The following is a 144,179-nucleotide window of genomic DNA, read 5'->3' as shown; positions in this document are numbered from 1 at the left end:
CATTTTCTTCCCCATGGCCAGAAATTTTGCAGTTGGCATGTTGTCAAACGTTCACTGTACGAGAAACAGCGTGGGTCCCAGCGTGACCCATGAGGCCTCGGTCATGCTAGATGATCACGATAGTCTCAAACACACATTGTGACTCTCAGCGTGAGCCATATCCTCAAGTAAAGTCTCTCAGTGACTGGACCAAAAGCTCATATATGGGGCTTGCCAAGCCTCTAGACCCCCAATTGTAACCAGAAGTTGAGATGTCTAGTCACCCCTACTCAGGGACTGCTCTGGAATTCCTCTTTGGTGGGACAACTGAGGTAACAAAAAATACAGAAAGAATCCTCCCATATACAGAATGTTCCAAACACTTGGGATCAGGACAAATCTACAGACAGAAAGACTTGTACATGGCCCATGAGGCCGCCTCAACTTTCCAGAGCCACCGTTGACACAAATCCAGATACAAAAGCCTGAGCAAGTGCCTCACACTCGCCCTTTGTACATAGCCCGAAAAATTCTCATTGACTGAAGATGGGGTCTGTCATACATACGTCCCCACCTAAGCTGAGTTTGTCTTTTCAGACCTCTGTCCCCATAGTCCTGGCCCACACACCCTCCAGTTTGGGGCCCCTGAACGAAACCTCAGGACTGTGCCTGCCCTCTCCAGGGGAATTTTGCCCATTCCATTGGCCATAACCCTACAGATTAGGAGAAACCTAAAAGTCCCTGAGGCCATCCCAATAGTGTAGGCCGCCCAGGACAAACAGGAGAGATCTGTCACAAGCTGAGCAACGACCTCCACTCAGACCTGTAGACAGATATCCCCAGAGAAGAAGATTGAACCAGACAGGAACCTAGGCCCTAAGCCGATCCATTGCTTTGGTTTCCAGGCATATCTCCTCAGAGGCCTGGTTTCGAATAGCAGCATATGGGGGTTTCCGGAGGTACCAGTCAGAACAAAACTCGTCTCCACATGGGAAACTTGCTCTTTGGAGCTGTCGCAAAACCTCTAGTTAGGAGAAAACTTCAGGTCCCTGGAGCCACCGGCCCATTCCAAGATCTCCATGGAAACAAAACCACATTATGACCCATCCTCAGGAGAGTCCATTTCAACTCAGCTCCCTCGGTTGCTCTCCAGAGAGATCATATCGAACTGGCCTTGTTGCTAAGAGACAATTGGAATGCGAGTTTGGCTGCCCAGGAATCCATCGTTAGAACCCTGCTCTGGAGAAGTTCCTTATGGGGTGTGCCTGCCGTGCTCTTGCCCCAAAACCTAAGGCTAGCTTGTGTTTTCCGACTTCCATCCTAACACTTCTGGCTCAAAATCCCTCCAGTTTGGGAATTCTGGGGACACGATGCAGCACTCTGCCTGCCCTCCAGAAGAAAACTTTGCCCTATGGGACTATCCAGAAACCCCAAATGAGGATCAGCCTGCATGCCACTCGACTGTACCCAAATTATACAATCTAGCCTGGGCAGTAATGCCCAGTCTGACACAGACTGATCCCTGACCTCGGTACCAAAACCCAGACAGCTGGTCCCACACTGAGCACATCGGACACGACATGGCCTTAGGTCGTAATCTCTTCCCAACCTCGGTTTTCAGGCTTCAGAACCTAGACCTTATCTTCACCCACTGCATGCGATGTACGTGATACAGAAATCAGAGCTTCTCCTTCCCCATGACCAGAATCCTTGTGGTTGGCATGTTGTCCAATATTCAGTGAAGTAGAAACCAGCGTGGCCCATGAGGCCCCGGCCATGCTTGAGGGCCGCGATGGGCACAAACACACATTGGGACACTCAGCGTGAGCTCTGTCCTCAAGTAAAGCCTCTCAGAGGCTGGATCAAGAGCCTGCATATGGGGCTTTCCATGTCCCTAGTCCCCCAATCTTAACCAGAGCTTGAGAAGTCTGGTCACCCCTACTCAGAGCTCCTCTGTAATACCTCTTTGGTGGGACACATGAGGTTAAAAAAATAGAGAAAGGACTCCTACCATCCAAAGAATGACCCCGAACACTTGGAATTGGGCCAAATCCCCAGAGAGTAATGCTCGTCCATGGCCGATGAGGTGAGCCCACATTCCATGGCCACCATTGATGCAAAATCTGGAGACAAATGCCTGATAAAACGCCTCACACTCGCTCGTTGATCATAGCCCGAAAAATTCTCTTCACCGTCTGTAGATCGAGCCTGCCATACCTACGTCCTCAAACCTAAGCCGAGTTTGTGTTTTCAGACTTCTGTCCCCACAGTCCTGGCCCACACATCCTCTATGGTGGGTCTCCTGTAGCCACACATAAGGACTCTGCCTGTCCTCTCAAAGGGAATTCTCCTCATTCCTTTGGACACAACACGACAGATTAGGAGAAACCTCCAACATCCCCGAGGCCATCCCAATAGTGTCAGCCACCCACGAAAAACAGGGGTGATCTGTCAAAAGCTGCGCAACTACCCCCTCTCAGATACATAGACTGATACCCCAGAGAAGAAGATTGAACCAGACAGGCACTTAGGCCCTAATTGGACCCATTGCTTTTGATTCCAGGCAGCTCTCCTCATAGGCCTGGTTTCTAATACCAGCATATGTGGGTTCCTGGAGGAATCAATCAGTACAAATCATCTCTCCACATGGGAAACTTGCTTTTTGGAGCTGTGTCAAAACCTCCGGTTAGGAGAAATCTTCAGGTACACGGAGCCACTGCACTATTCCAAGGTCTCCATGGACACAAACCCACATTATGACCCATTGTCAAGAGAGCACATTTCAACTCAGGTCCCTTGGTTGCTCTCCCAGAGCCAGCATTCGAACCTGCATTATCACAAGTAGATAATTGGAATGCGAGGCGGGCTGCTTAGGATTCCATTCTTAGAACCCTGCTCTGGCGTCGTTCCATAATGGACATCGTGGAGCCATCCGACAGGTCTTGACTGTCCAGCAGAAGAAATCCTTGGGGATTGGAGCATCTCACTACTCCCATCTTGAGAAAACCTCCATGGCCTCATGATGCACCCGCCCCTTCGTGAAGGGGGGAAATGGACAGAAACTCCAACCTCAGCCAAAGTCTGGTCCTCGCCCTGACTTCATATCCACGATATCTCGACTCACCACAGCAGAGTGTGCCTGTTGTGCCCTCGTTCTTTAACCTATGTCAAGCTTGTGTTCTCAGACTTCCTTCCTCACACTCTTGGGCCACAAGCCCTCCAGTTTGGGAATTCTGGAGCCACGATGCAGCAATCTACCTGACCTCCAGGAGAAAAACTTTGCCCTATGGGACTACCTAGAAGCCCCAAATGAGTATCAAACTGCACCCCACTCGACTGTACCCCAATTGTACAGTGTACACTGCACACTCATGCGCTGTCTGGCAGAGCCTGATCCCACACCTCCTGACCGACACCCAGACAGCTGGGGCCACAACTCAGGACTGTGCATGCCCTCTCCAAGGGAATTCTGCCCATTCCATTGGCCACAACCCTACAGATTACAAGATACCTCCAAAGACCCCGAGACCATCCCAATAGTGTAGGCCTCTTGGGTGAAACCGTGGCAATTAGACGCAAGCTGAGAAACGACCTCCACTCAGAACCATAGTCAGATGTTCCTAGAGAAGAAGATTGAAGTGGACAGGTCCTAATCGAGTCCATTGCTTTGGCATCCAGGCATCTCTCCTCAGAGGCCCAGTTTCCAATACCAGCTTATGGGGTTTCGTGAGGCAACAATCAGAACAAATCTCGTCTCCACATGAGAAACTTGCTTTTTGAATCTAATCTCCGGTGAGGAGAATCCTTCAGGGCGCCGGCGCCACTGCCCCATTCCAAGGTCTCCATGGACACAAACCCACATTATGACCCATCTTGGAAGAGTCCATTTCAACTCACCCCCCTACGTTGCTCTCCCAGAGCCAGCAGAGCGAACCTGCGTTGTCGCTAAGAGAAGATTAGAATAAGAGATGGGCTGCCCAGGCATCCATCGTTAGAACCCTGCTCTGGAGAAATTTTTTATGAGAAGTCCTGGATCCATCCAACAGGTCTTGACTGTCCTGCAGAAGGAATCATTGTAGTTTTCAGCATCACACAATCCCACCATGGGAATAACTCCATGGCCTCGTGATGTCCCCAGCTTCATTTAGGGATCATCATGGACAGAAACTCCAACCTGAGGCAATGTCTGATCCTTGCCTGAGTTCAGAAGCATGACATCTCGATTCAGCTCTGCAGAGTGTGCCTTCCATGTCCTTACCTCAAAATCTAAGCCTAGCTTGTGTTCTCAGACTTCCGTCCTCACATTTCTGGCTCACAAGCCCTCCAGTTTGGGAATTCTGGAGACACAATGCAGCACTCTGCCTGCCTTACAGAAGAAAAACCTTGCCCTATGTGGCTACCCAGAAACCCCAAATGAGGATCAACCTGCACGTCACTCGTCAGTACCCCAATTATATAGTCCAGCATAAGCAGTAATGCCCTGTCTGACTCAGCCTGAGCCCAGACCTCGTGACCAACACCCAGACAGCTGGCCACACAGTGAGCACTTTGGACACGCCATGGCCTTAGGTCATCATCTCTTCCCAACTTCGGTCTTCAGGGTTCATAACCTAGACCTTAACTCCACTCACTGCCAAGCGGTGTACGTCATTCAGAAATCAGAACTTCTCCTTCCCCATGGCAAGAAACCTTGTGGTTGGCATGTTGTCCAACGTTCAGTGTAGGAGAAAACAGTGTGGCCCATGAGGCCCTGGCCATGCTTTAGGGCCGTGATGGGCACAAACACACATTAGGACCCTCAGCGTGAGCCCTGTCCTCAAGTAAAGCATCTCAGGTGCTGGACCAAGAGCCCACATATGCGGCTTGCCATGCACCTAGTCCCCCAATCTTAATGAGAACTCAAAATGTCTAGTCACGCCTATTCAGGTCACTGCTCTTTTTTCCCTCTTTGGTGGGACACCTGAGGTAAAACAAAACAAAAGAAAACAAACAAACTAACTAAAAAAGGCAGAAAGGACTTTTCAGAATCCACAGAATGACTCCAAACACTTGGGATCTGTCCAAATCCCCAGAAAGAAAGTCTCGTCCATGGCCCATGAGGCCACCCCGACATTCCATGGCCACCGTTGACACAAAATCCAGAGACAACAGCCGAGCAAGTGCCTCACACTCCCCATTTGTTCATAGCCTGAAAAATTCTCAAAACAGTCTGTAGATCGGGCCTGCCATACCTATATCCCTAAACCTAAGCCAAGTTTGCATTTTCAGACTTCTGTCCCAACAGCTAGGGCCACACACCCTCCAGTATGGGTCCCCTGGAGCCAAAACTCAGGACTGTGCCTGCACTCTCCAAAGGAATTTTGCCCATTTAATTGGCGACTACCATACAGATTAGGTGAAACATCCAAAGTCCCTGAGGCCAACCCAATAGTGTAGGTCACCCAGGACAAACAGCGGCCATCTGTCACAAGCTGAGCAAAGACCTCCACTCAGACCTTAGACAGATAGCACCAGAGAAGACGAAAAAACCATACAAGCATGTACACCTTAATTGGATTTATTGTTTTTGGTTACAGGCATCTCTCCTCAGAGGCCTGGTTTCCAATACCATCATATGGGAGGTTTCTGAGGTACCAATCAGAACAAATCTCGTGTCCACATGGGCAACTTTTCTTTGGAGACGTGTCAAAACCTCTAGTTGGGAGAAACCTTCAGGTCCCTAGAGATACTGCCCCATTCCAAGGTCTCCATGGACACAGACCCACAGTATGCCCCATCCTCAGGAGAGTCCATTTCAATCCAGCCCCTTCGGTTGCTCACCCAGAACCAGCACATCGAAACTGTCTTGTTGCTAAGAGACAATAGAATGCATGGCGGGCTCTCCAGGCCTCCACCATTAGTACCTTGCTCAGGCGTCTTTCCTTATGATACGTCCTAGAGCCTTCCAACAGGTTTCGAATGTCCTGGAGAATGAATCCTTGCGGATTGGAGCATCTCACAACTCCCATGGTGGGAAAACCTCCATAGCTTTATGATGCCCGCCCACCTTCATGAAGGGGGATCATGGACAGAAACACCAACCTGAGTCAATGCCTGACACTTGCCCTGACTTCAGATGCATGAGATCTCGATTTAGCTCTGCAGAGTGTGCCTGCCATGCCCTTGACCCGAAACCTAAGCTTATCTTGTGTTGTCAGACTTCTATCCTCACTCTCCTGGCCCACAAGCCCTCCAGTTCGGGAATCCTGGAGCTACTGCGCAGCACTATGCCCGCCCTCAAAAAAAAAAAAAAAAAAAAATTGCCCCTGGGCCTACAAAGAAACGGCAAATGAGGTCAACCAACATGCCACTCGACTGTACCCCAATTATACATTCTACCCTGCACATTAATGCCCTGACTGACACAACCTGAGAAGGGATCTCTTGACTGACACCCAGCCAGCTGGGGCCACACCAAAGGACTGTCCTGCCCTCTGCAAGGGAATTCTGCCCATTCCATTGGCCACAAACCTACAGATTAGGAGGAACCTCCAAGGTCCCCGAGACCATGCCAATAGTGTAGCCCTCCTGGGACAAACAGGGGCGATCTGACACATGCTGAGCAACGACTACCACACAAAACTGTAGACTGATGTTCTCAGAGAAAAAGATTGAAGTGGACAGGCCCCTAGGCCCTAATCGGATACATTGTTTTGGATTCCAGGCATCTCTCCTCAGATGTCTGGTTTCCAATACCAGCTTATGGGGTTCCCTGAGGCAACAATCAGAACAGATCTCGTGTCCACATGGGAAACTTGCTCTTTGGAACTGTCTCAAAACCACCAGTTAGATGAATCCTTCAGGGTGCTGGAGCAACTGCCCCATTCCAAGGTCTCCATGGACACAAAGCAACATTATGACCCATCCTCAGCAGAGTCCATTTCAACTCCGCCCACTTGGTTCCTCCCCCAGATCCAGCAGATGGTACCTGTTTTGTCGCTAGGACACAATTGGAATGTGAATTGGGCTGTCCAGGCACCCATCGTTAGAACTCTGCTCTGGAGAAGTTCCTCATGGGAACACCTTGATACTTCCAACAGTTCTTGACTGTCCCGCAGAAGAAATCCTTGTAGTTTGCAGCATCACACACTTGAACCATGGGAAAATCTCATGGCCTCGTGATGCCCCCACTCAACCTGAGGCAATGTCTGATCCTCGCCCTTATTTCAGATGCATGAGATCTCGATGCAGCTCTGCAGAGTGTGCCTGCTGTGCCCTCGCCCAGAAACCTAAGCCTAGTTTGTGTTCTCAGACTTCCGTCCTCACACTCCTGGCTCACAAGCCCTCCAGTTCGGGAATTCTGGAGACACAATGCAGCAATCTGCCTGCCTTCCAGAAGAAAAACGTTGCCCTATGGGGGTATGCAGAAACCCCAAATGAGGATCAACCTGCACACCACTCGACTGTACCCCAGTTATACAGTCCAGCCTGGGCGTAATGCACTGTCTGATGCAGCCTGAGCCCGGACATCGTGACTGACACCCAGACAGTTGTTGCACATTGAGCACATCGGACTCGCCATGGCCTTACGTCGTCATCTCTTCCCAACCTCGGTCTTCAGGATTCAGAACCTAGACCTTATCTCCACTCACTGCCAAGCAGTGTACGTCATGCGGAAATCAGAACTTCTTCTTCACCATGGCAAGAATCCCTGGGTTTGGCATGTTGTCCAACGTTCAGTGTAGGAGAAACCAGAATGGTCCATGAGGCCCCAGACATGCTTAAGGGCTGCAATGGATACAAACACATATTGGGACCCTCAACGTGAGCCCTGTCCTCATGTAAAGCCTCTCAGGGGCTAGACAAAAAGCCCACATATGGGGTTTGTCATGCCTCTAGTCTCCCAGTCTTAACCAGAGCTCGAGAATTCTAGTCACCCCTATTCAGAACTTTCTCTGGAATGCCTCTATGGTGCGAAACATGAGGCAAAGAGAGAGAGAGAGAAAGAGAGAGAGAGAGAGAGAGGACTCCTACCATCCAAAGAATGACCCCAAACACTTAGAATCCAGCCAAATCCCCAGAGAGAAATACTCGTCCATGGCCGATGAGGCCAGCCCAACATTCCATGGCCAACATTGACACAAAATCCGGAGACAAAAGCCTGAGGAAGCGCCTCACACTCGTCCTTTGTCCATAGCACGAAAAATTCTCCTCACGGTCTGTAGATCGGTTCTGTCATACATACGTCCCCAAACCTAGGCCGAGTTTGTGCTTTCAGGCTTCAGTCCCCACAGTCCTGGCTCAAACACCCATCAGGCTGAGGCCCCTGGATCCAAACTTCAGGACTGTGCCTACCCTTTCCAAGGGAATTCTGCCCATCTCATTGGCTAAAACTCTATAGAAGGAGAAACCTCTGAAGTCCCCATGGCCATCCCAATAGTGTAGTCTGCCCAGAACAAACAGAGGCGACCTGTCACAAGCTGACCAATGACCTCCACTCAGACCCATAGACAGATGTCCCCAGAGAAGAAGATTGACCTGGACAGGCACTTAGGCCCTAATCGGATCCATTGCTTTTGTTTCCAGGCATCTCTCCTCAAAGGTCTGGTTTCCAATACCAGCATATGGGTTTTTCAGGAGGTACCAATCAGAACAAATCTCGTTTCCACATGGGAAACTTGCTCTTGCAGCTGTGTCAAAACTTCCAGTTAGAAGAAATCTTCAGGTCCCCGAAGCCACTGTCCACTTCCAAGGTATCCATGGTCACAAAACCACAATATGACCCATTCTCAGGAGAGTCCATTTCAACTCACCCCCTCTGTTGCTAACCCAGAGCCAGCAGATAAAACCTGCATTATTGCAGGGAGAAAATTGGAATAAGAGTTGGGCTGGCCAGGCATCCATCGTTAGAACCCTGCCCTGGAGAAATTTTTTGAGACGTCCTGGATCCATCCAACAGGTCTGGACTGTCTGGCAGAAGGAATCCTTGTGGTTTGTAGCATCACAGACTTGCACCTTGGAAAAACCTCCATGGACTCGTGATGCCCCGACCTTCATGTAGGGGACATCATAGACAGAAACTCCAACCTGAGGCAATGTCTGATCCTTGCCCTGACTTCAGATACATGAGATCTCGATGCAGCTCTGCAGAGTGTGCCTTCTGTTCCCCTCACAACGAAACCTAAGCCTAGCTTGTGTTCTCAGACTTCCATCCTCACACTCCTGGCTCACTAGTCCTCCTGTTCTGGAATTCTGGAGACACAATGCACCACTCTGCCTGCCCTCCAGAAGAAAAACGTTGCCCTATGGGGCTACCCAAAAACCCAAATGAGGATCAACCTGCACGCCTCTAGACTGTACCCAAATTAAACAGTCCAGCCTGGGCAGTAATGCCCAGTCTGACACAGCCTGAACCCAGACCTCGTGACCGACAACCAGACAGCTGGCCGCACACTGAACAATGGATTCAAACACACACTAGGACGCTCAGCGTGAGCCCTGTCCCAAGTAAAGCCTCTCAGAGGCTGGACCAAAAACCTGCATACTGGGCTTGCCATGCCCCTAGTCCCCCAATCTTAGCCAGAGATCGAGAAGTATAATCAACCCTATTCAGAGGTCTTTTCTGGAATCCCTCTTTGGTGGGACACATGAGGTAAACAAACAAACAAAAAAAAAATAGAGAAAGGACTCCTACCATCCAAAGAATGACCCCAAACACTTGGAATCAGGCCAAATCCACAGACAGAAAAACTTGTCCATGGCCGATGAGGCCAGCCGGACATTCCACGGCCACTGTTGACACAAAATCTGGAGATAAAAGCCTGAAAAATCACCTCACACTTGTCCTTTGTCCATAGCCCAAAAATTCTCCTCATAGTCTGTAGATCGGGCCTGTCATACCTATGTACCCAAACCTAAGCCAAGTTTGTGTTTTCAGACTTCTGTCTCCATTGTCCTGGCCCACACACCCTCAAGGCTGGGGCCCCTGGCCACACCTCAGTACTGTGCCTGCCTTCTCCAAGGGAATTCTGCTCATTCCTTTGGACACAACCCTACAGATTAAGAGAAACCTCCAATGTTCCCGAGGACATCCCAATAGTGTAGGATGTCCAGGACAAACAAGGGTGTTCTGACAAGCTGAGCAACTACCTCCACTCAAACCCTTAGACAGATATGCCCAGAGAAGAAGATTGAACTGGACAAGCACCAAGGCCTCAATAGGATCCATTGCTTTTGTTTCCGGGCATCTCTCCTGAGAGACCTGGATTCCAATACCAGCATGTGGGGTTTTCCGGAGGTATCAATCAGAACAAATCTCGTCTCCACATGGGAATCTTGCTCTATGGAGCTGTGTCAAAATCTCCAGTTAGGAGGTTTTGGTCACCAGAGGTGACTTCAGTTCACCGGAGCCACCACTCCATTCCAATGTCTCCATAGGCACAATCCCACATTTTGACCCATTTTTAGGAGAGTCCATTTCAACTAAACCCCCTCAGTTGCTCCCCCAGAGCCAGCAGATCAAACTGGCCTTGTCGCTAGGAGACAATTGAAATGCAAGGCGGGCTCTTCAGGCATCCATCCTTAGAACCCTGCTCTGGTGTCATTCCGTATGGGACGTCCTGGAACCTTCCAACAGCTCTCAACTGTCCCTCAGAAGGAGTCCTTGCACATGGACCATCTCAAAACTCCCATCATGTGAAAACTTCCAAGCCCACATGATGCCCCCAATCTTCATGAAGGTGGATCATGGACCGAATCTCCAACCTGAGCTAACGGCTGATCCTCGCCGTGACTTAGGATGCACAGGATATCAATTCAGCTCTTCAGAGTGTGCCTGCCATGCCCTCGCCCCAAAACCTAAGCATAGCTTGTGTTCTCAGACTTCCATCCTCACTCTCCTAGAACACACACCCTCCATTTTGGGAATTCTGGAGACAAAGTGCAGCACTCTACCTGCCCTCCAGAAGAAAAACGTTGCCCTAATGGGGCTACCCAGAAATGCCAAATGAGGATCAACCTGCACGCCACTCGACTGTACCCCAATTATACAGTCTACCCTGGGCACTAATGCCCTGTCTGACACAGCCTGAGCCTGGACCTCCCGAACATCACCCGGACATCAGGGGCCACATCTCAGGACTGTGCCTGCACTCTCTAAGGGAATTCTGCCTATTCCATTGACCACAACCCAACATATTAGAGTCCCCAAGACCATCCCAGTAGTGTAGGCCACCAGGGAAAAACAGGGTCTGTCCGTCACAAGCTGAGCAACGACCTCCACTCAGAACTATAGACAGAAGTGCCCTGAATAGATTGAAGCAGACAGGCCCCTAGGCAAGAATCAGATCAATGCTTTGGATTCCAGGCATCTCTCTTCAGATGCCTGGCTGCTAGTACCAGCGTATGGGGGTTCCTGAGGCACCTATCAGAACAAATATCATCTCCACATGGGAATATAGCACTTTGGGGCTGTGTCAAAACCTCTGGTTAGGAGAATCCTTCAGTTCCCCGGAGCCACCGCCATATTCCAAGGTCTCCATGGACACAACCCCAATTATGACCCATCCTCAGGAGAGTCCATTACAACTCAGGCCCCTCAGTTGCTCACCCAGTGCCATCAGACCGAAACTGCCTTGTCACTAGGAGACAATTGGAATGCAAATTCGCTGCTCATGCATCCATCATTAAAACCCTGCTCTGGAAAAGTTCCTTATGGGGTGTCCTTGATCCATTCAACAGGTCTCGACTCTCCCGCAGAAGGAATCCTTGTGGTTTGCAGCATCACACACTCACACTGTGGACAAACCTCCATGGCCTAGTGAGCCCCTACCTTATGTAGGAGACATCGTGGACAGAAACTCCAACCTGAACCAACATCTGTTCCTTGCCCTGACTTCAGATGCATAAGATCTCTATTCAGCTCTGCAGACTGTGCCTTCCGTGCCCTCGCCCCAAAACCTAAGCCTAGCTTGTATTCTCAGACTTCCGTCCTCACACTCTTGAGCCACAAGCCCTCAAGTTTGGGCATTCTGGAGACACAATGCAGCACTGTTCCTGCCCTCCAGAAGAGAAACATTGACCTATGGGGCAACCCAGAAACCCCAAAAGAGGATCAACCTGCCCTATGGTTTGACCCAGAAACCCCAAAAGAGGATCAACCTGCAACTTGACTGTACCCCAATTATACTGTCTAGTCTGGGCACTAATGCCCTGTCTGACACAGCCTGAGGCCTGACTTCCCGACCGACACCCAGACAGCTGGCCGTACACTGAGAACATCTGAACCGACATGACCTTAGGTTGTCATCTCTTCCCAACCTTGGTTTTCAGGCTTCAGAAACCTAGACTTTATCTCCAGTCACTTCCCACGGGTGAACGTGATGCAGAAATCAGAACTCCTCCTTCCCCTTGACAGAACCTTGTGGTCCAGCGTTCAGTGTAGGAGAAACCAACTGGCCCATGAGGCCCTGCCCATGCTTGATGGCCGCGATGGGCACAAACACACATTGGGACCCTCTGCGTGAGCCCTGTCCCCAAGTAAAGCCTCTCAGGGGCTGGACCAAGAGCCTGCATATGGGGCCTGCCATGCCCCAAGTCTCCCAATCTTAACCAGAAGTCGAGATATCTAGTCACACCTACTCAGGGCTCTGCTCGGAATTCCCTCTTTGGTGGGACACCTGAAGTAAATACAGAAAGGACTCCTCCCATCCACAGAGTGAACTCAGGCACTTGGGATCGGGCCAAATCCCCAGAGAGAAAGACTCGTCCATGGCCCATGAGGCCACCCCAATATTCCATGGCCAATGTTGACACAAAATCCAGAGACATAAGCCTGAGCAAGCGCCTCACACTGGCCCTTTGTTCATAGCCCAAATAATTCTCCTCACGGTCCATAGATTGGGACTGCCATACCTATGTCCACAAAGTTAAGGCAAGTCTTTTTTTTTTTTTTCAGACTTCTATACCCACAGTCCTGGCCCACACACCCTCCAGGCTGGGGCCCCTGGAGCCACACCTCAGGACTGTGCCTGTCCTCTCAAAGGGAATTCTGCTCATTCCTTTGGACACAACCCTACAGATTAGAAGAAACCTCCAAAGTCCCCGAGTCTATCCCAATACTTTAGGACGTCCAGGAGAAACAGGGGCGATCTGACAAAAGCTGAGCCACTACCTCCACTTAGACCTGTAGACAGATATCCATAGAAAAGAAGATTGAACGGGACAAGCACCTAGGCCCTAATCGTATCCATTGCTTTTGTTTCCAGGCATCTCTCTTCAGAGGCCTGGATTCCAATACCTGCATATGGGGGTTTCCAGAGGTAACAATCAGAACAAATCTCATCTCCACATGGGAAACTTGTGCTATGGAGCTGTGTCAAAACCTTCACTTAGGAGAAAACTTCAGGTCACCGGAGCCACCATCCCATTCCAATGTCTCCATGGACACAATTCCACATTATGACCCATCCTCAGGAGAGTCCATTTCAACTCAACCCCCTCGGCCTCTCCTCCCCCAGAGCCAGCAGATCGAACCTGCCTTGTCACTAGGAGACAATTGAAATGAGAGGCAGGTGCTTCAGGAATTCATCCTTAGAACACTGCTCTGGCATCATTCCTTATGGGACGTCCTGGAGCCATCCAACAGCTCTCGACTGTCTCGCAGAAGGAGTCTTTGCGGATTGGAGCATCTCACAACTCACAATGTGGGAAAACTTCTACAGGCACTTGATGCCCCCAATCTTCATGAAGGCGAATCATGGACAGAAACTCCAACCTGAGCCAATGACATTCTCGCCTTGACTTCAAATGCACGAGAACTTGATTCAGCTCTTCAGAGTGGGCCTGCCCTGCCCTTGCCCCAAAACCTAAGTGTAGCTTGTGTTCTCATACTTCCGTTCTCACTCTCCTGGACCACACGCCCTCCAGTTTGGGAATTCCGGAGCGACAATGCAGCAATCTGCCTGTCCTCCAGAAGAAAAACTTTGCCCAATGGGTCTACCCAGAAATGCCAAATGAGGATCAACCTGCACGCCACTCGACTGTACCCCAATTATACAGTCTACCCTGGACTCTAATGCCCTGTCTGACACAGCCTGAGCCCGGGCCTCCTGAACATCACACGGACAGCCGGGGCCACATCTCAGGACTGTGCCTGTGCTCTCTAAGGGAATTCTGCCCATTCCATTGGCCACGACCCTACAGATTAGGAGAAACCTATGAAATCCCCGAGACCATCCCACTAGTGTAGGCCACCTGGGACAAACAGGGTCAATCTGACATAAGCTGAGCAACGACCTCCATTCAGAATCAAAGACATATGTGCCCAGAGAAGATTGAAGCGGACAGGCCCCTGGCACGAATCGGATCAATTGCTTTGGATTCCAGGCATCTCTCCTCAGATGCCTGGTTTCCAATACCAGGTTATGGGAGTTCCTGATGGACCAATCAGAACAAATCTCGTCTCCCATGGGAATCTTGCTCTTCGGAGCTGTGTAAAAACCTCCGGTTAAGAGAATGCTTCAGGGCCCTGGAGCCACAGCCCTACTTCAAGGTCTCCATGGACACAGTCCCACATTATGGCCGATCCTCAGGAGAGTCCATTTCAACTCAGCACCCTCGGTTGCTACCCAGAGCCAGCAGATCAAACCTGCCTTGTTGTTAGGAGACAATTGGAATGCAAGGTAGGCTGCCCAGGCATCCATCGATAGAACCATGCTCTGGAGAACTTCTGGGATGTCTTGGATCCATCCAACAGGTCTCAACTGTCCCGAAGAACGATTTTTTGTGGTTTGGAGTATCACATACTCCCACCATGGGAAAACCTCCATGGCCTCGTGATGATCCCCTCACCTTCATGATGGGGTCATCACAGACAAAAAACTACAAACTGAGCCAATGTATGATCCTACATACCTAAATCTAAGCCGAGATTGTGTTTTCAGATTTCAGTCCCAACAGCCCTGGCCCACACACCCTCCAGACTGGGTCCCCTGGAGCCACAACTCAGGACAGTTCCTGCCCTCTCCAAGGGAATTCTGCCTATTCCATTGGCCACTACTGTACAGATTAGGAGAAACCTCCAAAGTCCCCAAGGCCATCCCAATAGTGTAGATCACCCAGGAAAAAACAGGGGCGATCTGTCACAAGCTGATCAACTACCTCCACTCAGACCCATAGACAGATATGCCCAGAGAAGAAGATTGAACCAGACAGGCACCTAGGCCCTAAATGGATCCATTGCTTTTGTCTCCAGGCATCTCTCCATAGAGGCCTGGTTTCTAATACCAGCATAAGGGGGTTTCCTGAGGTACCAGTCAGAGGAAATCTCGTCTCCATATGGGAAACTTGTCCTTTGGAGCTGTGTCAAAACCTCCAGCTCGAACAAATAAATATTCAGGTCGCCGGAGCAACCGCCCCATTCCAAGGTCTCCATGGATACGAACCCACATTATGACCCATCTGCACGAGAGTGCATTTCAAATCAGCCCCCTCAGTTGCCTTCCCAGAGCCAGCAGATGGAACCTGCCTTGTTTCTAGGATACAATTGGAATGTGAGGCCGTCTCTCCAGGGATCCTTCCTTAGAACCCTGCTCTGGTGTCATTCCGTATGGGACATCCTAGAGCCATCCAACTGGTCTTGACTGTCCAGCAGAAGAATCCTTGCGGATTGGAGCATCTCACACCACCCATCGTGGGAAAACCTCCATGGCCTCATGATGCCCCCTTCCCTTCATGAAAGGGCCATCCTGGACAGAAACTCGAACCTGAGCCGTCGTCTGATCCACGCCCTGACTTCTGATGCACGAGATCTCGTTTCCACTCTGCAGAGTGTGCCTGCCGTGCCCTCGCCCAGAAACCTAAGCCTACTTGTGTTCCCAGACTTCCATCCACACACTCCTTGCCCACAAGCCCTCCAGTTTGGGAATTCTGGAGCTACAATGTAGCACTCCTCCTGCTCTCCAGAAGAAAAACGTTGCCCTATGGTGCTAACCAGAAATATCAAATGAAGAACAACTTGCAAGCCACTCGACTGTACCCCAATTACGCAGTCTAGCCTGAGCCCTAAAGCCCTGTCTGACACAGCCTGATCCCATATTCCCGACCAACATGCAGACAACTAGTCGTATACTGAGCAAATTGGACCTTCCATGGCCTTAGGTCGTCATCTCTTCCTAACCTCGGTCTTCAGGCTTCACACACCTAGACTGTATCTCCACTCACTTCCCAGGGCTGAACGTGATGCAGAAATCAGAACTCCTCCTTCCCCCTGGCCAGAACACTGTGATTGGCATGTTGTCCAACATTCATTGTAGGAGAAACCAGTGTGGCCCATGAGGCCTCGCCCAAGCTTAAGGGCCGCGATAGGCACAAACACACATTGTGACCCTCAGCGTGACCCCTGTCCTCAAGTAAAGCCTCTCAGTGGCTGGACCAGGAGCCGCATCTGGGGCTTGCCTTGCCCCAGGTCTCCCAATCTTGACCAGAGTTAGAGATATCTAGTCACCCTTACTCAGGGCTCTGCTCTGGAATCCCTCTTTGGTGGGACACCTGAGGTAAATAAATACAGAAAGGACTCCTCCCATCCACAGAATGACCCCAACCACTTGGGATCGAGCCAAATCCCCAGAGAGACAGACTCGTCCATGTCCCCTGAGGTCACTCCGACATTCCATGGCCACCGTTGACACAAAATCCAGAGACATAAGCCTGAGCAAGCGCCTCACACTCGCCCTTTGTTCATAGCCTGAATAATTCTCCGCATGGTCTGTAGATCGGACCTGCCATATCTAGGTCCAAAAACATAAAGCAAGTTTGTGTTTCAGAGTTCTGTATGACAGTCATGGCCCACACACCCTCCAGGCTGGGGCCCCTGGAGCCACATCTCAGGACTGTGCCTGCTTCTCCAAGGGAATCCCCCATTTCATTGGAGACAACCCTAGATATTTGGGGAATACTCCAAAGTACCCAACGCCGTCCCAATAGTGTAGGCCTCCCAGGAAAAACAGGGGTGATCTGTCCCAAGCTGAGCAACTACCTCAACTCAGAACCGTACACAGATATCCCCAGAGAAGAAGATTGAAACGCACAGGCACCTAGACCCTAAATGGATCCATTGCATTTGTTTCCAGGCATGGCTCCTCAGAGGCCTGGTTTCTAATACTAGCATATGGGGGTTTCTAGAGGTAACAATCAGAACAAATCTCGTCTCCACATGGGCAACTTGCTCTTCGGGGCTTTGTGAAAAGCTCCAGTTAGGAGAAACCTTCAGGTCCCCGGAGCCACCACCCCATTCCAATGACTCAATGGACATAAACCCACATTATGACCCATTCTCAGGTGAGTCCATTTCAACTCAACCCCCTCCGTTGCTCCCCAGAGCTAGCAGATCGAACCTGCCTTGTTGCTATGAGACATTTGGAATGCGAGGTGGGCTACCCAGGCATCCATCCTTAGAACCCTGCTCTGGATAACTTCCTTATGGGACGTCCTGGATCCATCCAACAGGTCTCGACTCTCCCACAGAACGAATCCTTGCAGTTTGGCGTATCACACACTCCCATCATGGGAAAACCTCCATGGCCTCATGATTCCCCCCTCCACATTCATGAATGGGCCATCATGGACAGAAACTCCAGCCTGGGCCAACGTCTTATCCTCGCCCTGACTTCAGATACACCAGATATTGTCTCAGCTTTGCAGAGTGTGCCTACCATGTCCTCGCCCTGAAACATAAGCCTAGCTTGTGTTCTCAGACTTCCGACCTCATACTCATGGCCCACAAGCCCTCCAGGTTGGAAATTCCGGAGCCACAACGCAGCACTCTGCTTGCCTTCTGGAAGAAAAACTTTGCCCTATGGGGCTACCCAGAAATGCCAAATGAGGATCAACCTGCACGCCTCTCGACTCTACCCCAAATATACAGGCTAGCCTGGGGACTAATGCCCTGTGTGACACAGCCTGAGCCCAGACCTCCCAACCAACACCCAGACAGGTAGGGCCACACCTCAGGACTGTGACTGCCCTCTCTATGTGAATTCTTCCTAGTCCAATGGAAACAATCCTACCGATTAGGAGAAGCCTCCAAATTCCCTGAGACCATGCCAGTAGTGTAGGCCGCGGAGGACAAACAGGGACTATCTGACATAAGCTGAGCAATGCCCTCCACTGAGAACCATAGACAGATGTGCTCTGAGAAGATTGAAGCAGACAGGCCCCTAGGCGCGAATCGATCTATTGCTTTGGATTCCAGGCATCTCTCCTTGATGCCTGGTTGCCAATACCAGCTTATGGGGGTTCCTGAGGCACCAATAAGAATAAATCTCATCTCCACATGGGAATCTTGCTCTTTGGAGCTGTGTGAAAACTCCGGATAAGAGAATCCTTCAGGGCACTGGCAGCACGGCCCCATTCCAAGGTCTCCATGGACACAAACCCACATTATGACCGATCCTCAAGAAAGTCCATTTCAATTCAGCCCCATTGGTTGCTCCCCCAGAGCCAGCAGATCAAACCTGCCTGGTCGCTAGAAGACAATTGGAATGCGAGGTGGGCTGCCAAGGCATCCATCCTTAGAGCCCTGCTCTGGAGAACTTTATTATGGGATGTCCTGGATCCATCCAACAGGTCTCGATTGTCCCGCAGAATGAGTCCTTGCTGTTTGGAGCATCACACAATCCCACCGCCGGAAAACCTCCATTGCCTGATTATGCCCCCACACGTTCATGAATGCACCATCATGGACAGAAACTCCATCCTCCAGAAAAGTCTGATCCTCTCCCTGACTTCAGAAGTACGAGATCTAGGGGCGCCTGGGTGGCTCAGTTGGTTGGACGACTGCCTTCGGCTCAGGTCATGATCCTGGAGTCCCGGGATCGAGTCCCGCATCAGGCTCCCAGCTCCATGGGGAGTCTGAATCGTTCTCTGACCTTCTCCTCGCTCATGCTCTCTCTCACTGTCTCTCTCTCAAATAAATAAATAAAATCTTAAAAAAAAAAAAAGAAGTACGAGATCTCAATTCTGCTCTGCAGAGTGTGTCTGCCATATCCTCGCCCTGAAACCTAAGCCTAGCTTTTGTTCTCAGGCTTCCTTCCTCATAATCCTAACCACAAGCCCTCCAGTTTCGCAATTCTGGAGACACAATGCAGTACTGTGCCTGCCCTCCAGAAGAAAAACATTGCCCTATAGGGCTAACCAGAAACACTAAATGAAGAACAACCTGCATGCCACTCGACCGTACCCCAATTATACAGTCTAGCCTGTGCACTAAAGCCGTGCCTGACACAGCCTGAGCCCAAACCTCCCGTCCGACATGCAGACAGCTGGCCGTACTCTGAGCCCATCGCACTCACAATGGCTTTACGTCATCATCTCTAACCAACCTAGGTTTTCAGGCTTCAGAACCTAGATGCTATCTCCACTGACTGCCCAGGAGTGAATGTGATGCAGAAATCAGAACTCCTCCTTTCCCATGGCCAGAAACCTTGTGGTTGGCACGTTGTCCAACGTATATTGTAGGAGAAAGCAGCATGGCCCATGAGGTCCCGCCTATCCGTTAGGGACACAATGTGTACAAACACACATTGTGACCCTCAGATTGAGCCCGATCCTCAAGTAAAGCCTCTCAGTGACTGGAACAAGAGCCCGCATATGGGGTTTGCCAAGCCCCTGCTCCCCCAATCTCAACCAGATTTTGAGATGTCTAGTCACCCCTACTCAGGGTTCTGCTCTGGAATCCATATTTGATGGGACACCTGAGGTTAAAAAAAAAAATACAGAACGGATTCCTTCCATCTACAGAATGACTCGAACCACTTGGGATCAGGAAAAATCCCCAGAGAGAATGACTTGTCCATGGCCCTTGAGGCCACCCCGACATTCCATGGCCAACCTTGACACAAAATCCAGAGACAAAATCCTGAGCAAGCGCCTCACACTTGCCCTTTGTTCATAGCCCAAAATGTCCTAACGGTCTGTAGATCGGGCTTTTCATACATACGTCCCCAAACCTAAGCTGAGTATGCGTTTTCAGACTTTTGTCCCCATAGTCCTGGCCCACACAACCTCCAAGCTTGGGGCCCTGGAGTCACACCTCAGGACTGTTCCTGCCCTCTCCAGGGTAATTCTGCCCATTCCATTGGCCACAACCCTAGAGATTAGGAGAAAACTCCAAAGTTCCCAAGGCCATCCCAATAGTGTTGGCCGCCCAGGACAAATAGGGTTGAGCTGTCACAAGTTAAGCAACTACTTCCACTGAGACCCAGGGAGAGATATCCCCATAAAAGAAGATTGAACCGGACAGGCACCTAGGCCCTAATTGGATACATTGCTTTTATTTCCAGGCATCTGTCTTCAGAGGCCTGGTTTCAAATAGCAACATATGGAGGATTACAGAGGCACTCACCAGAAAAATCTCGTCTCCACATAGGAAACGTACTCTTTGGAGCTCTGTCAAAACCTCCGATTAGGAGAATATTTAAGGGACCTGGATCAAGCGCACCATTCCAAGATCTCCTTGAACACAAACTCACAATATGACCCATCCTCAGGAGAGTCCATTTCAACTCAACCTCCTTGGTTTCTCCCACATAGCCAGCAGATTTAACATGCCTTGTTGCTAGCAGACACCTGGAATTGGAGGCAGGCTGCCCAGGCATCCATCCTTAGAACACTGCTCTGGAGTTGTTCCATATGGGACTTCATGGAGCCATCCAACAGGTCTCAAGTGTCCCACAGAAGGAATCTTTGTGGTTTGGAGCATCTCACAACTCCCATCGTGAGAAAACGTCCATGGCCTCATGAGATGCTCCACTTTATAAAGGGGCCATCATGGACAGAAACTCCAACCTGAGCAAACGTCTGATATTCGCCCTGGCTTCAGGTACATGAGATCTCGATTCAGCTCCGCAAAGTGTGACAGTCATGCCCTCGCCCCGAAACCTATGCCTAGCTTGTGTTCTCAGACTTCCATCCTCACACTCTTGGCCCATAAGCCCTCCGGTTTGGGAATTCTTGGAGGCACAATACCACACTCTCCCTGCCCTCCAAAAGAAAAACATTGCCCTATGGAGCTAACCAGAAACCCCAAACGAGGATCAACCTGAACGCCACTTGACTGCACCCCAATTATACAGTCTAAACTGTCTAATGCCCTGTCTCACACAGCCAGAGCCCGCAACTCCAGACCTACCCTCAACAGCTGGCCGCACACTGATCTCATTGGACACGCCAGGTCCATTGGTTTCTTCTCTTCCCAACCTCAGATTTCAGGCATCAGAACCTACACCTAAACTCCAATCATCGTCCAGATGTCAGTGTGATACAGAAATCAGAACTCCTCCTTCCCAATGGCCTGAAACCTTGTGGTTGGCATGTTCTCCAACGTTCAGTGTAGGAGAAACCAGTGTTGCCCATGAGGCCCCACCCATGCTTGAGGGCCTTGTTGGGCACAAATAGGCATTGTGACCCTCAGCGTGAGCCCTGTCCTCAAGAAAGGCCTCTCAGTGTCTGGACCAAGAGCCCGCATATGGGATTTGCCATGCCCTTAGGCCCCCAAACTTAAGCAGAGGTGGTGTTGTCCAGTTGCCTTTCCCAAGGACTGTGCTCTGGAATTCCTCCTTTGGTGGGACACAGGAGATGAACAAAAAAGAACAGAAAGGACTCCTCCCATCCCACAGAATGTACCCAAACTCTTGGGATCGGGCCAAATCCTCAGATAAGGAAAAATGTCTATGGCCCATGATGTGACACCAACATTCCACCCACATTGTTGACACAAATCAAGAGACAAAACGTGAACAAGCACCTCAAACTCACCCTTTTTCATATCCCAAATTGTTCTCCTCATGGTCTGCGTACCTTACCTACATCCCAAATCCTAAGCGGAGTTTGTGTTTTCAGACTTCTGCTCCCACAGGCCTGGCCACACACCCTCCAGGCTGGGGACCCTAGAGCCACACCTCAGGACTGTGCCTGCCCTCACCAGAGGAATTCTGCCCATTCCAGGGTCACAACCGTACAGATTAGGAGAAAACTCCAAAGTCCCGCGGCCATCCCAATATTTTACGCCAACCAGGACAAACAGGGGAGATCTGACACAAGCTGAGCAAAAACCTCCCCTCAGACCCGTAGACAGATATCTCCAGAGAATAAGATTGAACCGTCAGGCACCAAGGCCCTATTCAGATCCATTGCTTTTGTTTCCAGGCATCTCTCCTCAGAGGCCTGGTTTCCAATATCAGCATAAGGGAGATTCCATAGGCACTCATCAAAACAATTCTCATCTCCACATAGGAAAAGTGCTCCTTGGAGCCCCATCAAAACCTCCAGTTATGAACATCCTTCAGAGCCCTGGATCTACCACCCCATTCCAAGGTCTCCATGGACACAAACGCACATTATGACCCATCCTCAGGAGAATCCATTTCAACTAACCCCCCTTGGTGGCTCCACCAGAGTCAGCAGATCGAACCTGCCTTATCGCTAAGAGACAAATGGAATGGGAGGTGGGCTGCCCAGGCATCCATCCTTCAAACCCTGCTCTGGAGAACTTCCTTATGGGATGTCCTGGAGCCATCTAACAGGTCTTTGACTATCCCACAGAAAGAATCGTTGCAGTTTGAAATATCTCACAACTCCCATCGTGGGAAAACCTTCATCGCCTCATGAGACCCTCTCCTTCATGAAGGGGGCGTCATGGACAGAAATTCCAACCTGAGCCAACGTCTGATCCTAGCTCTGTCTTCAGGTGCTGAGATTTCGAATCATCTCTGCAGAGGGTGCCTGCCATGCCCTCGCCCTGAAAACCAAGTCTTGCTTGTGTTCTCAGAATTTCGTCCTCACACTCCTGGCCCACAAGCCCTCCAGTTTGGGAATTCCGGAACCACAATACGGCACTGTGCCTGCCCTCCAGAAGAAAAACTTTGCCCTCTAGGGCTACCCGGTAACCACAAATGAGTATCAACCTCCACGAAACTCGACTTCATCCTAATGATACAGTCTAGCCTGGGCACTAATCCCCTATCTGCCACAGTCTGAGCCTGCAAAGCCCACCCACACTCAACAGCTGGCCGAACACTGAGCACATCAGACACGCCATGGCTTTGGGTCTTCATCTCTTCCCAACCTCGGTTTTCAGGCTTCAGAACCTGGACCTTAACTCCAATCACTGTCCAGGGGTGAATGTGTTGCAGAAATCAGAACTCCTCTTTCCCCACGGCCAGAAACTTTGTGGTTGGCATGCTGTGCAACGTTCAGTATAGGAGAAACCAGTATGGTACATTAGACCCCGCCCAGGCTTGAGGGACTCGTTGGGCACAAATAGGCATTGTGAACCTCAGCGTGAGCCATATCCTCAAGGAAGGTCTCTCAGTGTCTGGAACAAGAGCCCACATATGGGGCTTGCCATGCCCCTAGGTCCCCAATGTTAACCCGAAGTCGGGTTGTCTAGTCGACTTTCCCCAGGACTCTCCTCTGGAATCCCTCATTTGGTGGTATACCTGAGGTAGAAAACAGAAAAGGCCTCCTCGCTTCCCACAGAATGACCCAACACTCTTGGGATCATGCCAAATCCCCAAAGAGGGATAATCTTCCATGGCCCATGAGGCCACCCCGACATTCCACAGCCATCAGTGACACCAAATCCAGAGACAAAAGCCTGAGCAAGTGCCTCACACTCGTCCTTTGTTCATATCCCAATTAGTTCTCATCACAGTCTATAGATCGGGCCGGCATACCTACATCCCCAAACCTAAGCAAGTTCGTGTTTTCAGACTTCTGTCCCGAAGGCCCTGGCACACACACCCTCCATGCTTGGGTCCCTAGAACCAAACCTCAGGATTGTGCCTTACCTCTCCAAGGGAATTCTTCCCATTTCATTGGCCACAACCTTGAAAATTACAAGAAACCTCCAAAGTCACCAAGGCCATCCCAATAGTGTAGGCCCCCAGGACAAACGGGTGATCAGACACCAGCTGTGCAGCTACCTCCACTCAAACTCGTCAGCAGATGTCCCCAGAGAAGAAGATTGAACCAGGCAGGCCCCTAGGCCCTAGTCCGATCCATTGCTTTTGTTTCCAGGCATCACTCCTCAGAGGCTTGGTTTCCAATATCAGCATAGGGTATTTCCTGAGGCACCAATAAGAACAAATCTCATCACCCCATGGAAAACATGCTCATTGCAGCTGTGCAAAAACCTCTGGTTAGGAGAATCCTTCAAGGCCCTGGTGCCACTGCCCCATTCCAAGGTCTCTATGGACTCAAACCCACATTATGACCCATCCTCAGGAGACCCCATTTCTTTTTTTTTTTTTAAAGATTTTTTATTTATTTATTTGACAGAGAGAAATCACAAGTAGATGGAGAGGCAGGCAGAGAGAGAGAAGCAGGCTTCCTGCTGAGCAGAGAGCCCGATGCGGGCCTCGATCCCAGGACCCTGAGATCATGACCTGAGCCGAAGGCAGCGGCTTAACCCACTGAGCCACCCAGGCGCCCTAGGAGACCCCATTTCAATTCACCTCCTTCGGTTGCTACCCGAGAGCCAGCAGATCAACGTGTCTTCTCGTTAGGAGACAATTGGAATGTGAGGCCGGCTGCCCAGGCATCCATCCTTAGAACGCTGCTCTGGACAACTTCCTTATGGGACGTCCTGTAGCCATCCAACAGGTCTTAATTGTCCCGCAGAAGGAATCCATGCAATTTGGAGCAACTCAGAAACTCAGCGTGGGAAAACCTCATTAGCCTCATGAGGACCCCGCCTCATGAAGGGGCCATCATGGACACAAACTCCAGCCTCAGGCAACGTTTGGTCCTAACCCTGACTTCAGATGCAGATCTCAATTCATCCTCTGCAGAGTGCACATGCCGTGCCCTTGGCCCCAAACCTCACCCTAGCTTGTGTTTTCAGACCTCTGTCCTCACACTCCTGACCCACAAGCGCTCCTGATTGGGAATACTGGGGCCAAAACGAAGCACTCTGCATGCCCACTGGAAGAAATACATTGTCTATAGCATTGCCCAGAAACCCAAAAGGAGGATCAACCTGCTCGGCCCTCGGCAACATCCCAATTACATAGGCTGCCCTAAGCAGTAATGCTCTGTCTTACATAGCCTGAGCCCAGACCTTCCGACAGACACTGAGACAGCTGGCCGCACACCAGCACCTGGGACCCACCATGGTCTTAGGATATTCATGCCTTCCCACTGACATGCATGTCTTCCTGGAGGTATGTTCTGAGGCTCCGTCATACTGTGCATTTTTCCAGAGAGGCCTGTGGAATTGGGGTGGGCTTAGGGGCCTTGCAGTTTTCTGCTAATCCGGAGGACTTGGGAAACTGAGACAGGCAGAGTTCCCTCAGAAGAGCAGGCCCAGTGATGTGATGTCGTTCTGGAGGCCCCATCTTGGAGTGCATGTGGGTCAAGATTTTCGGACCAAAGTATTCAGACACAAACTGGGGTAAGAGTTAGGGAGGAGGTGATGTCAGGCTCGAACTTCAGACCCTGAGGGCAGCTTCTCGGATTTGAAATTCGGGCAGCTAGGAGGCAGGAGCACAGGCTTTTCTGTCTGGATTGTGTCTAGGATGGCCAAGGAATGGAAGGGTGTCCTCATGTGCCCATGGGAGTTTCTTCCTATCTGGGGTTTCTGCCTGGCACCCAAGAGTTTGGTATCTTACTGGGGAAGGGGAGACCACGTTTTACTGTGTCAGGGTTCCTGTAAAAACATGGATTCCAGAGATGGGTTCTGGGTCCTGGTGCCTGGGTAACCCCACCAAGGCTTAGGATTTAGGCCTGGGGGCCAGACAGGTCGGCTCTGTGGGGTCCTGGTCCAGCTCCCGTGGGGGCTTGTTGGAAATGGTTCTCTGGGTGAGGGTCACAGTGCCTATTTGTGCCCAGCTCCCCATCCTGAGTGGGCGCTGTTTCTTGTTCCATGGAGCTGGGTCCCAATCTGAGGGTTGGACAACCATCTCAACATTTAGTTTTCCTGCCATGGGGAAGGTGGAGTACTATTCTGTGCTGCAGGGTCCCCCATGGCAGGAAATTGAGCTATGTTCTGGAACAGGTACCAGGTTGGTTAGAGATGAAAGACTGAGGTCAAGGCAGCTCACACCTGTAGGATATGGGGCCCACTATAGTTGTGGCTTCCAGGTGCTCGGGCTCGAGCTGTATAAGACAGAGCATTGGTGCACAGGGTGGCCTATCATATTGGCGTGTCATAGAGGGATTTGCAGGTGGATCCTCATGTGGATTTTCTGCACAGTCCCATAGGGCACTTCTTTCTTGTGGGCAGGCCGAAGGCTTCATTGTGGCTCCCAAATTCCCAATATGGAGGGCTTACAGGTGAGGAGTGTGAGGACATAAGTCTGAATAGACAAGCTATATTTAAGCTCAGTGCCGAGCACATTGCCATTCCAATGTGCAGCGGTTTTTTCGAGATCTCAGCACCTGAGTATGGGCAAGGTCAGATGTCTGCTCACACTGGAGTTTGTGTCTCTGATGGCCAACGAATGAGATATCCAGCACCTAAATAAGGGCGGATGAATGATGTTTGCTTACACTGGAGGTTGTGTCTATGATGACTGACAAATGGAGAGGTGGCGTCATGAGGCTATGGAGGAATCCCCACGCTGATGCTTGTGAGATGCTTCAAACAGCAAGGTGGTTTTTTTCTACTGACCAGTGGAGTCTGTTTTGTTTGCTCCAGAGTCCCCCACGTGGGAAGTATGGATAGCAGAGCTCTTCTGCATGGATTCCTGGAAAGCACAGCCTGAATGAACATTGTGGTTGAAGAACATGGCAGGTTTCTTCTCGTGGCTCTGGGCGAAGTACCAAGGCCTTGAGTTGACATTGAATCTCTTGCAGATGGGTCACAATGCTGGTTTGTTACCAGGGAGATCTTAGAATGTGCTGGTAGCTAAGGTGCCATTCAGGATTCTCCTACCCTGAGGGTTTAACACAGGTCGAAGAGCTCTGTCCCCTTCTGGGGGACAGGTAATGTAGTGCTGTGTGGCTCAGGGATCACATGTTGTATCATAATTTTGTATTACAGAACAGGCCTCTGAGGAAAGATGCCTGAAAAGCTAATCTATGTTTCCAATGAAGTCCTAGGGGCATTATAGTTTCATTCCTCAGACTCGGGACAGTTGACTTGGGTTTCTGCTTAGATGTAGGTGATCATGGTGTTTCAGACTGTGCATTTGCGTCCAGAACTGCCTCCAATATTGCGGTGTGCTCAGGGGCCTTGCAGATTTTTCCTTATATAGAGTGCTTGGGCAACTGTGTTGGGCACAGTTTTTTGGCGACGGCAGTCACAGTTCTGTGGTGTGGCTCCAGAGACCCCATCCTGGAGGATATGTGAGCCATGTTTATGGAGAAAAGTCTGCAAGCACAAACACTGGTTAGGGTTAGTGGTGAGTTGATCACAGTCGCAATGTTTAGACATGGAGGACAGCAAGTCAGAAACTGTAAAAAGGGTGACTCAAAGGCAGTAGCACAGGATTTTTTTTCTGGACTGTGTTTCCAGGATGGCCTCAGAATGCAAGTGTGGTCTCATGGGTCCTTGGGAGATTTTTACTCTCTAAGGATCCTGCTGGCTACCTATAGTTTGGTGACTTTTTCTTGGAAGGGAAGATTGCTGTTTTCCATCTTATGGGTGCCCCAAAACAGGGAATTGAGACTACTTCTGATTCTGAGCACCTGGAAATTCCAACCGAGTGTTATGTTTGGGCTTAGGGGCGTACCATGTATGCAATGTGTGATTCTTGGGGTGCACCTGAGAGGGTTTTTTTGAAAGCATGCTCCGGGTGAGGGTTACGATGCCTGCTTATGTCAAGGGTGGCCCATAGGAGTGGGCATTGTCTCAATTGCCATGCAGCTTTCACCGACTCTGAGGGTTGGACACCAGTCCGAACAGCCAGGTTTCCTGCCATGGGGAAGGAGGAGTTCTCTATGGTGCTTTAGGTTCCCCCATTGGCAGTGATTCCAGCAAAGGCTTGGGGACAGACACCTTTATACCAAGGATGGGTAGAGATGATGGTGTTGGGCCATGGCCGGTCTCACATGCTGGATATGGGCCCCACTCGGGGTGGCTGACATGAGGTCGGGGCTCAGGCTCTGTCAGACACAGCACTAGTGGCTAGGGAATCATATAAATCAGGGTCCCCCACATAATATTAAAATTTATATGGAACCAGAAAAGACCTCGAATAGCCAAAGGGATATTGAAAAAGAAAGCCAAAGTTGGTGGCATCACAATTCCGGACTTCAAGCTCTACTACAAAGCTGTCATCATCAAGACAGCATGGTACTGGCACAAAAACAGACACATAGACCAATGGAACAGAATAGAGAGCCCAGAAATAGACCCTCAACTCTATGGTCAACTAATCTTTGACAAATCAGGAAAGAATGTCCAAAGGAAAAAAGACAGCCTCTTTAATAAATGGTGTTGGGGAAATTGGACAGCCACGTGCAGAAAAATGAAACTGGACCATTTCCTTACACCACACACAAAAATAGATTCAAAATGGATTAAGGACCTCAATGTGAGAAAGGAATCCATCAAAATCCTTGAGGAGAACACAGGCAGCAACCTCTTCGACCTCAGCCGCACCAACATCTTCCTAGGAACTTCGCCAAAGGCAAGGGATGCAAAGGCAAAAATGAACTGTTGGGATTTCATCAAGATCAAAAGCTTTTGCAGAGCAAAGGAAACAGTTAGCAAAATCAAAAGACAACTGACAGAATGGGAGAAGATATTTGCAAACGACATATCAGATAAAGGACTAGTGTCCAAAATCTATAATGAACTTAACAAACTCAACACCCAAAGAACAAATAATCCAATCAAGAAATGGGCAGAGGACATGAACAGACGTTTCTGCAAAGAAGACATCCAGATGGCCAACAGACACATGAAAAAGTGCTCCATATCACTCGGCATCAGGGAAATACAAATCAAAACCACAATGAGATATCACCTCACACCAGTCAGAATGGCTAAAATCAACAAGTCAGGAAATGACAGATGCTGGCGAGGATGCGGAGAAAGGGGAACCCTCCTACACTGTTGGTGGGAATGCAAGCTGGTGCAACCACTCTGGAAAACAGCATGGAGGTTCCTCAAAGTGTTGAAAATAGAACTGCCCTATGACCCAGCAATTGCACTACTGGGTATTTACCCTAAAGATACAAACGTAGTGATCCAAAGGGGCACGTGCACCCGAATGTTTATAGCAACAATGTCCACAATAGCCAAACTATGGAAAGAACCTAGATGTCCATCAACAGATGAATGGATCAAGAAGATGTGTTATATGTACACAATGGAATACTATGCAGCCATCAAAAGAAACGAAATCTTGGGGCGCCTGGGTGGCTCAGCGGGTTAAATCCTCTGCTTTCGGCCCAGGTCATGATCCCAGGACCCTGGGATCGAGCCCCGCATCGGGCTCTCTGCTCAGTGCAGAACCTGCGTCTCTCTCTCTCTCTCTCTCTGTCTCTCTGCCTGCCTCTCTGCTACTTGTGTTCTCTGTCAAATAAATAAATAAAAAATCTTTAAAAAAAAAAAGAAACGAAATCTTGCCATTTGCGACAACATGGATTGAACTACAGCGTATCATGCTTAGCGAAATAAGTCAAGCGGAGAAAGACAACTATCATATGATCTCCCTGGTATGAGGAAGTGGTGATGCAACATGGGGACTTAAGTGGGTAGGAAAAGAATCCATGAAACAAGATGGGATAGGGAGGGAGACAAAACATAAGTGACTCTTAATCTCACGAAACAAGCTGTGGGTTGCTGGGTGGAGGGAGGTTGGGAGAAGAGGGGTAGGGTTTTGGACATTGGGGAGGGTATGTGCTTTTGGGTAAATTGGAAGTGGAGGTGAACCATGAGAGACTATGGACTCTGAAAAACAATCTGAGGGGTTTGAAGTGGCGGGGGGGTGGGAGGTTGGGGTACCAGGTGGTGCGTATTATAGAGGGCACAGCTTGCATGGAGCACTGAGTGTGGTGAAAAAAATAATGAATACTGTTTTTTGAAAATAAATAAATTGGAAAAAAAATCGGGGTTCAATTGAGGGCCGAGCATTTTTATCCTCATGTGGGGTTTCTGGGCAGACTTACCAGACACTTCCTCTTTCTTTTTTTTTTATTTATTTTCAGCATAACAGTATTAATTATTTTTGCACCACACCCAGTGCTCCATGCAATCCGTGCCCTCTATAATACCCACCACCTAGTACCCCAACCTCCCACCCTTGCCCCTTCAAAATCCTCAGATTGTTTTTCAGAGTCCACAGTCTCTCATAGTTCACCTCCCCTTCCAATTTCTCCCAACTCCCTTTTCCTCTCTAACTCGCCATGTCCTCCATGCTATCTGCTATGCTCTAAAAATAAATGAAATCATATGATAATTGAATCTCTCTGCTTGACTTATTTCACTCAAAATAATCTCTTCAGTCCCGTCAATGTTGCTACAAAAGTTGGGTATTCATCCTTTCTGATGGAGGGATAATGCTCCATGGTGTATATGGACCACATCTTCCTTATCCATTCGTCTATTGAAGGACATCTTGGTTCTTTCCACAGTTTGGTGATCATGGCCATTGCTGCTATAAACATTGGGGTACAGGTGGCCCTTCTTTTCACTACATCTGTATCTTTGGGAGTAAATACCCAGTAATGCAATTGCAGGGTCATAGGGAAGCTCTATTTTTAATTTCTTGAGGAAGCTTCACACTGTTTTCCAAAGTGGTTGCAACAACTTGCATTCGCACCAACAGTGGAAGAGGTTTCCCCTTTCTCCACAGCCCCTCCAACACATGTTGTTTCCTGTCTTGCTAATTTTCGCCATTCTAACTGCTGTAAGGTGATATCTCAATGTGGTTTTAATATGAACCTCCCTGATGGCTAGTGATGATGAACATTTTTTTCATGTGTCTGATAGCCATTTGTATGTCTTTATTGGAGAAGTATCTGTTCATATCTTCTACCCATTTTTTGATATGATTGTCTGTTTTGTGTGTGTTGAGTTTGAGGAGTTCTTTATAGATCCTGGATATCAACCTTTTGTCTGTAGTGTCATTTACAAATATCTTCTCCCATTCCATGGGTTGCTTCTTTGTTTTCTTGACTATTTCCTTTGCTGTGCAGAAGCTTTTGATTTTGATGAAGTCCCAAAAGTTTATTTTCGCTTTTGTTTCCTTTGCCTTTGGAGACATATCTTGAAAGAAGTTGCTGTGGCTGATATCGAAAAGATAACTGCCTATGTTCTCCTCTAGGATTCTGAAGGATTCCTGTCTCACTTTGAGGTCTTTTATCCATTTTGAGTTCATCTTTGTGTGTGGTGTAAGAGAATGGTCGAGTTTCATTCTTCCACATATACCCGTCCAGTTTTCCCAGCACCATTTATTGAAGAGACTGTCTTATTTCCACTGTATATTTTTTCCCATTTTGTTGAAGATTATTTGCCCATAGATTTGAGGGTCCATATCTGGGCTCTCTACTCTGTTCCATTGGTATATGTGTCTGTTTTAATGCCAGTACCATGCTGTCTTGGTGATCACTGCTTTGTAATAAAGCTTGAAATCAGGTAGCGTGATGCCCCCTGTTTTATTTTTGTTTTTCTTTTTTTTAAAAGATTTTATTTATTTATTTGACAGAAAGAGATCACAAGTAGGCAGAGAGGCAGGCAGAGAGAGAGAGAGGAGGAAGCAGGCTATCTGCTGAGCAGAGAGCCCAAAGCGGGACTCGATCCCAGGACCCTGAGACCATGTCCTGAGCCGAAGGCAGCGGCTCAACCCACTGAGCCACCCAGACGCCCTTTGAAAGAGCTCCAGCTCTTTGAAAAATGCCGGTGGATTTTGATCAGAATGGCATTAAAAGTATAGATTGCTCTAGGCAGTTTAGACATTTTAACAATGTTTATTCTTCTGATCCAAGAGGATGGAACGGTCTTCCATCTTTTTGTGTCTTCTTCAATTATTTCCATGAGTGTTCTGTAGTTCCACAAGTAAAGATCCTTCACCTATTTGGTTAGGTTTATTCCCAGGTATCTTATGGTTTTTGGTGCTATAGTAAATGGAATAGATTCTCTAATTTCCCTTTCTGTATTTTCATTCTTAGTGCATAAGAAAGCCACTGATTTCTGTACATTGAATTTGTATCCTGCCACGTTGCTGCATTGTTGTATGAGTTCTAGTAGTTTGGAGGTGGAGTGTTTTGGTTTGTCCATATAAAGAATCATGTCATCTGCGAAGAGAGATAGTTTGACTTCTTCACCGCCAATTTGGATACCTTTTATTTCTCTTTGTTGTCTGATTGCTGTTGCTAGGACTTCTAATACTATGTTGAACAAGAGTGGTGAAAGTGGGCACCCTTGTCATGTTCCTGATCTCAAGGGGAAGTCTGCAAGCTTTCCCCATTGAGGATGATATTTGCTTTGGATCTTTCATAGATAGATTTGATGAAGTTCAGGAATGTTCCCTCTATGCCTATACTTTGAAGAGTTTTAATCAGGAACGGATGCTGGATTTTGTCAAATGCTTTTTCTGCATCGATTGAGAAGACCATGTAGTTCTTCTCTCTTCTCATATTAATTTGTTCTATCACATTGATTGATTTGTGAATGTTGAACCATCCTTGTAGCCCAGGGATGAATCCCACCTGGTCATGGTGGATAATCTTTTTAATCTGCTGTTGGATCCTGTATGCTAGGAACTTTTTGAGATCTTAGCATCCATATTCATCAGTGATATTGGTCTTAAATTCTCCTTTTTGGTAGATTCTTTGCCTGGTTTGGGGATCAGGGTAATGCTGGCTTCATAGAAAGAGTCTGGACCTTTTCTTTCTGCTTCAATTTTTTGAAACAGCTTCAGGAGAATAGGCGTTATTTCTTCTTTGAAAGTTTGGTAGAAGTTCCAGGGAATCAGTCAGATCCTGGGCTCTTGTTTTTTGGGAGATTTTTGATCACTGCTTCAATCTCGTTACAAGACATCAGTCTATTCAGGTTGTCAATTTCTTCCTGGTTCAATTTTGGGAGTTTATATTTTTCCAGGAATGCATCCATTTCATCTAGGTTGCTTAGCTTATTGGCATATAACTGTTGATAATAACTTCTGATGATTGTTTCTACTTCCTTGGTGTTCATTGTGATCTCTCCATTTTCATTCATAATTTTATGTATTGAGCTTTCTCTCTTTTCTTTTGGATTAGTGTGACCAATGGTTTATCGATGTTATTGATTCTTTCAAATAACCAGCTTCTAGTTTCATTGATATGTTCTAACGTATCTCTGGTTTCTACCTCATTGATCTCAGCTCTAATCTTGATTATTTCCCTTCTTATTTGTGGAGTTGGTTTGATTTGTTGTTGATTTTCCAGTTCTTTAAGGTGTAGAGACAGCTGTTGTGTTCTGGATTTTTCAATTTTTTTGAGAGAGGCTTGGATGGCTATGTATTTGCCCCTTAGGACCACTTTTGCTGTATCCCATAAGTTTTGGACTGAAGTATCTTCCTTCACATTGGTTTCCATGAATTGTTTCAGCTCTTCTTTGATCTCCTGGTAGATCCAAGCATTCTTCAGCAAGGTGGTCTTTAGCTTCCAGGTGTCAGAACTTTTCCTTGTGATTGAGTTCCAGTTTCATGACATTGTGATCTGAGAATATGCAATGAATAATCTCAGTCTTTTGATATCAGTTGAGTCCTGATTTGTGACCCACTATGTGGTCTGTTCTTGAGAAGGTTCCATGTGCACTTGAGAATAATGAGTATTCTGTTGTTTTAGGGTGGAATGTTCTGTATATATCTATGAGGTCCATCTGGTCCAATGTGCCATTCAATGCTCTTGCTTCTTTATTGATTTTCTGCTTTGTTGATCTGTCTATTTCTGAGAGAGGCATGTTAATATCTCCTACTATTAATGTATTCATATCAATATGATTCTTTATCTTGATTAACAGTTTTCTTTTTTTAAGATTTTATTTATTAATTTATTTGACTGACAGAGATCACAAGAAGGCAGAGAAGAGGCAGAGAGAGAGGAGGAAGCACGCTCCCTGCTGAGCAGAGAGCCTGATGTGTGGCTCGATCCCAGACCCTAGGATCATGACCTGAGCTGAAGGCAGAGGCTTTAACCCACTGAGCCACCCAGGCGCCCCTGGTTAACAGTTTTCTTATGTAATTGGCTGCTCCCATATTGGGGGCATAGATATTTACAATTGTTAGATCATCTTGGTGGATAGTCCCTTTAAGAATGGTGTAGTGTCTTTCTGTATCTCTGACTACAGTCTTTAGTTTAAAATCTAATTTATCTGATATAAATTGGCATGAAAGATGCTTCTCCATCCCTTCACTTTCAGTCTGGGTGTATCTTTAGTTTCAAAATGGGTCTCTTGTAGACAACATATGGATGGGTCCTGTCGTTTTATCCAATCTGCAGCCCTGTGCCATTTTATGGGTGCATTTAGGCCATTCACATTGAGAGTGATTATTGATAGATACGTTTTTATTGACATCGAGTTACCTTTGAAGTCTTTCTTTCTTTAGATTGTCTCTATATTTCTGTTCAATGCTATTCTTAGGATTTTTCCTCTTTTATAGAACCCCCCTTAATATTTCCTGCAGTGTCGGCTTGGTGGTTGCATAGTCTTTTAAGCCTTGCCGGTCTTGGAAAGTCTTTATCTCTCCATCCATTTTGAATGTCAGTCTTGCTGGATAAATATTCTTGGATGCACGTTCTTCTCATTTAATGCCCTGAATATATCTTGCCAGCCCTTTCTGGCTTGCCAGTTCTCTGTGTACAGGTCTGACGTTATTCTGATGGGCTTTCCTTTGTAAGTAAGGAGCTTCTTTGTCCTAGTGGCTTTCAAGAGATTATACCTACAATTATGATTCCCCAATTTGACTATCAGGTGTCTTGATGTTTTTTGGAATGTGTAATCTTGGGTGGAGACCGTTCAGCCTCTAGTACATGAAAGCTGGTTCCATTCGCAAGATTGGGAAAATTTTCATGAAGAACTTGTTCTAATATATCTTCTAGACTTCTTTCATTCTCCTCCCCTTCTGGGATTTCAATAATTCTAATGTTGGAATGTTTCATGGCATTATTTATTTCCCTGATTCTGTTTTCATGGTTTCTAAGCTTTTTGTTCTAGGCTTCCTCCTGATCCTTTCTCTCTATCTGTTTGTCCTCCACATCACACTATCTTCTCTCTCAGTTACCCTAGCTTTGAGTGAGTTTAGATTAGATTGGAACTCATTGAGAGCATTGTGAACCTCCTCCCTGGTAGCTTTAAGCTCCACCCTAACATTGTGAACATCCTGTCTGGTCACTTTCAGTTTGGCCCTAATCAATTCGTTTGGTCATCCATGGCTTTCTCCAACCTAGCTATTGCCTGGATAATTGCTAGCTTGAATTCTCTTTCTGACATATTGTCTATGTTGATAGCCATTAGCTCTGTTGCTGAAGGTCCATCCTCTGTATTTTTCTTCTGTTGGGCATTTCTCCTCCTAGTCATTTTGGTGAGAGATGACTGAACAAAGGTAGCTGGATGTATCGACCGTGGTGTAGTCAAGGTACACCCTGGAACACTTCTGAGCAATCAGGATTCTTCACCCACAGGAGAGAGAAAAGAAAAGAAAAAGAAAAAAAGAAAAAAAAGAAATAGAGAGAGAAAGAGAGAGACAGGAAATAAAGGGAAGATGAAAGAGAAGGTTCAGCCCAAATGGCCCCCACGCTAAGATTTATGAAGTATACAATCAAAGACAGACAAAAACAAATACTGATAAAAGTATATGACAAGAGGAAAAAAATAAAGGAAGAACCTTGCAAATAAAGGAAGAACCTCATCAAAAAGAACCCCAAGGGTAAGGTTTATATACTATCAGGACAAACACAAAAACACAGAAACCCTGGTGGAAGAAAAAGATGGGAGAGTGGTTATAAATTCTCAGTGTGGGCAAGGAATGTTGTTTTGATTCCTCCTGGATGTATCTTGATATCTTTGTTAAATGACTCAACTTTCCTAAGATAAAGGGGGATTAAAAATTGGTTTACCTATAGGGGTAGTAGTGATTGGGGAAAGGAGATTACTTTGAAGTTTAACTCTAGATGAATATTAGAAAATCAAAATAAAACGTTATAAACTAGACTAAGCTAAACTAAAATTTAAAAAAAAATTCAAAAAATAGAAATCCAAAAGAAAAACATAGGTGTATGTATCAAAATGTTCAGGTTATAAGGTTATTATGGAATTTGATGTACTGGACATCTCACTGTGATGGAAAATAGCTTAAAAAATGATCTATTAAAAAAAAAGAACGAGAGTGGTGGGACGAGTTCAAAATAAATGTTGTCCTATGAAGTAGTGGTGGTTCTTCTCTTGCAGTCTTTTTTTTTTTTCTCCTTCCTTGGTTGGTTTTCTGGGGGAGGGGTCTGCCACGTGGGTTTTCAGTCAATGATGTTCCCTGAGTTAATTCCCCCCGCCCCCCTCAAGGGGATGGGCTCTGAGGAAACTGGTTTTTTTCAGGCTTTTTTTCTCTTGTGGTTTTTATGTTTGTTCACTTATTTTTTTTTTTTTCTCTCACCTTGACCGCTTTTGCTGGTTTGTAATTTTAGAGGAAAACAAACTGCATCCTGACTGACATTCCTCTCAGAGAGAAGCCTCAGTCTGGCTGCAGAGCCCAAATAAGTTCCCCTTTGGCCGCTGGCAGAGCAGGTTCCAAATTGCAGTCCCTGGAGACGCAGGATCTTTTGCTTCTACCCAAAACCACGGCAGCAGCAGCTGTCTGGGCAGCTCCAGACCGCCAGAGAGGTTCCAAGCAGCGATCTCACACTGAGATTTTCCCGCTGGCCCGGGATGGCAGTACCTGGTCTTTCTGGGTCTAAGAGCACCTGGCTTGCATGCACCTCTTTCAGGGAAGGCTTTGGGTCATGCACGCTTTTCAGGCTCTTAGAACGGGGCGCAGGTCTGAAAGCACCAGGCTGGGCCTTCGCGCACCTCTCTCAAGGGAGAATTTGGGGCGCGCTTCTTAGGCTCTGAAACAATGGCTCAGGTCAAAGAGCGCCGTCCCGGCCTTTGTGTACTTCTTTCAGAGGAGAATGAGGGGTGCGTGCTTCTCAGGCTGTATAGCAGGGCTTGTGTGTTCTGTCCTCTGGTGAGACACCCAGCCCCTCACAGGACCTGGACCCCACAGGTTCTTGGGTGCGCCTGTGGCTTAGGGGCCAAGACCTGGTTTCTCCACCGTACTCTCTCTGACTCAGTGCCTAGGGAGGCTGTCCTGGGACAGGGGACTTAAGCCCCTGTCCCTAGCCACCCCGATTCCCACAATTTTCCCCCTGCAATCTTTTGCTCTTTTGAAGTGCTTTCAACCAGTCTTCAAGGTAATGCTTGTCCCCACATGCAGGGCATTATTTTATTAGGGGTATTACATTACAATCAGTCGCCACTGGTGGCTCCCACCCACTTTTGTTTATCTTCAGATTATCAGTCCACAATTCCCACTCTGCTTTAACTGCCCACTGGTGTCTTCTGCCCCTGTAGAGATCCAGACATGTGTAATTCTGATCTCAGGCTGATTTCATGGGTGCTCAGAGTTCTTCGGTTGGTAATCAGCTCACTTTATGGTAGAGGTTGAAAAGGAGCCTCCTCTTACTTCCCCGCCATCTTGTCCTCCCCCTGGCACTTTCTCTTTCTATGGGGAAGGCAGAATGCTGCATTGTGGCTCCAGAACTCCCTATCAAGAGTTCTTGGGGACCAGAAAGGTGAGAATAGAATTTTAAACACAAGCTACAGTTAAATTCAGGTCCAAGTGAAAGGCAGTCCCAATGTGCAGTGGCTTAATCGAGATATCAAGCACCTGAGAAAGGGCGGATGTCAGATGTTGGCTCACCCTGGAGTTTGTGTCTATGATAACTGAAAAATATAGAGGTGGCATCAAGAGGCCATGGGGGATTCCCTCGCTGGTGCTTATGAGATATTCCAAACAGCAAGGTTTTTTTTCTACTGGACAGGTGGAGTCTGATTTGTTTGATCAAGGGTCCCTGATGAGATAAGTTTGGATACCAGAGCTCTGCCGCTTGGGTGCCTAGAAAGCACACCTCCATTCACGATTGAGCTGAGGAACATGGCAGGTTCGTTCTGGTGGCTCTGGGGCGAAGTACCAAGGCCTTGAGTGACATGGAATCTCCTTCAGATGGGTCACAATGCTGGTTTTTTACCAGGGTGATCTTTGAATGTGCTGCTGGCTAAAGGGCCATGCAGGATTCTCCTACCCTGCATCTTTGGCACAGGTTGAAAAGCACGGTTTCCTTCTGGGGAAAGGGCATGTTGTGTTGTGTGGCTCAGGGACCACATGTTGTATTATAAGTTGATATTCCAGAACAGACCTCTAAGGACAGATGCCTGAAAACCTAATCTAGGGTTCCAATGAGGTCTTAGGGGTATGTCAGGTTCTATCTTCTGACGCAGGACCATTAAATTGGGTGTTTGCCTGGACGTAGGTAATCAGGGGGTTTCAGACTGCTCATTTGCATCTGGAGTGGCTCCCGATATTGGTGTGGGCTCAGGGGCTTTTCAGGTTTCTTCTAATCAGGAGGGTTGGGAATCTGTGACGTGCACAGTTTCCTAGGGAATGGCACACACAGTGCTGTGATGTGGCTCCAAAGACCCCAGCCAGGAGATCATGTGAGCCATGGTTATGGAAAGAAGTCTGCAAACACAAAATCGGGATACAGTGAGTGGTGACGTGATCACAGTCCCAGTGGGTAGACCTGGAGGGCAGCTCATCAGGAACTGTGATTAGGGTGACTTGAAGGCGGTAGCACAGGCTTTTCCATCTGGGTTGTGTGTCCAGAATGGCTTCAGAATGCAGGTGTGGTCTCATGGGTTCTTGGGTGATTTTTTCTCTCTAAGGATCCTGGAGGCTCCCAATAGTTTGGTGTCTTTTTTTGGTAAGGGAAAAGTACGTTTTTCAAACTTAGGGGTGACTCAAAATAGGGATTCCAGAGACGGGCTCTGGGTCTGGGCACCTGGAAATTCCCACCAAGGGTAAGGATTTTGGCTGAGGGGCTTACAAGGCCTGCAATGCAGGATATTGCTGGGGCAACTGAGAGGGCTTGTTTGAAATCATGCTCAGGCTGAGGGTCACAATGTGTTTTTGTGCCCTAGGTGGCCCTCATGTGTAAGTTTGGTTCATTGGACATACAGCTGGCTCCAACTCTGAGAGATAGACACTCATCCAAACAGCCAGGATTCCTGCCATGGGGAAGGAGGAGTTCCCTGTTGTGCTTTAGATTCCCCCATTGGCAGGGATTCCAGCAAATGTCGGGGGACAGATGCCTGAATACCAAGGATGGGTAGAGATGATGGAATAGGGTCATGTTCGGCCCCACATGCTAAATATGGGTCCTGCTCTCTGTGTGGCAGACACTAGGTCGGGGCTCAGGCTCTGACAGACAACATAATAGAGGCTAGGGCAGCCTCTAAATCGGGGTTCCCTCGAGGACCTAGCAGATTGATCCTCATGTGGGTTTTCTGGGCAGACTTAACAGGTACTTCTTCTTTCTATGGGGAAGGCAGAATGCTGTGTTGTGGCTCTAGAATTCCATATCCAGAGGGCTTGGGGACCAGTAGGGTGATAATGGAATTGTAAACACAAGCTATGGTTAAATTCAATGCCAAGTGGAAGGCAGTCCCCATCTGCAGAGGCTTCTTGGAGATACCCAACACTTGTGTAATGGAGGATGTCAGATGTTTGCTCACACTGCATTTTGTGCCTATAATGACCGAAAAACAGAGAGGTTGTGTCAAGAGGACATTGAGGATTCCGACGGTGATGCTTGTGAGATGCTCCAAACAGCAAGGTTGTTTTTTCTAGTGGCCAGGTGGAGTCTGGTTTGTTTTCTCCATGGCCCCCCATGTGGAAAGTATGGATAGGAGAGCTCTCCCACATTGATGCCTGGAAAGCACACCTCCATTGACCATTGCAGCTGAGGAACATGGCAGCTTCATTCTGGTGGCTCTGGGGTGAAGTACCAAGGCCTTGGTTTGACATGGAATCTCTTGCAGATGGGTCACAATGCTGGTTTGTTACAAGGGATATCTTAGAATGAGCTGGTGGCTAAGGTGCCATTCAGGATTCTCCTACGCTGAGGGTTTAACACAGGTCGAAGATCTGTGTCCCCTTCTGGGGGACAGGAGATGTAGTGTTGTGTGGCGTAGGGATCTCCTGTTGTATCATAAATTCATATTCCAGAACAGGCCTCTGAAGACAGATACCTGACAAGCTAATCTAGAGTTCCAATGAGGTCCTAGGGGCATTACAGGTTCAATCCTCAGATTCAGGACAGATAACTTGGGTTTCTGCCTAGATGAAGGTGCTCAGGTTGTTTCAGACAGTACATTTGCATTCAGAGCGGCCTCCAATATTGGGATGTGCTCAGTGGCCTTGCAAATTTCTCCTTATATGGAGTGCTTGGGCAACTGTGATGGCACAGTTCTTTGGGAATGGCAGACACAGTCCTGTGGTGACCCCAACCTGGAGGGTGTGTGAGCCATGGTAATGGAGAGAAATCTGCAAACATAAACACTGGGTAGGGTTATTGGCGAGTTGATTACAGTCCCAGTGTGTAGACATGGAGGAAACCTCGTCAGAAACTTTAAATAGGGTGACTCGAAGGCAGTAGCACAGTAGCTTTTTTATCTGGATTCTGTGTCCAGGATGGCCTCGGAGTGCAAGTGTGGTCTCATGGGTCCTTGGGATATTTTTACTCTCTAAGGATCCTGGCGGCTACCAATAGTTTGGTGGCTTTTTCGGGGAAGAGAAGATTGCTGTTTTCCATCTGATGGGTGCCCCAGAACAGGAAATAGAGACTGTCTATGGCTCTCGGCGCCAGGAAAATCCAACCAAGGGTTATGATTGGGCCCACGGACGTACCAGACCTGCAATGCGGGATCCTGTTGGTGCAACTGAGAGGGCTTGTTTGAAAGCATGCTCAGGCTGAGGGTCACAATGCCTGTTTATGCCTAGGGTGGACCATAAGAGTGGGTGTTGTTTCAATTGCCCTGCAGCTGGCTCCGACACTGGAGGTTGGACACCAGTTCAACAGCCAGGTTTCCTGCCATAGGGAAGGAGGAATTCTCTGTTGTGCTGCAGGTTCCCCCGTTGGCAGTAATTCCAGCATAGGCCTGAGGACATATGCCTTTATACCAAGGATGGGTAGAGATGACGATGTTGGGCCATGGCCGGTCTCACATATGGGCCCTGCTCTCTGGGTGGCTGACACGAGGTCAGGGCTCATGCTCTGTCAGACACAGGACTAGTGACCAGGACAGCGTATCAATTGGGATACCCTCGAAGGCCGATAACTTTTATTGTCATGTGGGGTTTCTGGGCAGACTCACCAGGCACTTCCTTTTTCTATGGGGAAAGCGGAATGCTTCATTGTGGCTCCAGAATTCCCTATCAAGTGTGCTTGGGGACCAGGAAGGAGAGGATGGAATTTTAAACACAAGCTACAGTTAAATCCAGTTCCAAGTGGAAGGCAGTCCCAATGTGAAGCGACTTATTCGATATATCCTGCACCTGAGGAAGGGCGGATGTCAGATGTTGGCTCACACTGGAGTTTGTGTTTATGATAACCTACAAATATAGTGGTGGAGTCAAGTGGCAATGGGGGATTTCCCCCTCTGGGGCTTGTGAGATGTTCCAAACAGCAAGGTTTCCTTCTACTGGACAGGTGGAGTCTGATTTGTTTGCTCGAGGGTCCCCAATGAGATAAGTTTGGATTCCAGAGCTCTGCCACATGGATGCCTGGAAAGCACACCTCCATTTACGATTGAGCTGAAGAACATGGAAGGTTCGTTCTGGTGACTCTGGGGCAAAGTACCAAGGCCTTGACTGACATGGAATCTCTTGCAGATGGGTCACAATGCTGGTTTGTTACCAGGGAGATCTTAGAATGTACTGCTGGCTAAAGGGCCATGCAGGATTCTCCTACCCTGCATTTTTGACACGGGCCAAAGAGCACGGTTTCCTTCTGGGGACAGGGGAAGTTCTGTTGTGTGGCTCAGGGACCACATGTTGTATTAAAGTTGATATTCCAGAACAGACCTCTAAGGACAGATGCCTGAAAACCTAATCTAGGGTTCCAATGAGGTCCTAGGGGCTTGTCAGGTTCAATGTTCTGACGCAGGACCATTAACTTGGGAGTCTGCCTAGATGTAGGTAATCAGGGGGTTTCAGACTGCTCATTTGCGTCTAGAGCGGCCTCCAATATTTTAAGTTGGAGTTCCTTGCCAAGCAGAAGGGGGGTTGTTGATCCACCACAAGCCTTCGTTCCAAATAACGAAGCACTGCCTGCCTTCCCTGAGAAAAGCAGATGTGGTCGTCAGTCGCACTCGATTTTCCTTTGAGGCTTATTTTACTAAGATAGAGGCTGCTGGTGTTGGTACCTGTGGATTTTTCAATAGTGATGTTTTAGTTCAGCCAATAGAACTCAAGTGACATTGACCATGGGGTATAAAAAGGGTCGAGTCCCTCCTTTTCAGGGCTAAAAAAACAAAAACAAAAAACAAAACAAAACAAAAAAAACCCTCATTGGAGGTTTCTCCATTGAGGAGGGTTTAGAACCTGTGACATGAACAGTTTCTTAGGGAATGGCACACACAGTGCTGCGGTGTGGCTCCAGAGACCCCAACCTGGAGGTCGTGTGAGCCATGGTTATGGAGAGAAGTCTGCAAACACAAACTTTGGTTAGGGTTAGTGGCGAGGTGATCGCAGTCCCAAAGGGTAGATCTGGAGGGCAGCTCTTCAGGAACTGTAAGTAGGGTGACTGGAAGGCGATAGCACAGGCTTTTCTATCTGGATTGTGTGTCCAGAATGGCTTCAGAATGCAGGTGTGGTCTCATGGTTTCTTGGAGATTTTTTTCTCTCTGAGGATTCTGGAGGCTCCCAATAGTTTGGTGTCTTTTTCGGGGAAGGGAAGAGTACAGTTTTCAATCATAGGGGTGCCTCAAATCAGGGATTCCAGAGACGGGCTCTGGGTCTGGGCACCTAGAAATTCCCACCAAGGGTTAGGATTTGGGCCTAGGTGCATACAAGTTCTGCAATGCATGATACTGATGGTACAACTGAGAGGGCTTGTCTGAAAGCATGCTCCAACTAGGGTCACAATGCATGTTTCTGTCCTAGGCAGCCCTCATTGTGGGTGTGGTCTCATTGGACATATAGCTAGCTCTAACTTTGAGAGATGGACACCCATTCCCAACAGCCAGGATTCCTGCATTGGGGTTGTAAGAGTTCTCTGTTGTGCTTCAGGCTCCCCCATTGGCAGGGATTACAGAAAAGGTCTGGGGACAGATGCTTGAATACCAAGGATGGGTAGAGATGATGGAATAGGGCCATGTTTGGTCCCTCATGTTAGATGTGTGGGATCGCTCTCTGGATGCCTGACACTAGGTCAATCGATGCTCAGGTTCTGACAGACACCGTACTAGTGGCCAGGGCAGCCTGTAAATCGGGGTTCCCTTGAAAACCTAGCAGATTGATCCTCATGTGGATTTTCTGGGCAGACTCAACAGGCCCTTTTTTCTTTCTATGGGGAAGGCAGAATGCTATGTTGTGGCTCTAGAAGTCCTTATCCAGACGGCTTGGGAACCAGTAGCTTGAGAATGTAATTGTAAACACAAGCTATGGTTAAATTCAGTGCCAAGTGGAAGGCAGTCCCCATCTGCAGCGGCTTCTTCAAGATACCCAGCTCCCGAATAAGGGATGATGTCAGATGTTTGCTCACACTGGAGTTTGTGTCTATGGTGATTAACAAATGGAGAGGTTGCATCAAGAGGCCATGAAGGATTCCCCACACTGATGCTTGGGAGATGCTCCAAAAGAGCAAGGTTTCCTTCTACTGGACAGGTGGAGCCTGGTTTATTTGCTCCAGGGTACCCCATGTGGAAAGTTTGTGTAGCAGAGCTCTCCCGCATTGATGCCTGGAAAGCACACCTCAATTGATCATTGTAGCTGAGGAACATGACAGGTCTGTTCTGGTGGCTCTGGTGCGAAGTACCAAGGCCTTGAGTTGACATGGAATCACTTGCAGATGGGGCACAATGCTGCTGTGTTACCAGAGAGATCTTAGAATGTGTTGGTTGCTAAGGTGTCATGCAGGATTCTCCTACCCTGAGGGTTTAACACAGGTCGAAGAGCTGTGTCCTCTACTGGGGACAGGAGATTTAGTGTTGTGTGGCTCAGGGATCACATGTTGTATCATAAGTTCATATTCCAGAATAGGCCTTTGAGAACAGTTTCCTGACAAACTAATCTATGGTTCCAATGAGGTCCTAGGGGCATTACAGGTTCAATCCTCAGACTCAGGACAGTTGACTTGGGTTTCTGCCTAGATGTAGGTGATCAGGGTGTTAAAGACTGTGCATTTGTATCCAGAGCAGCCTCTAATATTGGGGCATGCTCAGGGGCTTTTCAGATTTCTCCTTATATGTAGGGCTTGGGCAACTGTGACAGGAACAGTTCTTTGGGGACAGCAGACACGGTCCTGTGGTGTGGCTCCAGAGACCCCATCCAGGAGGGTATGTGAGCCATTGTTATGGAGAGAAGTCTGAAAACACAAACACTGGTTATGGTTAGTGGCTAGTTGATCAGAGTCCCAAAGTGCAGACATGGAGAGCAGCTCATCAGAAACTGTGATAAGGGTGACTCGAAGGCGGTAGCACAGGCTTTTTTTTATCTGGATTGTGTGTCCAGGATGGCCTCAGAATGCAAGTGTGGTCTCATTGGTCCTTGGGAGATTTTTACTCTCTAAGGATCCTGGCGGATACCAATAGTTTGGTGACTTTTTTGGGGAAGGGAAGATTGTTGTTTTCCATCTGATGGGTGCACCAAAACAGGGAATAGAGACTGCTTCTGGCTCTGGGTGCCAGGAAAATCCAACCAAGGGTTCTGTTTGTGCCCAGGGGCATACCAGGCCTGCAATGCGGGATCCTGGTGGTGCACCTGAGAGGGCTTGTTTGAAAGCATGCTCAGGCTGAGGGTCACAATGCCTGCTTATGCCAAGGGCGGCCCATAGGAGTGGGCGTTGTCTTAATTGCCATGCAGCTGGCTCCTACTCTGGGAGTTGGACACCAGTCCCAACAGCCAGGTTATCTGCCATAGGGAAGGAGGAGTTCTCTATTTTGCTTTGGGTTCCCCCATTAGCAGTGATTCCATCAAAGGCCTGGGGACAGATGCCTTTATACCAAGGATGGGTAGAGATGATGGTGTTGGGCCATGGCCAGTTTCATGCTGGATATGGGCCCAGATCTCTGGGAGGCTGACACGAGGTCAGGGCTCAGGCTCTGTCAGACACAGGACTAGTGGCCAGGGCAGTGTATAAATCGGGATTCCCTCGAGCTCCGAGCATTTTGATCCTCATGTGGGGTTTCTGGGCAGACGCACTGGGCACTTCCTCTTTCTATGGGGAAGGCAGAATGCTGTGTTGTGGCTCCAGAATTCTCTCTCAAGAAAACTTGTGGTCCAGGAAGGTGAGGATGGAATTTTAAACACAAGCTACAGTTAAATCCACTTCCATGTGGAAGGCAGTCCCAATGTGCAGCGTCTTATTTGAGATATCCAGCACCTGAGGAAGGGCTGATGTCAGATGTTGGATCACACTAGAGTTTTTGTCTATGATAACCGACAAATACACGGGTGGCATCAAGAGGTCATGGGGGGTTCCCCCGCTGGGTCTTGCGATATGTTCCAAAAAGCAAGGTTTCCTTCTACTGGATGGATGGAATCTGATTTGTTTGGTCGTGGTTGCCCTATGTGATAAGTTTGGATAGCAGAGCTCTGCCACATGGATGCCTGGAAAGCACACCTCCATTGACGATTGAGCTGAGGAACATGGCAGGTACGTTCTTGTGGCTCTGGGGCAAAGTACCAAGGCCATGAGTGACATGGAATCTCTTGCAGATGGGTCACAATGCTGGTTTGTTACCAGGGAGATCTTTGGATGTGCTACTGGCTGAAGGGTCATGCAGGATTCTCCTACCCTGCATCTTTGACACAGGTTGAAGAGCACGGTTTCCTTCTGGGGACATGGAATGTTCTGTTGTGTGGCTCATGGACCACATGTTGTATTATAAGTAGATATTCCAGAACAGACCTCTAAGGACAAATGCCTTAAAACCTAATCTAGGGTTTTAATAAGGTCCTACAGGCTTGTCAGGTTCAATCTTCTGACGCAGGACCATTAACTTGGGTGTCTGCCTGGATGTAGGTAATCAGGGGGTTTCAGACTGCTCATTTGCATGTGGAGCGGCCTCCAACATTGGGGTGGGCTCAGGGGCTTTGCAGATTTCTTCTAATCAGGAGGTTGGGAAACTCTGACGTGCACAGTTTCCTAGAGAATGGCACACACATTGCTGTGGTGTGGCTCCAGAGACCACACTGGAGGTCATGTGAGCCATGGTTATGGAAAGAAGTCTGCAAACACAAACTCGGGGTAGGGTTAGTGGCAAGGTAGTCTACCAATGGGTAGACCTGGAGGGCAGCTTATCAGGAACTGTAATTAGGGTGACTCGAAGGTGGTAGCACAGGCTTTTCTATCTGGATTGCGTTTCCATAATGGCTTCAGAATATAGCTGTGGTCTCATGGGTCCTTGGGAGATTTTTTTCTCTCTAAGGATCCTGGACGCTCCCCATAATTTCGTGTCTTTTTCAGGGAAGGGAAGAATACTTTTTTCAATCTTAGGAGTGCCTCAAAACAGGGCACTCAAAACAGTGCCTCAAAACAGACAGGCTCTGGGTCTGGACACCTGGAAATTCCCACCAATGGTTAGGATTTTGGCCGAGGGACATACAAGGCCTGCAATGCAGGATATTGCTGGGGCAACTGAGAGGGCTTGTTTGAAAGCATGCTCAGACTGAGGGTCACAATTCGTATTTGTGCCCTAGGCGGCCCTCATGTGTGGGTGTGGTCTCATTGGACATGCAGCTGTCTCTAACTCTGAGAGATGGAAACCCATCCCAACAGCCAGGATTCCTGCCATGGGGAAGGAGGAGTTCTCTGTTGTGCTTCAGGTTCCCCAATGGCAGGGATTCCAGCAAAGTTCTGCGGACAGATGCCTTAATATAAAGGATGGGTAGAGATAATGGAGTAGGACCGTGTTCGGTCCCAAATGCTAGATATGTGGGGCCACTCTCTGGGTGGCAGACAGTAGGTCGGGGCTCAGGCTCTGACAGACACCATACGAGAGGCCAGGGAAGCCTCTAAATTGGGGCTTCCTAGAGGACCTAGCTGATTGAACCTCATGTGGGTTTTCTGGGCAGACTCAACAGGCACTTTTTCTTTCTATGGGGAAGGCAGAATGCTATGTTGTGGCTCTAGAATTCCTTATCCAGAGGGCTTGGGAACCAGTAGCTTGAGAATGTAATTGTAAACACAAGCTATGGTTAAATTCAGTGCCAGGTGGAAGGCAGTCCCCATCTGCAGTGGCTTCTTCGAGACACCCAGCTCCCGAATAAGGGATGATGTCAGATGTTTGCTCACACTGGAGTTTGTGTCTATGGTGATTAACAAATGGAGAGGTTGCATCAAGAGGCCATGAAGGATTCCCCACACTGATGCTTGGGAGATGCTCCAAAAGAGCAAGGTTTCCTTCTACTGGACAGGTGGAGCCTGGTTTATTTGCTCCAGGGTACCCCATGTGGAAAGTTTGTGTAGCAGAGCTCTCCCGCATTGATGCCTGGAAAGCACACCTCTATTGATCATTGTAGCTGAGGAACATGACAGGTCCGTTCTGGTGGCTCTGGTGCGAAGTACCAAGGCCTTGAGTTGACATGGAATCACTTGCAGATGGGGCACAATGCTGCTGTGTTACCAGAGAGATCTTAGAATGTGTTGGTTGCTAAGGTGCCATGCAGGATTCTCCTACCCTGAGGGTTTAACACAGGTCGAAGAGCTGTGTCCTCTACTGGGTACAGGAGATGTAGTGTTATGTAGCTCAGGGATCACATGTTGTATCATAGTTTGTATTCCAGAACAGGCTTCTGAGGACAGATGCCTGACAAGCTAATCTAGGGTTTCAATGAGGTCCTAGGGGCATTACAGGTTCAATCCTCAGACTCAGGACAGTTGACTTGGGTTTCTGCCTAGATGTAGGTGATCAGGGTGTTTCTGACTGTGTATTTGCATCCAGAGTGGCCTCCAATATTGGGGTGTCCTCAGGAACCTTTCAGATTTCTCCTTTTATGGGCTGCTGGGCAACTGGGACGAGCATCTTTCTTTAGGGACGACCGACACAGTCCTGTGGTGTGGTTCCAAGACCCCATCCAGGAGGGTATGTGAGCCATTTTATGGAGAGAAGTCTGCAAACACAAACACCGGTTAGGGTTAATGGCGAGTTGATTACAGTCTCAGTGTGTAGACATGGAGGACAGCTCGCCAGAAACTGTAATTAGGGTCGCTTGAAGGCGGTAGCACAGGCTTTTTTATCTGGATTGTGTGTCCAGGATGGCCTTGGAATGCAAGCGTGGTCTCAAGCCTCATGGGAAATTTTTCCTCTCTAATGATCCTGGCAGCTCCCAATAGTTTGATGGCTTTTTGGGGGAAGGGAAGATTGTCGTTTTCCATCTGATGGGTGCCCCCAAACAGGGAATAGAGACTGCCTCTGGCTCTGGGCGCCAGGAAAATCCAACCAAGGGTTATATTTGGGCCCAGGGGTATACCCGGCCTGCAATGCGGGATCCTGGTAGTGCACCTGAGAGGGCTTGTTTGAAAGCATGCTCAGGCTGAGGGTCACAATGCCTGCTTATGCCAAGGGCGGCCCATAGAAGTGGGCGTTGTCTCAATTGCCATTCAGCTGGCTCTGACTCTGGGGGTTGGAAAAGAGTCCCAACAGACAGGTTTCCTGTCATGGGGAAGGACGAGTTCTCTATTGTGCTTTGGGCTCACCCGTTGGCAGTGATTCCAGCAAAGGCCTGGCAACAGGTGCATTTATACCGCGGATGGGTAGAGATGACGGTGTTGGGCCATGGCTGGTCACACATGCTGGATTTGGGCGCAGCTCTCTGGGTGGCTGACACCAGGTCAGGGCTCAGGCTCCGTCAGACATAACACTAGTGGCCAGGGCAGCGTATAAATCGGGATTCCCTCGAGGGCCGAGCATTTTGATCCTCATGTGGGGTTTCTGGGCAGACTCACCAGGCACTTCCTCTTTCTATGGGGATGGCAAAATGCTGCGTTGTGGCGCCAGAATTTCCTATCAAGAGGGCTTGGGGACCTGGAAGGTGAGGATAGAATTTTAAACACAAGCTACAGTTAAAATCAGTTCAAAGTGGAAGGCAGTAACTTGTTGTGAAGTGTCTTATTCGAGATATCCTGCAGCTGAGGAAGGGCGGATGTCACGTTTTGGCTAACACTGGAGTTTGTGTTTTTGATAACCAACAAATGTAGGGGTGGCATCAGGAGGCCATGGGGGATTTCCCCCTCTGGGGCTTGTGAGATGTTCCAAACAGCAAGGTTTCCTTCTACTGGACAGGTGGAGTCTGATTTGTTTGGCCAAGGGTCCCTGATGTGATAAGTTTTATAGAAGAGCTCTGTCACATGGGTGCCTGGAAAGCACACCTCCATTGACGATTGAGCTGAGGAACATGGAAGGTTCGTTCTGGTGGCCCTGGGGCAAAGTAGCAAGGCCTTGAGTGACATGGAGTCTCTTGCAGATGGGTCTCAATGCTGGTTTGTTACCAGGGAGATCTTTGAATATGCTGCTGGCTAAAGGGCCATGCAGAATTCTCCTATCCTGCATCTTTGACAGAGGTCGAAAAGCATGGTTTCTTTCTGGGGACAGGGGATGTTCTGTTGTGTGGCTCAGGGACCACATGTTGTATTAAAGTTAATACTCCAGAACAGACTTCTAAGGACAGAAGCCTGAAAACCTAATCTAGGGTTCCAATGAGGTCTTAGGAGCTTGTCAGGTTCAATGTTCTGATGCAGGACCATTAACTTGGGTGTCTGCCTGGATGTAGATGGTCAGGGTATTTCAGACTTCCCATTTGCGGCTGGAGTGGCCTCTAATATTGGGGTGCACTCAGGGGATTTGCAGGTTCCTCTTAATCCAGAAGGTTGTGAAAATGTGACATGCACAGTTTCCTAGGGAATGGCACACACAGTGCTGTGGTGTGGGTCCAGAGACCCCACCCTGGAGGTCATGTGAGCCATGTTTATGGAGAGAAGTCTGCAAACACATACTCGGTTAGGGTGAGTGGCGAGTTGATCGCAGTCCCCGTGGGTAGCCCTGGAGGGCATCTCATCACGAACTGTAATTAGGGTGACTCGAAGGCGGTAGCACAGGCTTTTCTATCTGGATTGTGTGTCCAGAATGGCTTCATAATGCAGGTGTGGTCTCGTGGGTCCTTAGGAGATTTTTTTCTCTCTAAGGATTTGGGCGGCTCTCAATAGTTTGGTGTCTTTTTAGGAAAAGGGAAGAGAATGGTTTTCAATCTTAAGGGTGCCTCAATACAGGGATTCTAGAGATGGGCTCTGGGTCTTGACACCTGGAAATTCCCACCAAGGGTTAGGATTTGGGCCTAGGGGCCTACAAGGCTTGCAATGCGGGATAATGGTGGTGCAACTGGGAGGGCATGTTTGAAAGCATGCTCAGGCTGAGGGTCACAATGCGTGTTTGTGTCCTAGGCGGCCCTCATGTGTAGGTGTGGTCTCATTGGCCATGCAGCTGGCTTGTACTCTGAGGGTTGGACACCCATCCCAACATCCAGATTTCCTGCCATGGGGAAGGAGGAGTTTTCTACTGTGCAGGTTCCCCCTTTGGCAGGGATTCCAGCAAGGTGTGGGGATAATTGCTGAATACCAAGGATGGGTAGAGATGAGGACTTCGTCCATGGCCTGTCTCACATGCTGGATATGGGGACCTCTCTCTGGGTGCCTGACACTAGGTCAGGCTCAGGCTCTGTCAGACACATCAGTAGTGTTCAGGGAAGTCTATACATCGGGGTTCCCTTGAGGGCCAAGCAGATTGATTCTCATATGAGGTTTTTGGGCAGATTCACCAGGCACTTCTTCTTTCTATGGGTAAGGCAAAATGTTGCATTGTGGCACCAGAAATCCTCATCAAGATGGCTTGAGAACAAGTAGGGTGAACAAGGAATTGTAAACATAATCTACAATTCAATTCACTTCCAAGGAGAAGGCAGTTACAGTGTGCAGGGGCTCATTCATGATATCCAGCACCTGAGTAAGGGGGGATGTCAGATGTTTACTCACACTGGAGTTTGTGTCTATATGGCCGAAAAATGGAGGGGTGGCATCAAGCGGTCATGGAGGATTTCCCACAGTGAGGCTTGTGAGATGATCCAAACAGCAAGGTTTCCTTCTACTGGGCAGGTGGAGTTTGCTTTTTTGCTCCATAGCCCTCCATGTGGAAAGTTTAGGTGGCAGAGCTCTCCTGCATGGATGCCTGGAAAGCACACCTCCATTGACCATTGCAGCTAAGGAATATGGCAGATTATTCTGGTGGCTCTGGGGCGAAGTACTAAGGCCTTGAGTTGACATGGAATCTCTGGCAGTTGAGCCATAATGCTGGATTGTTACCAGGGAGATCTTAGAATGTGCTGGTGACTAAGGTGCCATGTAGGTTTCTTCTACCCTGAGGGTTCACACAGGTCGAAGAGCACGGTTTCATTCTGGGGACAGGAGGTATTCTATTGTGTCGCTCTGGTACCACATGTTGTATCATACGTTGGTATTCTAGAACAGGCCCCTGAGGACAGATGCCTGAAAATTTAATCTAGGATTCCAATGAGGTCCTAGGGGCATGTCAGTTTCAATCTTCTGACTCGGGACCATTGACTTGAGTGTCTGTCTGTATGTAGGTGATCAAGGGGTTTCAGACTATGCATTTTTGTGCAGAGAGACCACCAATATTGGGGAGGGCTCAGGGGTCTTGCAGGTTTCTCCTGACTTGATAGGTTTGGGCAACTCTGACGGGTACAGTTTCCTTGGGGATGGCAGGCACAGTCCTGTGGTGAGCATCCAGAGACCCCCATCCTGGAGGGCATGTGAGACATGGATTTTGGAGAGAAGTCTCCAAACACGATTTTTGGTTAAGGTTAGTGGCAAGGTGATCACAAGCCCTAGGCTCAGACCTGGAGGGCAGCTCATCAAGAACTATAATTAGGGTGACTAGAAGGCAGTAGCACAGGCTTTTCTATCTGAACTGTGTGTCCAGGATGACCTCGGAATGCAGCTGTGGTCTCATGGGTCCATGGGAGATTTTTACTCTACAAGGATCCTGGAAGTACCCCATAGTTTGGTGGATTTTTCTGGAAGAAAAGTGTGCTGTTTTTCTTCTTAGGGGTGCCCCAAAATAAGGATTCCAGAGATAAGCTCCTTGTCTGGGTGCCTGAAAAATCCCACCAAAGATTAGGATTTGGGCATAGGGGCATACCAGGCCTGAAATGCAGGATCCTTCGGGTGCAACAGAGAGGGCTTGTTTGAAAGCATGGTCAGGCTGAGGGTCACAATGCCTGTTTGTATTCAGACGGCCCTAAGGAGTGGGTGTGGTCTCATTGGCTCCTACTTTGAGGGCTGGACACCCTTACCAAAGGCCAGGTTTCCTGCCATGGGGAAGGAGAAGTTCTCTATTGTGCTTCCCGTTCTCTCATTCATAGGGATTTCAGCAAAGGTCTGGGGACAGCTTCCTGAATACCAAGGATGGGTAGAGATGACGGACTTGAGCCATGGCCGGTCTCACATGCTGGATATGGGGCACGTTTTCTGGTTGGCTGACACTAGGTTGGGGCTCAGACTTTGTCAGACACAGCACTAGTGGCCAGGGCAGCCTATATATTGGGGTTCCCTCGAGGGCCGAGCAGATTGATCCTCATGCAGGGTTTCTTGGCAAACTCACTAGGCACTTTATTTTTCTATGGGGAATGCAGAATGTGTTGTGGCTTCAGAATTCCCTCTCAACAGGGCTTGGTGACCAGTAGGGTGAGAAAAGAATTGTAAAAACAAACGAGGGTTCAAATCAGTGCCAAGTGGAAGGCATTTCCAATGTGCAGTGGATTATTTGAGGTATCCAGCACCTGGGTAGCGAGGATGTCAGATGTTTGCTCACAGTGGAGTTTGAGTCTATGATGACCAACAAATGGAGGGGTGGCGTCAAGGGGCCATGGAGGATTTCCCACACTGAGGCTTGTGAGATGCTCCAAACAGCAAGGCTTTCTTCTACTGGACAGGTGGAGCCTGTTTTGTTTGCTCTGGACCCCCCATCTGGAAAGCTTGGGTACCAGAGCTCTCCCTCAAGGATGTCTGAAAAGCACACATTCATTGACCATTGCAGCTGAGGAACATGGCAGGTTCATTCTGGTGCCTCTGGGGCGATGTATCAAGGCCTTGAGTTGACATGGAATCTCTGGCAGATGGGCCACAATGCTGGATTGTTACCAGGAAGATCTTAGAATGTGCTGGCAGCTAAGGCGTCGTGCAGGATTCTCCTACCCTGAGGGTTTGGGGTTAGGCTCAGGGTCCTTGCAGGTTTCTCCTTATCTGGAATATTTGGGCTATTGTGACGGACCTGTTTTCTTGGGGATGGCAGGCTTTGAAGCGTTTTAATCAGGAACAGATGCTGGATTTTTTTCAATTGCTTTTTCTGCTTCGATTGAGAGGACCATGTGGTTCTTATCTCTTCTCTTAATGATTTGTTCTATCACATTGATTGATTTGCGAATGTTGAACCATACTTGTAGCCCAGGGTTGAAATCCACCTGGTCGCGGTGGATAATCTTTTTAATGTGCTGTTGGGTCCTGTTTGCTAGGATCTTGTTGAGAGTCTTAGCATCCATATTCATCAGTGATATTGGTCTGAAATTCTCCTTTTGTTAGGGTCTTTGCCTGGTTTGGGGATCAGGGTAATGCTGGCTTCATAGAAAGAGTCTGGACATCTTACTTCTGCTTCAATTTTTTGAAACAGCTTCAGGAGAATAGGTGTTATTTCTTCTTTGAAAGTTTGGTAGAATTCCCCAGGGAATCCATCAGGTCCTGGACTCTTGTTTTTTGGGAGGTATTTTATCACTGCTTCAATCTAGTTTCTAGATATCGGTCTATTCAGGTTGTCGATTTCTTCCTGGTTCAATATTGGGAGTTTATAGTTTTCCAGGAATGCATCCATTTCATCCAGGTTGCTAAGCTTATTGTCATATAACTGTTGATAGTAACTTCTGATGATTGTTTCAACTTCCTTGGTGTTAGTTGTGATCTCTCACTTTCCATTTATAATTTTATTAATTTGGGCTTTCTCACTCTTCTTTTGGATTAGTGTGGCCAATGGTTTATTGATCTTATTCATTCTTTCAAAAAACCAGCTTCTAATATTTATTGATACTTTCTACTGCATCTCTGGTTTCTACCTTATTGATCTCAGCTCTGATCCTGATGGTTTCCCTTCTTACGTGTAGAGTTGGTTTGATTTGTTGTTGGTTCTCCAGTTCTTTAAGGTGTAGAGACGGCTGGTATGTTCTGGATCCAGAATAGACCATCTGTCTCTACACCTCCATGGCCTCTTGACACCACCTCCCATTTGTCGGTCATCATAGATACAAACTCCAGTGTGAGCAAGCATCTGACATCCACCCTTACTCAGGTACTGGATATCTTGAATTAGCCGCTGCACACTGGAACTGCCCTCCGCTTGGCACTGAATTGAACGGTAGCTTGTGTTTACAATTCCATCCTCACCCTACTGGTCCCTAAGCCCTCTTGATAGGGAATTATGGAGCCACCATGCAGCATTCTGCCTTACCCATAGAAACAAGAAGTGCCTGGTGAGTCTGCCCAGAAACCCCACATGAGGATCAATCTACTCTGCCCTTGAGGAACTCCGACTTATAGGCTGCCTGGGCCAGTAGTGCTGTGTCTGACAGAGCCCGAGCCCCGACCTCATGACAGCCACCCAGAGGGCAGGGCTCATATCCAGCACGTGAGACCGGCCATGGCCCAAGTCCGTCAACTCAAGCCATTCTTGGTATTCAGGCACCTGTCCCAAGACCTTTGCTGGAATCCCTGCCAATGGTGGAACCTGAAGCAAAATAGAGAATTTCTCCTTCCTCTTGGCAGGAAACCTGGCCATTGGGATGGGTGTCCATCACTCAATGTGAGAGCCAGCTGCATGGTCAATGAGAATTTGCGCACTCCTGAGGGACGCCCTGGGCACAAACAAGCATTGTGACCCTCAGCCTGAGCATGCTTTTAAACAACCACTCTCGGTGGCACCACCAGGATCCTGCATTGCAGGCCTGGTATGCCCTTAGCCCTAAATCTGAGCACTTGGTGGGATTTTCCAGATGTCAATACCCAGAGCCGTCTCTGGAAATCCCTGTTTTGGGGCATCCCTACGATGGAAAACAGCATTCTTCTCTTCCCTTAAAAAGCCACCAAATTATAGAGAGCCACCAGGATACTGAGAAAAGCAAAGTCTCCCATGGACCCGTGAGACCGGACCTGCATTCCTAGGCCATCCTGGACACACAATCCAGATAGAAAAGCCTGTGCTACTACCTTCCAGTCATGCTAATTACACTTCCTTACGTGCTGCCCTCTAGGTCTATGCACTGGGCCTGCGATCACCTCGCCACTAACCCTAACCCAAATTAGTGTTTCCAGACTTCTCTCCCAAAACCATGGCTCACATGCCCACCAGCATGTGGACTCTGGAGCCACAACAGAGGACTGTGCTGCCGTTCCCAAGGAAACTGTGCCCATCACAGTTGCCCAAACCTTCCAGATTAGGAGAAACCTTCAAAATCCCTGAGCCCACCCCAATATTTGTGGCCATTCTGGATGCAAATGCACAGTCTGAAAAACCTAATAACCTACATCCGGGCAGACAGCCAAGTCAATGGTCTGGAGTCAGAAAATTGAAACTGACATGCCCCTAGGACCGCATTGGAACCCTAGATTAGTATTTCAGGCATCTGTCCTCAGATGTCTGTTCTGGAATACCAACTTATGATACAACATGTGGTTTCTGAGCCACACAGCAGAACATCTCCTGTCCCCAGAAGGAAACCATGCTCTTCGACCTGTGCCAAACCCTCAGTGTAGGAGAATCCTGCATGGCACCTTAGCTACCAGCACATTCTAAGATCTCCCTGGTAACAAACCAGCATTGTGAAACATCTGCAACAGATTCTATGTCAACTCAAGGCCTACGTCCTTCGCGCCAGAGCCACCAGAACGAACCTGCCATGTTTCTTAGCTGCAATGGTCAATGGAGGTGTGCTTTCCAGGCATCCATGCTGGAGAGCTCTTTGACCCAAACTTTCCACATGGGGGACCCTGGATCAAACAAAACAGACTCCTCCTGTCCAGTACAAGGAAACCTTGCTGTTTGGAGCATCTCACAAACCTCAGCGTGCGAAATCCTCTATGGCCTCTTGACGCCACCCAACCATTTGTCAGTCATCATAGAAACAAACTCCAGTGTGAGCAAATATCTGACAACTGCCCTTACTCAGGTGCTGGATATCTCAAAAAAGCTGTTGCATATTGGAACTGCCTTCTGCTTGACACTGAATTGAACTGTAGCTTTGTTTACAATTCCACCATCACCCTACCCAAGCCCACTTGATATGAATTCTGGAACCACAAGACAGCATTCTGCCTTTGGATAGAAAGAAGAAGTGCCTGGTGTGTTGGCCCAGAAACCCCACATGAGGATCAAAATGCTCAGCCTCAAGGGAAGCCCAATATTTAGGCTGCCCTGGCCACTAGAGCTCAGTCTGACAGAGCCTGAGCCCCGACCTCATGTCAGCCACCCCGAGAGCAGGATCCATATCCAGAATGTCAGAGCGGCCATGGCACAAGTCCTTCCTCTCTACCCATCCTGGTATTCAGGCTTCTGTGCCCAGACTTTTGCTGGAATCCCTGCCAATGGAGGAACCTAAAGCACAATAGAAAAATGTTCCTTCCCCGTGGCAGGAAACCTGGCTATTGGGACTGGTGTCCAGCCTTCATAGTGGGAGACAGCTGCATGGCCAAGGAGACCATGCCCACTCCTGAGGGCCGCCCTGGGCACAAAGAGGCATTGTGACCCTCAGCCTGAGCATTCTTTCAAACAAGCCCTCTCAACTGCACCGCCAGTATCCCACATTGCAGGCCTGGGATGGCCCTAGGCCCAAATCCTAACCCTTGGTGGGATTTTCCAAGCACTCAGACCCAGAGCCCATCTGTGGAATCCCTGTTTGAGGCACTCATAAGAAGGAAAACAGCACTCTTTCCTTCCCCAAAAAAGCCACCAAGGATACTTAGAAAAAAAAAAAAAAAAAAAAAAAAAACTCCCATGCACCCATGAAACCACACCTGCATTCCAAGGCCATCCTGGACACACAATCCAGATATAAAACCCTGTGCTTTCACCTTCGAGTCACCCTAATTATAGTTGCTGAAAAACTGCTCTCCAGGACTATGCTTTGGGCCTGTGTTCAACTCAATACTAACCCTAACCCGAGTTTGTGTTTGCGGACTTCCTCTCCAAAATCATGGCTCACATGGCTTCCATGATGGGGTCTCTGGATCCAGAGCCATACCACAAGACTGGGCTGCCAAACCCATGGAAATGTGCCCGTCACAGTTGTCCAAACCCTCCATATTAGGAGAAATCTGCAAGGCGCCTGAGCCCATCCCAATATTACAGGCCGCTCTGGATGCAAATGTGCAGTCTGACACAACCTGATCACCTATATCTAGGCAGACACCCATGTCAATGATCCTGAGTCGGAAGATTAAAACTGACATGCCCCTGGGACATCACTGGAACCCTAGATTAGGTTGTCAGGAATCTGTCCTCAGAGGTCTGTCCTGAATAACAACTTACGGTTCATGTGGCCCCTGAGCTACACAGCAGAACATCTCCTGTCCCCAAAAGTAAACCATGCTCTTGTACATGTGTGAAACACACAGGGTAGGAGATTCCTTCATGTGAACTTAGCACCAGCACATTCTCAGATCTCACTGGTAACAAACCTGCATTGTGACCCATCTGAAAGAGATTCTATGTCAACTCTAGGCCATGATACTAAGCCCCAGAGCCACCAGAACGAACCTGCCATGTTCTTGAGTGGCAATGGTCAATGGAGGTGTGCTTTCAGGCATCCATGCGGGAGAGCTCTGCTACCCAAACTTTCCACATGGGGGATCCTGGAGCAAACAAACCAGACTCCCCCTGTCCAGTAGAAGAAAACCTTGGTGCTTAGAGCATCTCACATGCCTCAGCATGGGAAATCCTCCATGGCCTCTTGATGTCACCCCTCCATTTGTCAGTCATAATAGACACAAACTCCAGTGTGAGCAATCATCTGACTTCAGCCCTTACTCAGGTGCTGGATATCTGGAATCAGCCACTGCACTATGGAACTGCCTTATGCTTGGCACTGAATTGAACCGTAGATTTTTTTTACCATTCCATCTACACCTTCCTTGTCCCCAAGCTTTATTTTTTAATTTTTTTTCCAATTTATTTATTTTCAGAAAAACAGTATTCATTATTTTTTCACCACACCCAGTGCTCCATGCAAGCCGTGCCCTCTATAATACCCACCACCTGGTACCCCAACCTCCCACACCCCGCCACTTCAAACCCCTCAGACTGTTTTTCAGAGTTCATAGTCTCTCATGGTTCACCTCCCCTTCCAATTTACCCAAATTCCCTACTCCTCTCTAACGCCCCTTGTCCTCCATGCTATTTGTTATGCTCCACAAATAAGTGAAACCATATGAGAATTGACTCTCTCTGCTTGACTTATTTCACTCAGCATAATCTCTTCCAGTCCCGTCCATGTTGCTACAAAAGTTGGGTATTCATCCTTTCTGATGGAGGCATAATACTCCATAGTGTATATGGACCACATCGTCCCTATCCATTCATCCGTTGAAGGGCATCTTGGTTCTTTCCATAGTTTGGCGACTGTGGCCATTGCTGCTATAAACATTGGGGTACAGATGGCCCTTCTTTTCACGACATCTGTATCTTTGGGGTAAATACCCAGGAGTGCAATTGCAGGGTCGTAGGGAAGCTCTATTTTTAATTTCTTGAGGAATCTCCACACTGTTCTCCAAAGAGACTGCACCAACTTGCATTCCCACTAACAGTGTAAGAGGGTTCCCCTTTCTCCACATCCTCTCCAACACATGTTGTTTCCTGTTTTGTTAATTTTGGCCATTCTAAGTGGTGTAAGGTGATATCTCAATGTGGTTTTAATTTGAATCTCCCTGAGGGCTAATGATGATGAGCATTTTTTCATGTGTCTGATAGCCATTTGTATGTCTTGATTGGAGAAGTGTCTGTTCATATCTTCTGCCCATTTTTTGATGTGTTTGTCTGCTTCGTGTGGGTTGAGTTTGAGGAGTTCATTATAGATCCTGGATATCAACCTTTTGTCTGTACTGTCATTTGCAAATATCTTCTCCCATTCCGTGGGTTGCCTCTTTGTTTTGTTGACTGTTTCCTTCCCCAAGCTTTCTTGATAGGGAATTCTGGAGCTACCACGCAGCATTCTGCCTTCCCCATAGAAAGAGGAAGTGTCTGGTGAGTCTGCCCAGGATCCCCACATGACCATCATTCTGCTCGGCCCTCAAGGGAATCCCGATTTATAGGCTGCCCTGGCCACTAGTTCTGTGTCTGACAGAATTGGAGCCCTGACCTCATGTCAGCCACCCAGAGAGCGGGGCCCATGTCCAGCATGTGAGACCAGATATAGCCCAACTCCGTCATCTCTACACATCCTCGGTATAAAGGCATCTGTCCCTAGACCTTTGCTGGAATCCCTGCCAAAGGGTGAACCTGAAGCACAATAGAGAACTTCTCCTTCCACATGGCAGGTAACCTGGCTGTTGGGACTGGTGTCCAACCCCAAGAGTCAGAGTCATCTGCATGGCAATTCAAACAACGCCCACTCCTGGGGGCCGCCCTTGGCACAAGCAGGCATTGTGACCCTCAGACTGAGCATGCTTTCAAATAGCCCTCTCAAATGCACCACCAGGACCCCACATTGCAGACCTGGTATGACCCTGGGCCCAAATCTAACCCTTAGTGTAATTTACCCAGCGCCCAGAACCAGAGGCAGTCTCTATTCCCTGTTTTGGGAAACCCATAAGATGGAAAACGGCAATCTTCCCTTCCCTGAAAAAGCCATCAAACTATTGGTATCCGCCAGGATCCTTAGAGAGGAAAAATCTCCAATGGAGCCCTGAGACCACACTTGCATTCCGAGGCAATCCTGGATGCACAATCTAGATAAAAAAGCCTGTGCTACTGCCTTCGAGTCACCCTAATTACAATTTCTGATAAGCTGCCCTCCATGTCTACACATTGAGTCTGTGATCACTTCGCCACTAACCCTAAACAGAGTTTATTTTTGCAGGCTTCTCTCCATAACCATGGCTCACATATCCTCCAGGATGGGGTCTATGGAGCCACACCACAGGACTGTGCCTGCCATCCCCAAGGAAACTCTGCCTGTCACAGTTTCCCAAAGACTCCATATAAGGAGAAATGTACAATGCCCCTTAACCCACCCCAATATTGCAGGCCGCCCTGGACGCAAATGTGCAGTCTGAAACACCCTGATCACCAACATCCAGGCAGACATCCAAGTAAATGGTCCGGAGTCAGAAGATTGAAACTGACAAACCCCTAGGACCTCATTGGAACCCTAGATTAAGTTTTCAGGCATCTGTACTCAGAGACCTGTTCTGGAATACCAACTAATGATACAACATGTGGTCCCTGAGCCACACAACAGAACATCTCCTGTCCCCAGAAGGAAACTGTGCTCTTTGACCTGTGTCAAACATGCAGGGTAAGAGAATCCTGCATGGCCCTTAAGCCAGCAGCACATTCAAAGATCTCCTTGGTTAACAAAGCAGCATGTGACCCACCTGCAAGAGATTCCATGTCACTCAAGGCCTTGGTTTTGCCCCATAGCCACCAGAACAATCCTGCCATGTTCCTCAGCTGCAGTCATTAGTGGATGTGTGCTTTCCAGGCATCCTTGCGGCAGAGCTCTACTATCCAAACTTATCAAATGGGGGACTCTCGAGGAAACAAATCAGAATCCACCTGTCCAGTAGAAGGAAACCTTGCTGTTTAGAACATCTCACAAGCCCCAGCATGGGAAATCCTCTATGGCCTCTTGATGCCTCCCCTCTATTTGTCGGCCATCATAGACACAAGCTCCAGTGTGAGCAAACATCTGACATCTGCCCTTACTCATGTGCTGGATATGTGAATCAGCTGCTGCATTTTGGGACTGCCTTTCACTTGGAACTGAATTTAAGCTCTGCTTTTGTTTAAAATTCCATCCTCAACTTCCTGTTCCCAAGGCCTCTTGATAGGGAATTCTGGAGCCACAACACAACATTCTGAATTCTGAAAGAAGAAGTTCCTAGTGAGTCTGCCCAGAAACCACACATTAAAATTTATCTGTTCTGCCCTCTATTGAACCCCAATTTATAGGGTGCCCTGGCCACTAGTGCTGCATCTGACAGAGCCGGAGCCTCGATCTAGTGTCAGCAACCCAGAGAGCGGTCCCATATCCAGCATGTGAGACCGGCCATGGCCCACTTCTGTCATCTCTACCCATCATTGTTATTCATGCATCTGTCCCCAGACCTTTGCTGGAATCCCTGCCAATGGGGGAACCTGAAGCACAATAGAGAACCCTTCCTTCCCCATGGCAGGAAACCTGGCTGTTGGTATGGGTGTTGAACTCTCAGAATGGGAGTCAGCTGCATGGCCAATGAGACCACGCCCTTTCCCGAGGGCTGCCCTGGGCACAAACAGGCATTGTGTCCCTCAGCCTGAGCATGCTTTCAAACAATCACTCTTTGTTTCACCACCAGGATCCCGCTTTGCAGGCCTGGTACACCCTTAGGCCCAAATCCTAACCCTTGATGGGATTTTCCAGGCAAATGGACACTGAGCCTGGCTCTGGAATCCCTGTTTTGGGGCACCCATAAGATGGAAAACAGCACTCTTCATTTCCCCGGAAAAGTCACTAAACTATTGGTCGCTGCCAGGATCCTTAGAGAGGATAAATTTCCCATGGAACCATAAGACCCCATCTGCATTCTGAGGTCATCCTGGACACACAGTCCAGATGTAAAAGTCTGTTTGACTGCCTTCGAGGAACCCTAATTAAAGTTCCTGACATGCTGTCCTCCAGGGCTAGCATTGCACCTGCAATCACCTCGCCAATAACCACAACCCAGGTTTTCGTTTGAAGACTTCTCTCCCAAAACCATGGCTCACAAGCCCTCCAGGATTGAGTCTCTGGAGCCACACCACAGGATTATGGATGCCATCCCCAAGGAAACTGTGCCTGTCACAGTTTCCCAAACCCTCCAGATTAGGAGAAACCTGTAGGCACCTGAGCCTACCCCGATATTGGAGGCAGTTCTCTATGCAAATGTGCAATCTGAAACACCCTGATCACCTATATCCAGGCAGACACCCATGTCAATGGTCCTGAGACAGAAGATTAAAACTGACATGCCCCTAGGATATCATAGGAAGTATAGATTCGGTTTTCAGGCATCTGTCCTCAGAGCCCTGTTCTGGAAGATCAACTTATGATACAACATGTGGACCCTGAGCTACACAACAGAACATCTCCTGTCCCCAGAGGGAAACCATGCTCTTTGACCTGTGTCAAACCCACAGAACAGGAAAATACTGCAAGACGCCTGAGCCACGAACAGATTCTAAGATTTCCCAGGTAACAAGCCAGCATTGTGACCCATCTGCAAAAGATTACATGACAACTCAAGGCCTTGGTACCTCGCTCCAACCCTCAGATTGGGATCCAGGTGCATGGAACAAGAGACAGCGCCTACTCAGGAAGGGTATCTGGGCACAAACCAGCATTGTGACCCTCAGACTGAGATCTCTTTCCAGAAAGCCCCCTAGGAAGCTTGACCAGGTCCCACAGAGCAGGCCTGTTATAACCCTAGCCCCAAATCCTAAGCCTTGGTGGGGTTATCCAGGCACCAGGACCCAGAACCCATCATTGGAATCCCTGTTTTGATGGGAACCTTTACATGGAAAACCGTGCTCTCCCCTTCCCTCAGGAAGACACCAAACTCTTGGGTGCCGGGCAGAATCCCCAGATCGGAAGAATCTTCCATGGACCCATGAGGACACCCCTTCATTCCGTGGCCATCCTAGACACAATCCAGACAGAAAATCCTTTGCTCCTGCCTCCCAGCTGCCCGAATTTGCAATCCCGAGTAGTTGCCCTCAGGATCTGCAGATCGGGCCTGCCATCACCTCACCCCTAACTCTTACCCGAGTTTGTATCTGAGGACTTTGGTCCCAAAGCCCTTTCCCATATGCCCTCCAGGTAGGGGCCTCCAGAACCAAAGGACATCACTGGACCTGTTCTCCCAAGAAAACGCTGCCAGTCTCAGTTGCCCAAACCCTCCAGATCAGGAGAAAAATGCAAGGCCCCTGAGCACACCCCAATTTCATAAGCTTCTCTTGAAAAAAATATACAGTCTGACACAGCCTCAGGACCTACCTCCAATAAGACATGCAGGACAATGGCGCTGCATCCTAAGATTGAACCTGCGATGCCCCTAGGACCCCTTTGGAACCCTAGCTTATGTTTTCAGGCCTCTCTCTCCAGAGGGATGTTCTGGAAAACCAACATATGGCCCAAACTGTGGTCCGTGAGCCATACAAGAGAACCTCTCCTGCCCCGAGAAGGAAACCTGGCTCCTAGGAACTGGGCTTAACACTCAGGTAGGAGAATCCTGCATGGCCCCAGTGCCACCGCCACATTCTATGGTCTCCCTGGACACCAAGCAGCATTGGGATATGTTAGACTGAGAACTTCCGACAAAGAAGATCACTTGGAACAGGGAACCAGAACCAGCGGATCAAGCCTGTCCTGTTCCTTGGCTGCAATGGTAATGCGAGGTGGGCTTCACAGGCCTTCATTCAGAAAGCTCTGCTATCGAGTCTCCCGTATGGGGGACCCTGGAGCCCTCTAAACGTACTTCCCCTGTCCCACAGTAGGACACCTTGCTGTTTGGAGCAATTCACTAGCTCCAGCCTGGGGAAAACCTCCGAGGCTTCTTAAGGCCACCCCCCCAATCCTTGGTCATCATGGATAGAAGCCCCAGCATGAGCAGACATCTGGCCCTCACCCATACTCAGGTACTGGAGATCTCGTAACAACCACTGTACATTGGAACGGCCATGTGCTCGGCACTGAGCTTAACCATAGCTACTGTTTTCAGACTTCTGTCCTCACATTCCTCGCCAGCAATACCTCCATATTGGGAATTCTGGAGTCACAATGCAGCCTTCTGCCTGCCGACCAGAAAGAAGAAGTGCCCTAAGGGTGTGAGGAGAAAACCCACATGAGAATCCAGGTGCACAGCTCTCAACAGCACCCCAATATCATAGGCCGCCCTCTGCTGGAATGCTCTGTCTGACAGCTTGAGCCCTAACCTCCTGTGAGCCACCAAGATAGCAGGCCCCATATCTGACAGGTGGGTTCTGCCTTTGCCTGAGGCCATCAACTGGAAGCAAACTGGGTATTCAGGTACTTGTCCCAGAACTTAGCTCAAATTCCTGCCCATGGGCTACCCTGAAGCACAAAAGAGTACTCAGCCTTCCTCATGCAGGAAAACCGAATGTTGAGATGGCTGTCCAACACTCAGATTGGGAGCTAAGTACATGGCCCATGAGGCCACACACACACAGGATGGGCAGCCGGGCATAAACAAGCATTGTGACCCTTAGCCTGAGGCCCCTTTCCAACAAGCCCCCTCAGGAGCTGAACCAGAAGCCCACAGAGCAGGCCTGTCATGCCTCTAGGTGCAGATCCTAAGCCTTGCTTTGGTCATCCTGGTGTCCGGACCCATAACTCATCTCTGGAATTCCTGTTTGGACTGGACCCCTGACATGGAAAACCGCGCTCTCCCCTTCCCCAGAAAGACAACAAAATCTTGGGTGCCAGGCAGAATTTGCAGAGAGGTAGAATATCCCATGGACCCATGAGGCTACCTCTCCATTCCATGGCCATCCTAAACACACAATCCATACAGAAAAGACTGTGCTCCTGCCTCCCAGCTGTCCAATTTTCAAAACCTGAGGAGCTGCCCTCAGGGTCTGCAGATCGCGAATGCCATCACCTCGCCCCTAACTCTTACCCGAGTTTGTGTCTGAAGACTTTGGTCCCAAAGTGCTGACCCACATGCCCTCCAGGATGTGCGAGGTGTGCGGCCACCTGTCTCGTTGTCTGTTGGAAAGTCAGGGCTCAGGCTATGTAAGACAGAGCATTAGTGCATAGGGTAGCCTATGCAATTGGGGTGTTGCAGAGGGCTGAGAAGGTTGATCCTCATTTGGGGTTTCTGGGCAATGCCATAGACAATGTATTTCTTCTGGTGGGCAGGCAGAGTGCTTCGTTGTGGCCCCAGAATTCCCAATCGGGAGGGCTTGTGTGCCAGGAGTGTAAGGACGGAAGTCTGAAAAAAAAAAAAAAGCTAGGGTGAGGTTTGGGAGCAAGGGCAGGGTAGGCCCAGTCTGCAGAGATTGAATCGAGATATCCTGCATCTGAATTCAGGGTGACGATCAGACGTTGGCTGAGGCTGTAATTTGTGCCTGTGATGACCCCTTCATGAAGTGGGGGCCTCATGAGGCCAAGGAGGTTTTTCCACGCTGAGGTGTGAGTTGCTCCAAACCACAAGGTTTCCTTCTATGGGACAGTCGAGTCCTGTTGAATGGTTCCAGGACGTCCCATACGGAAAGACTGGAGAGCAGGGTTCGAAGGATGGATGCCTGTACAGCATACCTCGCATTCCCATTGGCTATTAGTGACAAAACATGTTCGAACTGCTGGCTCTGGGGCGAGCTACCCAGGGGCTGTGTTGAAATGGACTCTCCTAAGGATGCGTCATAATGTCAGTTTGTGTCCATGGAGACCTAGGAATGTGCTGGTTACTCAGGGGCCCTGCAGAATTCGCCTACCTGAAGCGTTTGATACAGCTCCAATAAGAAAGCTTTCCATGTGGAGATGAGAGAGCTTCTGTTCGCTGCCTCAGAAAAGCCCCATATGCTAGCCTTCAAAACCAGTCCTCTGAGAACAGAGACCTGGAAACCAAAGCTAGGGTTCAGATTAAGGCCTAGGGGCCTGTCCGTTTCAATCTTTTGTCTCTGGGGACACTGTCTGAGTGTCTAAGTGGAGATAGTTACTCAGCTGGTGTCAGAGTGCCCCTCTTAGTCCAGGGCGGCCTACACTATTGTGATGGCCTCTGGGGCCTTGGAAGTTTCTCCTAATTTGTAGGGTTGTGGCCAATGGATTGGGCACAGTTTCCTTGGAAAGGACAGGCACAGTTCTTCAGTGTGGCTCCAGAGGCCCTAGCATGGAGGATGTGTGGGTCCAGGCTATGGGCACAGAAGTCTGAAAACACAAACTCAGCTTCAGTGTGGTGCCAAGGGTATGGCAGGCCGGATCTACAGACCGTGAGGGGAGGTCCTCGGCTTATGAAATAAGGGTGAGTGGGAGGCGGTTGCTCAGGCTTTTGTTTCTGGATGTTGTGTCCAGTATAGCCATGGATTGTAGGGGTGCCATCAGGGGCTATGAACGAGTCTCGCTCTCTGGAGATTTGGCCCAGCTCCCAAGACTTTTGGGTCATTATATGGGAAGGGTGGAGTCCTGCTGTCTGCCTCAGGTGTCTCTCCAAGAGAGGGATTCCAGAGCACTGCCCCGGGTACGGGTGACTGGAAAACTCGAACTCTGGTGAGGATTTGAAGCACAGGGGCTTGGCAAGCCCCATATGCGGGCTCTTGTTCCTGGCCCTAAGAGGCCTTACTTCAACATGGGGCTCATGCTGAGGGTCACAATGCGAGTTTGTGCCCAAGGCGGCACTCAAGTTTGGGCATGGCCTCAGGGGCTATGAAGGCTTCTCCTACCCTGAAGGTGTGCCTCCATGCCAACAGCAAGCTTTACAGCCATGGGGTAGGAGGAATTCTGATTTGTGCTTCAGGTACCCACCTGTACAGGGATTTGATATAATGTCTAAGGTCAGATGTATGGAAACCCACATTGAGAAGAGATGACAGCCTAAGGCCAAAGCGTGTCTGATGTGCTGGGTGTGTGGCCAGCTGTCTCCTTGTCTGTCGGGATGTATGGCCTTAGACTGTGTCAGACAAAGCTTTAGTGCCCAGGGAAGCCTATCCAATTGGGGTGTGGTCAAGGCCTGAGCAGGTTGATCTGCATTTGGTGTTTCTGGAGAGCCCCATAGGGCAACGTTTTTCTTCTGGTGGTCCAGCAGATTGCTGTGTTGTGGTACTGGAATTCCCAGTCTGGAGGGCTTGTTTGCCAGGACTGTGAGGAAGGAAGTCTGAAAACACAAGCAAGCATTAGGTTTGGGGCTGAGGGAACGGCAGACCCACTCTGAAGAGTCTGAATCGAGATCTCCTGCATCTGAGGCCAGGCCAAGCATCAGAGGTTGCCTCAGGCTGGAGTTTTTTTTTTTTTCCCAATTTATTTATTTTCAGAAAAACAGTATTCATTATTTTTTCACCACACTCAGTGCTCCATGCAAGCTGTGCCCTCTATAATACCCACCACCTGGTACCCCAACCTCCCACCCCCCCGCCACTTCAAACCCCTCAGACTGTTTTTCAGAGTTTTTGACCATGACGGCCCCTTCCTGAAGGGTGGGGGCATCATGAGGCCAGGGAGGATTCCCTATTCTGGGAGTTGTGAGCTGCTCCAAACCTCAAGGTTTCCTTCTGCAGGACAGTCGAGTCCTATTGGACGGTTCTAGGATGCCCTATATGGAAAGACTCAAGAGCAGGGGTCTAAGCATGGATGCCTGGAAATGCCACCTCACATTCCCATTGGCTGGTCAGGACAATGCAGGCTCAATCTGTGGGTTCTTGGGCTACCCAGAGGGATGAGGTGAAATGGACTCTCCTGAGAATGGGTCATAATATGGGTTGGTGGCCATGGAGACCTGGGAATTTGGCAGTGTCTTATGAACTCTGCAGGATTCTCCAACCCAAAGGGTTTGACACAGCTCCAACAAGGAAGCTTCCATGTGGAGAAGAGAGGTGTTCTATTTGGTGCCTCAGAAAAGCCCCATATGCTGGTCTTTGAACCCAGGCCTCTGAGTACTGACACCTGGAAACCAAAACAAGAGTTCATATAAGGCCCTAGGGACCTGTCCGGTTTAATCTTCTGTCTCTGCAGACATCTGTCTGCATGTCTGCCTGGAGGTAGTTGCTCAACTTGTGTCAGATTGCCCCTTCTTGTCCAGGGCTGCTTACAGTAGTGGGATGTCCTCAGTGTCCTTGAGGTTTCTCCTATTCTGCAGGGTTGTGGATAATGGAATGGGCACAGTTTCCTAGGAGAGACCAGGCACAGTCCTGTGGTGTGGCTCCAGAGGCCCCAGCCTGGAGTGTGTGTGGTCCAGGACTGTGGGGACTGACATCCAAAAACACAAACTCGGCTCAGGTTTGGGGCTGAGGTTATGGCAGGCCTAATCTACAGTCCGTGAGGGGACCTCCTCGGGATATGAAAGGAGTGCGAGTGGGAGGGGGTCGCTCAGGCTTTTGTCTCTGTATGTTGTGTCCACGATGTTAATTTAATGTAGGGGTGGCCTCATGGGACATGGAAGAGTCTCCCTCTCTGGTGCTTTGCCCGGCTCCCAAGAGTTTGGGGTCATTATATGGGAAGGGAGGAGTCCTGTTTTCTGACTCAGGTGTCTCCCCAATAGAGGGATTCTAGAGCAGAGCAGTGGGTACTGAGACCTGGGATTCCCGCCCTCTGGTTAGGCCTGGGGGCATATGGGCATGGCAAGCCCCATATGCGGGCTCTTGGTCCAGCCACGGAGAGGCGTTACGTGAATAGGGGACTCACGCAGTGGGTCACAATGCATGTTTGTGCCGATGGCTGCCCTCAAGCATGGGCGTCGCCTCATGGGCCATGCAGGTTTCTCCTACACTGAAGGTTTAACTCCCTGCCAACAGCAAGATTTCCTGCCTGGGCAAGGTGGATTTCTGAGTTGTGCGTCAGGTTCCCCCCACCCTGTACAGGGATTCGAGACAAGGTCTAGGTTCTGGTGCTTGAAAACCCAGGTTGGGAAGGGATATTATCCAAAGGCCATAGCAGGTCCGATGTGCCGGGTGTGCGGCCACCTGTCTCGGTGTCTGTCGGAAGGTCTGGGATCAGGCTATGTAAGACAGAGCATTAGTGCTTAGGGTAGCCTATGCAAATGGGGTGTTGCCGAGGGCCGAGCAGGTTGATCCTCATTTGAGGTTTCGGGGCAATGCCATAGACAATGTTTTTCTTCTGGTGGGCAGGCAGAGTGCTTCGTTGTGGCCCCAGAATTCCCAATCGGGAGGGCTTGTGTGCCAGGAGTGTAAGAACGGAAGTCTGAATACAGAAGATAGCATTAGGTTTTGGCCGGAGGGCACGGCAGGTCCACTCTGTAGAGGCTGAATCAAGATATCCTGCATCTGAATTCAGGGTGATGATCAGATGTTGGCTGAGGCTCGAGTTTGTGTCCAAGATGTCCCTTTCATGAAGTGGGTGCCTCATGAGGCCAAGGAGGTTATCCTATGCTGAGTTTGTGAGTTGCTCCAAACCACAAGGTTTCCTTTTGCAGAATAGTCGAGTCCTGTTGGATGGCTCCAGGTCATTCCATACGAAAGGACTGGAGAGCAAGGTTCGAAGGATGGATGCCTGTACAGCATACCTCACATTCCCATTGACTATTAGCAACAAGACATGTTTGAACTGCTGGCTCTGGGGCGAGCCACCCAGGGGGCTGAGTTGAAATGGACTCTCCTGAGGATGCGTCATAAGGTCGCTTTGTGTCCATGGAGACCTTGAAATGTGCTGGTGGCTCAGGGGCCCTGCAGATTTTGCCTACCTGAATGGTGTGATACAGCTCCATTAAGAATTCTCCCCATGTGGAGACGAGAGAGGTTCTTCTTGGTGCCTTGCAAAGCCCCATATGCTGGCCTTCGAAACCAGTCCTCTGAGGAATGACACCTGGGAACGAAAGCTAGGATTCAGATTACAGCTTAGGGGCATGTCCATTTCAATCTTCTGTCTCCGGGGACACTGTCTGAGTGTCTAAGTGGAGATAGTTACTCAGCTGGTGTCAGAGTGCCCCTCTTAGTCCAGGGCGGCCTACACTATTGTGATGGCCTCTGGGGCCTTGGAAGTTTCTCCTAATTTGTAGGGTTGTGGCCAATGGATTGGGCACAGTTTCCTTGGAGAAGACAGGCAGAGTCCTTCGGTGTGGCTCCAGAGGCCCTAGCCTGGAGGGTGTGTGGGTCCGAGCTGTGGGCACAGAAGTCTGAAAACACAAACTCGGCTTCAGTGTGGCGCCAAGGGTATGGCAGACTGGATCTACAGACCGTGAGGGGAGGTCCTCGGCTTATGAAATAAGGGTGAGTGGGAGGCGGTTGCTCAGGCTTTTGTTTCTGGATGTTGTGTCCAGTATAGCCACGGATTGTAGGGGTGCCATCAGGGGCTATGAACGAGTCTCGCTCTCTGGAGATTTGGCCCAGCTCCCAAGACTTTTGGGTCATTTTATGGGAAGGGTGGAGTCCTGCTGTCTGCCTCAGGTGTCTCTCCAAGAGAGGGATTCCAGAGCAGTGCCCCGGGTACGGGTGACTGGAAAACTCGAACTCTGGTGAGGATTTGAAGCACAGGGGCTTGGCAAGCCCCATATGCGGGCTCTTGTTCCTGGCCCTAAGAGGCCTTACTTCAACATGGGGCTCATGCTGAGGGTAACAATGCGAGTTTGTGCCCAAGGCGGCACTCAAGTTTGGGCATGGCCTCAGGGGCTATGAAGGCTTCTCCTACCCTGAAGGTGTGCCTCCATGCCAACAGCAAGCTTTACAGCCATGGGGTAGGAGGAGTTCTGATTTGTGCTTCAGGTACCCACCTGTACAGGGATTTGATATAATGTCTAGGGTCATATGTCTGAAAACCCAGGTTGGGAAGATAGTACAGCCTATGGCCATGGCGTGTCCGATGTGCTGGGTGTACGGCCAGCTGTGTCTTTGTCTGTTGGGACATTTGGCCTCAGACTGTGTCAGACAGAGCACTAGTGCCCAGGGTAGGCTGTATAATTGGGGCACAGTCGAGTAGCGTGCGTTAGATAATCATTTGGGGTTTCTTGTTAGCAGCATAGGACAAAGTTTTTCTTCTGGAGGGCAAAGAGAGTGCCACATTCTGGCTCTGGAATTTCCAATCTGGAGGGCTTGTGAGCCAGGAGTGTGAGGACAGAAGTCTGAGAACCCAAGCTATTCTTAGGTTTTGGGCCGAGAGCATGACAGGCCCACTCTGAAGAGCTGAATCAATATCTCGTGCATTTGAAGTCAGGGCGAGGATCACACGTTGGATCTGCTTGGAGTTTCTGGCCATCGTGGCCCCTTCATGAAGGGGTAGAGACTCACGAGGCCACGGAGTTTTTCCCACGATGGGGGTTGTTAGATGCTCCAAACCACAAAGATTCCTTCTGTAGGACAATTGAGAAATATTTGATGGCTCCAGGATGTCCTGTACAGAATAACGCAAGAGCAGCGTTCTAAGGATGGAGTCATGGGAAGCCTGCATCACATTCCAATTGTCTCCTAGTGACAAACACGTTTGATCTTCTGGGTCTAGGGTAGCAACCAATGGGGCTGAGTAGAAATGGACTCTCCTGAGGATGTGTCATAATGTGGGATTGTGTCCATGGAGACCTTGGAATGGGGCGGTGGCTCCATGGTCCTGAAGGATTCTCCTAACCAGAGGTTTTGACACAGTTCCAATGAGCAAGTTTTCCATGGGGAGATGAGATTTGTTATTATTGGCTCCTTAGGAAACCGCCTTATGATGGTATTGGAAACCAGGCCTCTAAGAAGAGATGCCTAGAAACCAAAGCAATGGATCCGATTTGTGCCTAGGGCCCGTACGGTTCAATATTCCTCTCTTGGGATATCTGTTGATGGCTCTGAGTGGAGGTTCATGCTCAACTGGTGTCAGATCGCCCCTGTTTGTCCCTGGTGGCCTACACTATTGGGATGGCCTCAGTGACTTTGGAGGTTTCTCCTGATTTGTAAGGCTGTGGCCAATGGAATGGGCAAAATTCCCTGGGAGAGGGAAGGCACAGTCCTGAGGTGTGGTTCCACGGACCCAGCATGGAGGGTGTGTGGGCCAGGGCTGTGGGGACAGAAGTCTGAAAACACAAACTCGGCTTAAGTTTGGGGACATAAGTATGGCAGGCCCCATCTACCGAGAGGAGAACTCTTCGGGATATGAACAAAGGGCGAGTGTGAGGCGCTTGCTCAGGCTTTTGTCTCTGGATTTTCTGTCATCAATGGCACTGGAATGTTGGGATGACCTCATTGGCCATGGACATGTCTTCCTCTCTGGGGATTTGGCCCGATCCTAAGACTTTGCAGTCATCCTGTGGGATGGGAGGAGGTCTTTCTGTTTTTTAGCTCAGATGTCCCACCAAAAGAGGGATTCCAGTGAAGAGTCCTGGGGAGGGGTGACTGGACAACCCAACCTCTGGTTAAGATTGGGGGCCTAGGAGCATGGCAATCCCATTATGCGGGCTCTTGGTCCAGCCACTGAGAGGCCTTCCTTGAGGACAGAGCTTATGGTGAGGGACATGATGCGTGTTTGTGCCCAACGCATCCCTCAAGCAGGGGCGGGGCCTTATAGGCCACACTGGTTTCTCCGACACTGAACATTGGACAACAGGCCAACCACATGGTTTCCTGCCATGGGGAAGGAGGAGTTCTGATTTCTGCATCACGTTCACCCCTGGGCAGTGATTGGAGATAAGGTCTAGTTTCTGAAGCCTATAAATTGAGGTTGGGAAGAGATGACAACGTTTGGCCATGGCGGGTCTGATGTGCTCAGTGTACGGCCAGCTGTGTGGGTGTCGATCGGGAGGTGCGGGCTCAGGCTGTGTCAGAAAAGGCATTAGTGCCTGGGTAGACTGTATTATTGGGGAACAGTCAAGTTGCATGCAGGTTGATCCTCACTTGGGGTTTCTGGGTAGCCCCATAGGTCAATGTTCTTCTTCTGGAGGACAGGCAGAATGTTGCATTGTGACTCCAGAATTCCCATACTGGAGGGCTTGTGGACCAGGAGTGTGAGGACAGAACTGAGAACACAAGCTAGGCTTAGGCTTCGGGGCGAGGGCACCACAGGCACACTCTGCAGAGCTAAATAGAGATCTCATGCATCTGAAGGCAGGGCAAGGATCAGACATTGGGATACTTGGAGTTTCTGTCCATGATGGGTCCTTCATGAAGGCGTAGAGACTCACGAGGCCATGGAGGTTTTTCCACGATGGGATTTGTGAGATGCTCCAAACCACAAGGATTCCTTCTGTGGGACAGTCGAGACCTTTTGGTTGGCTCTAAGACATTCCATATGGAATGACGCCAGAGCAGGGTTCTAAGGTTCTAAGGTTCTAAGGATTGATGCCTGAGGAGCCTGCATCACATTCCTAGCAACAAGGCAAGTTCGATTATAAGGCTCTAGGTAAGCAACCAAGGCGGCTGAGTTGAAATGGAGTCTCCTGAGAATTGGTCATAATGTGGGTTTGTTTCCATGGAGACCTTGGAATGGGGCGGTGGCTACAGGGCCCTGAATGATTCTCCTAACCGGAGAATCCACACAGTTCTGAGGAACAAGTTTCCCATGTGGAGATGACATTTTTTATGATTGGTCCCAAAGGAAACCCCCATATAATGGTATTGGAAACCAGGCCTCTGAGGAGAGATGTCTGGAAACCAAAGCAATGGATCCGATTAGGGCCTAGGGTCCTGGCCGGTTTAATCTACTTCTCTGGGAACATCTGTCTATGGATCTGAGTGGAGGTAGTTGCTCAGCTTGTGTCAGGTCTGCTCTGTTTGTACGAAGAGGCCTACACTATGGGGATGGCCTCAGGAACTTTGGCAGTTTCTCCTAATCTGTACGGTTGTGGGCAATGGAATGGACAGAATTCCCTTGGAGAGGGCTGGCACAGTCCAGAAGTATGGCTCCAGGGGTCCCAGCCTCGGGGGTGTGTGGGCTAGGGCTGTGGGGACAGAAGTCTGAAAACACATACTCGGCTTAGGTTTGGGGACGTATGTATAGCAGGCGCGATCTACAGACCGTGAGGAGAACACTTTGGGATATGAACAAAGTGCGAGTGTGAGGTGCTTGCTCAGGCTTTTCTCTCTAGATTTTGCGTGAATGATAGCCATGGAATGTTGGGGTGGCCTAATGGGCGATGGGTGAGTCTCCCTCTCTGGGTATTTGGTCCGATCCCAAGAGTTTGGGGTCAATCTCTGGGAAGGAAGAAGTCCTTTCTTTCTTTCTTTCTTTTTAACATCAGGTGTCCCAACAAAAGAGGGATTCCAGACATAGCCCTGGGGATGCACGACTGGACAACACGACCTCTGGTTAAGATAGGAGGCCTAGAGGCATGGCAAGCCCCGTATGCGGGCTCTTGGTCCAGCCACTTAGAGGCCTTCCTTGAGGACAGGGCTTACACTGAGGGTCACAAAGCATGTTTGTACACAAAGCAGCTGTCAACATGGACGGGACCTCATGGGCCATGCTGGTTTCTCCTACACTGAGCATTGGACAAAATGCCAACCACATGGTTTCCTACAATGGGAAAGGAGTTCTAATTTCTGAATCACGTTCACCCCTCAGCAGTGATTGGAGATAAGGTCCAGGTTCTGAAGCACGCTAACCAAGGTTGGGAAGAGATGACGACCTAAGGCCATGGCAGGTCGGACGTGCTCAGTGTGCGGCCAGCTGTCTGGGTGTCGGTAGGGAGGGGTGGGCTCGGCTGTTTCAGACAGGGCATTAGTGCCCGGGTAGACTGTATTATTGGGGTATAGTCGATTGGCATGCAGGTTGATCCTCATTTGTGGTTTCTGTGTAGCCCCATAGGGCAACGTTTTACCTCTAAAGGGCAGGGAGAATGCTGCCTTGTGGCTCTGGAATTCCCCAACGGGAGGGCTTGAGGGCCAGGAGTGTGAGGACAGAACTGAGAACACAAGCTAGGCTTAGGTTTCGGGGCGAGGGCATGGCAGGCACACTTCACAGAGCTGAATCAAGATCTCGTGCATCTGAAGGCAGGGCGAGGATCAGACGTTGGGATGATTAGAGCTTCTGTCCATGACGGCCCCTTGATGAAGGGGGATGGTCTCATGATGCCATGGATGTTTTTCCCACAATGGGAATTGTGAGATGCTCCAAACCACATGGATTCCTTCTGCGGGACTGTTGGGGCCTGTTTGTTGGCTCCAGGACCTCCCATTAGGAACGACTCCAGAGAAGGTTTCTAAGGATGGATGCCTGGGCAACCTGCCTCTCATTCCAGTTGTCTCCTAGGGACAAGGCAGGTTCTATCTCCTGGCTCTGGGAGAGGAGCCAAGGGTACTGAGTTTTAATGGACTCTTCTGAGGATGGGTCATAATGTGGGTTTGAGTCCATGGAGATCGTGGAATGGAGCCATGTCTAAGGGGCCTTGAAGTATTCTCCTAAGCGGAGGTTTGGACACAGCTCCAAAGAACAAGTTTCCCATGTGGAGATGACATTTTTTTTCTGATTGGTGCCAAAAGAAAATCCCATATGCTGGTATTGGAAACCAGTCCTCTGAGGAGAGATGCCTGGAAACCAAAGCAATGGATCCAATTAGGGCCTAAGGGCCTATCTGGTTCAATCTGCTTCTCTGGGGACATCTGTGTGAGAGGAGGTTGTTGCTCAGCTTGTGTCATATCTCCCCTGTTTGTTCGGGTGGCCTACATTATTGGGATGGCTTTGGGGACTTGGAGGTTTCTCCTAAGCTTTGGGGTTGAGGACAGTGGAATGGGCAGAATTCCCTTGGAGAGGGCAGGCACAGTCCTCAGGTGTGGCTCCAGGGGCCATAGCCTGGAGGGTGTGTGGGCCAGGGCTGTGGGAAGAGAAGTCTGAAAACCCAAACTCCGCTTAGGTTTGGGGAAGTAGGTATGGCAGGGCTGATCTACGTACCGTGAGGAGAACTCTTCGGGATATGAACAAAGGTGAGTGTGAAGTGCTTGCTCAGGCATTTGTCTCTAGATTTTCTGTCTACAATATCCGTGGAATGTCAGGTTGGCCTCATGGTACATGGACAAGTCTCCCTTCCTGGGGATTTTGCGCTATCACAAGAGTTTGGGGATATTCTGTGGGATGGGAGGAGTGTTTTCTCTTTTTTTAACTCAGGTGTCCCAACAAAAGAGGGATTCCAGTCATAGCCCTGGTGTGGGGTGACTGGATAACCCAAGCTCTGGGTAAGTTTTGGGGCATGGGTGAATGGCAAGCCCCATATGCGGGCTCTTGGTCCAGCCACTGAGAGGCCTTCCTTGAGGAAAGGGCTCACACTGAGGGTCACACCGCATGTTTGTGCCCAAGGAGGCCCTCAACATGGGCGGGACCTCATTGGCCATGCCTCTTTCTCCTGTACTGAACGTTGGACAACATTCCAACAGCATGGTTTTCTGCCATGTGAGGATGAAAGTCTTAGAATACAAACTAGGCTTAGGTTTCAGGGCGATGGCACGGCAGGCACACTCTGCAGAGCTGAATCGAAATCTCGTGCATTTGAAGTGAGGGCGAGGATCAGACATTGGGCTGGTTTGAGTTTCTGTCCATGATGGCCTCTTCATGAAGGGTGAGGGTCTCTCGAGGCCATGGAGGTTTTACCACAATGGGAGTTGTAAGATGCTCCAAACCACAAGAATTCCGTCTGCAGGAGTTGAGACCTGTTAGTTGACTCCAGGACGTCCCTTATGGAACGACTCCAGAGCACAGTTCTAAGGATGGATACCTGGGCATCCCATCTCCCACTCAGGCTGTCTATTAGCGACAAAGCAGGTTCGATCTTCTGGCTGTGGGGGAGCAGCGTGGGTGCTGAGTTGAAATGGACTCTCCTGAGTTGGGTCATAATGTGGGTTTGAGTCCATGGAGACCAAGGAATGGGGCGGTAGCTATGCTGCTCCGAAGGATTCCCCTAACAGGAAGTTTTGACACAGCTCCGAAGATTAAGTTTCCAATGTGGAGACGACATTGTTTTGATTGGTGAATCAGGAAACCCCTATTGGAAACCAGGCCTCTGAGGAGAGATGCCTGGAAACCAAAGCAATGGATCCGATTAGGGCCTAGGGTCTTGTACAGTTAATCTGATTTTCTGGGGACATCTGCCATGGGTGTGAGTGGAGTTAGTTGCTAAGCTTGTGTCAAATCGCCTCTGTTTGACCCGGGCTGCCTACACTATTGGGATGGCGTCAAGGACATTTGAGGATTCTCCTAATCTGTAGAGTTTGGGCCCATGGGGAGAATTCCCTTCGAGAGGGAAGGCACAGTCCTTTGGTGTTGTTCCAGGGGCCATAGCCTAGAGGGTGTGTTGGCCAGGGCTGTGGGGACAGAAGTCTGAAAACACAAACTCTGCTTAGGTTTGGGGACGAAGGTATGGCAGGCCTGATCTACAGACCGTGAGGAGATCTCTTCAGGAAATAAACAAAGGGTGAGTGTGAGGCGCTTCCTCAGGCTTTTGTCTCTGGATTTTGTGTCACTTATGGCCTTGGAATTTCAGGGTGTCCTCCTGGGACATGGACGAGTCTCCATCTCTGGGGATTTGTCCCGATCCCAAGAGTTTGGGTTCATTCTGTGTGATGGGAGGAGTCCCTTATGTTTTGTACTTCAGGTGTCCCATTAAAGAGGGATTCCAGAGCAGATCCCTGAGGATGGGCGACCAGAAAAACCGACCTCTGATTAAAACTGGGGGCCTGGGGCATGGCAAGCCCATTATGAGGGCTCTTGATCCAGCCACTGAGAACCTTACTTGAGGCCAGGACTCATGCTGAGGGTCACAATGTGTGTTTGTACCCAACCCAGCACTCAAGCATGGGCAGGGCCTCCTGGACATGCTTGTTTCTCATACACAGAACGTTGGACAGCATGCCAACCAGAAGGTTACTTGCCATGGGAAAGGAAGGGTTCTGATTTCTGCATCACATTCACCCCTGGGCAGTGATTGGAGATGAGGTCTAGGTTCTGAAGCCTGAAAACCGAGTTTGGGAAGAGATGATCACCTAAGGTCATGGTGGGTCCAATGTGTCAGTTTGCGGCCAGCTGTGTGAATGTTGGTTGGGAGGTTTGGGCTCAGTCTGTGTCATACAGTGCATTAGTACCCAGGGTAGACTGTATACTTGTGGTACATTCGAATGTCCTGCAGGTATATCCTCATTTGGGGTTTCTGAGTAGCCCCATAAGGCACAGTTTCTCTTCTGGAGGACAGGAAGAGTCCTCCAGAATTGCCAAACTGGAGGGCTTGTGGGCCAGGAGTGTGAGGACAAAAGTCTGAGAACACAAGCTAGGCTTAGGTTTTGGGGAGAGGGAACGGCAGGCACATTCTGCAGAGCTGAATCGAGATCTCGTGCATCTGAAGTCAGGGTGAGAATCACTCGTTGGATCTGGTTGGAGATTCTGTCCATGATGGCCCTTTCATGAAGCGGGGGGAATCATGAGGCAATGGAGTTTTTCCCATGATGGGAGTTGTGAGTTGCTCTAAACCACAAGGATCCCTTCTGCGGGACAATTGAGACCTGTTGGATGGTTCCAGGATGTCCCATACGAAAAGACTCCAGAGCAGTGTTCTAAGGATGGATGCCTGGGCAGCATGCCTCACATTCCAACTGTCTCCTAGCAACAAGACAGGTTCGATCTGCTGGCTCTGGGGGATCAACCGAGGGGGCTGAGTTGAAATGGACTCTCCTGCGGATGCGTCAGTGTGGGTTTGTCTCCATGGAGACCGTGGAATGGGGCAGTGGCACCGGGGCCCTAAAGGATTCTCCTAACCTGAGTTTTTGACACAGATCCAAAGATCAAGTTTCCCATGTGGAGACGAGATTTGTTCTGATCAGTGCCCCAGGAAACACCCATATGCTGGTATTGGAAAAACAGTCCTCTGAGGAGAGATACCTGGAACTAAATCAATGGATCCAATTAAGGCCTAGAGGCCTGTCTGGTTCAATATTCTTCTCTGGGGACATATGGGTATGTGTCTGAGTGGAGGTAGCTGCTCAGCTGGTGTCAGATCATCCCTGTTTGTCCCAGGCGTCCTACACTATTGGGGTGGCATCGGCGACTTTGGAGGTTTCTTCTAATCTGTAGGGCTGTGTCCAATGGAATGGGCAGAATTTCCTTGGAGAGGGCAGGAATAGTCCTGAAGTGTGGCTCCAGGGGCCACAGCCTGGAGAGTGTGTGGACTAGGGCTGTGGGGACAAGTCTGAAAACACAAACTCGGCTTAGGTTTGGTGACATCAATATGGAGGGCCCGGTCTACAGACCGTGAGTAGTACTCTTCGGGATATGAACAAAACGCGAGTGTGAGGTGCTTGCTCAGACTTTTGACCGGCTTTTGTGTCAGTGATGGCCGTGGAATGTCGGGTGGCCTCATGTGCCATGGACGAATCTCCGTCTCTGGGGATTTGGCCTGATCCCAAGAGTTTGGGGTCATTCTGTGGGATAGGAGGAGTCCTTTCTGTTTTTTTACCTCAGGTTTCCCACCAAAACTGGGATTCCAGACAGAGCACTGGGGAGGGGCGATTGGACAACCCGAACTCTGGTTAAGATTGGGGGCTGGGGGCATGGCAAGACCCATATTCAGGCTCTTGGTACAGCCACTGAGAGGCCTTCGTTGAGGACAGGGCTCACACTGAGGGTCACAATGCGAGTTTCTGCCCAATGTGACCCTCAAGCATAGATGTGCCTTATGGGCTACGTTGGATTCACCTACAATAAACGTTGGACGACATGCCAACCACTTGATTTCCTGCCATGGGGAAGGAGGAGTTCTGATTTCTGCATCACGTTCACCCCTGGGCAGTGACTGGAGATAAGGTCTAGATTCTGTAGCCCGAAAACCGAGGTTGGGAAGAGATGACGCCATGAGGCCCTGGCGGGTCTGATGTGCTCAGTGTGTGGCCAGCTGTGTGGGTGTCGGTTGGGAGGTGCGGACTCAGGCTGTGTCAGACCGGGAATTAGTGCCCAGGGTAGACTGTATAATTGGGGTACAGTCGAGTAACTTGCAGATGGATCCTCTTTTGGGGTTTCTGGGTAGCCCCATAGGGCAAAGTTTTTCATCTGGAGGGCAGGCAGAGTGTTGCATTGTGGCTCCAGATTCTCAAACTGGAGGGCTTGTTGGTCAGGAGTGTGACGATGGAAGTCTGAGAACACAAGCTAGGATTAGGTTTCGGGTTGAGGGCCCGGCAGGCACACTCTGCAGAGCTGATTTGAGAACTTGTGCATCTGAAGTCATGGCGAGGATCAGACATTGGGCTAGTTGGAGTTTCTGTCCATGATGAGCCCTTCATGAAGGGGGAGGGACTCAAGAGGCCATGGAGGTTTTTCCACGATGGGAGTTATGAGATGCTCCAAACCACAAGCATTCCTTCTGCGGGACAGTCTGGACCTGTTGGTTGGCTCCAGGACATCCCATATGGAATGACTCCAGAGCACTGTTCCAAGGATGGATGCCTGGGCAGCCCGTCTTCCATTCAGGTTCTACTAGCGACAAGGCAGGTTCGATCTGCTGGCTCTGGGGGAACAAATGAGGCTGCAGAGTTGAAATGGACTCTCCTGAGAATGGGTCATAATGTGGGTTTGAGTCCATGAAGACCATGGAATGGGAGGTAGCTACAAGGCTCCGAAGGATTCTTCTACCCGGAAGTTTTGACACAGCTCCAAAAAAGCAAGTTTCCCATGTGGAGACGACATTTGTTCTTATAGATGCCTCAGGAAAACCCCATATGCTGGTACTGGAAACCAGACCTCTGAGGAAAGATGCCTGGAATCCAAAGCAATGGATCAGATTAGGTCCTAGGGTCCTGTCCGGTTAAATCTGCTTCACTGGGGACATCTGCCTATGGGTCTGAGTGGAGACCCGTCTGAGAAACTCAGCCTGTGTCAAATCGCCCTTTTTGCCCCAGAATGCCTACACTTTGGGATGGCCTCGGGGACATTTGAGGATTCTCCTAATCTGTAGGGTTTTGGCCAATGGAATGGGCAGAATTCCCTTCCAGACGGAAGGCACAGTCCTGAGTTGTGGCTCCAGGGGCCCCAGCCTGGAGGATGTGTGGGCCAGGTTGTGGGGACAGAAGTCTGAAAATACAAACTCCACTTAGGTTTGGGGATGTAGGTATGGCAGGCCTGATCTACAGACCATGAGGAGAAATCTTTGGGATATGAACAAAGGGCGAGTGGTAGGCGCTTGCTCAGGCTTTTTTCTCTGGAATTTGTGTCAACAATGACCATGGAATGTCGGGGTGGCCTCATGGGCCATGGACGAGTCTCCCTGTCTAGGGATTTGGCCCTATCCCTAGAATTTGGGGACCTTGTGTGGGATGGGAGTGGTATTTTCTGTTTTTTTTGTTTGTTTGTTTGGTTTGGTTTTTCGTCAGGTGTCCCACCAAAAGAGGGATTCCAGAGCAGAGGCTGAGGATGAGCGACTGGACGACCTGAAATTTGGTTAATATTGGGGCCTAGAGGCATGGAAAGCCCCATACACAGTCTCTTGGTCCAGCCTCTGAGAGGCCTTCCTTGAGGACAGAGCTTACATTGAAGGTCACAAGGCGTGTTTGTGACCCACACAGCCTCTAAATGGGCGGGGTCTCATTGGCCACGCTGGTTTCTCCTACACTGAACGTTGGACAACATGCAAACCACAAGGTTTCTGGCCATGGGGAAGGAGGAGTTCTGATTTCTGCATCACGTTCACTCCTGGGCAGTCAGTGGAGATAAGGTCTAGGTTCTGAAGCCCGAAAAACGAGGTTGGGAAGAAATGACGACCTAAAGATCTGGCTGGTCCAATGTGCTCATTGTGTGGCCAGCTGTCTGGGTGTCAGTCGGGACGTCTGGGCTCAGGCTATGTCAGACTGGACATTAGTGCCCAAGGTAGATTGTATCATTGGGGTACAGTCGAGTGGCATGCATGTTGATCCTCATTTGGCGTTTCTGGGTAGCCCCATAGGGCAACATTTTTCTTCTGGAGGGCAGGCACAATGCTGAATTGTGGCTCTGGAAATCCCAAACTGGAGGACTGTGGGCCAGGAGTGTGAGGATGGAAGTCTGAGAACACAAGCTAGCCTTAGGTTTCGGGAGGGGGGCATGGCAGGCACACTCTGCAGAACTGATTTGAGATCTCGTGCATCTGAATTCAGGGCGAGGATCAGACGTTGGGATTGTTGGGGCTTCTGTCCATGATGGCCCCTTGATGAAGGGGCATCGTCTCATGAGGCCATGGAGTTTTTCCCATGATGGGAATTGTGGGATCCTCCAAAACACATGAATTCCTTCTGCAGGACTGTCGAGACCTGTTGGATGGCTCCAGGACCTCCCATTAGGAAAGACTTCTGAGCAGGTTTCTAAGGATGGATGCCTGGGCAGCCTGCCTCCCATTCCAGTTGTCTCCTAGCAAAAAGGCATGTTCGATCTGCTGGCTCAGTGGGAGCAGCCCAAGGGAGCTGAGTTGAAATGTACTCTCCTGAGGATGGGTTATAATGTGGGTTTGAGTCCATGGAGACTGTGAAATGGGGCCATGTCTACAGGGCCTTGAAGGATTATCCTAACCCGAGTTTTAAACACAGCGCAGAAGAGCAAATTTCCTATGTGGAAATGACATTTTTTCTACTTGCTGCCAAAGGAAACCCCCATATGCTGGTATTGGAAACCAGTCCTCTGAGGAGAGATGCCTGGAAACCAAAGCAATGGATCCAATTAGGGTCTAGAGGCATATCCAGCTCAATCTGCTTTTCTGGGGACATCTGTCTATGGATGTGAGTGGAGGTTGTTGCTTAGCTGGTGTCATATCTCCTCTGTTTGTCCCGGACTGCCTATACTATTGGGATGGCTTGGGGATGTGGAGGTTTCTCCTAATTTGTAGGGTTGTGGCCAATTGAATTGGCCAAATTCCATTGGAGAGGGCAGGCACAGTCCTGAGTTGTTGCTCCAGGAGCCATAGCCTAGAGAGTGTGTGGGACTGGGCTGTGGGGACAGCAGTCTGAAAACCCAAACTCCGCTTATGTTTGGAGACATAGGTATGGCAGGGCCGATGCTACAGACCGTGAGGAGAACTCTTCGGAATATGAACAAAGGGCGAGAGTGAAGTGCTTGCTCAGGCTTTTGTCTCTGGATTTTCTGTCTACAATGGCCGTGGAAAATAGGGGGTGGCCTCAATGGTCATGGGCGAGTCTCCCTGTCTGGGGATTTGGATCTATCACAAGAGTTTGGGGACATTCTGTAGGATGGTAGGAGTATTTTCATTTTTTTTAACTCAGTGTCCCACCAAAAGAGGGATTCCAGAGCAGAGTCCTGGGGAGGGGCAACTGGACAACCCAATATCCTAATGTCCTGGCAGGACAGATATGCTTATTTTGTGGCCAGCTGTCTGGGATTTGTTCGGGACATCCGGGCACAGGATGTGGTAGACAGTGCATTAGTGCCCAAGAGAGAATGTGTAACAGGGTTACAGGCGAGTGGCGTGCAGGTTGAACCTCATTGGGCCTTTCTGGGTATCTCCATAGGACAATGTTTTACTTCTGGAGGTCAGGCAGAATGCTGCCTTGTGGCTCCAGAATTCCCAAAATGGAGGGCTTTTTGGCCAGGAGTGTGAGGACAGAAGTCTGAGAACACAAGCTAGGCTTAGGTTGGAGGATCTCACGAGGTCATGGAGGTTTTCCCACGATGGAAGTTGTAAGATGCTCCAAACTGCAATGATTCCTACTGAGGGACAGTCGAGACATATTGGTTGGCTCCAGGACGTCCAATATGGAACGACTATAGAGCATGGTTCGAAGGATGGATGCCTGGGCAGCCCGCCACCTTTTCCAGTGTCTCTTAGCGACAGGGCAGGTTCGATCTGCTGGTTTTGGGGGATCAAGCGAGGGGACTGAGTTGAAATGGACTCTCCTGAGGATGGATCATAATGTGAGTTTGAGTCCATGGAGACCTTGGAATGAGGCGGGAAGATGGGACACTGAAAGATTCTCTTAACCGGAGGTTTTCACACAGCTCTGAAGAGCAAGTTTCCCATGTGGAGACAACATTTTTTTCTGATTGGTGCCTCAGGAAACCCCCATATGCTGGTATTGGAAACAAGGCCTCTGAGGAGAGATGCTTGGAAACCAAAGCAATGGATCCAATTAGGGCCTGTCCGGTTCAATCTGCTACTCTGAGGACATCTGTCTATGGGTCTGATTGGAGGAAGATGCCCAGCTTTTGTCAGATCACCCCTGTTTTTCCCGGGCATCCTGCACTATTGGGATGGCCTTGGGGATATTGGAGGTTTCTCCTAATCTGTACTATTGAGGCCAATGTAATGGGCAGAATTCCCTTGGAGAGGGCAGTCACAGCCCTGTTCTGTGGCTCCAGGGGACCCAGCCTGGAAGGTGTGTGGGCCAGGGCTATTGGGACAGAAGTCTGAAAACACATACTTGGCTTAGGTATGGGGACGTACGTATGGCAGGCCTGATCTACAGAACATGAGGAGAACTCTGGGATATGAGCAAAGGACAAGTGTGAGGCACTTGCTCAGGCCTTTGTCTCTGGATTTTGTGTCAACAATGGCTGTGGAATGTCGGGGTGGCCTCATGGGCCATGGACCAGTCTCCCTCTCTGGTGATTTGGCCCTATCCCAAGAGTTCAGGGACATTCTGTGGAATGGAAGGAGTATTTTCTGTTTTTTTGTTTTTTTTTTTGTTTGCTTGTTTGTTTTTTGTTTTTCCCTCAGGTGTCCCACCAAAGAGGGATTCCAGAGCAGAGCCCTGGGGAGGGTCAACTGCACAACCTGTCCTGTGGTTAAGACTGGGGGCCAAGGGGCATGGCAAGCCCCAAATGCGGGCTCTTGTTCCAGCCCCTGAGTGGCCTCAATTGAAGACAGGGCTCACGCTGAGGGTCACAATGCAGGTTTGTGCCCAATGTGGCCCTCAAGCATGGGCGGGATCTCATGGGCCATGCTGAATTCTCCTACACTGAACATTGGACAACATGCCAACCTCAAGGTTTCTGGCCATGGGGAAGGAGGAGTTCTAATATCTGCATCACGTTCAACCCTGGGCAGTGACTGGAGATAAGGTCTAGATTCTGAAGCCTGAAAACCAAGGTTGGGAAGACATAAAGACCTATGGATCTGGCGGTTCCGATGTGCTCAGAGTGCAGCCAGCTCTCTGGGTGTCGGTCTGGAAGTCTGGGCTCAGCCTGTGTCATTCAGGGCATTAGTACCCCGGGTAGACTTTACAGTCGAGTGGTCTGCAGGTTGATCCTCATTTGGTGTTTCTGGGTAGCCCCATAAGGCAACGTTCTTCTTCTGAAGGACAAGCAGAATGCTGCATTGTGACTCCAGAATTCCCAAACTGGAGGGCTTGTGGGCCAGGAGTGTGAGAACTAAAGACTGAGAACACAAGCAAGGCTTAGCTTTGGGGACGAGGGCACAGCAGCCACACTCTGCAGAGCTGAATCAAGATCTCGTGCATCTGAACTCAGGGCGAGGATCAGATGTTGGGGTGGTTGGAGCTTCTGTCCATGATGGCCCCTTGATGAATGGGGAGTGTCTCACGTGGCCATGGAGGTTTTACCATCACGGGAGTTGTGAGATGCTCCAAACCACAAGGATTTCTTCAGCAGGATAGTCGAGAACTGCTGGATGGATCCAGGACGTCCCATTAGGAATGACTCCAGAGCAGTTTTCTAAGGATGGATGCCTGGGCACCCCGACTCCCATTCCAGTTGTCTCTTAGCGAAAAGGCAGGTTCGAACTTCTGGCTCTGGGTTAGCAACCAAAGAGGCGGAGTTCAAATGGACTCTCTTAGGGTGGGTCACAATGTGGCTTTGAGTCCATGGAGACCTTGGAAAGGGGTGGCGTCTACGGGGCCCTGAAGTATTCTCCTAACCAGAGGTTTTGACACAGCTTTGACGAGCAAGTTTCCCATGTGGAGATGACATTTTTTTCTGATTGGTGCCTCAGAAAAACCCCATATGCTGGTATTGGAAACCTGGCCTCTGAGGTGAGATGCCTGGAAACCAAAGCAATGGATCCAATTAGGGCCTAGAGGCATATCCAGTTCAATCTGCTTTTCTGGGGACATCTGTCTATGGATGAGAGTGGAAGTTGTTGCTTAGCTGGTGTCATAGGGCCCCTAGGGCCTAGGGGCCTGTCCATTTCAATCTGCTTCTCTGGAGACGTTTGTTTATGAGTCGCAGTGAAGGTAGCTGCTCAGCTTGTGTCAGATCGCCCCTGTTAATCCCAGGAGGCCTACAGTTTTAGGATGGCCTCAGCGACTTTGGAACTTTCTCCAAATCTGTAGGGTTGTGGCCAATGAAATGGGCTTAATTCCCTTGGAGAGGGGAGGCACAGTCCTGAGATGTGGCTCCAGGGGCCCCAGCATGGAGGGGGTGTGGGCCACCGCTGGGGGGACAAAAGTCTGAAAACACAAACTCCATTTATGTTTGGGGATATAAGTATCGCAGACCCGATCTACAGACCATGAGGTGAATTCTTCGGGATATGAAGAAAGGGCGAGTGTTAGGCGCTTGCTCAGGCTTTTCTCTCTGGATTTTGTGTAAACGATGGCCGTGGAATGCAGAGGTGGCCTAATGGGACATGGATGAATCTCCCTTTCTGGGGATTTGGCCCATTCTGAAGAGTCTGGGGTCATTCTGTGGGATGGGAGGAGGCCTTTCTGCATTTTACTTCAGGTGTCCCATCAAAAGAGGGATTCCAGAGCTGATAACTGGGGATGGGCGACAGGACAACACGACCTCTCATTAAGATTGGTGGGCTAGGGGAGCACCTGGGTGGCTCAGTGCGTTAAAGTCTCTGCTTTTGGGCATGACTGGGTCATGATCCCAGGGTCTAGGGATCGAGCCCCACATCCGGCACTCTGATCAGTGTGGAACCTCTTTCCTCCTCTCTCTCTGCCTGTATCTCTGCCTACTTGTGATCTCTGTCTGTCAAATGAATAAATAAAATCTTTAAAAAAATTGTTGGCCAAGGGGCAAGAACAACCCCATATGTGGGCTCTTGGTCCAGCCTCTAAGAGGCCTTCCTTGAGGACAGGGCTCATGCTGAGGGTCACAAAGCTTGTTTGTGCCCAACACGGCCCTCAAGCATGGGCTGGGCCTCATGGGCCATGCTGGTTTATCCTACACTGAATGTTGGACAACATGCCAATGACAAGGTTTCTGGCCATGGGGAAGGAGGAGTTCTAATATCTGCATCACGTTCACCCCTGGGCAGTGATTGCAGATAAGGTCTAGGTTCCGAAGCCTGAAAACCGAGGTTGGGAAGACATGATGACCTAAGGCCCTGGCGGGTCTGATGTGTTCAGTGTGTGGCCAGCTGTCTGGGTTTTGTTCACAGAGTATGGGCTGAGGCTGTGTCAGACAGCACATTAGTGCCCAAGATAGAATGTGTAACTGGGTTATATGCGAGTGGCGTGCGGGTTAAACTTCATTGGGCCTTTCTGGGTATCCCCATAAGACGGTATTTTTCTTCTGAAGGGCAGGCAGAATGCTGCATTGTGGCTCCAGAATTCCCAAAATGGAGGGCTTTTTTGGCCAGGAGTGTGAGGACAGAAGTCTGAGAACTCAAGCTAGGCTTAGGTCGGAGGATCTCACGAGGCCATGGAGGTTTTCCCACGATGGGAGTTGTGAGATGCTCTACACTGCAACGATTCCTACTGTGGGACAGTCAAGACATGTTGGTTGCCTCCAGGATGACCGTATGGAACAACTCCAGAGCAAGGTTCGAAAGATGGATGCCTGGGCAGCCCGCCTCCCTTTCCAGTGTCTCCTATCAACAAGGCAGGTTCGATCTGCTGGCTTTGGGGGAGAAAGCTAGGGGCCTGATTTGAAATGGACTCTCCTGAGGATGGGTCATAATATGGTTTTGAGTCCATGGAGACCTTGGAATGGGGTGGGCCATGGGACCCTGAAGGATTCTCTTAACTGGAGGGTGTTTTGTTTTTTTTAAATTTGACAGACAGAGATCTCAAGTAGGCAGAGAGGCAGGCAGAGAGGCAGACAGAGAGAGGGGGAAGCAGGCTCCCCACTGAGCAGAGAGCCCGACGCGGGGCTCGATCCCAGGACCCTGGAATCATGACCTGGGCCGAAGGCAGTGGCTTAACCCACTGAGCCACCCAGGCGCCCCTTAACCGGAGGTTTTGACACAGCTCTGAACAGCAAGTTTCTCATGTGGAGACGACATATATTTTGATTGGTGCCTCAGGAAACCCCCATATGCTGGTATTGGAAACCAGGCCTCTGAGGAGAGATACTTGGAAACCAAAGCAATGCATCCAATTAGGGCCTAGGGGCCTGTCTGGTTCAATCTGCTTCTCTGAGGACATCTGTCTACGCGTCTGATTGGAGGAAGATGCCCAGCTTGTGTGAGATCACCCCTGTATTTCCAGGGCATCCTACACTACTGGGACGGCCTTGGGGATATTGGAGGTTTCACCTAATCTGTACTGTCGAGGCCAATGGAATGAGAAAAATTCCCTTGTAGAGGGCAGTCACAGTCCTTTGGTGTGGCTCCAGGGGCCCCAGCCTGGAGGGTGTGTGGGTCAGGGTTGTGGGGACAGAATTCTGAAAACACATATTTGGCTTATATTTGGGGACATATGTATGGCACCCCCGATCTACAGACTAAGGTCAGAGTTTCCCACTGTCTGCATTGCTTCCAGTATGCCTGGATCATACTGTGTCATACAGAGCCTGAGTGCCCAAGGCGGCCTATGATTTTAGTGTGCCATTGAAGGCCATGCTTGTGGATCCTCATGTGGGGTATCTGGGCAGACTCACCAGGCATTTCTTATTTTTGTGGGGCAGGCAAATTCTGCGTCCTGGCTCCAGAATTCCATATCAAGAGGGTTTGGTGACCAGGAGGATGAGGATGGATTTGTAAACACAAGCTACAGTTACTCAGTGCCAAGCGGAAGGCAGTTCCAGGGTGCAGCGCCTTATTCGAGATATCCGTACCTGAGTAAGGGCAGATGTGAGATGTTTGCTCACACTGGAGTTTGTGTCTATGATGACAGAAAAATGGAGAGATGATGTCCAGAGGCCATGGAGGATTTCCCAAGCTGAGGCTTGTGAGATGCTCCAAACAACAAGGTTTCCTTCTACTGGACACGTGGAGTCTGGTTTGTTTGCTCCATGCTCCTCCATCTGGAAAGTTTGGGTAGCAGATCTATCCCTCATGGATGCCTGGAAAGCACAACTCCAATGACCATTGCAGCTGAGTAACATGGCAGGTTTGTTCTGGTGGTTCTGGGGAGAAGTACCAAGGCCTTCAATTGACAGGTAATTACTTGAAGTTGGGTCTCAATGCTGGTTTGTTACCAGGGAAATCTTAGAATGTGCTGGTGGCTAAGGGGCCATGCAGGATTCTCCCACGCAGAGGGTTTGACACAGTTCGAAGAGCACGGTTTCCTTCTGGGGAAAGGAGATGTTCTGTTGTGTGGCTCAGGTACCAAATGTTGTATCGTAAGTAGGTATTGCAGAACAAGCCTCTGTGTACAGAGGCCTGAATATCTAATCTAGTGTTCCAATGAAGTCCTAGGGGCATGTCAGGTTCAATCTGCTGACTCAGGAATATTGACGTGGGTGTATGCCTGGATGTAGGTGATCAGGGTGTTTCAGACTGTGCATTTGCATCCTGAGTGGGCTCCAATATTGGGGTGGGCTCAGGGGCCTTGCAGGTTTCTCCTAATCTGGAGGGTTTGGACAACCGTGATGGGCACAGTTTCCTTGGTGATGCCAGGCACATTCCTGTGGTGTGGCTCCAGAGACACCATCCTGGAGGGCATGTGAGTCATGGTTTTTGGAGAGAAGTCTGCAAACACAAATTTGGAATAGGGTTAGTGGCGAGGTGATCTCACACCCAATGCATAGACCTGGAGGGTAGCTCGTCAGGAAATAATTACAGTAACTCAAAGGCAGTAGCAAAGGCTTTTCTATCTGGAGTTTGTGTCCAGGATGGCTCGGAATGCAGGTGTTGTCTCTCTCTTTTATTTTTTAATTTATTTTTTATTTATTTTCAGCATTACGGTATTCATAGTTTTTTTAAATTTATTTTTTATTTATTTTCAGCATAACAGTATTCATTGATTTTTAAATTTATTTTTTATTTATTTTCAGCATAACAGTATTCATTTTTTTCAGGTATTTTTAAAAAAATTTATCTCTTATTTATTTTCAGCATAACTGTATTCATTGTTTTTGTTTTTGTTTTTTATTTTTTTTAAATTTATTTTCAGCATAAATGTATTCATTATTTTTTCACCACACCCAGTGCTCCATGCAATCCGTGCCCTCTATAATATCCAACACCTGGTACCCCAACTTCCCATACCCTGCCACTTCTAACCCCTCAGATTGTTTTTCAGAGTCCATAGTCTCTATGGTTCACCTCCCCTTCCAATTTCCCCCAACTCCCTTCTCCTCTCTAACTCCCCATGTCCTCCATGCTATTTGTTATTCTCCACAAATAATTGAAACCATATGATAATTGACTGTCTCTGCTCGACTGTGGCCACTGCTGCTATAAACATTGGGGTACAGATGGCCCTTCTTTTCACTACATCTGTATCTATAGGGTAAATACCCTGGAGTACAATTGCAGGGTCATAAGGAAGTTCTATTTTTAATTTCTTGAGGAATCTCTACACTGTTCTCCAAAGAGGCTGCACCAACATGCATTCCCACCAACAGTGTAAGAGTATTCCTCTTTCTCCACATCCCCTCCCACACATGTTGTTTCTTGTCTTGTTAATTTTGGCCAATCTAACTGGTGTAAGGTGATATCTCAATGTGGTTTTAATTTGAATCACTCTGATGGCTAGTGATGATGAACATTTTTTCATGTGTCTGATAGCCATTTGAATGTCTTCATTGGAGAAGTGTCTGTTCATATCTACCGCCCATTTTTTGATATGATTGTCTGTTTTGTGTGTGTTGAGTTTGAGAAGTTCATTATAGATCCTGGATATCAACCTTTTTTCTGTACTGTCATTTGCAAATATCTTCTCCCATTCCATGGGTTGCCTCTTTGGTTTTTTTTTTTTTTTTTTTGACTGTTTGCTTTGCAGTGCAGAAGCTTTTGATTTTGTTGAAGTCCCAAAAGTTTATATTCGTTTTAGTTTCCTTTGCCTTTGGAGACATAACTTGAAAGAAGTTGCTGTGGCTGATATCGAAGAGATTACTGCCTATATTCTCCTCTAGGATTCTAATGGATTCCTGTCTCACGTTGAGGTCTTTTATCCATTTTGAGTTTATCTTTGTGTGCTGTGTAAGAGAATGGTCGTATTTCATTCTTCTACATATAGTTGTCCAGTTTTCCCAGCACCATTTATTTTCAGATGTTTGCTCACACTGGAGTTTGTGTCTATGATGGCCAAAAAATGGAGGGGTGGCATCAAGAGGCCATGGTGGATTTCCAAAGCTGAGGCTTGTAGATGCTCCAAACAGCAAGGTTTCCTTCTACTGGACAGGTAGAGTCTGGTTTATTTGCTCCACAGTCCTCCATGTGGAATGTTTGGGTAGCCGAGCTCTCTCCCATGGATGCCTGGAAAGCACACCTCTTTTGACTATTGCAGCTGAGGAACATGGCAGGTTCATTTTGGTGGCTCTGGGGCGAAGTACCAAGGCCTTGAGTTGACATGGAATTTCTTACAGATAGGTCACAATGCTGATTTGTTACCAGGGAGATCTTAGAATGTGCTGGTGGCTAAGGGGCCATGTAGGATTCTCCCACCAGAGGTTTTGACACAGGTCAAATAGCACGGTTTTCTTCTGGGGACAGGTGATGTTCTGTTGTGTGTCTTAGGGACCACATATTGTATCATAAGTTGGTATTCCAGAACAGACCTCTGAGTACAGATGCCTGAAAACCTATTATAGGGTTCCAACGAGGTCCTAGGGGAAAGTCAAGTTCAATCTTCTGACTCAGGACCATTATCTTGGGTGTCTGCCTCCATGGAGATGATCTGGATATTTCAGAAGACGCATTTCCGTCCAGAGTGGCCTCCAATATTGGGATGGGCTCAGGGTCCTTGCAGGTTTCTCCTAAACCAGAGGTTTTGGGCAAATGTGACGGCCACGGTTTCCTTGGAAATTGCAAGCACATTCCTATGGTGTGGCTCCAGAGACCCCCATCCTGGAGCGCATGTGAGCCATGATCTTGGGAGACAATTCTGCAAACACAGATTCAGGCTAGGGTTAGTGGTGAGGTGATCGCAGGCCCAATACATATTCCTGGAGGGCGGCTCATCAGGAAGTGTAATTAGGGTGACTTGAAAGCAGTAGTACATGCTTTTATATCTGGATTGTTTGTCCAGAATGGCCTCAGAATTCTGGTTTGATTTCATGGGTCCATGGGAGATTTTTCCTCTCTAAGGATCCCGGCGGCTCCCAATAATTTGGTGTCTTTTTCGTGGAAGGGAAGAGTGATATTTTCTAACTTAGGGGGGCGCCAAAACAGGGATTCCTGAACCGGGCTCTGTGCGCCTGGAAAATCCCACCAAGTGGTAGGATTTGGGCCTACGGGAGTACCAAGACTGCAAAGTGGGATCCTGTTGTTGCAACTGAGAGGGGTTGTTTGAAAGCATGTTCAGGTTGAGGGTTACCATGTCTCTTTCTGCCCAGGGAGGGCCCCAGGTATGGGCATGTTCTCAATGGCCATGCAGCTGGGTCCCACTCTGAGATTTGGACACCCATAAGAACAGCCAGGTTCCCTGCCTTGTGGAATTTGGAGTTCTCTATTCTCCTTCAGGTTCCCCCATTGGCAGGGATTCCAGCAAAGTCTGGGGACAGGTGCCTGAATACAAAGGATGAGTAGAGATGATGGACTTGGGCCATGGCCGGTCTCACATGCTGAATATGGGCCCCACTCTCTGGGTGGCTGACACGAGGTCAGGGCTCAGGCTTTGTCAGACACATTACTAATGACCAGACTATAAATTGGGGTCCCTTCGAAGGCCGAGCACATTGATCCTCATATGGGGTTTATGGGCAGACTCACCAGGCACTTCTTCTTTGTGGGGAAGGCAGAATGCTGCGTTGTGGCTCCAGAATTCCCTATCAAGAGGGCTTGGTGACCAGTAGGGTGAGTGTGGAATTGTAAACACAGGCTATGGTTAAATTCAGTGCCAAGAGGAATGCAGTTCCAATGATCAGGAGTCCTCGACCGAACCCCAGTTGGATAGACTGCCCTGGGCACTAATGCTCTGTCTGACACAGCCTGAGGCCAGACGTCCCGACAGACAAGGAGACAGCCTGCCGCACACCCAGCACATTGGACACGCCATTGCCTTAGGCCATCATCTCTTCCCAACCTGGATTTTAGACATCTGAACCTAGACATTATATCCTATTCCCACACAGGTGATTACCTGAAGCACAAATCAGAACTCCTTCCCCATGGCTTGCAGTTGTCATGGAGTCACACCTTCAGGGTAGGAGAAATGTTCATGGCCCCTGAGGCCACGCCCATCTTGAGTGCCGCCTTCAGCACAAACTCGCATTGTGACCCTCAGATTGAGCTCCATGTTGAAGTAAGGCCTCTCATTGCCTGGACTAAGATCCCACGTATGGGGCTTGCCAAGCCCCTATTCTCCCAATCCTCAACAGACTTCGAGTTTTCCAGTTGCCCATACCCAGGTCTGTGATCTGAAATCCCTCTCGTGGAGAGACACCTGAGCCAGACAACAGGACTCCACCCTTCCCATAAAATGACCCCAATCTCATGGGAGCTGGGCTAAATTTGCAGAGAAGGAGACTCTTCCATTGCCCCTGTTGCCACCCATTCAATCCACGGCTATCCTGGACACAACATCCAGAGACAAAAGCCTGAGTGACCACCTCCCACTCACTCTTCTTTCAAAAGCCAAGGAGCTCCCCTCACGGTCTATAGATCCGACTTGACATACCCTCGGCGCCACACCTTAGCCAGGTTTGTGATTTCTGACTTTTGTGCCCACAGCCTGGACCCACACACCCTCCAGGATAGGGCCTAGAGAGCCACACCAAAAGACTGTGAGTGTACTCTCCAAGGAAATTGTGCCTAACCCATTGACCACAACCCTACAGATTAGGAGAAACCTCCAAGGCTCCCGAGGCCATCCTAATAGTGTAGCCCTCCCTGGACTAATAGGGGCACTCTGAAACAAGCTGAGCAGCTATCTCCACTTAGACACCCGGACAGTGTCCCCAGAGACAGAAGATTGAAACGGACAGGCCCCTAGGCCTTAATGTGAACCCTAGCATTGGTATTCAGGTCTCTTTTCTCAGAGGACCAGCTATGAAGACTGGCATATGGGGCTTTTGTAAGGCACGAAACAGTACCTCTCTCATCTCCACATGGAAAGATTTCTTTCTTTTTTTTTTTCAATTTATTTATTTTCAGAAAAACAGTATTCATTATTTTTTCACCATACCCAGTGCTCCATGCAAGCTGTGCCCTCTATAATACCCACCACCTGGTACCCCAACCTCCCACCCCCCCGCCACTTCAAACCCCTCAGATTGTTTTTCAGAGTCCACAGTCTCTCATGGTTCATCTCCCCTTCCAATTCACCCAAAAGCACATACCTTCCCCAATGTCCATAACCCTACACCCTTCTCCCAACCCCCCTCCCCCCAGCAACCCACAGTTTGTTTCGTGAGATTAAGAGTCACTTATGGTTTGTCTCCCTCCCTATCCCATCTTGTTTCATGGATTCTTCTCCTACCCCCTTAAGCCTCCATGTTGCATCACCACTCCCTCATATCAGGGAGATCATATGATATTTGTCTTTCTCCGCTTGACTTATTTCGCTAAGCATGATACGCTCTAGTTCCATCCATGTTGTCGCAAATGGCAAGATTTCATTTCTTTTGATGGCTGAATAGTATTCCATTGTGTATATATACCACATCTTCTTGATCCATTCATCTGTTGATGGACATCTAGGTTCTTTCCATAGTTTGGCTATTGTGGACATTGCTGCTATAAACATTCGGGTGCACGTGCCCCTTTGGGTCACTACATTTGTATCTTTAGGGTAAATTCCCAGTAGTGCAATTGTTGGGTCATAGGGCAGTTCTATTTTCAACATTTTGAGGAACCTCCATGCTGTTTTCGAGAGTGGTTGCACCAGCTTGCATTCCCACCAACAGTGTAGGAGGGTTCCCCTTTCTCCGCATCCTCGCCAGCATCTGTCATTTCCTGACTTGTTGATTTTAGCCATTCTGACTGGTGTGAGGTGATATCTCATTGTGGTTTTGATTTGTATTTCACTGTTGCCGAGTGATATGGAGCACTTTTTCATGTGTCTGTTGGCCAACTGGATGTCTTCTTTGCAGAAACGTCTGTTCATGTCCTCTGCCCATTTCTTGATTGGATTATTTGTTCTTTGGGTGTTGAGTTTGTTAAGTTCTTTATAGATTTTGGACACTAGTCCTTTATCTGATATGTCATTTGCAAATATCTTCTCCCATTCTGTCAGTTGTCTTTTGGTTTTGTTAACTGTTTCCTTTGCTATGCAAAAGCTTTTGATTTTGATGAAATCCCAAAAGTTCATTTTTGCCCTTGCTTCCCTTGCCTTTGGCGATGTTCCTAGGAAGATGTTGCTGCGGCTGAGGTCGAAGAGGTTGCTTCCTGTGTTCTCCTCAAGGATTTTGATGGATTCCTTTCTCACATTGAGGTCCTTAATCCATTTTGAATCTATTTTTGTGTGTGGTGTAAGGAAATGGTCCAATTTCATTTTTCTGCACGTGGCTGTCCAATTTTCCCAACACCATTTATTGAAGAGGCTGTCTTTTTTCCATTGGACATTCTTTCCTGCTTTGTCGAAGATTAGTTGACCATAGAGTTGAGGGTCTATTTCTGGGCTCTCTATTCTGTTCCATTGGTCTATGTGTCTGTTTTTGTGCCAGTACCATGCTGTCTTGATGATGACAGCTTTGTAATAAAGCTTGAAGTCCGGAATTGTGATGCCACCAACTTTGGCTTTGTTTTTCAATATCCCTTTGGCTATTCGAGGTCTTTTCTGGTTCCATATAAATTTTAAAATTATTTGTTCCATTTCTTTGAAAAAGATGGATGGTACTTTGATAGGAATTGCATTAAATGTGTAGATTGCTTTAGGTAGCATAGACATTTTCACAATATTTATTCTTCCAATCCAGGAGCATGGAACATTTTTCCATTTCTTTGTGTCTTCCTCAATTTCTTTCATGAGTACTTTATAGTTTTCTGAGTATAGATTCTTAGCCTCTTTGGTTAGGTTTATTCCTAGGTATCTTATGGTTTGGGGTGCAATTGTAAATGGGATTGACTCCTTAATTTCTCTTTCTTCTGTCTTGTTGTTGGTGTAGAGAAATGCAACTGATTTTTCTGCATTGATCTTATATCCTGACACTTTACTGAATTCCTGTATAAGTTCTAGCCGTTCTGGAGTGGAGTCTTTTGGGTTTGGGGTCTCTGCGAAGAGTGATAATTTGACTTCTTCTTTGCCGATTTGGATGCCTTTAATTTCCTTTTGTTGTCTGATGGCTGAGGCTAGGACTTCTAGTACTATGTTGAATAGCAGTGGTGATAATGGACATCCCTGCCGTGTTCCTGACCTTAGTGGAAAAGCTTTCAGTTTTTCTCCATTGAGAATGATATTTGCAGTGGGTTTTTCATAGATGGCTTTGATGATATCGAGGTATGTGCCCTCTATCCCTACACTTTGAAGAGTTTTGATCAGGAAGGGATGCTGTACTTTGTCAAATGCTTTTTCAGCATCTATTGAGAGTATCATATGGTTCTTGTTCTTTCTTTTATTGATGTGTTGTATCACATTGACTGATTTGCGGATGTTGAACCAACCTTGCAGCCCTGGGATAAATCCCACTTGGTCGTGGTGAATAATCCTTTTAATGTACTGTTGAATCCTATTGGCTAGTATTTTGGTGAGAATTTTTGCATCTGTGTTCATCAAGGATATTGGTCTATAGCTCTCTTTTTTGATGGGATCCTTGTCTGGTTTTGGGATCAAGGTGATGCTGGCCTCATAAAATGAGTTTGGGAGTTTTCCTTCCATTTCTATTTTTTGGAACAGTTTCAGGAGAATAGGAATTAGTTCTTCTTTAAATGTTTGGTAGAATTCCCCGGGGAAGCCATCTGGCCCTGGGCTTTTGTTTGTTTGGAGATTTTTAATGACTGTTTCAATCTCCTTACTGGTTATGGGTCTGTTCAGGCTTTCTATTTCTTCCTGGTTCAATTTTGGTAGTTTATATGTTTCTAGGAATGCATCCATTTCTTCCAGGTTGTCAAATTTGTTGGCGTAGAGTTGCTCATAGTATGTTCTTATAATAGTTTGTATTTCTTTGGTGTTAGTTGTGATCTCTCCTCTTTCATTCATGATTTTATTTATTTGGGTCCTTTCTCTTTTCTTTTTGATAAGTCTGGCCAAGGGTTTATCAATTTTATTAATTCTTTCAAAGAACCAGCTCCTAGTTTGGTTGATTTGTTCTATTGTTTTCTTGGTTTCTATTTCATTGATTTCTGCTGTGATCTTTATGATTTCTCTTCTCCTGCTGGGCTTAGGGTTTCTTTCTTGTTCTTTCTCCAGCTCCTTTAGGTGTAGGGTTAGGTTGTGTACCTGAGACCTTTCTTGTTTCTTGAGAAAAGCTTGTACCGCTATATATTTTCCTCTCAGGACTGCCTTTGTTGTGTCCCACAGATTTTGAACCGTTGTATTTTCATTATCATTTGTTTCCATGATTTTTTTCAATTCTTCTTTAATTTCCCGGTTGACCCATTCATTCTTTAGAAGGATGCTGTTTAGTCTCCATGTATTTGTGTTCTTTCCAAACTTCCTCTTGTGGTTGAGTTCTAGCTTCAGAGCATTGTGGTCTGAAAATATGCAGGGAATGATCCCAATCTTTTGATACCCGTTGAGTCCTGATTTAGGACCGAGGATGTGATCTATTCTGGAGAATGTTCCATGTGCACTAGAGAAGAATGTGTATTCTGTTGCTTTGGGATGAAATGTTCTGAATATATCTGTGATGTCCATCTCATCCAGTGTATCATTTAAGTCCTTTATTTCCCTGTTGATCTTTTGCTTGGATGATCTGTCCATTTCAGTGAGGGGTGTGTTAAAGTCCCCTACTATTATTGCATTATTGTTGATGTGTTTCTTTGATTTTGTTATTAATTGGTTTATATAGATTGCTGCGCCCACGTTGGGGGCATAGATATTTAAAATTGTTAGATCTTCTTGTTGGACAGACCCTTTGAGTATGATATAGTGTCCTTCCTCATCTCTTATTATAGTCTTTGGCTTAAAATCTAATTGATCTGATATAAGGATTGCCACTCTTGCTTTTTTCTGATGTCCATTAGCATGGTAAATTCTTTTCCACCCCCTCACTTTAAGTCTGGAGGTGTCTTCGGGTTTAAAATGAGTTTCTTGGAGGCAACATATAGATGGGTTTTGGTTTTTTATCCATTCTGATACCCTGTGTCTTTTGATTGGGGCATTTAGCCCATTGACATTCAGGGTAACTATTGAGAGATATGATTTTAGTGCCATTGTATTGCCTGTAAGGTGACTGTTACTGTATATTGTCTCTGTTCCTATCTGATCTACCACTTGTAGGCTCTCTCTTTGCTTAGAGGACCCCTTTCAGTATTTCCTGTAGAGCTGGTTTGGTGTTTGCAAATTCTTTCAGTTTTTGTTTGTCCTGGAAGCTTTTAATCTCTCCTTCTATTTTCAATGATAGCCTAGCTGGATATAGTATTCTTGGCTGCATGTTTTTCTCGTTTAGTGCTCTGAAAATGTCATGCCAGCTCTTTCTGGCCTGCCAGGTCTCTGTGGATAAGTCAGCTGCCAATCTAATACTTTTACCATTGTATGTTACAGACTTCTTTTCCCGGGCTGCTTTCAGGATTTTCTCTTTGTCACTAAGGCTTGTAAATTTTACTATTAGGTAACGGGGTGTGGGCCTATTCTTATTGATTTTGAGGGGCATTCTCTGAACCTCCTGAATTTTGATGCTCGTTCCCTTTGCCATATTGGGGAAATTCTCCCCAATAATTCTCTCCAGTATACCTTCTGCTCCCCTCTCTCTTTCTTCTTCTTCTGGAATCCCAATTATTCTAATGTTGTTTTGTCTTATGGTGTCACTGATCTCTCAAATTCTCCCCTCATGGTCCACTAGCTGTTTGTCCCTCTTTTGCTCAGCTTCTTTATTCTCTGTCATTTGGTCTTCTATATCGCTAATTCTTTCTTCTGCCTCATTTATCCTAGCAGTGAGAGCCTCCATTTTTGATTGAACTTCATTAATAGCTTTTTTGATTTCAACTTGGTTAGATTTTAGTTCTTTTATTTCTCCAGAAAGGGCTTTTATATCTCTGGAGAGGGTTTCTCTAATATCTTCCATGCCTTTTTCAAGCCCAGCTATAACCTTGAGAATTGTCATTTTGAACTCTAGATCTGACATATTACCAATGTCTGTATTGATTAGGTCCCTAGCCTTCGGTACTGCCTCTTGTTCTTTTTTTTGCTGTGAATTTTTCCGCCTTGTCATTTTGTCCAGCTAAGAGTATATGAAGGAGAAAGTAAAATACTAAAAGGGTGGCAACAATCCCAGGAAAATATGCTTTAACCAAATCAGAAGAGATCCCAAATCCTGAGGGGGGATTTCTCCCCCCTCACGATTGAGTGAGGGATCTCCTCTTATTGGGATCTCCTTTGATTGGGATCTCCCAATCTCTTCTGATTGGGATCTCCCAATCTCTTCTGATTGGGATCTCTTCTGATTTGGGGATAAAAAGAGGTTCAAAAAGAAAGAAAGAAAAAAAAGAAAAAACGAATTAAAAAAAGAGATTGAATTGAAAATTCAATCAAGAATTTAAAAAAGAATTAAGGAAAAAAAAGATTGAAGAGATTAGGATCTCTTCTGATTTGGGGATAAAAAGAGGTTCAAAAAGAAAGAAAGAAAAAAAAAGAAAAAAAAGAATTAAAAAAAAAGAAAATGAATAAAGAAAATTTTAAAAATCAAAATATATATATATTAGATAATCTTTCAGAAAGTGGTTGTTTTTCTGTTTCTAGAATTGCTGTTCTTCTTCTCTTCGATCTGCCGATGGATTTGCAGGTGTTTGCAATCTTTAGATAAGCTCTCTAGCTGATCTCCTGCTAGCTGAGGTAGTCTCAGCCTGCTACTTCTCCGCCATCTTCTCCACATGGAAAGATTTCTTATTGGAGCTGTAACAAATCCTTTGGGGAGGCCATTACTGCAGGGCCCCTGAGCCACCAGCACATTCCAAGGTCTCCATGGACAAAAATCCACTTTATTACCCATCCTCAGGAGAGTCCATTTCAAATCAGGCCCCTGGGTAGCTTGCCCCAGAGCAAGCAGATCAAACATGTCTTGTCACTAATAGCCAATTGGAATGTGAGGTATGCTCTACAGGCATCCATCCTTCAAACCCTGCTCTCCAGTCCTTCCGTATGGGATGTTCTGGAGCCATCCAACAGGACTCGATGTCACACAGAAGGTAACCTTGTGGTTTGGAACAACTCACAAACTCAGTGTAGGAAAACCTCCTTGGTCTCACGAGACCCCCACTCATGAATAGGCCATCTTGGACACAAATTCCAGCCTCAGCCAACGTCTGTTTGTCACCCTGACTACAGATGCAGGAGATCTTGATTCATCCTCTGCAGAGTGGGCCTGCCGTGCCCTTGGCCCCAAGGGCCAATCCTCACTCTAGCTTGTGTTTTCAGACTTCCATCCTCACGATCGTGGCCCACAGACCTTCTGATTGGGAATTCTGGGGCCACAACGAAGCACTCTGTCTGCCCACCAGAAGAAAAACATTGTCTATGGCGTTGCCCAGAAACCCCAAATGAGGATCAACCTGCTCGGCCCTCAGCAACACATCAATAGCATAGGCTACCCTAAGCACTAATGTTCTGTCTTGCGTAGCCAGAGCCCAGACCTTCCGACAGACATCGAGACAGCTAGCCGCACACCCAGCACATCAGACCTGCCAAGGCCTTAGGCCATCATCCCTTTTCAACCTGGATTTTCAGGCATTTGAACCTAGACCTTATCACCAATCCCTGCAAAGGGGGGAACGTGAGGCACAAGTCAGAACTAAACCTTCCCCAGGAAGGAAACATTGCTGTTGGCAGGGAGTCAAAGCTTCAGTGTAGGAAAAACCTGAATGGCCCATGAGGCCACGCCCATCCTTGAGGGCCGCCTTGGGCACAAACAGGCATTGTGACGCTCAGCATGAGTCCCCTATTCAAGTAATGCCTCTGAATGGCTGGACCAAGAGCCCGCATATGGGTCTTGCCATGCCCATTGGCCCCAGGCTTAACCAGAGGGCGAATATTCCAGTTGTCAGTACCCACTGTTCGGCTATAGAGTCCCTCTACTGGGGGGACATCTGAGGAAGAAAACAGGACTCTTCCCTTTCCACAGAATGACCCCTAACTCTTGGGAGCTGGGCAAATCACCAGAGAGGGAGACTCTTACACGACCCATGAGGCCACCCCTAAATTAAACTGCCATTGTGGACACAACATCCAGAGATAAAAGCCTGAGTGACTGCCTCCCACTCGCCCTCCTTTCATATTCAGAGGAACTCCACTAACGGACTGTATATCAGGCCCTGCCATAACCACAGAGCCACACCTAAGCCGAAATTGTGTTTTCACATTTTTGTGCCCACAGCCCAGACCCACACACCCTCCAGGCTAGGTTCACTGGAGCCACACCGAAGTACTGTGACTCTCCTCTCCAAGGAAACTGTGCCCAATCCAATGGCCACAGTCCTACAGATTAGGAGAAACCTCCAAGGCCCCCGAGGCCATCCCAAGAGTGTAGGCTGCCCTGGACCAAGAGGGGCACTCTGACACCAGCTGAGCAACTATCTCCACTTAGACACTCAGACGGTGTCCCCAGAGACAGAAGATTAAAACTGAAAGGCCCCTAGGCCATAATCTGTATCAACCTCTGGCTTCCAGGTGTCTGTCCTCAGAGGACTGGTTTTGAAGACCAGCATATGAGGCTTTTCTGAGGCAGCAAACAGAACCACTCTCATCTCCACATGGGGAGCTTTCTTATTGGAGCTGTATCAAACCCTTAGCATAAGAAAATTCTGCAGGGCCCCTGAGCCACCAGCACATTCCAAGGTCTACAGAGACACAAACCCACATTATGACCCATCCGCAGGAGAGTCCATTTCAACTCAGCCCTCTGGGTAGCTCACCCATGATCCTGTAGACTGAATGTGCCTTGTCCTGACCAGCCAATGGAAATGTGAGATGGCATTTCCAGACATCCATGCTTAGACTCCTATTCTCCAGTCATTCCTTATGGAGCAACCTAGAACCATCCAATAGGTCTCGACTGTCCTGCAGAAGGAAACAATGAGGTTTGGAGCAGCTCACAACTCCCAGAATAGGGAAACATTCCTGACCTCATGACGCCCCCACCCCCTTCAGGAAGGGGCCATCATGGACACAAACTCCTGGAAGGAAAAACCTAAGCACAGAGAAGGCAGGCGGGAAGACTTAGATTCAGATCAGTGTGCTTACTGTAAGAAAAGAGGACATTGGGCCAGGGAGTGCCCTAGAAGGAAGACAACAATGCTTACTACCAGAGATTGAAGGGTTAATGGTTTGGAGCCCCTCCCCAAACCTTGGGTAAAAATTGAAGTGGAGGGGAAATCAGTTTATTTTTTGGAGGACATGGGAGGCCAATTTTCATCATTACTTAAACGTAAGGGAAAACTACTTGGAGAGGAAGTCTGGGTACAAGGAGCAAATGGCCAGAGAGACATAAAAGGGAACAGAAAGGACTTCAAATTTGGCCTCCAGAAGAGTTAAACATTAATTTTTGGTCCTTCCTAATACCCCATATAACATGATGGGAAGAGATCTCCTCCACAAGTTAAGAGCTGGCATTCCATTCTCAGAAGGAGGCATGAGTGTAACCTTGAGACAACCCACTGTACAAGTGCTTATGGCAGCAACAGATGAATATCTCCTTTACGAGCCAGTCTAAAAAACCAGAGGAAACAAAGTTGGGGAGTCTTCTCCAAATCCTAGAGGAGGAATTTTCCGAGGTCTGGGCAGAAGGGAAGCCCCCTGGCTTCGCCAAGGAACAACATCCATTGGTAGTACAAGTAAAGGAGACAGCTATGGCTGTTCACGTTCAGCAGTACCCACCTTCCCCGGGAAGCAAAGGAAGGGATCAGAAAACACATTAACCACCTCCAAGGAGAGGGGATCCTGCTTCCTTACAAATCTTATGGAATACACCTTTGCTGCCTGTCAAAAAGGCTGAGACTGGGGAGTACCGACCCTTCCGGGACTTGCAGGAAGTTAATAAATGGGTTGAAGATATCCACCCGATGGTGCCTAACCCCTATACCCTACTCTCCCTCCTAGGCCCCAAAAGAACTGTGTATACTGTCTTAGAGCTCAAAGATGCATTTTTTCTGCATGTCTTTAGCAAAGGAATTCTCAGCACCTTTTTCCTTTTGAGTGGTCTTAGCCTCAGGAAGAATTCCATGGCCAGCTCACCTGGACAAGACTTCCCCAAGGTTCAAGAATTCGCCCACTATCTTTGACGAGGCCCTACATGAGGATTTGCGTGAGTACAGAACCTCCAACCCAGGAGTCACTCTGTTACAGTAAGTTGATGACTTGCTAGTAGCCACTGAGGACTATGAGTCAGGTTTGCGGGGGATGAGAGCTCTCTTACAGACTATGCAGGAAAAAGGGTATCGGGTGTTAGTGAAGAAAGCACAGCTCTGTCAGAGCCATGCAACTTAAAGGATTTGATTTTCACGAGGCAGTATGTTCACTGTCTGAGTGCAGGAAACAGGTGATCACCCGATACCCCCACCCCATCACATCCCGAAAAATGAGGGAGTTTCTTAGGAAGGTGGGCTACTGTAGGCTGTGAATACCACGGTTTGCGAAGATTGCCTGACCTCTCTACGAACTGGTAAAATGAGGGCTTACTATAATAGAATGGACAGCAGATGCAGAAGAATTCTGGGAATTACAAACAGATTTAATGAGTGTCCCAGCATTGGTCATCCCAGATGTTACCAAGTCCTTCCACTTATATGTGGATGAAAAATCACAGGTGTCCAAAGGAGTTTTAACTCAGACTCTGGGACCTTGGTAAAGGCCAGTAGTCTATATTAGCAAGAAACTAGATCCAGTAACAGCTGGGTCCCGCTTCCAATGTCTTTGCATAATTGCTACCATGGCCCTCCTCGTCAAGGATGCAAGTTTTGACTTTACAAGGATGCAAATTTTGACTTTGGGTCAAAATCTCATCTTGACCACCACCCACGCTACCGAGGGCATTCTCCAGACTCCACCCGACTGATGCATGATGAACACCCGAGTTACAGGGTATCATGTCCTCCTTCTCAACGAAGCAAGAGTGACAATCCAGTCCAAGGTGGTGCTAAATCCAGCCACACGGCTGCCAGAGGAGCTGACTGACCATTCCAATGACTGTGGGGAGGTCCTAACCCAAGTCACAGGAATAAGGCCGGATCTCAGAGACATTCCCCTCCCAGATGCCAAGATGACTCTCTTCAGAGATGGGAGTAGCTACATGGTCAATGGAAAGAGGTATGTGGGGCCTGCAGTGGTTTCTCCTGAGCAGGGTCTCTGGACAGCAGCCCTGCCACATGAAACTTCGCCACAAAAAGCGGAACTGATTGCACTCCCTAAGGTACTGCAAATGGCCAAGGGTAAAACCACCAACATCTATACAGACAGCAGGTATGGCTTTGCTACTCTTCATATGCATGGGGCTGTTTATAAAGAAAGGGGCCTATTAGCAGCAGAAGGAAAATGAATTAAAAACAGAGGAGAAATACTGACTCTCCTCCAGGCTATTTGGGACCCTGGTGGCTGTTTTGCATTGCCCAGGACACCAAAAAGGGACTGATCTGATTTCAAAAGGAAATCACTTAGCAGAACAAGCCACAAAGCAAGTAGCCTGAGAAACAGTGCAAGAGCTGGTTACACTCCCAGCTCTAGCCCTAGCAGAAAAACCTGACTATTCAGAGGAAAATTTAAAGTATTTACAAAAATGGGTTAAATTAGACTATGAAGGGGACTGGGATAAGACTAAAAGAGGAAATATAATACTGCTTCAAAGACTAGGTAAGAAGTTAGTAGACCAGATACATCAGGGTACTCATTTGTAGATACACAAACTCAAGGACCTTATAGGCAATCAATTCCAGGTTTCTAAATTAGGGCATATGGTTCAGGATGTAGTTGATAGATGTGCTCAATGCTAGGAAGTTGAGGTGGGAGGAACTGGAATTGGAAGAGGGAAAAGAGAAAGAGGGAAGGAACCAGGAATTGATAGGGAAATTGATTTTACAGAAATGAAACCTCTAAAATATGGGCACAAGTATATGTTAGTTTTTGTAGATATCTTTTCAGGCTGGGTAGAGGCTTTTCCCACCAAACGGGAGACAGCAGAAGTGGTAGGCAAAAATAGGCTACTAGAAGAAATAATTCCTACGTTTGGGATGCCTCTCGCAATTGGGTCAGACAATGGCCCTGCATTAGTGAGCTCAGTGTCACAGACATTGGCCAAGGCCGTGGGCACAAATTGTAAACTACGTTGTGTCTATTGGCTCCAGAGTTCCGTGCAAGTAACAAGAATGACCAAACTCTTAAAGAGACCTTGACAAAACTAATTCTGGAGACTGGCAGTGGATGGGTGGATCTCCTTTCTTTGCCCTCCTCAGGGCACGATGTACACCCTATTTAAACAAGGTGACCCCATTTGAAATAATGTTTGGGAGACCCCCACCCCCGCTTTGTCCTCAGCTACAAGAGGTTACCGTAGCAGAAATTACTGATCAGTCTGTACTAAAGTCACTGCTGGCATTACAGTCTGTCTTTAAAAAAGCCCATGCAGGGCTCCAGACTGCCCAAACTGGGATGGAGACGGAGGTGGAACCACATCCTTACCAACCCAAAGACTTGGATTGGATACGTTGCTATCAAGTGGGGAACTTGGAGCCTTGCTGGAAGATATAGTTTACTGTTATCCTGACCACCCCCACAGCAATAAAAGTAGAAGGCATCAGGGCCTGTATTCATGAGGGTCATGTCAAACGAGCTGAGGATGAAGCCACTCCCCAGAGCTGGAAGCCTCAGCCAATGGACCCCGCTTACCATGGACTAAAGCTAAGACTCAAAAGACTATGAGTTTATTGTTGCTCTTATTATTGCCTGTTTATGTAAAGTACAGGTAGGAAATTAGATGAAGCGGTAAATGGCTAACTCATCATCTGACTGTGCACTAGTGCCATTTGTACAAAAGAGAACTAGAGCAATAAAAATGTTAGACTTACATGCTCAATATAACCCCTTACAACCAGAGAACATAGAACTGGCTGAAAAGTCAAGTATTTGACTAATCTCCAAAGAAAAGGGGGAATGTTAGTGCCTGGATGGCCAGAGGGAGTCATTTTGTGTTTATGCAGTAAACTTAGATTGACCCCACCCCTCCCAGAGGAACTTACTTGCAGAGCCTAGATAGAAGGGCGTGTCAGGCCAGGTGAAGATATCCAATAAGTGGGGCACGCATATATCTACTAGGGTAAATTGAAATTCAATTGGGCACCCGTGTGTTACCTAGCATGTTTTTTTTCTGTGTGTGGCAGACTTAGCATGACTGTGTAGTGTTCTCTGAGTACTGCAATCTCATTGGCCAGCTGTGTATAGCCCGGCTAATCTACCTCTATAAAAGTTAGACTGTGAGACTGGGATGGGTTGCCTCTTTGCAAGAGACGGCCCTGAACGGTCAGTTTGATTCTCGATGCTTGGCACAAAATAAAGCTTTGCTTGACCTTCACTTTGTATCAGTCCCGCTTCTTTGATTATGGACCCTAAAACGCCCATTGGGAGTGATTACAGGAAAGGATTGGGGACAGATGCCTGAATAAGAAGGATGAGTAGAGATGATGGACTTGAGCTATGACCAGTCTCACATGTTGGATATGGGCCCCACTCTCTGGGTGGAGAGCACTAGGGCAGAGCAGATTGATCCTCAAGTGGGGTTTCGGGACAGACTCACCAGGCACTTCTTCTCTTGATGGGGATGGCATAATGCTGCGATGTGTCTGGAGAATTCCCAGTCAGGAGGGCTTGGTGACCGGGAGGATGAGGATAGAATTATAAACACAAGCTACGGTTCAACTTAGTGCCAAGCACAAGGCATTTCCAATGGGCAGAGGCTTGAGTCAGGGTGGATGTCACATGTTTGCTCACACTAGAGTAAGGGCGAATGTCAGATGTTTGCTCACACTGCAGTTTGTGTCTATGATGACTAACAAATGGAGAGGTGGCATCAATAGGCCATGGATAATTTCCCTCGCTGGGGCTTGTGAGATGCTCCAAACGGCAAGGTTTCCTTCTACTGGACAAATGGAGTCTGAATTGTGTGCCCCAGTGTTTCCCATGTGGAAACCTTTGGTAGGAGAGCACTCCCACAAAGATTCATGGAAAGCACACCTCCAATGGCAATTGCAGCTGAGGAACATGGCAGATTCGTTCTGGTGGCTATAGGGTGACATATCAAGGCCTTGAGTTCACATGGAATCTCTTGCTTATGGGTCCCAGTGCTGGCTTGTTACCAGGGAGATCTAAGAATATGCTGATGGCTAAGGTGACATGCAGGATTCAACAACGCTGAGGGTTTGACTCAGGAAGAAGATCACGGTTTCCTTCTGGGGACAGGAGATATTCTGTTGTGTGGCTCAGGGACGACATATTGCATCATATTCATATTCCAGAACTGGCCTCTGAGGACAGATGTCTGAAAACATAATCTAGGATTCAACTGAGGTCCTAGGGGCATGTAAGTTTCAATCTTCTGACTCAGGACCATTCACGTGGGTGTCTGCCTGGATGTAGTGATCAGGATGATTCAAACTGCTCATTTGCATCCAGAGCGGCCTCCGATATTGGAATGGGCGCAGGGTTCTGGCCGGTTTCTCCTAATCTGGAGAGTTTGGGTGACTGTGACAGGCAGAGTTTCTTTCGGGAATGCAGGCACATTCTGTGGTGTGGCTCCTGAGATGCCAACCTGGAGGACATGTGAGCCATAGTTTTGGAAGATAAGTCTGCAAACACAAATTCATGTTAGGGTTAGTGGCAAGGTGATCGCAGGACTAATGCGTAGATATGGAGGGCACCTCATCAGGAACTGTAACTAGGTTGACTCAAAGGCGGTAGCATAGACTTTTATATCTGCAATGTTTGTCCTGGATGGCCTTGGAATGCAGGTGTGGTCTCATGGGTTCATGGGAGATTTTTCCTCTCTATGGATCCTGGCAACTCCCAATAGTTCAGTGGCTTTTCCGGGGAAGGGAAGAGTGATGTTTTCGATCATAGGGGTGCCCAAAAACAGGGATTCCAGAGACAGGCTCTGGGTCTGGGCTTCTGGAAAATAGCACCAAGGGTTAGGATTTGGGCCTAGGGGCATACCAGGCCAGTAGAGCGTGATCCTGGTGGTGCAACAGAGAGGAGTTGTTTGAAAGAAGGCTCAGGCTGAGGGTCAGAATGCTTCTTTGTGCCCAGGGTGGCAATCATCAGTGGGTGTCATCTCATTGGCCATTTAGCTGGCTCCCACTCTGAGGGTTGGACAACCATCTCAACAGCCAGGTTTCCTGCTATGGGGAAATAGGGGTTCTCTATTGTGTTTCAGGTTCCCCCATTGACAGGGAATCCAGTTAAGGTCTGGGAACAGATGCTTAAAATCAAGAATGGGTACAGACAAGAGATTTGCGCCATAGCCGGTCTCATATGCTGGATATGGTTCCCGCTCTTTGAGTAGCTGACACAACGTTGGGGCTCGGGCTCTGTCAGACACAGCACTAGTGGACAGGGCAGCCTATAAATCGGGGTTCCCTTGAGGGCTGAGCAGATTGATCCTCATGTGAGGTTTCTGGGCAGTCTCGGCATTCTTCTTTCTATGGTAAGGCATAATGCTGCATTGTGGCTCAATAATTCCCTATTAAGTGGGCTTGCAGACCAGTAGGATGAGGACGGAATTGTAAAACCAAGATACGGTTAAATTCAGTGCCAAGCAGAAGGCAGTTCCAATGTGCACTGGCTCATTGGAGATATCTAGCACCTGAATAAGGGCGGATTTCAGATGTTTGCTCACACTGGAGTTTGTGTCTAAGATGACCGTCAACAGGAGGGGTGGCGTCAAGAGGCCCCGGAGGATTTCCCAAACTGAGGCTTGTGAGATGCTCCAAACAACAATGTTTCCTTCTTCTGTACACGGGGAGTCTGGCTTGTTTGCTCCCGTGTCCCCCATGTGGAAAATTTGGGTAGTAGAACTCTCCTGCATGGATGCCTGGAAAGCACACCTCCATTGACCATTGCAGCTGAGGAAGATGTCAGGTCCCTTCTGGTGGCTCTGCCGAGAAGTACCAAGGCATGATTTGACATGGAATCTCTTGCAGAAGGGTGACAATTCTGGTTTGTTACCAGGGGGATCTTAGAATATGCTGGTGGCTAAGGTACCATGCAGAATTCTCCTACCATGAGGGTTTGGCACTGGTCTAAGAGCACTGTTTCCTTCTGGGGACAGGGGATGTTCTGTTGTGTGGCTCAGGGACCACATTTTGTATCATAAGTTCTTATTCCAGAACAGGCCTCTGAGGAAAGATGCCTGAAAACCTAATCTAGGGTTCCAAGGAGGTCCTAGGGGCATGTCAGCTCCAATATTCTGACCCAGGACAATTGACTTCGGTGTCTGCCTGCATGTAGGTGATTTGGGTGTTTCAGACTGCGCATTGGGGTCCAGAGCAGCCTCCAATATTGGGGTGGGCTCAGGGTACTTGCAGGTTTATCCTAATCTGTAGGGTTTGGGCAAATGTGATGGACAAATTTTCCTTGGGGATGGAAGGCCCAGTCATGTGGTGAGGCCCCAAAGACCCCATTCTGGAAGGCATATGAGTCATGGTTTTGGGAGAGAAGTGTGCAAACACAAACTCGGGTTAGGTTTATCGATGAGTTAATAGCAGGCCCAATGCGTAGACCTGGAGGGCAGATGGTCAGGAACTGTAATTAGGGTGAATCGAAGGCAGTAGCACAGACATTTATTTCTGTATTGTGTGTCCTGGATGGCCTTGAATGCAGGTGTGGTCTCAAGGGTCCATGGGAGATTTTTCCTGTCTAAGGATCCAGGTGGCTCCCTAAAGTTTGGTAGCTTTTTCGGGAAGGGAAGAGTGCTGTTTTCCATCATAGGGGTGCCCCAAAACAGGGATTTCAGAGACGGGTTCTGGGTCTGGGAACCTGGAAAATCCCACCAAGGGATAGGATTTGGGCCTAGTGGCATACCAGGCCTGAATGCGGGATCCTGCTGGTGCACCTGAAAGGGCTTTTATGAAAGATTGCTCAGGCTGAGGGTCACAATGTCTTTTTGTTTCAAGGGCAGCTCTCAGGAGTGGGCGTGTTCACATTGGTCATGGAGCTGGCTCCCACTTTGAGGGTTGGATACTCATCCCAACAGCCAGGTTTGATGCCATGGGGAAGGAGGAGTTCTCTATTGTGCTTCAGGTTCCCCCATTGGCAGGATTCCAGGAAAGGACTGGTGACAGATTCCTGAATAACAAAGATGGGTAGAGATGATGGACTTGAGCCACGTCTGGCCTCACATGCTGGATATTGGACCCAAACTCTGGTAGAAGGGCTCTAGGTTGGGGCTCAAGCTCTTTCAGACACAGCACTAGTGACCAGGGCATCTTATAAATCGAGGTTCCCTCGAGAGCCGCACAGATTGATCTTCATGTAGGGTTTCTGGGAAGACTCACCAGGCATTTCTTCTTTCTATAGGGAAGGCAGAACACTCGATGTAGATTGAGAATTCCCTATCAAGAGAGTTTAGGGACCAGTAGGTTGAGGATATAATTATAAACACAAGGTAAGATTTAATTCAGTGCCGAGCAGAAAGCAGTTGCAATGTGCACGGCTTATTTGAGATATCCAGCACCTGAATAAGGGCGATATCAGATGTTTGCTTACACAGGAGTTTGTGTCTATGATGACTGACAAATAGAGGGGTGGCATCATGAGGCCAATGAGGAGTTCCCACACTGGTGATTGTGAGATGCTCCAAACAGCAAGGTTTTCTTCTACTGGACAGGGGCAGTCTGGTTTGTTTGCTCCAGTGTCCCCCATCTGGAAAGTTTGGCCAGCAGAGCATTCCTGCCTGGATGCCTGGAAAACACACCTCCATTGACCATTGCAGCTGAAGAACACTGCAGGTTTATTCTGGAGGCTCTGTGCCCAAGTACCAAGGCCTTGAATTGACATCTCTTGGAGATGGGATACAATGCGGGATTGTTACCAGGGAGAACTTAGCATTTGCTGATGGCTAAGGGGCCATGAAGGATTATCCCACGTTAAGCGTTCGACACACATCGAAGAGCATGGTTTCTTTCTGGGGACAGGAGATATTGTATTGTGCACCTCAAGGACCACATGTTGTATCATAAGTTGGTATTCCAGAACTGGCTTCTGAGGACAGATGCCTGAAAACATAACCTAGGAATCCAATGAGGTCCTAGGAGCATGTCAGGTTCAACCTTTTGACTAAGGACCATTGACGTGGGTGTCTTCCTGGATGTCGGTAATCAGGCTGTTTCAGACTGCGCATAGGGGTCCAGAGTGGCCTCCAAAATTGAGGTAGTCTCAGGGGCCTTGTAGTTTTCTCCTAATCCGGAGGGTTTGGGCAACTGTGACGGACACAGTTTCCTTGGGGATAGCAGGCACAGTTCTGTGGTGTGGCTCCAGAGACCCCATCCTGGAGGGCATGTGAGCCATGGTTTTGGGAAAGAAGTCTGCAAACACAAACTGGGATTTGTTATAGTGGTGAGGTGATCAGAGGCCCAATGCTTAGACCTGGAGGGCAGCTCGTCAGGAACTGTAATTAGGGTGACGGGAAGGTGGTAATACATGCTTTTCTATCTGGATTGTGTACCCAGTATGGCCTTAAAATGCAGGTGTGGTATCACAGGTCCATGGGAGATTTTTCCTGTCCAAGGATCCTGGAAGCTCCCAATAGTTTGATGGCTTTTTCAGGTAGGTAAGAGTGCTTTCATCTATCTTTGGTTCCCCAAAGTAAGGATTCCAGAGACAGGCTCTGTGTCTGGGCTTATGGAAAATCCCACCAATGGTTCGGATTTGGGCCTAGGGGCATACCAGGCCTGCAATGCGGGATCCTGGTGATGAAAATGAGATCGCTTGTTTGAGAGCATGTACAGGCTGAGGGACACAATGCTTGTTTGTGCCCACAGAGGCCCTCAAGGGAGGGAGTGGAATCATCAGCAATGCAGCTGGATCCCACTCTGAGGGTTGGACCCCCATCCCAATGGCCAGGTTTCCTTACCTGGGGAAATAAGAGTTCTCTATTGTACTTCAGGTTACCCCACTGGCATAGATTCTAGCAAAGGTCTGAGGACAGATGCCTGAATACCAAGGATGGGTAGAATTGATTGTCTTTGGCTCTGGCCATTCTCAGATGTTGGATATGGGCCCCGCTCTCTGGGTGGCTGACATGAGGTCAGGGCTCTGGCTCTGTCAGACACTTCACTAGTGGACAGGGAAGCCTATAATTTGGGGTTCCATCGAGGGCCGAGCAGATTGATCCTCATGTGGGCATTTGGCCAGACTCACCAGGCACTTCTTCTTTCAATGGGGAAGGCGGAATGATGCGTTGTGACTCCAGAATTCCCTATCAAGAGTGTTTGGGTACCAGGAGCCTGAGGATAGAATTGTAAACACAAGCTATGGTTAACTTCAATGCCAAGAGGAAAGCAATTCCTATGTGTAGTGGCTTATTCGAGATATCCAGCACCTGAGTAACGGCAGATGTTAGATTTTTGCTCGCACTGAAGTGTGTGGCTATGAAGAATGACAAATGAAAGAGTTACGTCAAAAGGCCATGGAGGATTTCCCACGCTAAGGCTTGTGAGATGCTCCAAACAGCAAGGTTTCCTTCTATTGGACACGTGGAGTCTGGTGTGTTCACTCCAGGGTCCCCCATGTGGAAATTTTGGGTAGCAGAGCACTTCTGCATGGATGCCTGGAAAGCACACCTCTATTGTCCATTGCAGCCAAGGAAAATAGCAGGTACATTCTGGTCATGCTGGGGCGAAATACCAAGGCCTTGAGTTGACATGGAATCTCTTGCACATGTGTCCCAATGCTGGTTTGTTATCATGGAGATCTTAGAATGTGCTAATGGCTGAGGTGCCATGCAGGATTCCCCTACCCTGAGGGTTTGACACAGGTCTGATAGAACAGTGTCCTTTTGAGGACAGGATATATACTATTGTGTGGCTCAGGGACCACATGTTATATCACAAGTTGTTATTCTAGAACAGGCCTCTGAGGACAGATGCCTGAAAATAATCTAGGGGTCCAATGAAGTCCTAGGGACATGTCAGGTACAATCTTATGACTAAGGACCATTGACTCAATTGTCTGCTGGATGTAGGTAATCAGGGTGTTTCAGAAGATGCATTTACATCCAGAGAGGCCTCCAATATTGGGGTGAGCTCAGGGACCTTGCAGGTTTCTCCTCAACTGGAGGGTTTGGGAAACTGTGACGGGCAAATTTTCCTTGGTGATGGCAGGCACAGTCCGATGGTGTGGCTCTAGAGACCCCATCCTGCAGGGTATTTGGACCATGGTTTTTGGAGAGAAGTCTGCAAACACAAACTCGGGTTAGGGTTAGTGGTGAGGTGATCGCAGACGCAATGCATAGACTTGGAGGGCAGTTCGTCAGAAACTGTAATTAGGGTGACTGGAAGGCAGTAGCACAGACTTTTCTATCTGGATTATGTATCCAGTATGACCTCGGAATGCAGGTGTTGTCTCATAGGTCCATGGGAGACTTTTCCTCTCTAAGGATCCTGGCGGCTATCCATAGTTTGGTGGCTTTTGCGGGGAAAGGAAATGTGCTGTTTTCCATCTTAGGGGTGCCCGAAAACAGGGATTCCAGAGAATGGTCTGGGTCTGGGCACCTGGAATATCCTACCAAGGGTTAGGATTTGGACCTAGGGGCATACCAGGCCTGTAATGTGGGATCCTAGTGGTGCAAATGAGAGGGATTTATTGAAAGCATGCTCAGTCTGAAGTTCACCATGCCGGTTTGAGCCCAGGGTGGCCCTCAGGAGTGGGTGTGGACTCATTGGCCATGCAGCTGGCTCTCACTCTGAGGGTTGGACACCCATCCCAAAAGCCTGGTTTCCTGCCATGAGGAACAAGGAGTTCTCTATTGTGCTTTAGGTTCACCCTTGGCAGGGATTCCAGCAAATATCTGGGGACAGATTCCTGAATGCCAAGGATAAGTAGATCTGATGGACATGGGCCATGTCCAGTCTCACATGCTGGACATGGGAATCCCTCTCTGGGTGGCTGACACGAGGTCAGGGCTCAGGCTCTGTCACACCGAGCACTAGTGGCCAGGGCAGCCTATAAATCGGGGTTCCCTCGAGGGCTTATCAGACTGATCCTCATGTGGGGTTTCTGGGCTTTCTGCCAGACACTTCTTCTTTCAATGGGGAAAGCAGAATGCTGCATTGTGGATCCAGAATTCCCTATCAAGTGCGCTTGGAGACCAGTAGGGTGAGGATGGAATTGTAACACAAGCTACGGTACAATACATTGCCAAGCAGAAGGCATTTCTAATGTGCAACGCCTGATTCGAGATATCCAGCACCTCCGTAAGGACAGATGTCAGTTGTTTGCTCTCACTGGAATTTGTGTCTATGATGACTGACAAATGTAGGTGTAGCGTCAAGAAGCCAAGGAGAGGGGCACCTGGGTGGCTCAGTGGTTTAAAGCCTCTGCCTTCGGCTCAGGTCATGATCCCAGGGTCCTGGGATCAAGCCCCACATCAGGCTCTCTGCTCCGTGGGGAGCCTGTTTCCTCCTCTCTCTCTCTCTCTGCCTGCCTCTCTGCCTGCTTGTGATTTCTCTCAATCTGTCAAATAAATAAGATCTTTGAAAAAAAAAAAAAAGAAGCCAAGGAGAATTTCCCATGCTGAGGCTTGTGTGATGCTCCAAGCAGCAAGGTTTCCTTCTCCTGGACAGGTGGAATCTGGTTTGGTTGCTCCACAGTCCTCCATGGAAAGTTTGGGTAACAGAGCTCTCCTGCATGGATGCCTGGAAAGCACACGTCCTTTGATCATTGCAGCTGAGGAACATGGCAGGTTCCTTCTGTTGCCTCTGGGGCGAAGTACCAAGGCCTCAAGTTGACATTCAGTCTCTTGCAGATGGGTCACAATGGTGGTTTGTTACCAGTGAAATCTTAGAATGTGCTGGTGGCTAAGCTGCCATGCAGGATTCTCCCATCTTTAGGTTTTGACACAGATCAAAGAGCACGGTTTCTTTCTGGGGACAGGAGATGTTCGGTTGTGTCCTCAGGTACCACATGTCGTATCTTGAGTTGGGATTCCAGAACAGCCTTCTGAGGACAGATGCATGAAAATCTAATCTAGTGTTCCATTGAGGTCCTAGGGGCATGTCAGGTTCAATATTCTCACTCAGGACCATTGACTTGGGTGTCTGCCTGGATGTCGGTGATCAGGGTGTTTCAGACTGTGCATTTGCATCCCTAGTGGCCTCCAATATTCGGGTGGGCTTAGGGGCCTTCCAGGTTTCTCCTAATCTGGATTTTATTTGCAACTGTGACGGGCACATTTATATTGGTGATGGCAGGCACAGCCGTGTGGTGTGGATCCAGAGACCCTATCCTGGAGGGCATTTGAGCCATGGTTTTGGGATAGAAATCTGCCAACACAATCTCAGGTCAGATTTAGTGGCAAGGTGATCGCAGGCCCAATGTGTAGACTAGGAGGGCTACTCATCAGTAACTGGAATTAGGTTGACTCAAAGACTGTAGCACAGTCTTATAACTGGATTGTGTGTCCAGGATGGCTCGGAATGCAGGTGAGGTCTCATGGGTCCATGGGAGATATTTCCTATCTAAGGATCCCAGCAGCTTCCAATACTTTGGTGGCTTTTTCATGGAAGGGGAGAGTGCTGTTTTCCATCTTAGGGGTGCGCCAAAGCAAGGACTCTAGAGGCAGGCTCTGGGTCTGGGCACCTGGAAAAACCCACCAAGGTTTAGGATTTGGGCATAGGGTCATAACAGGCATTCAGTGTAAGATCACTGTGGTGCAACTGAGAGGGCTGGCTTAAAAGCATGCTCAGGCTGAGGGTCTACATGCCCGTTTGTGCCCAGGGTAGCCCTCACGAGTGGGCGTGGTCTCATTGGTCATTTAGTTGGCTCCTACTCTGAGGGTTGGAAAACCATCCCAAAAGCCACGTTTCCAAGCTGGGTAAATAGGGGTTATCTATTTTGCTTCACACTCCCCCATTGGCAGGGATTCCAGCAAATGTCTGGGGACAGATGCCTGAATACCAAGGATGGGTTGAGATGATGGACATGGGCCATGGCTGTTCTCACATGCTGGATATGGGCCAGGCTCTTTGGGTGTCTGACACAAGTTTGGGGCTCATGCTCTATCGGACACAGCACTAGTGGCCAGTGAACCTATAAATCGGGGTTCCCTTGAGGACCAAGCAGACAGATCCTCACGTGGGATTTCCTGGAATTCTCACCAGGCACTTCTTCTTCTTATGGGGAAGGCATAATACTGCTTTGTGGCTCCAGAATTCACTATCAAGAGTGCATGGGGATGGGTAGGGTGAGGATGGAATGATAAACCCAAGACACGGTTAAATTCAGTGCCAGGTGGAAGACAGTTCCAATGTGCAGTGTCTTATTTGAGATATCTAGCACGTGAGAAAGGACGGATGTCAGATGTTTGCTCACACTGGACTTTGTTTCTATTAAGGCCAACAAATGGAGGGGTGGCATAAAGAAGCCCTGGAGGAATCCCAAGCTGAGTCTTGTGAGATGCTCCAAAAAGCAAGTTTTCCCTCTATTGGACAGGTGGAGTATGATTCCATTGCTCCAGGGTCCCCCATGTGGAAAGTTTGGATAGCAGAGCTCTCCTGCATGGATTCCTGGAAAGGACATCTCCTTGGACCATGCCGCTGAGGAACATGGCATATTCTGGTGTCTCTGGGATGAAGTACCAAAACTTTGAGTTGACATGGAATGTCTTGCACAGGGGTCACAATGCTGGTTTGTTACCAGAAAGATCTTAGAATGTGCTGGTGTCTAAGGTGCCATGTAGGATTCTCCTACCCTGAGGGTTTGACAAAGGTCCAAGAGCACAGTTTCCTTCTGGGGAAAAAAAGTTGTTCTGTTGTGTGGCTCAGGGACCACATTTTGTAACATAAGTTGGTATTCCAGAAAAGGCCTCTGAGGACACATGTATTAGAACCTAATTGGAGTTCCAGTGAGGACCTAGAGCCATGTCAGGTTCAATCTTCAGACCCGGAGCCATTGACTTAGGTGTCTGCCTGGATGTAGGGAATCTGGGTGTTTCAGACTGTGCATTTGCATCCAGAGCAGCCTCGAATACTGGGGTGGGCTCAGGGCCCTTGCAGGTATCTCTTAATCCAGAGGTTTTTGGCAACTGTAATGGCCAAAGTTTCCTTATGGATGGCAGGCACAGTCCTGTGGTGTTGCTCCAGAGACCAGATCCTGGAGGGCATGTGAGCCATGGTTTTGAGAGAGAAGTTGGCAAACACAAACTTGGGTTAGGGTTACTGGTGATGTGATCGCAAGCCAAGTGCAAAGACCTGGAAGGAAGATCATCAGGAATTGTAATTAGGGTGACTCTAGGCGGTAGCACAGGCTTTTCTCTCTGGATTGAGTGTCCAGGATGGCCTCGGGATACAGGTGTGGTCTCATGGGTCCATGGGAGACGTTTTCTCTCTATGGATCCTGGCGGCACTCCACAGTTTGGTGGCTTTTTTGTGGAAGGGAAGAGTGTTGTTTATCATCTTAGGGGTGCCCCAAAATAGGAATTCCAGAGATGGGTTCTGGTTCTGGGAGTCTGGGACATCCGACCAAGGGTTAGGATTTGAGCCTAGGGGCGTATGAGGCCTGCAATGTGGGATCATGGTGGTGCAACTGAGAGGGCTTGTTTGAAAGCATGCTCAGACTGAGGGTCACAATGCCTGTTTGCGCCCAGGGCGGACCTCAAGAATGGGCGTGGTCTCATTGGTCTTGTATCTGGCTCCTCTGTTGAGGATTGGACACCCATCCCAACAGCCAACTTTCCTGCCATGAAGAAGGAGGAGTTCTCTATTATGCTTCAGGTCCCCCCATTGGCAGGGATTCCACCAAAGTCTGGGGACAGGTGCCTTAATACCAAGGATGGGTAGAGATGACGTAGTTGGGCCATGACCATCCCAAATGCTAGGTGTGGGGCCCACTCTCTGGTGACTGGCACTAGGTCGGGGCTCAGGCTCTGTCAGACACAGCACTAGTGGCCAGGGCAACCTATAAATCGGGGCTCCCTCGAGGGTCGAGCAGATTGATCCTCATGTGGGGTTTCTGGCCAGACTCACCAGGCACTTCTTTCTATAGGGAAGGCAGAATGCAGTGTTGTGGCTCCAGAATTCCCTATCAAGAGGGCTTGGGGACCAGTCGGGTGAGGATGGAACTGTAAACATAATCTATGGTTCAATTCAGTGCCAAGCGGAAGACAGTTCCTCTGTGCAGAGGTTTATTCGAGATATCCAGCACCTGAGTAAGGGCGGATGTCATATATTTGCTCACCCTGGAGTTTGTGTCTATGATGACTGACAAATGGAGGGGTGGCGTCAAGAGGCCATGGAGGGATTTTCACGTTGAGGCTTATGAGCTGCTCCAAACAGCAAGGTTTTGTTCTACTGGACAGGTGGAGTCTGGTTTACTTGCTCCAGGGCCCCCCATGTGGAAAGTTTGGGTAGCAGAGCTCAACCACATGGATGCCTGGAAAGCTCAACTCCAGTGACCATTGCAGCTGAGGAATATGGCATGTTCGTTCTGGTGTCTCTGGAATGAAGTAGCAAGTCCTTGAGTTGACATGGAATCTCTTGCAGATGGGCCACAATGCTGGTTTGTTACCAGGGAGATCTTAGAATGTGCTGCTGGCTAAGGTGCTATCCAGGATTCTACTACCCTGGGCTTAGGTACAGGTGGAAGGGCACGGTTTCCTTCTGGGGACAGGAGATGTTCTGTTGTGTGGTCCAGGGACCACATGTTGTGTCATACGTTCTCATTTCAGAACAGGCCTCTGAGGCCAGATGTCTGAAAACCGAATCTAGGTTTCCAATGACATTCCGGGGCATGTAAGTTTCACTATTCTGACTCAAGACCATTGATTTGGCTGTCTGCCTGGATGTAGGTGATCAGGATGTTTCAGAATGCACATTGGCGTTCAGAGCAGCCCCCAATATTGGGTTAGGCTCAGGGGCATTGCAGGTTTCTCCTAATCTAGAAGGTTTGGGCAACTGTGATGGGCACAGTTTCCTTGGGGATGGCAGGGACAGTCCTGTGGTGTGGATCCAGAGACCCCATCCTGGAGGGAATGTGTGCCATGGTTTTGGTAGAGAAGTTTGCAAACACAATTCGGATACGGGTGAGTGGCGAGGTGATCACAGGCCCAATGCATAGACCTGAAGGGCAGCTCATCTGGAACTTTAATTCGGGTGACTGGAAGGCAGTAGCATAGGCTTTTCTCTCTGGATTGTGTGTCCAGGATGTCCTCGGAATGCAGGTGTGTTATTATGGGTCCATGGGAGGTTTTTTCTTTCTATTGATCCTGGTGGATCCCCATAGATTGGTGACTTTTTTGGGGAAGGGAAGAGTGCTGTTTTCCATCTTAGGGGTTCCCCAAAACAGGGATTCCAGAGAGGGGCTCTGGGTCTGGGCACCTGGAAAATCCCACTAAGTTTTAGGATTTGTGCCTAGAGGTGTACCAGGCCTGCAATGCGGGATCATGGTGATGCAACTGAGAGGGATTGTTTGAAAGCATGCTCAGGCTGAGTGTCACAATTCTTGTTTGTGCCCAGGGCGGCCCTCAGGACTGGGCGTGATCTCATTTGTCTTCTACCTGGCTCCCCCTTTGAGGGTTGGACACCCACCCCAGCATCCAGGCTTTCTATCATGTTTACTACTGGGGAAGGAGGAGTTCTCTATTGTGTTTCAGGTTCCCCCAATGGCAGGGATCAGCCAAGGTCTGGGGAAAGGTGTCTGAATACCAAGAATGGGTAGAGATGACGTACTTTGGTCATGACCATCCCAAATGCTAGGTATGGGGCCCTCTATATGGTGGCTGAAACTCCGTGGGGGCTCAGGCTCTGACAGACACAGCACTAGTGGCCATCGCTGCCTATAAATCAGGGTTGACTCGAGGGCCAAGCAGATTGATCCTCATGTGGGGTTTCTGTCCAGATTCACCAGGCACTTCTTCATTTGAAGGAGAAGACAGAATGCTGGGTTGTGGCTCCAGATTTCCCTATCAAGAGGGCTTGGGGACCAGTTGGATGAGGATGGAATTGTAAACACAATATACAGTTCAATTCAGTGCCAAGCAGAAGGCAATTCCTATGTGCAGAGGCTTATTCGAGATATCCAGCCCCTGAGTAAGGGAGGATGTCAGAGGTTTGCTCACACTGGATTTTGTGTCTATTATGACCGACCAATGGAGGGGTGACGTCAAGAGGCCATGGAGAAGTTCACACGCGGAGGTCTGTGTGCTGCTCCAACAGTAAGGTTTCTTTCTACTGGGAAGGTGAAATCTGGTTTGTTTGCTCTAGGTTACCCCATGTGGAAAGCTTATGAAGCAGAGCTGTCTGGCATGGATGCCTGGAAAGCACACCTCCATTGACCATTGCAGCTGAGGAACAATGCAGGTTCATTCTGGTGGCTCTGGGGCGAAGTACCAAGGCCTTGAGTTGACATGGAATCTCTTGCAGATGGGCCACAATGTTGGTTTGCTACCAAGGAGATCTTAGAATGTGCTGGTTGCTAAGGTGGCATGCAGGATTCTCCTACCCTGAGGGTTTGGCACAGGTCGAAGAGCACGGTATCCTTCTGGGAACAGGAAATGTGCTGTCATGTGGCTCAGGGACCACATGATTTGTCATAAATTTGTATTCCAGAACAGGTCCCTGAGAACAGATGCCTGAAAACCTAATGGGGTTCCATTGAAGGCCTATGAGCATTTAAGGTTCAATCTTCTAACTCTCGATCATTGACTTGGCTGTCTCCCTGGATGTAGGTGATCAGGGTGTTTCAGGCTGCACATTTGCGTGTAGAGTGGCCGGCAATATTGGGGAGGGCCCAGGGTCCTTACAGGTTTCTCCTAATCTGGAAAGTTTGGGCAACTCTGATATGCAGTGTCCTTGGGGATGGCAGACAGAGTTTTGTGGTGTGGCTCGGTTTTGGGAGAGAAGTCTGGAAGCACAACTTCGGGTTAACGAATTTGTGTTGATGCGATTGCAGGCCCAATGTGTAGACCTGGGGGGCAGTCGTCAGGAACATTAATTAGGATCACTGGAAGGCAGTAGCACAGGCTTTTCTCTCTAGATTGTGTTTCCAGGATGACCTCGGAATGCAGGTGTGTTCTCATGGGTCCATGGGACACTTTTCCTAAGGATCCTGGTGGCTCCTCATAGTTTGATGGCATTTTCGTGGAAGGGAAGAGTGCTGTTTATTTTGGGGACAAGGAGGGTGAGGTTGGAATTGTAAACACAAGCTACAGTTAAATTCAGTGCCAGGCAGAAGACAGTTCCAGTGTGCAGCGGCTGATTCAAGTCATCCAGCACCTGTATTAGGGTGGATGCCAGAGTTTGTTTACACTGGAGTTTGTGTCTATGAGGACTGCCAAATGGAGGGGTGGTGTCACGAGGTAATGGAGGATTTCCCATGCTGGGGCTTGTGAGATGTTCCAAACAGCAAAGTTTCCTTCTACTGGATGGGGTGAGTCTACTTTGTATCCTCCAGTGTCCCCCATATGGGAAAGTTTGGGTAGCAGAGCTCTCCCACAAGGATGCCTTGAATGCACACCACCATTGACCACTGCAGCTGAGGAACATGAAAGTTTTGATCTGCTGGCTCTGGTGCGAAGTTCCCAGTGGCCTGAGTTGACATGGCGCTTCATGCTGTTGGATTCCAATGCTGGTTTGTATCCAGGGAGACATAAGAATGTTGGGGTGGTCAGGGGTCATGCAGGATTCTCCTACACTGAGTTTTGGACACAGCTACCAAGAGCAAGGTATCCTTCTGTAGACAGGAGGGGTTCTGTTGTGTGGCTCAGGGACCACATGTTGGAATATAACTTGGTATTGGAGAACAGGCCTATGGGGACAGGCACCTGAAAATCTCAACAAGGGTGCCGATGAAGTCCTAGAGGCATGCCAGGTTTAACCTTCTGAATCAGGGCCTTTGACTTGGATGTATGCCTGGAGGAAGGTGCTCATTGTGTGTACGAATGTGCATTTGGGGCCAGAGCATTCTTCAAAATTAAGGTGGGCTCAGGGGCTTTGTACTTTCCTCCTAATCATCAGGGTTTGGCTAACAGTGAAGGGCAGTTTCCTTCGGGAGTGTAGGCTCACTCATCCCATGTGGGACCAGAGGCCCCATTCTGAAGGGCATGTGGGCCAGTGCTTTGGGAACAGAAATCTGCAAACATGAACTAGGGTTAGGGTGAGGGCCGAGGTGATCACGGGCCCAATCTGCATGCCCTGAGGTAGCTCAGAGGGTACTGAAATTAAGGTGTCATGGAGGTGGATTCAGACGCTTTTCTGTCGGGATTTTTTTATCCAAAACACTCACAAGAGGTAGGGGTGGCTTCATGAGGCCATGGGAGATTCTTCATCTCTGGGGATTCTACCCAGCTCACAAGTGTTTGGTTTCTCTGGGACAAGGGAAGACTGCTGTTTTCAATCTCAGTGCACCTTCAAAAGAGGGATTAGAGACAGGTTCTTGGTCTAGGAGCCAAGAAAACAAAAACGATGGTGAGCATTTGGCCCTAGGGACGTGCAGGCCCACTCTGCGGGCTCCTGGTCCAGCTACCGAGGGGATTTGTTTGAAAGCAGGCTCACGCTGAGGATCACAATTCCGGTTTGTGCCCAGGGTGGCTCCCATTAGTGACCGTGTTCTCATGGGCCATGCAGTTGGTTCCCACTCTGAGGGATGGACACCCATCTCAACAGCCAGGTTTTCTGCCATCGGGAATGAGGAGTACTCTTGTGCTTCAGGTTCCCACATAGGCAGAGATTTGAGCTATTGTCTGGGAAAGATGCTTGAATACCCATGCTGTTTAGAGATGATGGTTTGGGGCTATGGCAGGTCCCAACTGCAGGATATGGGGCCCACTGTCTGCATGGCTGTCAGGAGGTCATGGCTCAGGCTGTGTCAGAGAAAGCCTAAGTGCCCATAGTGGCCTATGATATTAAGGTGCTGCCGTGGGCCAGTCACGTGGGGTTTCAGGCAGACTCAACAGGCTTGTCTTTTTTTCTTTAGGGTAGGCAGAATGATGCATTGTGGCTCCAAAGTTCCCTATCAAGAGGGTTTGGGGACGAGGAGGGTGCAGATGGAATTGTAAACACAATCTACGGTTTATTTCAGTGCCAAACGGAAGGCAGTTCCAGTGTGCAGCGGCTTATGTGAGGTATCCAGGATCTGAGTAAGAACGTATGTCAGATGCTTTCTCACACTGGAGTTTGTGTCTATGATGACCGCCAAATGGAGGGGTGGCGTCACGAGGCCATGGAGGATTTCCTACACTGGGGCCTGTGAGATGATATGAATAGCAAGGTTTCCTTCTACTGGACAGGGGGAGTCTGGTTTGTTTTCTCCAGTGTCCCCCATATGGAAAGTTTGGGTGCAGAGCTCTCCCGCATGGATTCCTGAAAAGCACAACTCCATTGACCACTGAAGCCGAGGAACATGGCAGGTTCGATCTGGTGGCTCTGGGGCGAAGTTCCAAGGGACCTGAGTTGACATGGAGTTTCATGCTGTTGGATCACAACACTCGTTTGTATCCAGGGATAGTTAGAATGTTGGGGTGGCAAAGAGCCATGCAGGATTCTCCTACACTGAGTCATGGACACAGCTGCCAAGAGCAAGGGATCCTTCTGGGGACAGCAGGAATTCTGTTGTGTGGTTCAAGGACCACATGTTGGACTGTAAGTTAGTATTGGAGAACAGGAGTCTGCGAACAGGCATCTACAAATCTAAACTAGGGTATCGATGAATTCCTATAGTCATAGCAGGTTCAAATTTCTGACTCAGAGCCTTTAACTTGGATATGTGCCTGGAGTCAGGGGCTCATTGTGTGTCAGAATGCACATTTGGGTCCAGAGCATTTTTCGAAATTGAGGTGGGCTCTGGGTCTTTGTACTTTTCTCCTAATCTTCAGGGTTCAGGCAACCATGAAGGATAGAGTTTCCATCTGGAGCATAGGGACAGTCGTCCCAGGTGACACCAGAGGCACATCCTGGAGGGCATGTGGGACAGCGCTTTGGGGAGAGAAATCAGCAAAAGCAAACTGGGTTAGAGTGATGGCTGAGGTGATCACAGGCCCGATCTGCAGGCCCTGAGGGCAGCTCATAGTGTACTAAAATTAAGGTGTCATGGAGGCGGTAGTGCAGGCTTTTCTGCCGGGTGTGTGTCCAGGATGGTCGCAAATGGTAGAGGTTGCTTTATGAGGCCATGGCAAATTCTTCATCTCTGGGGATTCTGCTCAGCTCCCAAGTGTTTAGTGTCTCTGGGGGAAGGGAAGACTATTGTTTTCCGTCTCAGAGGACATCCAAAGAGGGATTCCAGAGACAGGTTCTGGGTCTGGGTGCCTGGAAAACATGAACGAGGGTGAGGATTTGGCCCTAGGGTTCTGGAAGTCCCACTCTGTGGGCTCCTGGTGCAGCTACCGAGGGGTTTTGTTTGAAAGCAGGCTCATGCTGAGGATCACAATTCCTGTTTGTATCCAGAGAGTCTTCCATGTGTGACTGTGGTCTCATGGGCCATGCAGCTGGTTCCCACTCAGAGGGTTGGGAAGGAGGAGTACTCTTTTGTGTCAGGTTCCCCCATAGTCATGGCTTTGAGCTACGGTCTGGGACAGAGGCCTGAATATCCAGGTTGAGTAGAGATGTTGGTTTCAGGTCACAGGAAGTCACACCTGCAGGAAATGGAGCCCACTGTCTGGGTGGCTGACTGGAGGTCGTGGCTCCGGCTGTGTCAGACAAAGCCTTGGTGCCCATGGAAACCTATGATATTACAGTGTCATTGTGGGCCATACAGGTAGATCCTCATGTGGGGTTTCTGAGCAGACTCACCAGGCACTTATTCTTTCAATGGGGCAGGTGGAATGCTGCATTATATCTCCAGAATTCCCTATTAAGAAGGCTTGTGGACCAGGAGGGTGAGGATGGAATTGTCAACACAAGCTACTGTTAAATTCAGAGCCAAGCAGAAGGCAGTTCCAGTGTGCAGCGGCTGATACAAGTTATGTAGCACCTGAGGAAGGGTGGATGATCTTTGCTCACACTAGAGTTTGTGTCTATGACGACTGAGAAATGGTGGGGTGTCATCAAGAGGCCATGGAGGATTTCCCACGGTGGGGCTTGTGAGAAGCTCCAAACGGCAAGGTTACTTGTACTGGACAGGGGGAGGCTGGTTTGTTTGCTCCAGGATCCCCTTATGGAAAGTTTGGGGAGAAGACCTCTCCCACATGTATTCCTGGAAATCACACCTCCATAGACCATTGCAGCCAGGAACATGGCAGGTTCAATCTGGTGGCTCTGGGGCCAAGTTTCAAGGAAGCTGAGTTGACATGGAGTTTCATGCTGTTGGATCACAATGCTGGTTTGTATCCAGGGAGACGTTAGAATTTTGGGACGGTCAGGGGCCATGCAGGATTCTCTTAAACTGAGTTTTGGACACAGCTACCAAGAGCAAGATATCTTTCAGGGACAGGATGGGTTCTGTTGTGTGGCTCTGAGACCACATGTTGGAATATAAGTTGGTATTGAAGAACAGGCCTCTGGGGCAGGCACCTGAAAATCTAAGCTAGGGTATTGATAAAGTCCTAGAGGCATGTCAGGTTCAATCTTCTGGCACAGGGCCTTTGACTTGGATGTCTGCCTGGAGGCAGAGGCTCATTGTGTCTCAGAATACGCCCTTGGTTCCAGAGTTTTTGTTGGAATTGAGGTGAGCTCACGGGCTTTGTACTTTGCTCATAATCTACAGGGTTTGGTCAACAGTGAAGGGCAGAGTTTTCTTCAGGTGTGTAGGCACAATCGTCTTGTGTGGCTCCAAAGGCCCCATCTGGGAGGGCATGTGGGCCAGGGCTTTGGGACAGAAATCTGCAAATGCGAACTAGGGTTAGGATGAGGACTGAGGAGAATACAGGCCCAGTCTGCTGGCCCTGTGGGAAGCTCATAGTGTACTGAAGTTAAGGTATCATGGAGGCGGTAGCGCAGACATTTCTGTCTGCATTGTTTGTCCCAGACTTTCACAAAATGTTGGGGTGGCTTCATGGGGCCATGGGAGATACTTCGGTTCTGGGGATTCTGCTCAACTTGCAAGAGTTTGTTTTCTCTGTGGGGAAGTGAACACTGCTTTTTTCTGTCTCAGGGAACCCCCAAAAGTTGGATTCCAGAGAAAGGTTCTGGGTGTGGGCACCTGGAAAACACCTAAAAGGGTGAGTGTTTGGCCCTAGGGTGGCAGGCGTGCTCTGTGGGCTCCTGGTCCAGGTACTGAGGGGTTTTGTTTGAAAGAAGCCTCACTCTGAGGGTAACAATACAAATTTGTTCCCAGAGTGGCTCCCATGAGTGACCGTGGTCTCATGGGCCATGCAGCTGGTTCCCACTCTGAGAGTTGGACACCTATATCAACAGCCAGGCTTCCTGCCTTTAGGAAGGAGGAGTACTCTTGTGCTTCATGTTACTCCATAGTCAGGGATTTGAGCTACAATGTGGGAAAGATGCATGAATATCCAGGTTTATTAGAGATGACGGCTTTGGACCATGACAAGTCCAACCTACAGGTTATGGGGCCCACTATCTGCATGGCTGACTCTAGGACATGGCTCAGGATGTGTCAGAGTCTGTCTCAGAGACAGAGTCTCAGTGCCCATCTCAACAACCAGGATTCCTGCCCTCAGGAATAAAGAGTACTCTTGTGCTTCAGGTTCCCCCATAGGCAGAGATTTTAACGACGGTTTGGGAAAGATGCCTGAATATCCAGGTTGAATAGAGATGATAGATTCCGGCCATGGCAGGTCCCACCTACAGGATATGGGGCCCACTGTCTGTGTGGCTGCCTGGAGGTCATGGCTCCAGCTGTGTCAGACAGAGCCTGAGAGCCCATGTCGGCCTAAGATATTAGGGTGTCATTGAGGGCCATGCAGGTGGAACCTAATGTGGGGTTTCTGGGCAGACTCACCAGGCACTTCATCTTTCAATGGGGAAGACCGAATGCTGCATTTTGGCCACAGGATTTCCTATCAAGAGGGCTTGGGGAACAGGAGGGTGAGGATGGAATTATAAACACAAGCTACTGTTCAATTCAGTGACAAGCGGAGGGCACTTCCAGTGCTGCAGCGGCTGATTCGAGACATCCAGAACCTGAGTAAGGGTGGATGTCAGATATTTGTTCACACTGGTGTTTGTGTCTAGGATGACGGACAAATGGTGGGTTTGTGTCAAGAGACCATGGAGGATTTCCCACTCTGCAGCTTGTGAGATTCTCCAAACAGTAAGATTTCCTTCTACTAGACAGGGGGAGTCTGGTTTGTTTGATCCAGGGTCCCCCATATGGAAAGGTTGGTTGCAGATCTCTCCCTCATGGATGCGGGAAAGCACTGCTCCATTGACAATTGCAGTTCAGGAACATGCAGCATCGATCTGGTGGCTCTGGGGCAAAATTCCAAGGGAGCTGAGTTGACATGGAGTTTGATGCTGTTCGATCACAATGCTGGTTTGTATCCAGGGAGACACTGGAATGTTGGGATGGTCAGGGGCAATGCAGGATTCTAATAACTGAGTCTTGAACACAGTTACTAAGAGCAAGGTATCCTTCTGGGACTGGAGGGGTCTGTTGTGTGGCTCAGGGACATGTTGGAATATAAAATGGTATGGGAGAACAGTCCTCTCGGGACAGGCGCCTCAAAACCTAAGCTAGGGCATCAATGAAGTCCTAGGGGCATGTGAGGTTCAATCTTCTGACTCAGGGCCTTTGACTTCCTTCAAACAGACAGGAAGATTCTGGTTTGTGTGCTCTAGGGCCCCCCATGAGGAAACTTTGTGTAGCAGAGCACTCCCATATGGATGGGAGGCAGGGGCTCACTGTGTGTCACAATGTACAGTTGGGTCCAGACCGTTCTTGGAAATTGAGGTGGGCTCAGGGGCTTTAAACTTTGCTCCTAAGTTTCAGGGTTTGGGCAACAGTGAACAGCAGAGTTTCCTTCAGGAGGGTAGGCACAGTCGTCTGGTGTGGCTCAAGAGGCCCCATCCTGGAGGGCATGTGCGCCAGGGTTTTGGAGACAGAAATCTGCAAATGCGAACTAGGGTTAGGGTGAGGCCCGAGGTGATTACAGCCCTGATCTGCAGGCTCTGTGGGAAGCTCATTGTGTAGTGAAATTTAGGTTGCATGGAGGCAGTTGGGCAGGCTTTTCTGTCTAGACTGTGTGCCCAGAATAGTCGCAAAAGGTAGGGGTGGCTTCATGGGGCCATGGAACATTCTTCATCTCTGGGGATTCTGCTCATCTCCCAAGAATTTGCTGTCTCTGGGGGAAGGGAATACTGCTGTTTTTCGTCTCAATGGACCCCCACAAGAGGGATTCCAGAAACTGTTTCTGGGTCTAGGCGACTGAAAAAAAACGAGGGTGAGGATTTGCCCCTAGGAACATGGATGTCCCGCTCTGCGGGCTCCTGGTCCAGCTACCATGGGATTTTGTTTGGAAGCAGGTTCACGCTGAGGGTCACAATGCCTGTTTGTGCCCAGGGAGGCTCCCATGTGTGGCCATGGTCTCATGTCCATGCAGCTGGTTTCCACTCTGAGGATTGGACACCCATCCCAAAAGCCAGATTTCCTGACATCAGGAAGGAGGAGTACCCTTGTGCTTCAGGTACCCCATAGGCAGGAATTTGAGCTATGGAATGGGAACAGAGGCTTGAATATCCGGTTTAGTAGACATGACGGCTTTGGGCCACAACAATTCCCACTTGAAGGAAATGGGACCCACTGTCTGGGTGGCTGACTGGAGGTTGTGTCTCAGACTGAGTCAGAGAGAGCCTTAGACAACTGGTGGCCTAAGATATTAAGGTGTCGTCGAGGGCCCTGCAAGTGGATCCTCATGTGGGGTTTCTGGGCAGACTCACCAGCAATTCTTCTTTCTTGGGGCAGGCAGAATGCTGTGTTGTTGCTCCAGAATTCCCTATCAAGAGGGCTTGTGGACGAGGAGGGTAAAGATGGAATGGTAAACACACACAACTGTTAAAGTCATTACCAAGTAGAAGGCAATTCCAGTGTGCAGGGACTGATTGGATATATCTATCACCTGAGTAAGCGTGGATGCCAGCTGTTTCCTCACTCAAGAGTTTGTGTCTATGATGACCAACAAATGGAGGGTGGCGTCAAGAGGCCATGGAGGATTTCCCATGCTGGGGCTTGTGAGATGCTCCAAACAGCAAGGCTTCCTTCAAACAGACAGGGGGATTCTGGTTTGTGTGCTCTAGGGCCCCCCATGAGGAAACTTTGTGTAGCAGAGCACTCCCATATGGATGCCTGGAAAGCACACCTCCATTTAACATTGCAGCAGAGGAACATGGAAGGCTCGTTCTGGTTGCTCTGGGGCAAAGTACTAAGGCCTTGAGTTGACATGGAGTCTCATGAAAATGGGTACAATGCTGGTTTGTTACCACGGAGATCTTAGAATGTGCTGGTCGCTAAGGGTCCATGCAGGATTCATCTACCCTGAGGGTTTGACACAAGTTGTCCCTGGGCCACACAACAGAACATCTCCTGTCCCAGGAAAGAAACCATGCTCTTTGACCTGTGCCAAACACTCCATGTATGAGATTCCTGCATGGCACATTAGCCACCAGCGCATTCTAAGATTTTCATCAAACAAACCAGCATTGTGACCAAAGTGCAAGAGATTACTGTAAACTCAAGGTCTGTGTACTTCGTCCCAGAGCCACCAGAACAAACCCGTCATGTTCCTAAGCTGCAAATGTCAATGGAGTTGTGCTTTCCAGGCATCCAAGTGGGAGGGCTCTGCTACCTATACTTTCCACATGGGGGATCCTGGAGTAAACAAACCAGACTCCAACTGCCCTGTAGAAGGAAACCTTGCTGTTCAGAGCATCTCAAAAGCTTTGGCGTGGGAAATCCTCCACGGCCTCTTGGTGCCACCCTCCATTTCTCGGTCATCATAGACACAAATTCGGTGTGAGCAAAGATCTGACATCTGCCCTTACTTGGCTGCTGGATATCTTGAATAAGCCGCTACACATTGGAACTGCTTTCTACTTGGGACTGAATTGAACCATAGCTTGTGTTTACAAATCCATCATCAACCTACTAGTTCCCAAGCCTTCATGAAAGGGAATTCTAGAGCCACAACACAGCATTCTGACTTACACATAGAAAGAAGAGGTGACTGGTGAGTCTGCCCAGAAACCCCACATGAATATAAATATGCTCGACACTCAAGGGAACCCCAATTTATAGACTTCCCTGGCCACTAGTGCTATGTCTGACAGAGGATGAGCCCCAACATAGTGTCAGCCACCAAGTGAGCAGGTCCAATTAATAGCATGTGAGACTGGCCATGGCCCAAGTCCATCATCTCTACACATCCTTGGTATTCAGGCACCTTTCCCCAGACCTTTGCTGGAAACCCTTTCAATGGGGGTACCTGAAGCACAATAGAGAACTCCTCTTTCCATGGCAGGAAGCCTGGCTGTTCCGATGGGTGTCCAACCCTCAAAGTGGGAGCCAGCTGTATGGCCAATGAGACCACGCCCTCTCCTGATGGACCACCTGGGCACAAGCAGGCATGGGGACCCTCTGCCGGAGCATGCTTTCAAACAAGCCCTCTCATTTACACCACTAGGATCCTGCATTGCAGACCTAGAATGACCCTAGGCCAAAATCCTAATACTTGGTGGGATTTTCCAGGCGTCCAGACCCAGATTCTGTCTTTGGAATCCCTGTTTTGGGGCACCCCTAAGATCGAAAATAGCACTCTTCCCATCACGAAAAGCCGTCAAACTATTGGGAGCGGCCAGTATCCTTAGAGAGGAACAATCTCCCATGGACCCATGAGACCAGAGCTGCATTCTGAGGCCATCCTGGACACAAATCCAGATATAAAAGCCTGTGCTTCTGCCTTTGAGTCACTCGAATTACTGCTCCTGACAAGTAGACCTCCAGGTCTACTCATTGCCCTGTGATAACCTCGCCACTAACCCTAACCCGAGTTTGTGTTTTCAGACTTCTCTCCCAAAACCATGGCTCACATGCCCTCCAGGATGGGGTCTCTGGAGCCACACCACAGGACTGTGACTGCCATCCCCATGGAAATTTTTCCTGTCACAGTTACCCAAACCCTCCAGAGTAGGTTGAAACATGGGAGACCCCAGAGGCCACCCCAATATTGGAGGCTACTCTGGACACAAGTGCACAGTCTGAAACACCCTGATCACCTACATCCAGGCAAACACCCAAGTCAACTGTCCTGAGTCTGAAGATTGAAACTCTAGTGTCCCTGGGACCTCATTGGAACCCTAGATTAGGTTGTCAGGCATCTGTTTTCAGAGGCCTGTTCTTGAATAAGAACTTATGATACGCATGTGGTCCCTGAGCCACACAACACTACGTCTCCTGTCCCCAGAAGGAAACCGAGCTCTTCGACCTGTGTTAAACCCTCAGGGTAGGAGAATCCTGCATGGCACCTTATCCACCAACACATTCTAAGATCTACCTGGTAACAAACCAGCATTGTAACCCATCTGCAAGAGATTCCATGTCAACTCAAGACCTTGGTACAGCGCCCCAGAGCAACCCTAAAGAACCTGCCATGTTCCTCAGCTGCATTGGTCAATGTAGCTGTGCTTTCCAGGCATCCATGTGGAAGAGCTCTGTTACCCATACTTTTCACATGGGGGACCCTGGAGCAAACAAACCAGACTCCACCTGTCCAGTAGAAAAAGCAACCTGTCCTGCAGAAAAAGCAACCTGCTGTTTGGAGCATCTCACATGCATCAGCGTGGGGAATCCTCCATGGCCTCTTGATGCCACTCCTCCATCTCTCAGTCATCATAGACACAAACTCCCGTGTGCAAACATCTGACATCCACCCTTAGCCAGGTGCTGGATATTTCGTTTTTTGGCCATCATTGATACAAACTCCATCATGATCAGACATCTGACCGTCATCCGTGCTTAGTTGCTGGAGATCTCGAAACAACTGCTGCACATTGGAATGGCCATGTGCTCAGCACTGAGCTTAATCATAGCTTGTGTTTTCAGCTTTCTGTTCTCACACTCCTCACCTCCAAGTCCTCCATATTGAGAATTTGGGAGCCACAATGCAGCCTTCTGCCTGCCCACCAGAAAGAAGAAGTGCCCTATGGGTCTGCATGAGACCCCACTTAAGGATCCACCAGCACAGCCCTCTATGGCACCTCAATATCTTAGGACACCCTGTGCACTAATGCTCTGTCTGACACAGTCCGAGCCCCGAACTCCTGGCAGCCACTGAGATAGCGGGCCCCATATCCGGCAGGTGTGACCTGCCTTGACCTGCGTCCTTCATCTCGAACCAACCTGGGTATTCACGTACCTGTCCCAGAACATAGCTCAAATTCCTGCGCATGGGGAAACCTGAAGCACAAAGGAGTACTTCTCCTTCCCCATGGCAGAAAAAGTAAATGTTGAGATGGGGGTCCAACCCTCAGATTGGGATTCAGGTGCATGGAACAAGAGACAACCCCCACTTGGGACACGCAGCTGGGCACAAAGAGGCATTGTGACCCTCACCCTGAGACCCATTTCCAACAAGTCCCTGTGGGACCTGGACCATGGCCCCACAGAGCGGGCCTGTCATGCCCTTAGGCCCAAATTCTAAGCCTTTGTGGGGTTAACCATGCACCAGGACCCAGAACCCATCTCTGGAATCCTTGTTTTGACAGGAACCCTGACACGGTAAACCCCACTCTCTCCTTCACCCAAGAAGACACCAAACTCTTGGGTGCCAGGCAGAATCCCCAGAAAGGTAGAATATCCCATGGACACATGAGGACACCCCACCATTCCGAAGCCATCCTAGACAATGCAGACACAAAAGCCTTTGCTCCTGCCTCCCAACCGCATGAATTTTAAATCCCGAGGATCTGCCCTCAGGGTCTGCATATCGGGCCTGCCATCACCTCGCCCCTAACTCTTACCCAATTTTGTGTTGGAAGACTTTGGTCCCAGAGCCCTTAACCACATGCCCTCCAGAATTGGGCCACCAGAAACACATTACATCACTGGGCCTGCTCTCCAAAGGAAACTCTGCCGTCTCAGTTGCCCAAACCCTCCAGATTAGGAGAAACCTGCAAGTCCCCTGAGTCCACCCCAATTTCATAGGCCACTCTGGAAAAAATGCACAGTCTGACACAGCCTCAGCTCCTACCTCCAGGAAGAAATGCAGGTCAAAGGCCCTGAGTCCAAAGGTTGAACATGACATGCCCTTACAACCTCATCAGAACCCTAGCCTAGGTATTCAGGCCTCTGTGCCCAGAGGCCTGTTCTTTAAATCCAACATATGATCTGACATGAGGTCCCTGAGCCATACAAGAGAACCCCTCCTGTCCCGAGAAGGAAACCTGGCACCTGGGAACTGGGTCTAACCCTCAGGTAGGAGAATCCTGCATGGCTGCAGACCCACCACCACATTCTAAGGTTTTTCTGGACACCAGGCAGCATTGTGACTCATTAGACTGAGAACATCCGTCAAATTAGATCACTTGGAAATTGGAACCAGAACCAGCGGATCAAGCCTGCCATGTTCCTCGGCTGCAATGGTAATGCAAGAAAGGCTTCCCAGGCCTCCAGTCAGAGAGCTCTGCTATCATATCTTCCCATATGGGGGACCGTGGATCCCTCTAAGCAGCCTTCCCCTTTCCCTCAGTAGGAAACCTTGCTGTTTGGAGCAGCTCACAAGGTCCTGCTTGGGAAAACCCCCAAGAATTCTTGAGGCCACCCCACAAGTCGTTGACCATCATGGATACAAACTCCAGCGTGAGCAGATATCTGACCCTCGCCCATGCTCAGGTGCTGGAGATCTTGAAACAACCACTGCACATTGGAATGGCCATGTGCTCGGTTGGCACTGAGCTGATCCGTGGCTTCTGTTTTCAGACTTCTGTCCTCACACTCCTCTCCTGAAAGCCCTCCATATTAGGAATTCTGGAGCCACAACGCAGCCTTCTGCCTGCCCACCAGAAAGAAGAAGTGCCCTATGGGTCTTCGCAGAAACCCAAATGGGATCCTCCTCCATGGCCCTCAATGGCACCCCAATAAAATAGGCCGACCTCTGCACAAATGGTCTTTCTGACACAGCCTGATTCCCGACCTCCTGTCAGCTAACCAGATAGTGGGAATCATATCCTGCATGTGGATCCAGCCTTGGCCCGACGCCATCATCTCAAAGCAACCTGGGTATTCAGGTACCTGTCCCAGACTTAGCTCAAATTCCTGCCCATAGGGGACCCTGAAGCACAAAAGAGTGCTCCTCATTCCCAAAAAATTGGGGCCAAGGGGCATGGCAAGCCCAATATGCCTTCCTTTGGTCCAGCCACTGAAAGGCCTTCCTTGAGGACTGGCCTCACTTAGGGTCACAATGTGTGCTTATGACCAATGCTGCCCTCAAGCATGGGCGGGGCCTCATGGGTCACACTGGTTTCAACTACACTGAATGTTGGACAACATGCCAACCACAAGCTTTCTTGTCATGGGAAGGAGTCCTAATTTCTACATCATGTTCAACCCTGGCCAGTGATAGGAGTTAAGGTCTAGGTTCTGAATCCTGAAAACCGAAGTTGGGAATACATGACTACATAAGGCCATGGAGGATCCGATGTGGTCAGTGTGCGGCCAGCTGGCTGGATGTGGGTCAGGAGGTCCAGGCTCAGGCTGTGTCAGAAAGGGCATTAGTGCCCAGGGCAGCCTGTATAATTGGGGTACATTAAAGTGGCGTGCAGTTTGATCCTCATTTGGGGTTTCTGGGTAGCCCAGAAGGCAATGATTTTCTTTTGGAGAGCAGGTAGAGTGCTGCATTGAAGTTCTGGAATTGCCAAACTGGAGGCTTGTGGGCCAGGAGTGTGAGGAAGGAAGTCTGAGAACACAAGCTAGGCTTAGGTTTCTGGGGGAAGGCATGGCAGGCACACTCTGCAGAGCTGAATCGCGAACGCGTGCATCTGAAGTCAGGGCGAGGATCAGACGATCGCTTACGTTGGAGTTGTCGTCCCTGATGGCCCCTTCATGAAGGGAGGTGGATCACGAGGCCATGGAGATTTTCCAATGATGGGAGTTGTGAGATGATCCAAACGACAAAGATTCTTCTGTGGGACCATTGAGACCTGTTCGTTGGCTCCCGGACTTCCCATACGGAACGAGCTGGGTTCTAAGAATGGATGGCTGGGCAGCCGTCCTCTCATTCCAATTGTCTTCTAGCGACCAGACAGGTTAGATCTGCTGGATCTGGGGGACCAACAGAGGGGGATGAGTTGAAATGGACTCTCCTGCGGATCAGTCCTAATGTGTGTTTGTGTCCATGGATAAATTGAAATGAGGAGGTGGCACTGGGGCCCTGAAGGGTTCTCCTAACCAGAGGCTTTGACACAGCTCCAACACACAAGTTTCCCATGGGGAGACGAGATTTGTTTTGACTGGTGCCTCAAGAAACAGCCATATGCTGGTATTGGAAACCAGGCCTCTGAGGAGAGATGCCTGGAAAACAAAGCAATGGATCCGATGAGGGCCTAGGGGACTGTTCATTCCAATTTACCTCTGGGGACATATGTCTATGAGTCTGAGTGCAGGTAGGTGCTCAGATGGGCTCAGATTGCCCCTGATTGTCCTGGGCAGCCAACATTATTGGAATGGCCTCGGGGGCTTTGGAGGTTTATCCTATTTGTAGGATTGTGGCCAATCCTACAGATTGGCCAATGGAATGGGCATAATTCCCTTGAAGAGGGCAGATACAGTCCTCAGGTTTGGCTCCATTAGCCTGAGCCTTTAGGGTGTGAGGGCCAGGGCTATGGGGAGAGTTGTGTGAAAATACAAATTCGGCTTAGGTTTAGGGCTGTAGGTATAAAAGGACTGATCTACAGACCGTGAGGAGAGCTCCTCAGGATATGAACAAAGGGCAAGTGTGAGGCACTTGCTCAGGCTTTTTTCTCTGGATATTGTGTCACTGATGGCCGTGGAATGTCCAGGTGACCTCATGGGCAATGGACGAGTCTTCCTTTCTGTGGATTTGGCCCGATCCCAAGAGTTTGGGGTCATTCTGTGGGATGGGAGGAGTCCGTTTTTTTTTTTTTTTTTTTTTTTTTTTTTTTTTTTTTTTTTACCTCAGGTGTCTCACCAAAAGAGGGATACTAAAGCAGAGCCTTGGGGAGGGGTGACTGGACAACCAGAAATCTGGTTAAATATTGGGGCCTAGGGGCATGGCAAGCCCATTATGACGTGTAATGGTCCAGTCACTGAGAGGACTTAATAGAGGACAGAACTCATGCTGAGGGTCACAATCTTTGTTTATGCCCTCGCAGAACTCAAGCATGGGCGGTCCCTCATGGTGAACGCTGGTTTCTCCTACACAGAACGTTGGACAACATGACAACCACATGGTTTCTTGCCATAAGTAAGGAGGAGTTCTGATTTCTGCATCACGTTCACCACATGGCAGGGTTTGGAGTTAAGGTCTAAGTTCTGAAGCCTGAAAAGCTAGGTTGGGAAGAGATGACAAGCTAAGGCCATGGCGGGTCCAATGTGCTCAGTGTGCATTCAGGTCTCTGGGTGTTGGTCAGGAGGTGCAGGCTTACGCTGTGTCAGACAGTGTATTAGTGCTTAGGTTATATTATATAATTTGGGTACAGTAGAGTGCCGTGTATGTCTAACCTCATTTGGAGTGTCTGGGAAACTCCATAGGGCAACATTTTTCTTCTGGAGGGCAGGAAGAGTGCTGCATTGTGGGTCCGGCATTGCCAGCCTTGAGGGCTTGGGGGCCTGGAGTGTGAGGACGGAAGTCTGAGAACACAAGCTAGACTTAGGTTTCAGGGTAAGGGCAAGGCAGGCACACTCTGCATAGCTAAATTGAGGTCTCATGCATCTGAAGTCAGGGCGAGGATTAGACGTTGGCTCAGTTTGGAGTTCCTGTCCATGATTTCCCCTTCATAAAGGGGGAGGGCATTACAAAGCTATCAAGGTTTTCACAAGTTGGGAGTTTTGAAATGCTCCAAAACGCAGGATTCCTTCTGCAGGACATTTGAGACCTGTTGGATGACTCCAGGACATCCCATATGGAACGACAACAGAGCAGGGATCTAAGGATGGATGCCTGGGCAGCCCGCCTCGCATTCCAATTGTCTCCTAGCCACAAGACAGGTTCGATCTGTTGGCTCTGGGAGAGCAACCAAGGGGGCTGAGTTGAAATGGTCTCTCCTGCGGATTGGTCCTAATGTGGGTTTGTGTCCATGGAGACCTCGGAATGGGGCGGTGGCACCGGGTCCCTGAAGGATTCTACTAACCGGAGATCTTCAGACAGCTCCAAAGAGCAAGTTTCCCATGTGGAAACAAGATTTTTTCTAATTGGTGCCTCAGAAAAAAACCCATATGCTGGTATTGGTAACCAGGCCTCTGAGGAGAGATACCTGGAAACCACAGCAATGGATCTGATTAGGGCCTACGGCCTGTCCGGTTCAATCTTTTTCTCTGGCGACATCTGTCTATGGTATCACTGGAGATAGTTGCTCAGCAGGTGTCAGACCCACCATGATTTTCCGTGTGGCCTATACTATTGGGATGGCCTCAGGGACTTTGGAGGTTTCTCCTAATTTGTACGATTATGGACAATGGAAGGGGCAGAATTCCTGTGGAGTAGTCAGGCACAGACCTGATGTGTGGCTCCAGGGGCCCCAGCCTGGAGGGTGTGTGGGCCAGGACTGTGGGAACAGATGTCTGAAAACACAAACTCAGCATAGGTTTGGGGACGTAGGTTTGGCAGGCCTGATCTACAGACCGTGAGGAGAACTCTTCAGGGTATGAAGGAAGGGCGAGTGTGAGGCTCTTGCTCAGGCTTTTGTCTCTGTATTTTGTGTCAATGGTGGCTGTGAAATGTCGGGGAAGCCTCATGGGCCATGGAACGACGCTTCCTCTCTGTGGATTTGGCCTGATCCCAATTTTTTGGGTCAATCTGTGGGATGGCAGGAGTCCTTTCAGTTTTGTTACCTCAGGTGTCCCACCAAAAGAGGGATTCCAGAGCAGAGCCCTGGAGAGGGGTGACTAGACAACCAGAAATCTGGTTAAATATTGGGGCCTAGGGGCATGGCAAGCACAATATGCTTTCTAATGGTCCAGCCACTGAGAGGCCTTCCTTGAGGACAGAACTCACGCTGAGGGTCACAATGCATGTTTTTGCCTTCATGTCACTGAAGCTTGGGCGGGGACTCATGGTGCACACTGGTTTCTCCTACACTGAACGTCGGACAACATGCCAACCACAAGTTTTCCTGCAATTGGAAAGCATTAGTTCTAATCCCTGCATCTCATTCACCCCTGGGCAGTGATTGGAGATAAGGTCTTGGTTCTGAAGTCTGAAAACCGAGTTTGGGAAGAGATGACGACCTAAGGACATGTCAAGTCTGATGTGCTCAGTGTGGAGCCCGCTGTCTGCATGTCGGTTGTAAGTTCCGGGCTCAGGCTGTGTCAGACAGGGCATTAGTGCCCAGAGTAGATTGTATAATTGTGTTACAGTCGAGTGGCGTGCGGGTTGATCCTCATTTGGCGTTTCAGGGTAGCCCCAAGGGCAACGTTGTTCTTCTGGAGGGCAGACAGAGGGCTGCATTGTGGCTCCGGAATTCCCAAACTGGATGCCTTTTGGGCGATGAGTGTGGAGACACAAGTCTGAGAACACATGTTAGGCATACATTTCGGGGCGAGGGCACAGCAGGCACCCTCTGCAGATCTGAATCGGGATTTCATGCATTGAATTAAGGTCAAGGATCAGACGTACACTCAGGTTGGAGTTTCTGTCCATTATGGTCCCTTCATGAAGGGGGCAGCATCTCGAGGCCATGTAGGTATTCCAATGATGGGAGTTGTGAGATGCTCCAAACCGCAAGGATTCCTTCTGATCGATAATTGAGATCTGTTGGATCCCTCCACGACATCCCATATGGAATGACGCCAGAGCTGGGATCTAAGGATGAATGCCTGGGCAGCCCACCTTGCATTCCAATTGTCTCTTAGTGAATAGACAGGTCCGATATGCTGGCTGCGGTGGAGCAACAGAGGGGACCGAGTTGAAATGGAATCTCCTGTGGATGGGTCCTAATGTGGGTTTGTGTCCATGAGGCCCTTGGAATGGTGCAGTGGCACATGGGCAGTGAAGGATTCTTCTAAATAGAGGTTTTGAGACCGCTCCAAAGGACAAGTTTCCAATGTGGAGACGAGATTTGTTCTGATTGGTGCCTCAGGAAACCCCCATATGCTGCTATTGGAAACCAGGACTCTGAGGAGAGATACCTGGAAACCAAATCAATGGATCTGATTAGGGCCTAGGGGTCTGTCTGGTTCAATCTTCTTCTCTGGGGACATCCATCTATAATATGAGTGGAGGTAGATGCTCAGCTGGTGTCAAAGAGCCCCTGTTTGTCCCTGGAGGCCTACACTATTGGGATGGTCATGGAGACTTTGGAGGTTTCTCCTAATTTGTACGATTGTGGACAATGGAATGGGCAGAATTCCCGTGGAGTGGGCAGGCACAGTCCTGATGTGTGACTATAGGGATCCCAGCCTGGAGGATTTGTGGGCCAGGACTGTGGGGACAGAAGTCTGAAAACACAAACTCGGCTTAGGTTTAGGGACATAGGTATGGCAGGCCTGATCTACACACCGTGAGGAGAACTATTCGGGATATGAAGAAAGAGCGAATGTGAGGCGCTTGCTCAGGCTTTTGTTTCTGGATTTTGTGTCAGCGATAGCCAAGGAATGTCGGGGAGGTCTCATGGGCCATGGACGAGTCTTCCTCTCTGTGGATTTGGCCTAATCCCAAGAGTTTTATGTCAATCTGTGGGATGGGAGGAGTCCTTTATGCTTTGTTACCTCAGGTGTTCCAGCAAAAGAGGAATTCCAGAGGAGAACCTGGGGAGGGGCAAAAGGACAACCCGAACTCTGGTTAAAAATTGTGGCCTAGAGGCATGGCAAGCCCAATATACTGTCTCTTGGTCCAGCCACTTAGAGGTCTTGCTTGAGGACAGTGCTCACTTTGAGGGGCACAATTCGTATTTGTGACCAATGCGGCCCTCAAGCTTGGGCACAGTCTCAAGGACCACACTGGTTTCAACTACACTGAATGTTGGAGAACATGCCAATCACAAGGTTTTTACCATGTGGAAGGAGTTCTGATTTATGTATCATGTTCAACACTGGGCAGTGATTGGAGATAAGGTCTAGGTTCTGAAGCCTGAAAACCGAGGTTGGGAAGAGATGACGACCTAAGGCCATGGCGGGTCTGATGTGCTCAGTGTGCTGCCAGCTGGCTGGGTGTGGATTGGGAGGTCCAGGCTCTGGCTGTGTCAGACAGGGCATTAGTGCCCAGGGTAGCCTGTATAATTTTGGTACAGTCAAGTGGCCTGCAGGTTGATCCTCTTTTGGGGTTTCTGGGTAGCCCTATAGGGCACCGTTTTTCTTCTGGAGGACAAGCAGAGTGCTGCATTGTAGTTCTGGAATTGCCAAAATGGAGGGCTTGTGGGCCAGGCGTGTGAGGACAGAATTCTGAGAACACAAGCTAGGCATAGGTTTCTGGGCAAGGGCACAGCAGGCACACTCTGCAGAGCTGAATCAAGATCTCATGCATCTGAAGTCAGGGCAAGGATCAGATGATGGCTCAGGTTGGAGTTTCTGTCCATGATGGCCCCTTCATGAAGTGGAGGGATCACGAGGCCTTGGAGCTTTTCCCACGATGAGAGTTGTGAGATGCTCCAAACCGCAAAGTTTCCTTCTGCAGGACAATTGAGACTTGTTGGTTGGCTCCAGGAGGTCCCATACGGAATGATTCTGAGCAGGTTTCTAAAGATGGATGGCTGGGTGCCCGCCTCTCATTCCAATTGTCTCCTAGCGACAAGACAGGTTAGATTTGCTGGCACTGGGGGAGCAATCGAGGGAGCTGAGTTTAAATGGAATCTCCTGCAGATGGGTCCTTATGTGGGTTTGTGTCCATGGAGACCTTGGAATGAGGCGGTTGCACCAGGGCCCTGAAGGACTCTCCTAACCAGAGGCTTTGACACAGCTCCAATGTGAAAGTTTCCCATGTGGAGACGAGATTTGTTCTGATGGTGCCTCAAGAAACAGCCATATGTTGGTATTGGAAACCAGGTCTCGGAGGAGAGATGCCTGGAAACCAAAGCAATGGATCCAGTTAGGGACTAGGGGCCTGTTCGTTCCAATTTTCGTCTCTGGGGACATCTGTCTATGGGTCTGAGTGCAGGTAGGTGCTCTGATCAGCTCAGATTGCCCCTGCTTGTCCTGGGCGGCCTACACTATTGTGATGGCCTCGGGGACATTGGAGGTTTATCCTATTTTTATTGTGGCCAATGGAATGGGCAGAATTCCCTTGGAGAGGGCAGGTACAGTCTTCAGGTTTGGCTGCAGGGGCCTGAGCCTGTACGGTGTGTGGGCCAGGGCTGTGGGGCCAGTTTTCTGAAAACACAAAATTGGTTTAGATTTCGGGTCATAGGAATGGCAGGACTGATCTACAGAACGTGAGGAGAACTCTTTGGGATATGAACAAAGGGCAAGTGTGAGACACTTGCTCAGGCTTTTGTCTCTGGATATTGTGTCACTGATGGCCATGGAATGTCTGGGTGACCTCCTGGACAATGGATGAGTCTCCTTCTCTGGGGATTTGGCCCTAACGCAAGAATTTGGGATCATTCTGTGGGATGGGAGGAGTTTGTTCTGTATTTTTTTTTTCCTCAGGTGCCCCACCAAAATAGGGATTCCAGAGCAGATCCCTGAGGAGTGGCGAATGGACAAACCGACGTCTGATTAAGAATGGGGCCTAGGGAAATGGTAGCCCCATATGGGGGCTCTTGGTCCAGCCACTGACAGGCCCTACTTGAGGACAGGACTCACACTGAGGGTCACAATGCGTTTTAGTGCCCAATGCAGCCCTCAAGCATGGGCAGGGCCTCATGGACCATGCTGGCTTCTCCTACTCTGAATGTTCGACAAAATGCCAACCACAAGATTTCTTTCCATGGGGAAGGAGGGGTTCTGATTTCTGCATCACGTTCACCCCTGGGCAGTGATTGGAGATAAGGTCTAGGATCTGACCTGAAAAATGAGGTTGGAAGAAATGACGACTTAAGGCCATGGTGGGTCTGATGTACTCAGTGTGTGGCCAGCTGTCTGGGTGTTGGTCGGGAGGTATGAGCTCAGGCTGTGTCAGTCAGGATATTAGTGCCCAGGGTAGAATATATAATTGTGGACTAGTCGTGTTGCATACAGGTTGATCCTCATTAGGGGTTTCTGATTAGCCTCATAGGGCAACGTTTTTCTTCTGGATGGCAGGCATTGTGCTGCACTGTGGTTCCGGTATTGCCAAACTGGAGAGTTTGTGGGCCAGTAGTGTGAGGATGGAATTCTGAGAAACAGAGGTTAGGCTAATGTTTCAGGGCGGGGGCACAGCAGGCACACTCTGCAGAGCTGAATCGAGATATCGTGCATCAGAATCAGGATGAGGATCAGACGTGGCTCATGTTGGAGTTTCTATCCATGATGGCCCTTTCATGAAGGGGACAGGACATCACGGGGCAAAGGATGTTTTCCCAGGATGGGAGTTGAGATGCTCCAAACTTCAAGGATTCCTTCTGCACGACAATTGAGACCTGTTGGGTTGCTCCAGGAGATCGCATATGGAAGGTCTCCAGAGGAGGGTTCTAATGATGGATGCCTGGGCTGCCTGCATCACATTCCATTTGTCTACCTGCCACAAGACAGGTTCAATTGGCTGGCTGTGGGGGAATAACAGAGCATCCTGCAAAGGGCTACAATGTGACTTTGTGTCCATGGAGACCTTGGAATTGTGCGGTGGCACCAGGGCCCTGAATGATTCACCTAACTGGAGATTTTGACACAGCTCCAACGAAAACGTTTCCCATGTGGAGAAGAGATATGATCTGATGGGTCCCACTGGAAACCCCCATATGCTGATATTGGAAACCGGGCCTCTGGGGAGAGATGCCTGGAAACCAAATCAATGGATCTGATTAGGGCCTAGGGGCCTGTCCGGTTCAATCTTCTTCTCTGAGGACATCTTTCTCTGGGTCTGAGTGGAGGTAGTTGCTCAGCTGGTGTCAGATCACCCCTGTTTGTCCTGGGCAGCCTAGACTATTTGGATGGCGTTGGGGACTTTGGAGGTTTCTCCTAATTTATACAGTTGTGGCCAATGGAATTGGCAGAATTCCCTTGGAGAGGGCAGGCGCAGTCCTGTGGTGTGGCTCCAGGGGTCCAAGCCTGGAGGGTTGGGACCAGTTCTGTGGGGACAGAAGGACGTATGTATGGCAGGCCCTATCTACAGACCGTCCAGAGAACTCTTTGGGATATGAACAAAGGGCAACTGTTGAGGCACTTGCTCAGGCTTTTGTCTCTGGATTTTGTGTCAATGATAGCCGTGGAATGTCGGGGTGGCCTCATGGGACATGGATGTGTCTCCCTTTCTGGGGATTTAGTCCGATCTTAAGAGTTTTGAGGCATTCTGTGGGATGGGAGGAGTCTGTTCTGTTCCCCCCCCCCACAGGTATCCCACCAAAAGAGGAATTCCAGAGCAGAGCCCTGAGTGGGGTGACTGGAAAAC

The sequence above is a fragment of the Neovison vison genome, chromosome 4 (genome assembly GCF_020171115.1).
Source record: "Neovison vison isolate M4711 chromosome 4, ASM_NN_V1, whole genome shotgun sequence".
Lineage (NCBI taxonomy): Eukaryota > Metazoa > Chordata > Mammalia > Carnivora > Mustelidae > Neogale > Neogale vison.
This window is presented reverse-complemented; position numbering follows the sequence as displayed.